Source organism: Engystomops pustulosus, chromosome 2 (assembly GCF_040894005.1).
Source record: "Engystomops pustulosus chromosome 2, aEngPut4.maternal, whole genome shotgun sequence".
In the NCBI taxonomy this organism is placed as follows: Eukaryota; Metazoa; Chordata; class Amphibia; order Anura; family Leptodactylidae; genus Engystomops; species Engystomops pustulosus.
In genome coordinates this window covers 182,428,379-182,572,557 of record NC_092412.1, presented here as the reverse complement: position 1 = coordinate 182,572,557, position 144,179 = coordinate 182,428,379, and the positions used below count along the sequence as shown (strand labels likewise).

The 144,179-nt window shown below is 40.6% G+C and overlaps 2 long non-coding RNA genes across 2 annotated transcripts; one reads left to right on the top strand and one right to left on the bottom strand.

Moving 5' to 3' along the window:
- Positions 1 to 26,909: 26,909 nt before the first annotated feature.
- LOC140116664 (uncharacterized) lies at positions 26,910 to 29,509 on the bottom strand. Its single transcript, XR_011852893.1, has 2 exons — positions 29,159 to 29,509; positions 26,910 to 27,720 (listed from the first exon to the last, which is right to left on the bottom strand). It is a non-coding gene; the product is annotated as an uncharacterized lncRNA (long non-coding RNA).
- An 11,631-nt stretch (positions 29,510 to 41,140) lies between these two features.
- On the top strand, positions 41,141 to 87,720 carry LOC140116663 (uncharacterized). Its single transcript, XR_011852892.1, has 3 exons — positions 41,141 to 41,221; positions 87,242 to 87,351; positions 87,661 to 87,720. It is a non-coding gene; the product is annotated as an uncharacterized lncRNA (long non-coding RNA).
- Positions 87,721 to 144,179: the final 56,459 nt, after the last annotated feature.

Genomic DNA, 144,179 nt, shown 5'->3' with positions numbered 1-144,179 from the left:
TCTACATTCTTTCTTAAACTAACAAGCTGGAGGGGGCACATTTCAAATGCCCATATTTCCTGAACCTTTCCACCAAGAAACATAATTCTTATGTCATATTAAACTGACTAGTCTCCCCTTTAATATGATATAAGCATTGTGTATGGACGCTATCAGAACCAAAAATATGCACTCTTAAAGAGGACCTGCCACATGTAAAAACGGCACAAGAGATATTCACCCTAAACGATGTATTTAGAAAACTGTACATAAAATTCAAAATTTTTATTACAGATTGTAAATTTAAAGAGGACCTTTCACCTGTAAAAACAGCACTAAAGTAAGCTGCTCCTAGTGCTACAACAGATGCAGCAGTGTTACACTGCTAGCTTTGTCAGAAACGCTGTCAGGAAGTCTGTGTCGTTGTGGAAGGCAAAGGTGGAGAGAAGCTCACGCCACATCAGACAGGAGAACAAGATGGCTTCTTTGAGGGCAACTGAAATTGTGCACACTGGTACTGATAAGGACCGGTTGGAATAATAACTGTGAAATTCTGTATTTTTGTTAATAACAGTGAATTAGAGAAAGTGTTATTTTGTCATATTTAAGAATCTTGTCTTTGTGGCAATACCCCTTTAAGCACTTTAAGTTTAAGTTTACACAAATGTATTTAACATGATAGAAGATTTTTCCTACAGGGACAGGTGACAAGGGCTCAAGGGACAAGTGAGATTTGTATTATATGTGTAAAGGGCTCAGAGAATGCCATCAATGATTGAATGATGTTATGTAGTGGACAGTGAGATTAGGAGCCTGAAAGTCAGAAGTTGAAAACGTAGTCAACCTTTTTTTCTAGTCAGTGTATATTTATTATTTAGTGCTTAAAATATCTTTATTGAGAGGGTGCTCATCGGTGTTAATTATTTTTATACATGCTTTCATATTCTTCACACAACTTATTGATGTACAGCACACATTCATTTTTTAACCCCTTGCCGTACCATGATGTTCCCTAACGCCATGCTGCAACAGCGGGTGTATGAATAGGACTAACAGGTTGTTAAAGGGTTAAAGGGTGTTAACCATTGAAAAGCCCCCTTCACCATTTTGGCATCTCCATGTAAGACTCCAAGGCAGATCAATAGGATCGATCAAACTCTCTAGGGTTTAAGTATCCTAGGGGGTCTAAAAACAGAGTAAAAAAAATAATAAAAAAACATTAATATAAAATACCTAAAAGCTCAAATCATCCCAGTTTTCTTAGAACTGATATAAAAATGAATAAACAAATGGGCCATGCAGCTGTGGTTGGGAAATAAGGGAGGGGATGATTGATGTTGCTAAGCTTTTCCTGCATTTTTCTGCAGCTGCCACTAGGAGGATATATTTTCAGTGACTTCAGTAGTAGTTGTAGTGAATGCTTTTACCTGAGCTCCCTCTTGAGCTTTAGCTCAATACTGAATAGAGGAGAGTTACCAACATACTATATTTGGGTCAGCTGTAATATATAACTATATTTAAAGGGTTGGTCACTCTTTTACACCAGTTGTCCATGTGCCTTTACTTAAGTCCTGAATGTTTATTAAGTGATTCAGCAGTCCTGCTACTTACTTTAGTACTATCTGCATGCTCTCTGAGGATCTTTGTTTGCATGTCTGAGCACTGATGAATAGTGTGTTTGTCAGTAATATTTAATGTGAGAGAAAGAGGCAAAGTGTTTGACGACATTAGGATGGACAGAAGGAAGAATATGTATGCAGATGGCAGCATTGTGAGAATAGTGAAAGGATGAAGATCTCAAAAAGGCAAAAGGTACAGGTTAATACATATGCAGACACATCTAATAGAACAGATTTATTGAGTGGGCAAGTGGGCAACTCCTTTAAAACTGTATTCAAGATGGAGGAGGTAGAATTAAAGTATGTATATAAGAAAAAGAGCATTCCTTAACTTAATAAAAATGTCAAGTAAATTTCTATCCATCACATAAACACATTTTAGAGATATATTTGGGGCAACTTAATTAACCATTGACAGCAGGAAAACTTGACTATGAGTATGTACCTACACTTAACAATGGTTCCCCAAAACATTTGCCCTGTGAGTTTGGTCTGAGTTACTAGTTTATTTGTTACCATTATAATAATTTTCATGAGCCTTCTTATATGCTATAATTTATTTTCATTTTGACAGTCATAATAGTTCTGTATAATTGACGCTCTGTAAATCTAGAGCTCCCACTCTCTGCAGTGCATTAAACATGATTGTGGGTGACACTAATTAGACCAATTAAAGGAGACAAGCAGATGTGAAAAACTAATCATTTCCGGAATCATGTTTGCTGCTTTATAAATCAGCTGTAAATCAAATGAAATTTTGATAGAGACTAAACAAGTGTTGTATTTATAAAGTTGTCATTGTTTGGTCATACTGCTTTACATCTTATTACTGCTGTGTATCTGCCAAACAGTAATTTGCCTCATCTGAAGAAAACAAGGCAGTTGCCATACATTATGATTATAATATGTGGCTGCATTATACCTGCCTGATTTTGTTATAAAGTGAATGGATCACAAACATGGTATGTTCATGAAATATATAATCTTTGTAACAATGTAATCTTTGGAAATATTTATAATCTTTGTATAATCTTTATATTTGTTGCTTGCATTCCTGGAATTTTATATTGTAACACTTATTATTACTAAATGGATGACTTTCACTTATTCATCCACTTACTAACTTATTAATTGTGAAACCTAATAAATGAATTTAAGAAACTTACTGCACCACTGTGAGTCATGACATAAGCCGACACCTGGGAGCGTTGTCTAAGTGGTACTTTTTTTTCACCAGAGCCCGCCGCAAAGCAGGTTGGACTTGCTGCGGCAAGAAACCACCAGGTTGCTCCACAGGCGCCAAGGCATGGTACAGATTTCGTGAGGCAGAGATGGAGTCGAGGTCAGGCAGGGGGTCAGGACAGGCAACACAGGAGCAGACTCAAAGACAAGGCAGAAGGCTGGTGGCAGAGAATCAAAGTCAGGAACAGAATTGAGGCCACAATGGATAATCAGAATAACTTCAGGAACAAACACAGGAATGTTTTCATAGAGGCATGAGGCACAAAGATCCAACAAGGAACACAAGAAGGGGCCCGGAATTTAACAGGGAAGGTGGCCAGCCCACACCAATCATCGGCAAGCTGGCCCTTTGAATCTTAGAAAGCCATCGCCTAAGCAAGCAAGGAGATCGCCGCTTGAGCCAGGGAAGGTAAGAGCTGCCACTGCTGGTGTGGAGGGGCACAAGAGGTGCATGGGTGTGCCTGTGACCCGAGACATAGGTCGCAGGGGTGCCTTTGACACTAAGCAAAGTTACACTCTACGTACAAATAATAAATACCATTTATAACACACAGTATAGTGGACTTTATTTATAAAATTAATTATTTTATACATAGTGATGTCCCCCTAATGGGTTGTTTTATATACCCCCCAGTATATGGACACAAATATTCAATGTTCAAGATGTACCTAGACCTAGATAAAAGCATACAACAGCCTATAGCTAAGCCTACCTCCCACACCAAAAAGGGTAGAGGTGAAATACAACACAAAGGAAAGGAACTGTTTGGATGTATTTGATGGATGTCCTATGCACAAGCGAGAAAAGGATTTCAATCTCTAAAAAAAGAAATTCCTATGAGCAAAACAAATAAAGTTACCTCCTCAAAGGGACACATCAGCTGGCAAAGGTTGTTGTCAAAGTTACAAAGGGAAATAGGCCTATTTGCTTCAATCATCAACAAATCTGTCACATTCTTACATTGCTCAGATTCCCCATCCAACATATGTAGGATGAAGTTCCACTTGGTGGTCGCGTTTCAAATGAGCTGATGTACGGGAATTCCATTCTGACTCTGGAGGTCTAGAAAGGCATGTATAACACGATATGTGTCTGAAGTGTATACACAGCTTTCTGGACAATATAAAGATGTCCTGCATTTGGGTGGGGGACTTCCAGAACCATTTCAGGGTCAGCCCTCCTTGATACATTGCAGACAGAATGCTACTGCTTTTGTCGGTCACAACCATTCTCAACTGGAGTTGTTTACATGAGGAGCAGGTCTTTATCTGTGTGACTGATTTTTCCCAAGCTAGCAAGGTGATGAACTATGTGACACTGCTGTGCCTGCATTGATGGTATGCCAGTTGACCACTCTAAATTATTACAATGGTGGAAGCAGAGGACAGATGGTGGAGGATGAAGACCAGAAATGCTACAGAAGTACATGGAGGCACCATTGCTGTCACCTGGCCGGGTCGCTTGTTTCAGCCACTTTCACCCAGTGGGTAGTAAAAGACATATATTTGTCTTGGACAAAACTTCAGTGCTCCAGACTTAAGACTTCAGGACTGGTCTGAACTGTGCCACATACAAAAAGGCTCAAGGACTGGACAATCTTCTGTGCACTTCATTATGAAGAATTGTCACAACTTTAGAAGAGAAATAATTACAGCTTGGGACTCTCCACCTTGGTTCGATACAAGCCATCAATTCTTGGAAAAGTGCAGGGTCAAGCACAAGGAAAAGAGAGACTTTAGCACAACAAGTTGGCCATATGTGTGTTCTACGTCTGCACTATTGAATGGATGCACAAATAGTGTTTCCTAGCAATCGCCTCAATAATCTATTGCTGTTGAGTGTGGCAATCATTTTTGCTTCAGCTTCAAATTTCTTCAGCTTTTTCTTGCTGTGGTATAGGTGCCCTGCCTGCTTGGAGGTTCAGCACTTTCTGCCTTATGCTGCATCATGATATTTTTTCGATAATTTTCCCAGGTCACAGGATGGTGTCTCAGCATCTGTTTAAGGAGTGGACTGATTCGCTGAATCAAGAAAAGAAGGGGAGAACCAGAGCGCACAACTCAAGCGTAGTATTGAAGTAACGATGGTTGTAACTACAACTTTAAGGTGCTCACCTTGCGGCTATCTTGTAGCCTAGTGTGTAGTATATTGGAGTGAAGCGCTGCCTGTGGGTCCACGAGGATTAGGCGTCCAATGTTCTATCCCGCTGCTGGAGAAATGTAGTGGTGGCAAGGCTCCACATCAATGGCCCATCATCACTCGGAATGCTCTTTATTATTATTAAAAGATGAACTATGCGTTTCGGCACTGTACCAGAGCCTTCGTCAGGTTCAGAATAATAAAAACACAATAAAAGAAATGGGCAGTGTTATGTAGAAAGTATTGGTGCCTCACAGTACGTCAAAGGAGGATACCGACTTGATAGGGCAATGTCACTGTCCATCAGTCAACATCCCAATCTCCAAAATATGCATTATACAAATACACTCACCGGCCACTTTATTAGGTACACCATGCTAGTAATGGGTTGGACCCCCTTTTGCCTTCAGAACTGCCTCAATCCTTTGTGGCATAGATTTAACAAGGTGCTGGAAGCATTCCTCAGAGATTTTGGTCCATATTGACATGATGGCATCACACAGTTGCCGCAGATTTGTCGGCTGCACATCCATGATGCGAATCTCCCGTTCCACCACATCCCAAAGATGCTCTATTGGATTGAGATCTGGTGACTGTGGAGGCCACTTGAGTACAGTGAACTCATTGTCATGTTCAAGAAACCAGTCTGAGATGATTCCAGCTTTATGACATGGCGCATTATCCTGCTGAAAGTAGCCATCAGATGTTGGGTACATTGTGGTCATAAAGGGAAGGACATGGTCAGCAACAATACTCAGGTAGGCTGTGGCGTTGCAACGATGCTCAATTGGTACCAAGGTGCCCAAAAGGGGGCCAAGAAAATATTCCCCACACCATGACACCACCACCACCAGCCTAAACCGTTGATACAAGGCAGGATGGATCCATGCTTTCATGTTGTTGACGCCAAATTCTGACCCTACCATCCAAATGTCGCAGCAGAAATCGAGACTCATCAGACCAGGCAACATTTTTCCAATCTTCTACTGTCCAATTTCGATGAGCTTGTGCAAATTGTAGCCTCAGTTTTCTGTTCTTAGCTGAAAGGAGTGGCACCCGGTGTGGTCTTCTGCTGCTGTAGCACATCTGCCTCAAAGTTCGACGTACTGTGTGTTCAGAGATGCTCTTCTGTCTACCTTGGTTGTAACGGGTGGCGATTTGAACCAGTCTGCCCATTCTCCTCTGACCTCTGGCATCAACAAGGCATTTCCGCCCACAGAACTGCCGCTCACTGGATGTTCTTTTTCGGACCATTCTCTGTAAACCCTAGAGATGGTTGTGCGTGAAAATCCCAGTAGATCAGCAGTTTCTGAAATACTCAGACCAGCCCTTCTGGCACCAACAACCATGCCACGTTCAAAGGCACTCAAATCACCTTTCTTCCCCATACTGATGCTCGGTTTGAACTGCAGGAGATTGTCTTGACCATGTCTACATGCCTAAATGCACTGAGTTGCCGCCAAGTGATTGGCTGATTAGAAATTAAGTGTTAACAAGCAGTTGGACAGGTGTACCTAATAAAGTGGCCGGTGAGTGTACAGCATGTATGCACATACAAATCCAGTATATACAACACATACACACAAATATAAAGCTTTTATACACAATATACATCATATATACACACAAACACATAAACACATAGACGTGCATTTACATGTGTAGTAATTTTACTCACCCACCTTCAGCTCAGCTCGGGGTCAGGTCGTTGTCACTCGGTCGGGGAGGATGGACAGGCCTGTGAGATGTGCTGGCCGGATCAGGCAGCATGTGAGGCACACGTGGGCTGGACCAGGCAGCATGTGAGGCATGGGCCGGACCAGGCAGCATGTGAGGCCCGCGGGACTGGCCGGACCAGGCAGCATGTGAGGCACGCAGGCTGGGTCGGACCAGGCAGCATGTGAGGTAGGCCAGCCGGCCAAGCTTCTGAAGCAGAAATCAGGGCAGGTACAGGGACCAGCGCTGAATTATACTTTGCAAATGATGTCCCCTCGGGTCGATCCCACTACTTCTCTGCCCACCTCATGAGGCTTGCAGTCAGGGGTGGGTCCAGAGGCACGTCATTAACATAGTATAATTCTGACGCTCATTAAAACAGCATTTTGGCTTCCTGCCAGAGGCAGGATGGAACTTAATAAAGTTCATTTTCCCCACCCATCGTGGGCCCCTCTCTGCCCGGGCCCCGTAGCAACCGTAGCTGTTGTTATGCCTCTGCTTCTGGGTCATTAGCATAATTTCCTACATAAGTTGAAGGAAATGAGGGTATGTTTAACAAATATAATAAGATTACCACAGATACAGTGCCTGGATCTATGAGTAAATGTCCCTGGTTTAGCATGCTTGATTTTGATGGTAGATTTCCTGTAAACATGGCTATCTCCTTTTTCTTGTTTTAGATTCACTGTCACGCTCTTATGTTATGGCATCAGTAAAGCATCAGTAAAGTTGCAGATGAAGATATTCAAAGCCTTTATCTGTGGGGCAACAGTATGATTGTTTTTATGTTGTATGCCCCTGTGCTTGCTGGTTTTTGGGATGTCTCTGTTTTTATGGGTACTTGCTGATTATTAGAGGTATAATAGTGTATAAAGGCTACATGCACACTGCCGTTGCCCGCGTGCTACGCTGCTCACCCCCACCCCTCTCCATAGGAACATATGGCGCATGGTGCCGTAACACGGGAAAAGATCTTTTCCTGGGCTACGGAGCAGTACGGTGCCACTCGTGTGCCCATACGGTGCCGTGAGCCCATAGAAGTGTACGGGGGACGAATATTGGCCGTATATACGTCCCCCATACATGTGTGTTGAATGTGAGCAGCACCATACTTATGCTAAAGGAAATAATAATGTATAAAGAAAGTTAGGATTTCTATGTTCCACTGAAATCACTAGTAATGCACTACTTATATATGTATTATTCTTATTAATGCTACAAGAAGCAGGAACATTATTGCATTTAGCAAAATTGATGAGAATCCTGTCTTTGTCTTGATTAAAATATGTACATATTTATATTAAAAAGCTATAAAAACTTGGTCTAATATTTCAAGAAAATCTGAGACAGATTGGCAGAATGTGTGTAAAAAAATACAGCACCGCAAAAATACAATATCATGGTGTTTACAGTAATCCATGGATTAGCTTTTTGAAGCAAATGCATCTAACTCCTTTATGATACTGAAGTTATATAGCTTCATTAAAAACGCTCACATTCTTGTCAGTGACCATTGGCGCTGCCCACCAGATAGAAAGGCTTTCATTATTGTTGATAGAGACTGTAAATTACATTTGTCAAGAAAATCTCCCAAAAGCCCCATGGATTTATTTCATGCTTCATTGCTTCTGATCCTAAAAGACTAGCCTGCGGACAATGTTAGGACAGAGAGACACATAATAGCACACACAGACTGTACCTTTAGCTACCCAAGAAGTGTTTGTGCTTCAAGAAAATATCAGTTTACTGAAAAGAATAAATCATTTTCATATTTTGGATTGTAGTTTTGCCACAAATCTTTATGTTTTAAAGGGGTTTTCCCACAAAGACAAAAATCTTAAATATCTCAGGATGGCAAAACACACTGTCTCATTCACTGTTATTAACAAAAATACAGCAACTCACAGATAAAATTCTAACCTGTCGCTATCACTCCGGCTATTGTGCGTTTTGCCTGCTGTTGGACACGACCATAAACTCAGACCTAACTATGGTGAAGCAGATCTTCCTGCTGTGCAGAGGAGGCTTACTCTTGATCCGAGAGGAGGGGACGTAGTAGAGCTGTGTGTTTTATTAGTTAGGTGAGATGGCAGAAGCAAAATGAAAGTGTCGCTAAACCCTGTATTTTGATCATCTAAGCACATTGACAGCACACAACATCTCATGCATGAGCAAAGCACAGGGGAATTAGGAAGTGTCTGCCCAGCTAGCGCCCCCCCCCCTTCCCACACACACACACAGCCAAATCTTACATTGTTCAGCTAATGCAGTGATAGGAGTAAAAGCAGCAATAATACATTGTAAAATTGTAAAGAAGGGGGTTAAAAGTTATTTTTATCATGTTAACATCACTAGGAGGCTAAGATCTGAGACCTTTCTTTCATGGGCAAAGCCCTTTAATGGTCAGCCTTAAATAAAGATCGTTCTCCACCACATTTCAGGTCCTATTTTATAGATGATGTCTACAACAGACATGTAAGACCAAAGCTCTGTTCATCATAAGAACCTCATTCTCAAGATCATTGTTATTCAGACCCATACAATTGTTTGTGTACTTTTAATATGCTAGACGTATTGAGTAGAAAAAACCTAATTATTATCTAAGTCTGAAAGACAATAAGTGAATAAAAACCCTGATCCATTAGCTCACTGTGTATATGGATGGGGAGTTTCTTATCACCAGGGGTGCAGGGATTCTGGGGTCTGGATTGTTACAATGTTTAATTTCAATGGGCAACACTTGTAACCACCCTAAAATCACCAATTATGGCATTTTTGAAAGTAAGTCTAGTTTCCATATTGCAAAAAGTTACAGTATGTGGAGGGCACAATAAGCATATGAAGGTCGGATGAGACCACAATTGAGCTACTATATATGCTTAAAAACTGTGTTTGATGAAAAGCCAACACTGCACACCCTGAACACCATCTCCACTGTATAGCATGGTGGTGGCAGCATCACAGCGACTGGGATTGCTTCAGCAGGGACTGGGAAGCTGCTCAGAGTTGGTGGGAAGATGGATGGAGCTAAATACCCAGCAATACTGGAGTAAAACCTGTTAGAGGCTGCAAAAGATGTGAGACTGAGTTGAAAGTTCACTTTCCAACAGGTGAATTACAGCACAAGCTACAAAAGAATGGTTTACATCATGTGGTTAAATGGCCCAGGGAAACTTCAGACCTTAATCTGTGGCTTGACTGCAACAACCATATTCACAACCATTACCAAACCAATCTGACTGAGCTAGGGCTATTTTCCAAGAATGGCCAAAATTCCAGTATTTTTGGTTGACTCCCATATGCCTATGATGACATGCTTGTTTACAATTATCTTAAAGGGGTTGTCCTAGACTCGCTGTGAATAGGGACGGGTGGGAGTGGCCAGGACACCCGGAAAGCGTCGGTAGGTAAGCAAATGTTTATTTTTTAAGCAGCCCCCTCCCGGCCACCTTTGTTTTTATAAAGTCTTGGACCACCCCTTCAAAGGAAATCTACCATTTATTTTAAGCATTGTGAACCAAACATACCTGGATGACATGGAGCTTCATGAACTGTCCCGGACTAATCAAGCTGAGCTTGATGACTGATACACAGTTGGGAGATGGTGCAGCAATTGATTATTTCTGCCTGTCAGGGACAACACAGTAAATCTAACTTTCTCTGCAGCAGTGCATAATTAGGGTAAGAGAAGAAGCACTGAGCCAGCCACATGAGCGTCAGAGCCTCATTATCATAATTTTATAATTGTTTTATCATAAAAACCACTTGGTTCAGGGATTACACAAGATATGTTTCTGCATCAGTATAGCTACAGCATTCTCAAGGTATGTTTGGTTCATAATGCATGAAAACAAATGGTAAATTTCCTTTAACAGTGCAACGTATGGGATAATAATTCTGTAATAAAGAAGCACATGGAAAGAGGCAGAATACTACCCCATTTGTAATTGACTTTGGGTTCTGAACCTACAGTATTACAATGACAGAGAGACAATTAACAGTCTTGTCCTTTGTGGAATATATGTCTAATGCACTGTGAGGACTTGAGGAAGTACATGTTGCAGTTGCCATACAAAATATATTTTATATGTGACCACCTATAATCTATTTCTGTATTAAGTAGAATTTGTGCCTTACTAGTTTTGTAACCTTCTTTTCTTTTAAAATGAGTTTGCTCTCTTATAGCCTTTCCAGCAGCAGGTAATATCAGCTAGAAAATAACATCTAAAGAATACACCAACCAAGTGCTCTTGACTAGGTATTCCATGCTGCCGATTGCACTTCTGTGTTTTCTTGTTATGTCTATGTCAAAATAAGTCCCTTTATCTTATTCATCAGGGAAGCAGTGGATATTCCAAACATATTTTCAGAATTCAGTCACATAATTATTTTCTATGCTGTCTCTTTGGTACACATAAGAATCCAATATCTATATTTTAGAGTTCACATCTTTATAGTATTGTCATGACCACCAAACTATAAAAAGCCGTTAATAATCGGCATCAGTTCGGAGAGATAATTCTCAGAGCCAGTGTCCTTTTTAACGAGATCGCTAATGAGGTCCCTGAGCAGCTGTTATGGATACTTGAGAAGAATAGGGAGAGTCAGTACAAAGTCAAGACAGTAGCTGACTTTACTTTTATATACAAGACTTCCTTGTACCAATGCCACGACAAGAACGGTATCTTTGAAGTTATTTAGAAGATTGTTATTCAACCTGAAAGGCAAGCTCTCAGGCCTGCTTAGTAATTAGTGAGGAACATAACTATTTAAAGAAACCTCCAGACTATCATGCAGCTGCATCTCGTTCCAAAAATATGTTTGTTTTGTAAATTGCTCAACAACATAGAATAATGTCAGTGGTTTCATCATTCTTAGAAATGGGTCCATAGTGCATAAATATTTGCTGCACCTTTTTGATGAGAGACCACACCTCTTTTCATAGACCACACCCCTTTTGATGAACTAGTCATAGGAATGCCAGAGGTTCTAAAGCCCTTTATAAATGTGGTGAAGACAGTTTTTTTTTATCTCACCATAACATAGATTTTCAAAGTAACTTGCAGAATGCGGGTGCATACAAAGGATTTGGTTACTCCTAGCCAGGAACTTGAGGACCAATTCTTTAAACACTACATTCTATTGGTTAGACTAGTTACACTGCTATAAAAATAATGTGATTTCACTCCAATATATGGAACCAGAGAGACTTTGCATGTTACTATACAGAATAAATGAACAATATATGACCTAATGATGAAGCATATAAATTCAGAAGCAAATTTAATCATTCACAAAGCCATTCTACAGGCTTTCCATTGCAAGTCAACACTGCAAGAAATGCCAATAGCCAGTATCAGTTTTGGACACCAGAGGAAAATGATGGCTAGCAGCAGCTCAGTAGATCAATACAGGACATAAGCTACTTACAAATGTTCAGGCTGAGAATGTTTAGTAGAAAACCATGTTGCCATATATATGGAAATCATTTTAGAGGGGTTTTCTAAGATTCTTCAATTCTTCATGGGGGCCGATGTACCCGTGGCCTCGGTGGGTATGGTTACATAGAACAAGTGCTATTACTAGAGCATGCAAAGGTCAGTGATTGGCTGCAGTCGGGAACGTTACATACTAATTGCCATTAAATGTTGCATAGTCTTTGTAGTATAGAATTTGCACTCTGTATCAGTATTTGTATTAGTAAATCTGTCCTATTATGCTCTTAGTGCTGGTGCTCCCCCTAGTTACAGATAAAATTACTAAGCATATTAGTTTTGAAAAATATATCGACATAGGCAATTTGTTGTTCAATATCGCTAAAAATATAAGTTCTGTCCATGTAATGGCAGGACACAAACAAGGACAGTGAGCCCTGGCACTGAGACCCCCAATCTGTCCCCACCTAATTATTGGGTCCCCCCTAACCGGAGGCCAATAACTGGGCGACGTTCCCTCCCTGGGTAAGGTGTGTACATGTAATAATACAGACAAACAAACACAATAAGGCAAGTTATACAACCCGAGTCAGCAGCAGTGAGGAATAACAATAACCAAATCACAATCCAATTAGAGAAGTCTAGACACAGGCAAGAGTTCAGAAACCAGAACTAGAGAATACAAGAGAGCTAGTGAACACAGCAAGATAGCAGTTTGACCAGCAAAGTATGATGGGAGTAGGCAGGTATACAAGGCCGTTCCTGGACACGCCTCCAGCAACACACTGGAGGAACTGTCAATCAGGCTAGTAACCCTTGCTGGACAGGGCTGAAATGCAAGGAGCATGGCGTGGCTCAGTAAATCCAGGCCACAGTTCACACACAAATCAATGTCACCTATTCTGCAAACTGCGGATAGTGCGATGTTTTGGCACGGACGTTACAGGCAACCAGAGGATTCTCAAAATTGTGAACCTAATGGCAATATTAGAAAAAAGGTAAGTAAATTCAAATATGACATTTATTGCAAAGTGAAAAGTAGAATTTTCACAAATTCATTCATTTGCCTTCCTAAGAAGAAATAATATCTGATATATAGAGACACACAATTTGTGATTCCTTTGTATTCTGCTAGAATTCTCTAATCTGGAGAAGTCATATTCTCTTAAGAAAAAAAACACTTGTATCAGGTAACGTATTTTGAAGACTTGGCTGCTTTAATAGCGATGTGTCGTATCTGCTATGACATGTAATGGAAAGCAATACCATCAGGCAGAGGACTGCAAATAGCTTTACTTTCCCCCAGGCACTCAAGTTAAACACTAAATCTAATGATCCTAACACAGAATCGATGACAGATCATAATATATTGCAGAAGCAGAGGTGAATTCTTCCTATCTTTGCCTTTTTTATTCCCTTTCCCATAACTCTTCTCTAGGAGGGCTCAATGAAAAGGCAATTACAGTGTGATTAGTAAAGACTCACAGTTCTAGGTATCAGGCAGCATTCAGCCTTTCCTAGATTTACACAGCTATTTCCAAAGATTTATTTCATATACAAGAAACAAAATCTAGTCTTGCATTAGGAGGAATGCTTCCGACTTTATTAAAAATAAAAGATGTGCACGGAAAAGGAATATTAGTTTGGGGACAGAGTGGCTTTGATTTTCCAATTTAGCAATTTTTTGCTGACATTTATGGAGTATAAGAAATCTTACAGCTGCGATGTTGTCTGTATGAAATCTGCTTTTGTTCTGCAGTTTATCGACTGCCCTGATAATACTTAGTCATTATATTTACTAGATCAGCCGTATTGCTGCTAAGCAATGAAGATGTGTCGTTTCTGCATTAAATGTGGAAAAAATGACAATACTTTTACTTATTATTTACTAATTGGAAAGCAGCAAAATGTAATAAATATGGTTGATTTTATAGATATAAAGGAATGCTTCTTGATATATTCATATACATTTTTCACGGTGTGCATTAATAAATCTCCAATTCTGTATAGTTATTGGCTGAGATGCATTCTACTTCTACATTAAAGTAGTTTTCCCACGAAACAAGTTAGGCCAAGTATGTCGCTTGGCAATCTCCATTAGCTCCATATAGATGAATGGGGCAGCCTGGCCATGTGTGGCCGGCTGTTTCACTCATCTTGTCGAGCGACAAGGGGTTCGACTGGGGTACATCGGACCCTTCGTTCTAGTGATCTGTGGGGGTTTCATCACTGTGACCCCAACAATCAGCGAGTTAGGCCGTATATTAATTCATTCTTCATTGTTTTTTATGTAAAAGTACAGTTTCTGCACTGTTGAACTGAGCAGGTTTCTGCCGTTGCTAGCACAGATCTGTACTCCTTCTGCTTGAATGGAGTATGGGTTGTGCAGTCAGCCACATCCCCTGCTACGAGTCATACAGCAGGCAATAAGCAGGGCATTCTCTCCCCTATACTCTGCCATGGCTGCTCCTAGCAGGGTAACAGGGCGAAGCCTATACATACCCTAACAGCACTGGCAGGTATATGTAGCAGTATATGCACCAGCTTCTTAGTATATGTAGTGCTGGGATAAGAGGGCAGCACTGTTAATACCCTGCTCTCTGTCCCACTGACAAAAATATTGAAAGAAATACTATACTACTCCTGACACATTTTATGGTTTGGTCAAGTCTACAAGATGACAGGAAAATAAACCTTGAAGATCACATACTATTTTTAAAAAGCTGGTGGATTGGGCCTTTCTGAATTGGAAAAGTTATAGGAAGTCTCTACTGTTTTTAAAGTTATTTGAATACAGTGGAATTTTTATAAAGAAGATTATTGAAGTCTCCTTCGAGCTGGATGCTGGAGAGACTTTCCTTTTTCATGTATGTTACCTCTGATCCCTGTACAGCACATCTGCACATCGGCTGAAATAGCAAGATGGCTATTCAAGAGTGGTGAGCTGAACTTTTCTATTTTTACTATATGATACATGTGGCCTAAAGTCTCTTGAGGCTAAAGAGGGTGTGAAGGAGCACACTCGCCATGACCTATTGCCGTTCAGGCTGAACAATTGCTCACACAATTGTTTACTTTATAAATCACAAAATTTTATGGGTTTTTTTAAGGTAGGCGGAGTTATCTCCAAGATGGTTGACACATGAAATCATAACTTCCATGTGTCCTCAGTTCCCAGTAACAGCTCCTCCCTCTCATGCTCTGCTCCAAGTGATCTCTGAGGTGATGATCTAACAGACTTTTCTGCTCTGTTACCACAGTAATGGTGTTTCTCTCTATTACAGATGTGTGTGACTGCCATCACTACACTTTACCTCAGCTGTACTGAGATGACTTTTCTCCACAAGACTGGGCATACTAGATGTGTCTCATACTTTACTGGCCTAACATGCACCAACGTGTGATAAATCCCCTTGTATCCAAATGACCTGCCATGTGCTAATTGCCTGCATGTAGATTATCATCCATTCCCCGTCACGTTAAAAACATCTCTCCTACAGCCTACAGTCCCATACAGGTTCTGTCTGGCATTTGGCATGGCTGCTTTCTTCCACAAACAGAGCCACACCTGACTACAGTTTGTTCTGGTATTGCGGCTGTATGAATGTAGCTGAGCTGCAATACAATACATTACCTGTTTATGGAAGGAAACAGACATGTTTTTCAAATCCAAGACAAACCCTTTAAATCCATTAATAGGAAAAGTTTTAAAAAATTAACCTGCTTAACATACAGTGTTACATATAAGGCACACACTGAATCCTTCCAACATAGTCCCATGTAAATGCATCCCTCCAGGCCCTGCAGCTTTCCAGCTGTAGTACATGCAACTACACTTTTTAGAACACAAAAGATAGCCCTTTTAGGACTGCCAAGGCAATATAGTGATCTATTTACAGAACTGTCCTAGGACAGAATAGAGCCTTATCGGTCAGGCCTAAAACTTAACTTTTATTTAATTAGTAAGAATTCTAACAAATTATTTATCACACTTGTTATTTAAAATCCGCAGGTATGAGACTGCTATCTATGCTAACTGCATTTATAATACTGAGTATTCACTCAGCCTGTAAATACGTAAGCGGGTCTCTGCAGTAACCCATTAATGAGACAGCCTCAGACGAGTCAAATTAAAAGCTAAACAGTAGTCCCCCCGACATGTTTCTCCAGGGGATCGGGGTTAATGAATTGTGGGAGGAGCTAGGGTAGGTATATATAACTTCAAGGTACCTACCGATGTCCTGATAATTGGCTGGAACCAATGAAATACTGTTGTAGTACTGTTTAACAACTCAGCACCAATTGTCTTGCGAGTTCTTAGTGATGTCATTCCTCACCCCAATCAAAACGAGTCTTTTGTACATGTGATTGGCGAATAAGGTAAGAGGGTCTAAGAGCATCATTAGGTGTGCCTAAACAATTTGAACCAATGAGTGAGTAGCACTTCTGCCTTGCAGCACTAGCACTAGAGTCCTGGCTTCGAATCCCACCCAGGTCAACATCTTCAAAGAGTTTGTATGTTCTCTCCGTGTTTGCGTGGGTTTCCTCCGGGTACTCCGGTTTCCTCCCACACACAAAAGCATTCTGTTAGGTTGTTTAGATTGTGAGCCCCATGGGGACAGGGACCAATTTGACATGCTTTGTGCAGCGCTGTGTAATCTGTAGGCGCTATATAAATAAAGAATTATTTATTATAACCAATGAGTTCATAGTCGCACAGTATGCAAGTCACTTCTTGTATACTGTGAATCGCTCCGGATGATCTCTTGAGCACTCATTGGCCAGCACAGTGGTAAATACCATGTTGCTAGGCAACCCCAATGGTAACTTAAATGCATTGGTGCCCATAACAAGTAGTCCCACCTTGAAGTTATATATACCTACCCTAGCTCCTCCCACAATTCATTAGCTTCGATCCCCTGATGACGCTGGTTATCCGGCGAAACATGTCGGGGGGGGGGGGGGGCTACTGTTTGGCTTTTAATTTGACTCGTCTGAGGCTATCTCATTAATGGGTCACTGCAGAGACCCGCTTACATATTTACAGGCTGAGTGAATACTCAGTATTATAAATGCAGTTAGGATAGATAGCAGTCTCATACCTGCGGATTTTAAATAACAAGTGTGATAAATAATTTGTTAGAATTCTTACTAATTAAATAAAAGTTAAGTTTTAGGCCTGACCAATAAGGCTCTATTCTGTTTTGGGACAGTTCTGTAAATACATGCAACTACACCACTCCAGCCCCTAACATGCAGCCCCAGGCAAATACATCCCTCTCGTCCCTCCAGCCCAATAAATGACAACAATATTGTCTATACCTTTTGCACATCCTGGGTTTCACGACACTCATCGGTAAACAAGATTTGAAAGTAAACAAAAATGTGAAAATTAGTCTTTGTATGTATCGGGCCACTAACCATAACTCTATCATCATGCAAAAGATCTATGAAGGTGGAAGGCAGTTCACATGACAATTGTTAACACATGCAATCTTAATGCATGTGTTAACACATGTGTTTTGTTAATACGCATGTTGACAGTAATTTAATCAGGTAAATAATCTCCTATCCTCAGCTGTTGTAAACACAGCCAAAATGTTAACACACCCTAATGCTTTTTTCCTCTCTCCCTAGAAGTGGTTAATTTTTAGCCCAGTCCCCAAAACGGCAACCTGCACAGTTTTCTGCAATACTGCCGACACCCCACCTGTGCCTGGGGTAAGGCTGCATTCACATGTTCAGTTTTTCATATGCAGTTTTCAATGTTCAAACCAGAAGTTGAGTAAAAAAAGAGAAGGAGGAGCAATTCTCAATGATATGTTCTAACTCATTGTGATCCCTACCTGCTTTTGGCTTTGAAAACTACATCTGAAAAATTGAAACCTCAGGTTGCTGTCACATGCTGCGCTTTGGCTCAGTTTAGAAACGTAATCAAACCACACGGGGGCATGCCGTGGCCTGACAGCACCCTCACAGGCAGGCTTAAGGCCACATGCACACACTGTAATCGGCTACCACAATTATTATTATTATTATTATTTTTTTTTTTGCGCCTATTAAATGGCCCCTTTGAATATAATTGAAAATATGTATCTGGTCACTATATTTCTTACCGCAATATTGTGTACCCCCAAAAAGTATAAATACCAATCTATGGTCTTATGGGACACATCCTACAGTTTGCCAGAGTAAAGAGGCGGCCTCCTGGCTTTCTATGGAGTGAGGAGAGATAAGGACTGCTCACTCCTCCCACGCGTCCCGTGCTACTCCCGGGTTACGGCTCGGGTGAGCACATGTCCATGTGCAAGAAGCCTAAGAGGTTGTAATTCTGTTAAAAGCAACTTATTCATATCCATCATTCACATGGACCATACCTTACATACAAAGTGCAAAGAAGCTCACACTTACCTCAAAGAAGGCAGAGAGTCAGGTATAACTTGTAACAATTTTGAGTTATGTTCAGCTTCATCTTTTTTTAAGTACTTATTCTAACACTCAATCAATTTACTTGCCAGGGAACATCTATCAAGGCACTATGTGGAACATCTTTGTGCATCCCAATATGGATGGCATGAATATTTTAATGAAGTTTGGACTCCCTGGGACATATGTAGCAATATGTTGAATTACACTAACTAACTGTCGTGACTCTGGTTCTGAATCCATGTACAAAATTTCATTTCATTTTATTGTTTTATATAAAATGTTGTTATTCCTTTGTTCTATTGATATATTTAGCAGTTCATTTATGCTCTGTTATGTCTATCGTGTCATCCTGTTCTGTTCTTATTTGACACTACCTATTTTGTTCTATTTTTCATGTCTCTGCATGGCCTCACTATCTACTACACTGATATACAGTCATTGATATATGTTAAAAACTTTTGAAAATTTTGATACAAATGCAAGTTGAAAAAAAAATAGATTTGACTACTGTGCCCAGAGGAAAATGAATGAATATAGGATGAGAGGGTGAGATGATGGTGGTTGTAGCAACATGGAGACTGGTGGCTTTAAAGCTATTCTGTGCCCAGCTCTGCTGTTTTTATATCATGGTGGTAGCTGGGTTTCTCTCCTACAACACCTCAGTGCTTGTAACCAGTGAAGAGGGGACCACTCTGATGTAGGATGCTGGTTGTAGTAGTTTTCAATGGCCCACTCTATGAGAAAGTGTCCCCGGTATATGAGAGGACCCTTAATGTAGAGTTTTGGTGTAGTGCAACAGAGACACAGAGAAGACGACGCAGTAAAGTAAACCAGAACTTGATTTACTGAAGAAACAATGGCAGAAATCCTAAATATAAAATGGAGCCGATTTAAGAGGCTGGTGAGACCTGGAGGTTGTGTTGATGATGATGCTTTTTGCTTAACCTTCTTTGAAAGCTGCATTTTTGAGTCTCACTCTCCTGCATTATTTCTACTATTGACATTCACAACTTACTATCCACAATTTCCAGTTCTGGGGTGTGGATCTCTTCATAGAACTAACATGGAAGTTACTTCTCTATGTCAGGAACAGGGCTGAACCCAATAACAACATGAGGTATGTCCTTGCAGGTCTCTCACACAATCTTTGCCACTTTAACACACTAACTATTACTGCATTGATTCAAAAGCTCGCCCTCTCTTCTCCACAGCTCCATACCTAATCTGATCAGCTAAGGGGCAGTTTTCTCCTGGATGTAGCTGCTCCACCTGTTCTGGAAACTGAAATCAGCCAATCAGAATGTGGTACCCAATCCCTTCAGCTCACAGCACAATCTGCAATAATAATAAACAGCATTATACCCTAGGGAGTCATTACACTAACCTGGTGTCAGCTAAACATATAAAAAAAACAAAGCTACGGTGATTATTTCAACACAACTGGACAAGTAAACATCAAGAAAAATACAAGACTTTATTTAATTTGTCTGTTTCAATATGGTGGTGTCAGTATTGGGCAGAATTGAGCATTGGAAGCAATATAAAAATTCTATAAAGGATCCCACCTAATTTCCATTTTTAATATTTCTGCTTTCGGGGTTTTGTCCCTTGCCCCTTCAGCGACTGCCATTGGGTGCATTCTAGGTAGTGAAGAGAATACGGTGGCTTCACTGTGGCATTCACAAAGCCCAAGTAGATATGTGGAAGACCATGGGTGCCGGCGCTCATGGATGATATGCTCTGGAAATAGTTCCTTTTTTTAAAAGCGTATTTTATTTGGCGTGCAACGCGTTTCGGCCCAGGAAACGGGCCTTTGTCAGGCATAAAACAGGCGGTTGCAAATAGCATCTATTAAATACTCTTTTGGTAACCGGAAATGGTCATGGTGTAATCAATTTTTGTTTTGCATATAAGCGGTTTTTACATATTAAAATGATAAACAATAAGCATTTTATCCAAAAAAACTTTAAGTATATAATAAAACATTAAATATATATACACGGTAAAGCACAAACGAAAGATCAATTAAAATGAGCAGTGGCCGTTTTATCGTTCGGCTTCCGGTTTGCCGTTCGGCTTCCGGTTTTGCTGTGTGTTGTGGCAAGTGTCTGGTTGCTAGGCAATGCAGCCATGACGTACCAGACATGGAACTTCCAGTCTTCTTGTGTTCCATGTCCAGTTGCCAAGCAGCCCTGACGTCATCTCTGCTCTATAAGATCGGGACTCGAGTGTGACCGTATGGTGTATCTAATGATAAGTATTTGGCATAATTTAGTCACTAGGTAGCTCATATTTTTCAGAGAAGGAACAGAAATATCTCCAAAGCGGGTTCTAATCACAAACATGACTTGAAAGGGGAGAGTTCTATCTAGGGTCGTATATGAGTTATAACATCTTTTTGAACTCTGTAAATAGTTAGTGTTATGTACAATAATCGGGCTAATGAGGTTGTGTGTGATCACTATCGGTGGTTATTTTATAACTACCGCTGGTATATTAATTTCTCATTTAAACCATTCGGTGTCAGGGTATTTAACTTATAGATCCAAAAGGCTTCTCTTCTATTAAGGGTTTTCATCCTATTATGTTGAGATGCGGAGATCTGTTCTAGAGGGGTTATAATCAGAGCATCAAAAGAACATCCTTTTTCTACGGATAGGTGCTTGGAAAGACTGTGTTTCAAAAAGCCTGTGATCACTGAGGATTTTAAAACTATTAGGACCTCACAAACTCAGGGAACGAATTTAACAAACAGAGAAGAAACTGCCCTAAAAACTTTGAGGGAGAACACTTCTATTGTTATAAGATCTGCAGACAAAGGGGGGGCATAGTTATTCAGGATCGGGTAGATTACCTCAAAGAGGCCCATAACATCCTCAGAGGTAAAGAATTCTATGACCCCCTCCAAATGACCCCCCTGAAAGTTCATCTGGAAGAGTACAATACACTCGAGCCGCTCCCAGTTATGCGAACTTGTTTATGGGGCGGTTCGAGTCCCTGTTCATACAAGCAGATTCAAAAGTATAAGATATTACAGGTGTTGTATTGATGACTTGTTTTTCCTGTGGCAAGGGGAGAAACATGAGGCTGTGGATTTTATAAAGTTCCTGAATACGAATAATTGGGGCCTGCAATTCACCATAAATTTGGAAAAAGAAAAGACTATATTTTTGGACCTGGAGGTCACACATGATAAGGATGAAATAGTAACGAAAACACAGTTCAAACCTGTTGATACGAATAGCTTCCTAGAATTTGGAAGCGCACATTATCCTAAATGGCTGAAAAATGTGCAGTTCAGCCAATACCATCGTATCCGCAAAAACTGCACTAGAATCGAAGATTACAGAGAACAATCTTCGATCCTAAAAAGACGCTTCACCCAGAAAAAATACCCAGAAGGCCTAATCAAGGAAGCTTACCAACTAAATCTAGATTGAGAGCAGGAGGAAATTCTAGAACCCCGGATAGAAAAAGAAAAAAAGAAAACTATTCCAAAGAAAAAGGAAAATGACCACACACTGAATTTCATTACAACTTATGACAAAGGGAACAAAAAAAATCAGAAAAATCTTGAATAGACATTGGGGCATTCTCCTTGGGGATCCCATCCTCAAGGACATTATCCCAAGCAAACCCAAAATAACATTTCGAAAATCAACAACAATTAAAAACATCTTGGCCCCCAGTAAATTGAGGAAGGTAGAAACGAACCGCGGCACAAAGAACACGAAGAAAGGAGTGAAAAAATGTCGACACCTGAAATGCCTCTGTTGTGCGAACATCAATGCTGAGGCAAAATCCCTGACATCAAAATCCACTGGAGAAAGATTCATGATAAAACAAGATCTGTCCTGTGGTTCAAATTTTATCATATATGTGATAGACTGTAGGTGTGGCCTTCAATATGTGGGGAGGACAGTACAATCCCTCCGCCTCCGAATAAACGGATACAGACACAGAGCGAAAACTGGCTTTTTGAAACACAGCCTTTCCAAGCACCTATCCGTAGAAGAAGGATGTTCTTTTGATGCTCTGATTGTAACCCCTCTAGAACAGATCTCTGCATCTCAACATAATAGGATAAAAACCCTTAATAGAAGAGAAGCCTTTTCGATCTGTAAGTTAAATACCCTGACACCAAATGGTTTTAAATGAGAAATTAGAAACAATATAGGGGGAAGGTTCGTAATGAAAAACAAAATAATATACCAGCGGTAGTTATAAAATAACCACCGATAGTGATCACACACAACCTCATTAGCCCGATTATTGTACATAACACTAACTATTTACAGAGTTCAAAAAGATTTTATAACTCATATACAACCCTAGATAGAACTCTCCCCTTTCAAGTCATGTTTGTGATTAGAACCCGCTTTGGAGATATTTCTGTTCCTTCTCTGAAAAATATGAGCTACCTAGTGACTAAATTATGCCAAATACTTATCATTAGATACACCATACGGTCACACTCGAGTCCCGATTTTATAGACAGAGATGGCGTCAGGGCTGCTTGGCAACTGGACAGGGAACACAAGAAGACCGGAAGTTCCATGTCGGGTACGTCATGGCTGTATTGCCTAGCAACCAGACACTTGCCACAACACACAGCAAAAACGGAAGCCGAACGGCAAACCGGAAGCCAAACGATAAAACGGCCACTGCTCATTTTAATTGATCTTTCGTTTGTGCTTTACCGTGTATATATATTTAATGTTTTATTATATACTTTGGATGAAATACTTTTTGGATGAAATGCTTATTGTTTATCATTTTAATATGTAAAAACCGCTTATATGCAAAACAAAAATTGATTACACCATGACCATTTCCGGTTACCAAAAGAGTATTTAATAGATGCTATTTGGAACCGCCTGTTTTATGCCTGACAAAGGCCCGTTTCCTGGGCCGAAACGTGTTGCACACCAAATAAAATACGCTTTTAAAAAAATGGAACTATTTCCAGAGCAGTTCATCCATGAGCGCCGGCACCCATGGTCTTCCACATATCTACTTGGGCTTCTTGAATGCATAACTATAGCGTCCTCTGAATCTTTGGAACAGACGGCCGCGAGGAAGGAGGAGTCGGCAGCCACCTAGGATACATTTGCATAAGGCGCTTTTTTCTTGAGCTGCAAGTTGAGCGCATTAACTATAGTTTTAAGCAATTGTCATTTTCTTTTGACCTACTACACTAGGAAAGCGCCTGTTTGTCTCCCTTCTTTTTCTTACTCCCTTGATATTTTTTCTTACCTCGAGCAACCAAAACCTCGGGGGGATTTTAAAGAGGGGCCCCAAACCTTTTCAATACACTGTGGCATTGTGTTGGCTCTAAAGAGCACTAGGTGAGAACTGTGGCTCAGGATCTATGAGATTCCTCTTCAGTATTTAAGCTGACTTTAGTAAATTGGTAAAAAAAGGTGTGTAAATAGACAGAATATTCACTTTCCCTTTAACCCCTTAAGGACGCAGGGTTTTTTTTCACTCATTTCGCGCTCTCCACCTTCAAAAATCCATAACTTTTTCATTTTTACGTGTACCGACCTGTGTTAGGGCGTATTTTGTGTGTAACAAATTTTACTTTCCCGTAATGTTATTTATTCACGTTCGTCTGGGCTCAGTTTTACGAATTTGACTGTGCACTCAAAATAACACCTCAGCTTTATTCTTTTGTTCGGTGCGATCGCGGTGATATCAAATTTATATAGATTTTATTGTGTTTTAATACATTTTAAAAAATTAAATGACTCTGTACAAAAAAGAAAATTTTTTTTTTACCATATTCTGAAGCTAATTACTTTTTCATACTTTGGCGCACGGAGCTGTTTGAAGTGTCATTTTTTGCGAAATGAGCCGACCTTTACATTGCTACCATTTTTAGGTCTGTGTGACATTTTGATAATTTTTTATTCCATTTTTTATGTGATTTAAAAAGGTGTAAAAGTCGCATTTCGAAACACTTGGGCGCCATTTCCCGTCTCGGAGGTCATCGCCGGCCATAACCGTTTTTATATTTTGATAGATCGGGCATTTTGGGACGCGGCAATACCTAATGTGTCTGTGGTTTTTACTGTTTATTATGTTTTATATCAGTTCTAGGGAAGGGGGGGTGATTTGAATTTTTAATATTTTTTTTTTTTTCTTTTTTTTCCACTATTTCTTAGACCATCTAGGGTACATTAACCCTAGATGGTCAGATCGCTTCTACCATATACTGCAATACTTCTGTATTGCAATATATGGCATTTTTGCAGCTCATTCATTACAATGAGCCACTGGCTCATTGTAACAAATCTGCAGATGCCAGATAGCCGTCTTTTAAATGCCGCTGGCGACTTTGCCGGCGGCATTGAAAGGGTTAGTAGCCGCGATCGGTGCAAGCACCGACCACGGTTATTAGCGGTGGGGGTTTGCTGCAATATGCAACAACCCCCACCTCTGTATGAAGAGGACTCAGCCCGTGAGCCCTCTTCATACATTCCCTATACCTCTGCGCCGTAGAGCTACGGCGCAGAGCGTTAAGGGGTTAAACAGTGAACATATAGCACGATATTTCCCTTACAATGAAGTCTAGAAAAATTCATTCAATTTCTTTTCTTAATTCTGTTTTTGTTCCGTTGGCTTATTTTGCTTTCTGCGTACAATTCTTAAGGGTGTGCTTAGCAATTGCTTCTCTCATCAATATTTTAATTATTCCCTAAATGCTATATTTTCTCTGCAGCAAGCCAACATTATATACATTTATTATATTTACCAAAATACTGCTTGCTCCTCAGTTTTATCGCTGCATAATACAGTTGTACAACTCTCTGGCAAATATCTGCCTGGAATATTAAGTTCATTGGTGTATAAGGTTGAATTCTCCATTCAGTCATTTTAAACTTTTTATAAAATGATGTTCCTTTGTGCCTAGTAGACACACATAGAGCATGAAGTATGTTAGATCTTCTTCCTAAGAGGCAGGGTATATCATTAATAAATAGCAAGCAGGATGTGCTATATTTTAGATACTCGTGTCACTGTTGGTATGTGCTTTTTCTTACGGATATTAGAGGAAATTCACCATCAAATTCTAGCATAATAAATCAGGGGCTCTTACCCATAGATCCAGACACTTGACTGTGGTGATCTTCTTATATTTGTTAACCATGGCCTCTTTCTTTATAAAATCTTTTTGAATTATGCTAATGAGATTAATGGGCTACCCTAGCCCCTCCATGATCGGGCTTCACAGACTGTTACAGTGTTTCACCCACCCCTGCTCCCACAGAACTTGTGCAGTAATCACTTCCTGATAATACTTGATCAAAATGTAATCATTCTGAGATCCTTTAGATTGATAATCTGTAGAGTTTACTTCATTGCTCATAAATGGATGCTACAATCACTAGGATTACAGCCCAGAACATCTTATCTCTGTTACTTACTTCAACCAGACGATGGAACCAGAAGACAGGAAAAATTTCTCTAGGAAGGATCAGCAAGGTACATTTGTGGGAATTTATTATTAACAGTTTTTTTTAAAGCCCCACTTCACTGGTGCATGGCATTCCGGATCTACTAAGAAGCACTGGTTTCTAGTAGATAAGGAAGGGATTTCCACCAAGTCCTGAGCATTTCAACTACTTGTGAACAAAACTCATTTATCCACATTGTGTGAGAGCAAAACTGCTCATAGCAATTCATTAGAGCTCAGCTTTCATTGTATAAACTGATGAGGTAAAATGAAAGCTGAGCTCTGATTGGTTTGCTCTCAGACAGTTTTGATAAATTTCTCCCATTGAATTATCATCATTTGTATATACTGATTGTAGATGAACCAGTTTCCTAACTCCAGAATCAAGTATGTTGAATATTTTATTTGCAAATCTTTTGTTATTACGGGATGTAAACCATCCCAATAGTTGTATGACTAATTGCTTACACCACTCTTATAACACAGAAATACTTGGCTAACCATGCATGCGTAGGTTGGGTTTAAATAAATAGCTGAACTCAGTGCAGTTGAACTAAATGCAGCAGTTAGTTTAGTTAACTGAACTGCATTCACCAGCTGAACCTTCCACACTCACTAGGTACAACAGCCCTAAGGCTACATTTACATGTTTATTTAGGATTATAGATGTAACTCATCCATGAAAAAATGTCAAATTTTTTATGGCTGAGTTTTTTCTAAATGGCATCCTTTTTTCATGGATGCTAGCAGACTATTCTCACAAAAGAGGGTGAAAGGAATGGTTGTATGAATAGGAGTTGACTGTTACATCTTCCACATTCATATAAATAGGGCCTAACACTAAATCAAAGTTCATTGATCAGCAACTGATAAGAAGGCAAAAAATAAAGTAAATTGAATAGGATAAGCATTTTTATTTAATTTAAAAACATCAAATCCATTTTACCACCCATCATTTACTTAAAGTAGTATCTTCTTGGTTCAATCTTTCAGTTGGTCTCCATTTGTATTTGATGAAAAATAGACATTTATTGAAGATTTTGTAGACATTGTTACATGCCTGTTGTGCTTCACCCCACTGAAATCTGGTTACGTATGAGACAGACTCCGGTGGAATGAAGGATAACAGAACATGTGGATTGTTCACTCACACGTCAACCTGTATATATTGTCATGAAGCAAAAATTAAATAAAGACCCAGAGCACAAATTAATGATATTTGATAGCCAACAGTGATATAGGAAAATGTATGCAGTACAAAACCTTCTGTACAACACTACAGAATAGAGAGAGAGAGGTAAATCTGTAATGATTTTAGGCCTCCCTTGTTAAAATAGAATCCCATCAATTTATATTTATGTTCAATGTGGAATAGGTGAGATATTCATACATCACAGACTACCTTCTGTGTAGCTTGTATAACACAAACCTTGTCCTGGGAGCATTCGGTGCCTTGCCCTTATATATGTCAGGGCTTGTTTTAGCTGAGTACTCTTGAATCACCACCATATAAGGAGGAGAGCACACCTGGAGAACTGAATTCCACTGCACAGTCTGGGCCCATCTGAAATGTTTCTGTCTTCTGGACATGTCTAAACCAGTCTTCACACAGTCAAAAGTTTCCATTGCATGATCACACAGTGGTCTAGGAATTAGTGAAAAATAGCTGGAGGCAATTGTCATCCTGAAGAGCTTTGATTGCTGAGATATGGAGAAAAAGATACCACATTATGTCCTTTGAAGTCATTTAAAGCACACTTTTGAAGCAAATAGCTCAGGTAACTGAAAATATAGATGAATGCTTAAGATGCATATTAAAAATTTAAATTTCAGATTAACCCAATGGATAATAGTGCCCACATTTTCTTTAAATATGAAAATCCAAACTTTAAGTAGGAATTAATATTGTTCTATAGAGTCTTCTATATGTCAAAAACTATATTGACACAGATATATATATCATATTTACAAGATATATATCTTGGCATTGACATAACAGTAGACACAATTTACCAGCAAAGAAGAAGGCCATCTCTAATAACAGCCCTAATCTTCCAATTAATTTAAATATAGAACAGGTAAAAGATAGATAGCGGAAGTTATAGGAGCTTTCTTATTGCTACTTTGAAGGACTTTTAAATATTAGTTACATATAGTAAAATGTGTTCTTTTAATAATAAAAGAAGCTTAAAATATTTTATGCTGTGTTATAAGTATCACATTATATCAAAGGATCACATTCCTTATAGATGGTCTTTTATAACTATACCTCCATGAATACAATATGTCTGCATTTACTTTATTTGCAAATACTTTATCCAAACTTTCAGTCCACAAAGTCTAAAATGGTTTGGGCTGAGTCTACATGGATCTCGTTTAAAGTATGTGAATTGAGCAAAGTATCTTGTTGCCAATACGTAATATCCTTTGGACTATGGACTTCAAGGACCCAAGCCTAGCAATCTTTTTGATGTTTTGGAGTGTATGCCACACAATTTCTCAAAATGCAAAATACAATATTACAGCTCATAGTATACCCTACTACATAGTGTGCATGTATAAGTAAGTTGCACTGTTTTTAAACACCTTCATACCAATTCTACATCTTTCCTTATATAAATAGCAAGTTACAAAGATGGACCCCTCAGAGCTGGCTTCACTGTCATGGCAAGGTTCCCTATTATATATTAATCTCGACATGCTTTAAAGATGTAGAATATTTTTATTTATAACTTATATTTAAATTTATAACTTAACGACATGCTATACATTACCACTAGCAAAATTATTTTGCAACACAGCAATGCGTTTATAAAAAAGAAGAAAAATATGTTCTCCAAACCAATTACATTGAAAAGTAAATATATGTTTTGGCCTGCTGCAAAGTGAATATTAGAAGTAATGTGGCATACACTTAGGGTACATGTGTATACATATTTCTCAATTAATAGGTATGTGTACATTGTAATACTAGTAAAATCTTTTAAAGTATTTGGAAATGTCCTATAAGGCAATGTTCCTCCTCAGTGCTGTATGTTTTCTCCCAGGAATGTCTGTGTTAATATTTGTTTTCATTCATCAGAAACCTTTCAGTATCTAAGCAATCTAAAGAAACATCAGACAACACATCCCAACTTACCTTTCCAGTAGAACAAAGGATCCAGTGGCTGAATCTCTATTCTTTTCTAAGTAGATAAAGTGCTAAGATAAGAGACAGGGACATGGAGGAATACAAAGAGCAAATAATAGTTACATAGCACAGCAGTCAAATGGAAATGAGCCTATTTAGTGCCAGAAAAAGGAATTGAAATGAAGATTTCACCACAGTACCAACAGTTCTTTCTGCCAGTATGAAATAGAGATCTGAATGTAGAAAACACAGGACTATAGCGATGAGAAATGGAAGAAAAGTCAGAGCAACTTAGGATGAATTAGCAAATACAGAAAGTACAGAGCCTGGAAGATTTGGCAGATGTGTATTGCAAGAATGATCGGCCCACTTTAAGGTCAAGGCTTTTTGTATTCACTTATTTTAATGAACAGTTGACAGACAGAGTGAGACGCCCTATCAGAGCATGTGTGTGTCAGAAAGGTGTGGCCTCCAGGTGCTGCTTACCTGAGGGCGTGTAAATGATGCACTCCTTACCGGCCACACCTAAGTAAGAGACTCAGAAGGTTTTTCACATGTCTTGAGGTATTTAGATAGCTGGAAGCATTCCTAAATTGACAAGATATATTGAAGAATTTGTAGATAAGCAGTATTTGCTTCACTTAAATTACAGCCTTGTATTTTATATCACTGAACAATGTTACTCAGTAGATTTGGTTGAATTGGTTAAAAATTTAATCAATTAAATATATACAGTGTATATATATATATATATATATATATATATATATATATATATATATATATATAATCTCAATACATAAACCCCAATGAGGCTCAGCTGGAGCTGTAGATACCAGGTATATCACTATATGATGGTCAGCATAGGGTTGTAATTGTATAGGGTTGCTTTGTAATACCAAATTTATAGGAACTGAAGTTGACTGTGGACAAAAGGAATAAAATGGTTGTTCAGGATTAGAAAACATTACTCCTTTCTTCCAACACTGTCCACAAGTCAAACCAAAAATTTCAACACAACTGTATTAAAGTAAATGGGGCAGGATTCCAAAGCCAAAGGGTTATATCAGAGCAATTATATCAGTTTTCTGCCTTCAAAATGTCTCAAAATAGTTTCATCTGCTGAATTTTGTAACTTTTTGCCAACAGACTTCACCTTTCACTTCAGACATTTCAAGCTCCTCAGACCCCTCCGAAAACTGGAGAAGGATCCTGCCAAATGATAAATATGTCCAAAGCTTGAGAATGTAGTGCAATGTAGATTCAAACTCTTCTCCAAGGGGTTTCCTGAAATTCTAAGGGTGCGGTCACACAGTGCATTTTGGCTGCATTTTCATTGCATTTTGAAACGCAATACAACAACTGAAGAGAGGTAATTTGCCTAGTTGCATTACTGTTAAAATTTATGTTTACAAAACACTGTGGAAACATGATGTTAACACATTAGTTAACAATGAGTTTACATTTGTGTTTTGTTAATGCACAGTTAATGCATGTGTTAACATCACATTTACACTGTGTTTTGTAAATGCAATGGTTAATAGTAATATAATTAGGCAAATCACCTCTCCTCAGCTGTTGTAATGCGTTTCAAAATGCAATCAAAACGCACCGTGTGACCTAAAAGCTGCCAGAGATTCTTCATCTTGGCAAACCGGTGGCTATTCATGGAAGAACACTGGGGATAATTTGTTATGACTAGCATTTAGAACACCAGTTGTATCCCCCCGCCAGTGATTATCACTAATAGGATATTAATATGGGTCCAATTTATGGTCTACAGGTAAGAACTGGCGAAGTTTGCGCCCATAGAGGTTTTTGCTCTTGCTTCCACTGGAACTCCGTTGGAGACTGGAGTAAATGTGATAGGCCAGGCACTCAAGTCTGGCCCACTCTGCTGCCTGCCTGTTCTATGCCCTGACACAGACAGAAAACTACCAGGGAGAGGAAGATTCATATAGTTTATCTGCCAGAACTGACAGAAGCCATAATGAATCTCCCCCTTTGTGTTTTTGCTACACAATTCTTGGACATGCAATACATTCCAACTCGAAGGCTACAACATCAATTCACTGTTATCTGTAAAAATAGGATTGTATCTAGGTTTAATCCAATAATAGTAATGTGAAGTCTCTGAAATTCCCTACTTTGACTTCCTTAAAGGGAACCTACCACCACGAAACTACCTATAAAGGTAGATCGGGTGGTAGGTGGATCAATAGGACATGAGGATAGCCCTTTTAAGGGCTAATCCTCACGTCCCCGCAATGATTTGAAAACTTTTATTGCCCCAATATTAAAATTTTCTTATGCGGCTACTGGGGCGTGGAGTAGCCGCATCTGAGGTTACACGAGGCGGCTACTCCACGCCCCGGTAGCCTCTTTTCTCCTCCTACCAAAAATCTTCGGCGTGCAGCTACGAGGAGCTGCGCGCCCTCGTCCGGCACATCTGCTGTCTGCGCATGCACAGCAGATGTGCCGGACGAGGGCGCGCAGCTCCTCGTAGCTGCGCGGCGAAGATTTTTGGTAGGAGGAGAAAAGAGGCTACCGGGCCTTGGAGTAGCCCCACGCCCCAGTAGCCGCATGAGAAAATTTTAATATTGGGGCAATAAAAGTTTTCAAATCATTGCGGGGACGTGAGGATTAGCCCTTAAAAGGGCTATCCTCACGTCCTATTGATCCACCTACCACCCGATCTACCTTTATAGGTAGATTTGTGGTGGTAGGTGCCCTTTAAGCCTTATGTTCATGATTCCATTCTCATGTGTCTTGTTAGAATGTCTCATCTACTGCCATCTTCCACCCCTCTCTTTAATTTGGGATTTTAAGTTCCTATTTTAGCATGTCTTCTCCACTTCCTAAATAAACTTACTCTTGATTCATCCTGCAACACCTACTAACAGGTCTCTCTTTTGTAAACTACTTTTGTGTAATTGTATCTGGTCAGCTACCTTTCTTCTGACACTTTAATGGACATCTTACATTCCACTGAAGCAGGGCTCAGTGCTCAACTCCTGCTTTACACTTGTATACATCCTCTGGGAAATCATTCATGTATTCTTAAAAACTTCTAAGCTATAGTATCATCTCTATATACAGCAGACACCTTCTCTATTGTACTCATACTGTGCTTTGCCTAAAACCATCAGATATTTACTACATAAGCTCCAAATTTCACAGTAAAAAAATTGTAATGTTTTAGGAAATTCCTGTTTTTAATTATTTAACATTTGTCCCTTCATCAGGGATGATATGATTTTACACACAAGGATCATGGAATAGATGGGGCAGTTTAGCTTACATAAGATACAATCTGCCCTGCTCCAGTTCAAGAAGACATTCTTAAAATACCAGGATACACGGGAGTCACCGCCTCCAGAACAATGGAAAGATAACAACAATCAACCTCAATAAAATTACACCACATACTGCATAAAGATGACAGTCCAAAGACAATGGCCCAGCGCCATTTTCTGTTTATCTTTGAACTAAAAGAACATCTTTTGAGCTTGCACATGTATTTATGAAGTGTTTGCGCCGCTTTTGTGTCATGGTTGCACTTTGTCTAACACTTTTGAAAACTGTGCACCTTAAAGGGAGCCATTAATGGTTAGTTGGAGTTTGCGCCACATTTATTATTGAGCAATGCCACAATTTTATCTGTGCCACAATTCTGAAACATGAAAAAAGTGCACAAAAAAAGGTGCAACTGTGTGCACATCCTGAAAACATACTATATTTTCTAAGAGCATGCGCGACTACCGTATTATTTGGTGCAAACTGCACATTAGTGAGGGAAACTGCACTAAGGCAGATTGCACCATTTTTGATACATCTGGGCCAATGTTTCAAGACACTTCCTTAAAGGGGTATTCTCGTCTGGGCACTCACATTCAGTTTCATTAATCTGCCATATGTAAACATTTCTTCAATTTGATGTTATTTAAAAAATATGTTCCTGTGTGAAGATAATTTCTTATAAATGTAGTCATATGGTCCCTAAGAAACGAGATAGCTTCCTCGGATACGACCACCTCTGCTGGAGGGATTGCACAAAGAAACAAAAGGTTATTGTATATAAAATGTCCGGTAGTTACTACATGTCGCACAGCCGCCCTGTGATAATGATTGCTGAAGCCAGGTGGTCCGGCAGGGCTCTTTAGCGCAAGTCTGGCAACCACTGCCAGAGTGTGCCGTGGTCGCATCCGGGGAAGCTATCTGGTTTCTAAGGGACAACATGACTACATTTATGAGAAATTATCTTCACACAGGAACATTTTTTTAATAACATCCATTTGAAGAAATGTTTACATATGGCAAATGAATTTAATTAAATGTAAATGCCCTGATGGGAATACACCTTTAAGTTTCCCTTGTAAGTCTAGAGTGTCAAAATCTGCCCTCAGATACAGATCCCCCAATACAAAGCAGGAATATGACATCCTAGCCACTTTCCATGTTCCACTTTTAATGTGGTATACCTGATTATGCACACAATACAGGCAGTCCACGGGTTATGTACAAGATAGGTTCTAAAGGTTTGTTCTTAAATTGAATTTGTATGTAAGTCGAAACTGTATATTTCATAATTGTAGATCCAAAAAAATTTTTTTTTGCCCCAGTGACAATTGGATTTTCATCATTTTTTGCTTTAATGGGACCAATGATTATCAATAAAGCTTCATTACAGACACATTACAGCTGATCATTGCAGTCTGTGACTATAGTAAAGCATTCAGAAAGCTTCAGTGGAGGTCACAGTGGGTAGAGAGGTCCATCTTTAACTAGGGGTCATCTGTAAGTAGGGTGTTCTTAAGTAGAAGACAGCCTGTGCTACCTTTTGAGCACTTTGTATTAAAATATATACACTCACTGGCCACTTTATTAGGTACACCATGCTAGTAACGGGTTGGACCCCCTTTGGCCTTTAGAACTGCCTCAATTCTTCGTGGCATAGATTCAACAAGGTGCTGGAAGCATTCCTCAGAGATTTTGGTCCATATTGACATGATGGCATCACACAGTTGCCGCAGATTTGTCAGCTACACATCCATGATGCGAATCTCCCGTTCCACCACATCCCAAAGATGCTCTATTGGATTGAGATCTGGTGACTGTGGAGGCCATTTGAGTACAGTGAACTCATTGTCATGTTCAAGAAACCAGTCTGGGATGATTCCAGCTTTATGACATGGCGCATTTTCCTGCTGAAAGTAGCCATTCGATGTTGGGTACATTGTGGTCATAAAGGGATGGACATGGTCAGCAACAATACTCAGGTAGGCTGTGGCATTGCAACAATGCTCAATTGGTACCAAGGGGCCCAAAGAGTGCCAAGAAAATATTCCCCACACCATGACACCACCACCACCAGCCTGAACCGTTGATACAAGGCAGGATTGATCCATGCTTTCATGTTGTTGACGCCAAATTCTGACCCTACCATCCGAATGTTGCAGCAGAAATTGAGACTCATCAGACCAGGCAACGTTTTTCCAATCTCCTACTGTCCAATTTCGATGAGCTTGTGCAAATTATAGCCTCAGTTTCCTGTTCTTAGCTGAAAGGAGTGGCACCCGTTGTGGTCTTCTGCTGCTGTAGCCCATCTGCCTCAAAGTTCGACGTACCGTGCGTTAAGAGATGCTCTTCTGCTTACCTTGGTTGTAACGGATGGCGATTTGAGTCACTGTTGCCTTTCTATCAGCTCGAACCAGTCTGCCCATTCTCCTCTGACCTCTGGCATCAACAAGGCATTTCCGCCCACAGAACTGCCGCTCACTGGACGTTTTTTCTTTTTCGGACCATTCTCTGTAAACCCTAGAGATGGTTGTGCGTGAAAATCCCAGTAGATCAGCAGTTTCTGAAATACTCAGACCAGCCCTTCTGGTACCAACAACCAGGCCACGTTCAAAGGCACTCAAATCACCTTTCTTCCCCATACTGATGCTCGGTTTGAACTGCAGGAGATTGTCTTGACCATGTCTACATGCCTAAATGCACTGAGTTGCCGCCATGTGATTGGCTGATTATAAATTAAGTGTTAACGAGCAGTTGGACAGGTGTACCTAATAAAGTGACCGGTGAGTGTATGTGCTTTACAATGGCATAGAAGTGGCGTTTCAGACATTTGGGTACTATTTTTCGTTATGGGTTCACCACCATTAATAATAATTTTTTTTTATCCTTAGATAAAAACATCTTTAGAGTGGGCTTTTTGGGACAAGGCGATACCTAATATGTTTATTTATGTATTAATTTTTTTTTGTAAGCTACAGAAAAGGGGGTAATTTTAACTTTTTAAATTTTTTTACTGAATTTCCAGACCCCTTATGGTTCAAGTCTGATCACTTATGCAATATACCGCAATATTACTGTATTGCAGTATATTTAAAAACATATATATATATATATATATATATATATATATATGTATATTTGTCTCAAGGACACCAACTCCATTGAAGACTGTGGCAGGGAACAAAAACTTGCTCCTGGTACTGCAATGTTTTATTTATATGGCTCTTTATATAGTGATTTTATTCAGTAACAGTATGCCAGTATGATTCAGTAACAGTATGATGATGTTATTCATGTGTATAATAGGTATGATGTATATGAAAAATGAAAATAAAGAATTTTTTAAAAATTTTGCCAAATTTCCGTATTTTTCACAACTAAACACAAAAGCTATCATCCAAAATTTTAAACTCATTTGAAGTACAATGTGTCATGAGAAAACAATCTCAAAATCTTCTGGATATCTTATAGCGGTCCAAAGCTATAGCCACTTATAGTGACACAGGGCAGATTTAAAAAGTTCTTATTATATGCAGAACTTTATTATTTTTTGGCTGACGAATCTGGTTAAGGGCTTATTTTTTGCAAGAAGAGCTTTTTTTTTCCGTGGTCTTATTTTAGAGTGTGTGACTTTTTTTCCCACTTTTTTTTTTAAAGGTATTAATTAAAAATGATCTTTTTTTAGAAAGTTTTTTTTGCATTTTTTTCCTCTGGCGTTTAGCGTGCAGTAACTTCTGTTTTATTCTACAGATTGTTACGGTTGCGGCAATACCAAATATGTGGTGATTTATTGTGTGTTTGTGGTTTTTTTATACTTTATTGAGAGTTTTTATGGAAAAGTGACATTTTAGGGGCTTATATTTTTATTTATTCTAATGTTTAAACTTTGGTGTTTTTAACTCTTTTTTACATATACATACTTGAACTTGAACCACCGATGCTCTGTTTACTGGTTTAAGTCCAATACACAGCTCTACAATACTAATTCTTTGTAGAGCAGTGTAAACTGTCTGAGCATGCAACGCATGTGCAGACAGTTTACAGTCAGACCCGGAAGGGGTCTGACTGCTGGGGGAATCGGGCAGCCCCGGGGCACTTGGCAGACCTCAGGGCTGCCCAGAAGAGGATTGGATCCCCCGGTAAGCGGCGCAGGGGATCCGATCCATAGGGGGAAGACCCTTAAACGCCGCGTCATGCTTGACCGCGGTGTGTAATGGGTTAACACTCACGATCGTAGCCATTCGTGTCCATTCGTGAGCCGGAGCCAGAAGCAGGATGTTATAGCACGTCCTAGTGCGGGAAGTATCTACGGACTATAACATCCAGGTACGCATAGGGGTTCCCAATAACTGCCTTATGTTGTTGTTTTTCATTTCTATTGACTTCAGCGGATGCTGCACAATTGCCCCTCTTGGTCCCTTTTGGACATCAGTGGAGGTCCACTTGATTGTGCCCATACCAATCATTTAGTTATTTCTATGTAAATTAATATTTCTGTGAAAACTCTATTTAGATGGTACACTACATTTAACATTCTTTGTTCCACAATACACCACAATACATGTCAATACAGTAAAAATATGCAGCCATGACAGCACTTTGAATTATAGCATCCTAAAGCTCCATATATCACTACTACTAAACATTTTTATTGCCATTGCTTTTATGCTGCAGAAAATAAGCCTAAAAATATAAAGGGTGTGCTGTTCTTATGTTTTGTCTTTTTTGGCTGCTATATGTTGGGAGGATTTAGCTTAATACAACTGTATATACATAATTACACTTAACAAGACATTAAAAGGGTTTTCCCACAAAAGAAAATTCTCACATTTCAAACCACTAGTGATGTTAAGACAATAAAGATCATTTTAACCCCTTACTTTACAATTTTGATCAGTTGTATTCTCTTTTTAGCTCCTATCACTCTCTATGCTGCTCAGTGCAAAATCACTTATCTCCTTGTGGCTTGTAGTTTGCAGCTTGTCTCTCCTCACAATCTCCTACCAGGAAGTGAATCAGTGTTGGTGTCTGTGAGCTCCGTTCTAGGACTGCAGGGGGCGTGGCTACAGACACAAGACACAGAAATCTCACACAAAAATCCAAGATGGCCCCTGACCCTAAGTCTGAAGTTACAGGGTCGAATCTAGGGACAACTGAAATTGTGTACAGCATTTTGATAGAGACAGGTTGGACTTATATCTGTGAAATGCTGTATATTTGTTAATCACAGTGAATTAGAGAATGCGTTATTTTGTTGTGCTGAGTACATATAAGAAACTTGTCTTAGTGGCAATACCCCTTTAATAATAAAAGAGGCTGCTTAAAGAAAATCCGGCAGGCAAATTAACCCCTAATACTAAATATATTTTCATAATCTGCCATTAGAAAGCAATAGGAGCTGAAATGGAAGCATATACTCAGTTATTCTATTTCTTTTCTGTCACTCAGCTCCTGCTAACTTCTATCCTTCTTACTTACTTTTGTGGTCTGTCTCCTAGACCAGTACAGATCTAGAGAAGTCGGAGAGTAAAGTCTGTTTAGCACAGAAAAAACGAGAAAGCTTTTTCTGACTAAATGTAGTACAATTCTGCTTTTAATAGTTAATGTTAATAGTATGTACAATGTTTTTTTACAACTACTGTATGACTGCATATCGGTGACATATTTTATTTAAGTTTTGAGTATATGGCTAAATGTTTTTTTCACCATTTTGATATTTATAACCTGTCTGTAATAAGGACACTGAATTCAGGAACAACAGACAGATATAAAACCACAACCCCCTAGCAGCCCTGCCTACTTGCCTCCATGTGTTCTGGACGATACAGTAAAACCATTAAGACAGTCTCCCTGATTGCTTGTTCATGATAATACCCTGCAATACTGATGTATTGCAGTGCATTAGCTCAGTCAGGCTATGCACATGCAAAAGCTGACACTATGCCTTTAAGATCCGGTCAAAGACGGGGTCTTAAAGGCGCTGCCTGTGTACAGCCCTGGGGTCATGATCGGAGCTAATAGAAATAGAAATAATTGCAGTAAACATTACATTTAACAGGTTAAACACCCACCGTGGGTGTTACAGCGGGGTGTCAGCTGTTAGTCACAGTTGACACCCCGTGTTTTATGATGCCGGCTCAGCCCTGATAATGAGTTGAACTGGTATCAGCTCTGTACCCGACATATCGGTTGCTAAGCACTAAAGCCCAGCACTCAACGTCCAATATATCGGACGCTTAGTGTTAAGGGGTTAACCACCACTCATAATATTGAGACATTTATCAGAGTTTATTAGAATTTATTAGGCTTCTCCAGGTGAGAGGCAGTGCTCTGAGTATTAGAGTGTTAAACGTTGCTGGTTCAATGTAAAGGTGCAGAGAGCTGTGCAAGGAAGATTCAACCAGCCATAGAGCATTGTTCAGACTGCCTACTGAAAAGATCCAGCTAGAATTCAGCATCTTCTCAGTACGAACTGCAAACCCAGACACAGACATAATATTTTCCTTAAGATAGGTCTTCAATACCAGATTGCTAGTATCTAACACTTGGCACCCACAACAAACAGTTTTGAAGTATAAGGGAGCTGACTGGCATTAACTTGTGTTGACCATTACACAGTTATGTGCTTGTGTTTCCCTTCACTCTCTACTGTTGGGCAGGAGGCTACCATAAACAGGTAATTTAAAGGTGTTCCGGTTGTAGGAACGTGCACCTTGGCCTGCACTACTTTCATTTCTCTGGTGCACATTTACTAAGGGTCCGAATAGCATTTTTCCGCCGGGTTTTCCAAATTTTACCATTTTGCACCGAATTGCCCCGGGTTTGTGGCGCACGCGAGCTGATTGTGTCGGCGCCGGCTTGCATGCGACCAAAAAACGGGGGGCATGACCATCGGAAAACCCGATGGATTCGGAAAAATCACGCTATTTAAAAAAAGTGTCACTTGAAACACACTTACATGCACCAGGAATAGGATGATGAACTCCGGCAGACCTAGGCGTGGCAGCAACACCTGGTGGACATCGGGCGCATGACCTTAGTGAATTGCCGGAAGACCCAAATCCTTGTCGGAGAATGCGTCGCTGGATCGTGACAGGACCGGGTAAGTAAATGAGCCCCTATGTATCCTGATAGCCCCAGAACAGGTTGCTTTCTTTATGGGGACCTTTGGGTAACTTTTTCCCACATTTTTCTGGTCGCTGGTGGTCAAGTGACTTATGACTAAGCCCCTTTAATATATTCTGTCAAAAAACCTCAAACATCACACAACACTGATGCAATCTTAGTTCTAGCATGACTTTCAATGCATATGACAGTATAATGTTCTCTCTGTAGCCATATTGTTTTCTGTGGGAGAATTGATGTCCCATTGATCATCACCTAATGATCAGATGAACTTCATGGTTAATTTCCAGTAAATCTATAAAATGAATACACATGTGAAACATTTGTTGCTGAAGAAGATTTGTAACTAAATCTTCTGTAACTTGCAGAGAAAATATTTTAGCAGTCAATGGTAACTTTCCAAGGCAGTGGTAACACCAAACAACAATTAGTGATAATTACAGGTTGGTTTAAATGACTCACCACTAATTGAAATCTGCTTTACAGCTACCAAATTAGGTAGTATTAGGTAATAGGTGTATGTTGGTGAGTGTTGGTTCCGCTAACAATTCATATACCACATTGCAGTTCCTAGGGGAGTGTCTCCCTGCCTTCTCAGACACAATAGCAAGACTTCTCATGTGTACTACAATATGTGGAAGTTAAAACTGTTAAAATGGACAAATGCATCATAGTGGGAACTAGAAAAGTTGTGTATCATTAAATATAGAATCTAAATTGTCATCATCGGCACAAATAAATGTCGTGAATGTCCAAAAAATTTTGTGTTACTTTTATGTATGAAAATTATCCCCTATCCTCACATGGGAGTCCAGCTCCTTAGATCATGAGAACATGGCTCAGCTTTTACCTGAAGTCCTATAGAGAATGGACACAGTAGTTGCTTTTACTATTGATTAGTGGAACAGAACCCAAATTCTTTCAATCATTGGGGAATCCAGTGGTTAAGCTTCCAGCTTGAATGGGGAATGAAAAACGCATGTGAAATGCAAAAGTAGGGCATGCAGCGATTTTGACTTTCGTGAAAAAGAAATGCATGAACATGCGTGAAATAATGTAAATAAGAACAAGCCATTTTGAAACAATAGGACAGAGTGCAAGGGGCCTAATGCGTCACTAATTAGTTAAGGAGTATTTTAGCAGACATACAAAGTTGAAGCAGAGTCATGGTATTTATTGGCTGCCATTTCTTGTGCTAGCAATTTTCAGTTTGGGTGTGGTTTAATATGTCATAAGCTTGTATAAAATAGGTGTAAAATATTTTCTATGCCATAAACCTTAACGGTTTATATCAGGTCAATTCAGAACAAGCATAATTTTTACCATTTTGCACCATTTTAACATTCATATGCCCTCCTTGTCCTTTCTGGCAGCCAAAATGATTACAGTTTTAGGGTACCTGTAATGCACATAACATTGTGAAATATAGTACTGTTTAGTATATTAAATGTTATGATGTTAACAAAAAGACTAAAAGTGTAATATTAAATGGTGACATCTCCAAGTCATGCTGCTCTGCTTTCTGCTTTTAAATACAGGAACATTCTACTTCTAACAGGAATAAGGAGCAGCTTGTTGGGACCTGTCAGCTTTTACAACATACATCCTAGGCGTTCACTCTCCTTGTTCGTACAGAGACCTTCAGGCAAAGTAAGTTATTGGGAACTACAGACTTAATGGTACTGAGTTTAATTCCCACCACTGTTTGAGGTAGCACATACTTTTACTGCCCAATGTTTTCTTATTGTACTTTATGTTATTGGCGATGGCTGGATAAATCATTTTCCACTGCAGTAAATGCTTGTTTTTAGTATCTTGAACTTTTAAGAGAAAGAAAAACATAAATTATGTTACAGTGCTTGCTATAGCTAAAGTACAACTAAATACTGGTCAGTAATATAAAATGAAGCCATATTTTCCTCATTCACAGCTTCTGTACTTAGTAGATTTAGCTAAGAGCTGGGGACAGGTTTGATTTTGACATTTATCACACATTGGGAAAAGCCGGATCTGTCACGTTTTCTGGAATCTTGCCCTGTTTATTGCACTAATGCTGGATGAAACATGCTTAAAAGAGCTCACCTTCTGAAAGATCTACTACATCTATGTCTTTTTGTTGTTTGCATGTAGGTCTGTTTGATTTTGCTCTGACAAAGTGTGGGATTGGGCAACCTGTCTATTTAAGATGTTTACACCCACTATGTTCTTCATCTTGTATAAAACCCAACTCTACAAATGTGAAGGGCTAAAACTACAATAGCTATCAGCAGTGTTACATCCAGCTGGGATAGAGGCTTACAAATATCATGAAAGGCAGCAGGAACTTGAATCACAACATTTTAAAAGGAGGCAAAATAGCATATTGAGGGCAGATACACACAACAGTAAAAATTAGCTATGTGTTTTTTGAAAGGAAAGCACAAGGTTTCACCAAGTGCAATACTTTTTGTAATGGATCAGTTATTTTTAATGGATCATGTGACCAAATTGTTAAAAAAGAGAGCTTGGAGGACAGAGTGCAGGAGAAGAGGTTTGATCGAAAAATTAGGCTATTTCTGACAGTATAGGCGCAACAATTTCCCCCTCCCTGCCAGTTTCCTGGCTCCCACAACCTACACGCCACTAAATGTATCTAACTTGTGCCAGATGGGGAACTAGAAAAAATGGCAAGTAAGCGGGAATAAATAGAAATAATTTAGCAATCGTTTAGTCATGAATATGGTTGCTATTTTTTCAGTTAAACAGGGAAATCTGTAGTGGAGATCTATGATAAAACTGACACAAAAAGTTTAAGGCCTCATGCACACGACTGTATGGTCTTTTCTGTTCTGTATAACGGCTGTATTCTGGCCTTACATACAGGACGTACTGCAACAGTATGGCAACAAATTGCACTGTATTTGTACCGTATTTGTATAAAATACGGTGGGTTGGCAAATTATGGATGGCTGACTATTGACTGGCTGACAGAATGCACTTCCCACTGTTTCTGTATATTGCAAGTATATATGGGAGCATACGGTGCACAGCTGTATGCAGCACGTATTTAGTATGTCCTTAGAGCAGATGTACACGTCAGTGAATAACAGAGGTACATTTTAACAGACCATTTGTCCATCCATGAAGAAGTAGAGCATGTCCTAGTGAGAACTGTTTTTTATGGATTACTCATAGACTATAGTTTATTAGGATCAATGAAAATCAGATGCTAGACTGAAGTAAAACAACCCCAAAAAATGGAAGGTTATGTCTGTAAGATGATTTTGGGCATGTTCTTGTGCAGGTAACTTTAATTGAAGGTTTCTCTTGAAAAGCCTGAAAACTGTGAGTGAAACCCACTGCAATAATTGAAATGCTTCGGGTTAAAAACACCAGGGAGTAAAGACTTGTGTTGATGGATTTGTTTCAATCTCAAACATCTCCCTGCGATTGTAAATCACTTTGGGAGCACAAAAAAACAGTAGGAAAAAATTACAAAGGTGGCAATAAAAAAAATATATAAAGGCTAAACGCAATAAATATTTTATATCTAAATAATAATAATCAGAATAAAATCAGATCAATATAGATTCTCTGTCATGTACTGCATATGTTACATTTCATGTAACACAGCATATGTCTTGTTTCCAGTAATTCCTGTCCTAGAATGTGTCTTAACATGTCTGGCTATAGTTCATCTCCTCTTAAGCCTCCACTGATTCTCAGTCAGGCTATGAAAGCCAAACCCTTTCCCTTCAAACAGATTCTTTCTAAGGCAAGAACACACATGCTTTGCTATCTGCCCATTATTTCAACGCAAAGCCTCAATAAAGCCCCTGGCAAAATCTTTTTCTATCGCCTTTCATCCTGGTTACCGTTTCACTGCTCCGGCATGTCTGCTGTCAACCATTTAGTGTGTCGTCCACACCCTACTCTGGATGTGCATTTTAAGGGACTCTGGAATAGAATCAGCTTGTTGCATTTCTGACCAATAAGCAGTTAATGATTGTAATGTTGCTGTAATGATTTATTATCAATGTTTGTTTTTCTTTGCAATGTTTTATAGATACTGTTGGTATTATGCACCTTAATGTACTCTCATTTGTTCTCTTAATAATTTGGGGAACCTTTGTAACTCCCCAAATAAATATAGCCTAGCTGAGGACCACACCTTTCCCACCACAAAATTGTGGCAAAATTAAGTTTGCGATGGGATTATGGGAGGGGATGTGCTATGTTAAATATGTTCAAAGAGATTTTACCTGAATCTAGAGTTTCAGGAAATTAACTTATACGGACAAAGGACAAGGAGATGGTTGTATGTCATGTATTTCTGTCATATAGTGCAGGAAAACTGGTTTTGAAACATCATTTTATATGTATCATAGGAACAATGTTGAATCTATATTTATTAACCCCTTATCACCGACACTTGTTTTCAGCTGTATGACCAGACTCTATTTTTAGAATCTGACATGTGTCACGATAATAGGTTATACCTTTCGGAGCACTTTAACATATTGAGGTGATTTTGAGATGAATTTCTCGTAACACATTGTACTTCATGTTAGTTGTAAAATTTAAGTTATAAGTTTTGCGTTTCATTCTGAAAAAAAAAGGAAAATAAAAATAAAGTCCTGACAAATTCTTCATTTTCAAAGGTTGAAATGTTTTGCTTTCCAGGCAGATAGTTAAACTCCCCAAAAAGCTTGATAACTAATATTTCTGGAGTGTCTGCTTTATGATAATATGGTTTTTAAGTGTCCTCTCATTCTATGGCGGTGATATTCCTCACTGTATTTGCTCCTGCCTAGTGATATTATTGTTGATGTTGGTCTTTCTATGGTGGTCTGTTTATTATCAGTGTAATGGACAATATTAATGTCCTTTATTGGGGCTGGAGGAAAGTTGTTAAATATAACATGAGAGATTTCATAATATGGGACTGCATGTTAGAAGGCTGGGGGGGGTAGTAAGGATGGATTTACATGGGACTGTATGTTATGAGGCTGTTAATGAGAACAAAAGGCTCATGGGAATTGTAGTATCCTGTGATGATTATCTTGGAGATAACTCTGCCTACTTCTTTACCATTCATTCGTTATGGAATAACAGAGACATCGAAGTGCAATACTCCAATATCACAATCAATGTTACAAAGAATAAATAGAGAAACAATATGCAGAAAGTGACTCCCACCATTCTTAACAATGGTGGGAGTCACAACAAGCAACAGGATAGGAATAATCCAGTCTTCCCATTAACAAGTTCAAGAATGACAAGCATAAGTATATATACATGTGATACTAAATGGCAGAATTTAGGACTATAAATTTAACATTGGGCAGGAGGGCATGGCTTGGGCGTTCCCACAATGTCTCCCATGGCTCAACGCATGCCCCCTGTCTCCTAGGGCATGTGCGCCGGATTCCTGACTCTTAAATGGTCAGTACGCCACCGATAATTTGCCTTGTTAATTTAATAAATAGCATACCCTGCCGGATCTTTGTACCTCATGCCCTAGGGAAAGCTTGCTGCTTATGTTCTGCGCATGTTTTGTCGATTCCCATTGACACCCCGATTCTGTTCCTGACTCTGCTCCTCTGCTTCCAGACCCAACATTCTGCTTTGCTATCGACTACGATCCCATGCTACCTGTCCTGACCTCCTGCCTGTCCCCGACTACGATTATGTTCTATGACTCTGTACCTTGCCTTGGCCACCACTGCAAGCAAGTCATGCCTGTGGAGCGACCTGGTGGTATCCCGCCACAGCAAGACCAACCCACTTTGCGACGGGCTGTGGTGAAAACCTGGTACCAATTAGATTCTGCTCCCTTGCGGAATATATATATATTTTATATTATATATAAATTCAGGTCCCCTACAGTGCTCGAATTCTCTTGAATGATAAAGTAGTAATTTTTTATCATGTTTACCAAACAAATTACATCAAAACTATCCAATATGTTGAACACCATAGGGGTAACAGGCATCCAAATTGCTAATGTTTACCATTTTTTTACAACCCCCCCAAAAAAAACATATAAAGTGATTAAAAGTTTATACAGTTTTCAAAATGGTATCAATTAAAATATCAGCTTATCATACCAAAGCACCATACACCAGTATCTACTAAAACGTCATATGTGTCTATTTGTGAAGACAATTTTTAAAATGCATTTAAACATATCATAACCTTATAAATCTCTGTGAACCTACTTACTAAAAGAATATACCTACACGGTGAAGCCATAAAACCCATATAAAATGGCAGAATAGTTTTTTTTAGCAATTACAACTAGTGTACAACTTTGTGGATTCAGGTCCCTGGACCTGAACTTCAGTTAGGAGTTAGCAGCTCAATCCCCCGCCAGTAACACCGTTGCTTGCAACAATCACGGAGGTCTCTCTTACCTCTTTTGGGGAGGATCATTGTTTCCTGATGCTGTCATTGGCAGAGACTATCTTGCACAAAATGGTGATGCGCACATACCCCTAGCGTACATTTAAAGGTTAACCGGTGCCAGAACTGATTGCAGGTGTTACCGGAGAGGTTCAGTTCCAGATTAAGTTTCGGTACTCAGACCCGGGCAGAATTTTCAAACTGGTGTCAACTCATCAGTGATTACAACACATTTGTAATGTTATTCTTGCAAATTTTCATTTTGCTACACAAAATATTAAATGGTGCTACATGGAAGTACAGTTTTTTCTTTCACTCACTAAAGTTTGTTTCCTACAGGCTTGTGTCTTGAGAATTTAAAAAGATCTTTAATACAAACCCTGCAGTTTCACAAAATAATTCCTTCAAAAACATTTCACTACCTTCAAATAAAAATGAAATACAGCCTTCTTGTTTGAACAGTTTCCAAGTTTTTTTGGGGGAATTTTGTTTTTCTATTTAATAATGTTGTCTTGTAATCTTTAGAGAGCATAACCGTTCTTGTTTCCCATGGCAACCAATCAGAGCTTAGCTTTAATATTATAAACATCAGAGGGAGAATGAAAGCTATGCCCTGATTGATTGGCATGGGCAACTAGAACAGTGAATTTAAAATTTAAATTATGGAACAATATGTGATGAATTGATTTTTTCAGAAATAGTGTAATCTACATTGGTCAACATTTAAAGGTTTTTTTTTTATTTGGTCTACATCATGCCAAAACAACATTGTTTAACAACTTTACCAAAGTATATCGACATAAAACCTTTATTTTTAAAAAAAAAGTGATGATCATAATTGGAGAACAGCAATGACGGTAGCACAGAGAAAGATTATAATTACATTTTAAGTAGGTTGCAAAAGTCACCAATCAGTAGTAAGTGTACAGGCCTTTGCTTTGAATGACTTCAGCATATATGCGGCCACAGAATATAACTAGTCTCTCACACTGCTCTCGTGTGATTTTGATCCACTCTTCCACTATTCTTTCTCACAGTCTGTTCCACAGTTCTGTTAACATTATGGGTTTCTTGGCCAGTCACCATCAATTTTCCAGAGGTTTTTCATTTGGTTTAAAGTCTCCGGGCTGGCTATTTTATTGTTTTAATGTTTTCTGTTTCAAAGAACCACTTTACCTGTTTTGCTGTGTGACAGGGAGCCTTGTCCTGAATGAAAATTGCTGGCTGATTTTCATTGTTCAGGATGATTCTGATAAACACTTGAATTCATCCTGAAAATATTCCAGAAACCATGGCACATACTCCAACACCTTTCACCGACTTCTTTACACACTTTGGGTTCAGTCTTTCCACAGTTTGTTGGGGAAAACATAATGTTTCCGGTCAGAGCCAAATCTTGTTTTCATCACCAAAATGAACTGTGGACTGCTTCCTGTCTACACAACATGCTCCTCAGGAAAAGTGAGGCTAGCCTTATGATTCTTTCTGGTAACAAGGTTTGGTCACTGCAGAGTGGGATTTCAGTCCAAATACTCTTAATCGTCGAGACACTGTATGACTAGACAGATCCTTAACCAGTTCATTGATGCACTGGTGAGCAATTTTAGCTGTGTTGAAATTTTATACCACAGAGATTATCTGCATTCTCTGTCCTCACTTGGTTTTGTCTTTCATAGACGATTAGCCTTCTTGAGGGACTTGATTGAGTTTGTAATGTTGTAAAGATGTAATATTCTAGAGATCATAAACTTGCAACTGCTAACTTTTCTTGTTATGGCTGAAAGTGTAACCCTTTTGGCCATTATTTTGACATCCCACTGTCACAGTAAGTCACACCATTTTTGCTAAATCAAAATTTTTTTTAAACTAGAAATTTAGACTGCCAGCTAAATAGGATTTGTCAGATAATAAGGTAAATTAGCACCAGGTGCCAGATCAATGCCAATACCTTGCAGGTATCTGAAAGCATTCTCCAATTTTGATCAATATTCTTTTACAATTATCTCATTTACATTTTTAATTTTTCTCATGTTAGAATATATTCACATAGGACTACAAAATGAACTTGATTTTTAGGAAAATGTGTATTGTTCTCTAATTTTGATCTTCAGTGTAAATCACATTAAGTTTTAAAACATAATTACCTTATGTTTTAGAAAATAAGTCCATGCAAACTCTCCATATGACCTTAAATAAAATAAAAGCTCTGCATATATACCACTTTTCTTGTTGTCTAGACCTGTGATCAAAAGTTAATGTGGTTTGTTAAAGAAACTTTGTTTGGGATGCACATTAGTTGACCCTTATCTTAAGTGCTGGACAGGTTACCACAAGCACTGTGTTTATGTCGGACAACAGAAAATGCCATGCTTCTGTAGTTGTGTTAAGTCAGGAACATTACTTGCAATCAATGAAGCACAACTAAAATACTATCTAAAAGACTTTTGTGTTAAAGACCATCTAGCCATTTAAATGCCCTTATGATGAAAGGCACTCCAGGTAACATGTATGTACATGCTGGTTTTTAAAGTATACAGGCTTAATCCCATAACTGTCTTTACAGTCTGCCAAAGATGAGTTTACTTCCCTAAGAATGGAATTTCTTTTCAATTATTAAAAAAATATATGCCTATACACTTTGTTGACATATATTCTTTCTTGGTTAAATTGTGAGGGCTGGTGTTATTTTAGTAATTCTAATGCTAAAAATGTCAAATAATTGTGACAAATTAAGGAGGAACACTGGCCATTGAGGATCCATTGTGCAGCATATTGAAGGGTATATATCACTATACTGTCTGGCTTGATGGCTGACTTTTTGTGACTGGCAGGACAGTGTGCCTAAAAAGCTGCACCTGAAAGATGCGCGCCTGAAAAGGTGCGTATTGCTGCCTTGCACCAGACAAAATGCGAAAATCAGACAGAATAGTGATATACCCCCCCCCCCCCCAATAACTATGGTTAAAGTAACCTAGGGGGCCTGAAATGATAATAATAAAAAAAAAAACATTTAAAGAAAAAAATAAAAATGTATGAAAATTTAAAGCAACTCCTGGAACACATAACAGTCAGAAGAGTCCAAAAATGTCAGCTCCATTAAAATATAAAAACAATTATTCCAAGTAATGAAAAGCAATGTACAGCTGTACATATGTTTTAGTGCTATATAAGTACCTATGATGTCACACTTCTACTCACCTGTTGGTAATTACTTCACTGCTATATAAGTCAGCTGACTAGTCACATGTTATGCTTCATAATGCCTTTATGGAAAAGGTAAAACATTGCTGTTTGATGGTGGAATAAAAGTTATTTTTACTTCATCATGGAGTGCTGCTTCATCGCTTACTACAGTTATTCCAATTACTACAATGTCCATATTGCCATCCTGCAACTCATAAAAATGTGAATAAAAAGGGATGTAAAGGTTGTACAATTCCCAAAATGAACATGGCAGCTTTCCCCACAAAAAATGACACTGTTACACAGTTCTGTAAAATATGTAAAATATGAAAAACTCGTTGGTGTCAGTATATGGGGAGAATTTATTTTGTACAAAAGATATTAGCTTATTTTCTCTTCTCCCATGACTGCTTAGTTTAACTGGAATACCAAGTCAAGGAATAGTTATAATCATCCCAACCTTCTTCCATTTAAGGATTATGGAAGCCATCGTGCTCTTAGAAAACTTGATTGCTACATAAATTATTTTGTAACCATGGCCAGATCTGTGCCTTGCTATAATTTTGTCTCTGAGCTCCATGGGCAGTTCCTTAGACCTCATGATTCTCATGTGCTCTGACATATACAGTGAGCTGTGAGGTCTCATATAGACAGCTGTGTGCCTTTCCTAATCAAGCCCAATAAATTTTAATTAAAGGAAACTATCCACCTGGAAAACATAAAAAGCCTATTAATACTCATCTCGGCTTCTCTTCACCTTGATCCCAAACTGTCCGTCGCTACTCTTGACACACCGGTAGGACCTAGAAAAGAAAGTTGTAATTAACAACATAGGCTGCTAATTAAGCACACCCCACACCTCCCTCTGGGAACATGGGAGAGGGATGTGACGTCATGTGAGAGGTATGAATTCATACCTCTCTAGTCTGACGTCACCTCCTTCTCCCAGCATTTGCAGTGTAAATTAATGAGCGAAAAAATTATTTAATACCAATTGGCTGCAATGAAAAATATAAATTGGTCTGAATGCTTTCCATACCCACTGCATAAACACATACAGGATATTACTTGAAGAAGGTTCAGTGAAGAAGAATCAAACACCAGAGGAAGTTCATAAATAAATTGGATAAATTAAGGGTAGGAACACATGTTCTGATTACTGCATAAGATCAATATTGTGTTTCCAAATATACTGACCAAAGGTCACATGATTATGAGGTTAAAAATGCAGTTCTTCTATATTCAAAATCACCTAGCCTTCTACAGTGGCAACTATAGGTAGTTGTAGTTTCACCCAATTGTGGAGGCTTTATTGTGGCTTCACACGTAGCAGACAGTTACTGCAAATCTTTGACAAATCTACAAAATGAATAGCAGGAAGATAAGATCGAAACTTTGTTATTTGTGCCCAGGGTAAACTATCATGGCTTTTCAGTGCAGAATCTTCACCAGGATAATGCAGCATTTCGGCTGCATCTACAAACGTCTTCATTGTGAGTAACACTTTGCAACTCTGGTAAGTAATACGAGAGCTTACCTCTTAGCTTACCTCTTCGTTTGGTTTGGTCACAACCAGGCTTTTGACCTTTAACAAAAAAAAATAATAATAAAGTGAAATTTAGTTATATTGTAATGTTTGTAAGTCTCAAAGGAGATGACAGTCCAAAGGAAAATACATTTCCCCTTTATCTTTTTTTCCTCAGGATATGAGACTAGTTCAGGACCATCAGGTGATTGTTTGCCATTATTTCTCATGATGACATTTTCTGTCCCTGGACTGCCTGGATTGCTCAGTTTTCAATCAATCTTAGTCTTATTTATCTGTAATAACATTTTCCAAATACAATAATGTGGGGTCTTGGCCTAGTAACAAGGTGCAATGGATAAAAAAAGACATTAAATCCCTATTGAAATAGCAGACTGTTGTAATACATAGCCCAGAATCAAGATAGATCATGTATGAACTGTAATGCGGATGAAATGCAATTTTTATTTTAAGAAAAAGAATTGTAAAAATATTCACCAAAAAACCCCTGAACCTTTGTCCTGTAGCGACTGTCATATACCATCTTCTAATGATCTCTATTGTTTTGGGGAGGCGTTTCAGAAGTCTCAACACAATGGCTGCTGAAATCCTGATACCCAAACTACTGGATTATAAACAGTGCATGGCATAAAGTTGATATTTTTATCTCTAAAATGTTGTGGTCACTTGTAACTGAAGATGATATGTTCGGCAACAGAGGCAATAGATAAATATTATTACAATTATAGTAGAAGAAGAAGACATGACACTACATGCTGCAGATATGTCTTCCCTCTGGGATTAGCAGTGTGACACCCTAGGGAAGCTAGTGATACACAACCTCTTAAGGGGGATGGAAACCTGAGGCTTTTATTTCTTGTACTTGGAGATCTCGTCCATGTGCTGACATGCAAGTTTGGAAGGAATCCTAGAACACTGACCTTTACATTTTCAAGTACTGAGAATTGAACCAGACTTGTGAGAAAGAGCTTACTCTTATTGGGAAATTCTCTCCTGTGGTCTGGAGCTACCGTAGGCAGTAAAAACCAATACCAAATTTTGTCTCTAAAAAGTGATGCCAGACACGTGATCATCAGCTATTTGTTTCAGCTTAGTGATCCTTTCAAGCAGTTATTTGTATTTTGTGTCTTCGCATTGTTCGAATCATTTCATCTGGGCTCAATTTGATGCTTTACTGCATTGGAAACTTTTAATGAGTAAAGATCAGAACAATTTGTTGTACTGATACTAAAAGATCATTGCAGATAACTTAAGCTGTACATTTAATGTGTGCTTTTATGTGTTCAGTTTCAACTTTTTCACCAGATAAATTGTCATGCCTAAAAAAATTAAATTACCCAGTAATTTATAGTGGTTCAAAGGAGATTAATGGAGTCAGCTTAAGCACAGCAAATGTGTCAGCTATGTGTGCTGAGAAGGCAATTGAAATAATAACTATGGCTGTCTAAATGCTCAGTTACAAAAATAAGCTTTGGTTTTTTTTCAATAGATGTGAAATGTAATTTTATATGCAATGTTCTTTGGTTAACAGTTTCTAATAGTACTCAAAGAGTAGTGTTGAGTGAACCTAAACCCACCAAATTTGTCATTGGGCACCCACAACCCTGAAACAAAATGACAGACTGTCCCAGTTTTAATGTGGCTGTGATTGGCTTGCTCGGAAATGTGACCCTGTTATAAAAGAGGCAGGTTCACATATCCAGGCGCCAGCAAAGACAGGAGACAGAGTTAGGGAGAGACTGCTGATCTTGATAGGGTCAGTAAGACAGGCAGTGACTGAGCAAAAATGAACGTTAGCCCTTTTCAGGGTAGGTAGGTAGTATAAAAATATATATAAAAAAATATACCCATTAGAAGATGAAAAGAGAGAAAACCAAGATGTGCTTGTTTGTTAGTTTTAGGAATTACTACACAATGGGGGTCATTTATTAAGGGCCCGATTCGCGTTTTCCCGACGTGTTACCCGAATATTTCCGTTTTGCGCCGCTTGTACTTAAATTGCCCCGGGATTTTGGCGCACGCGATCGGATTGTGGCGCATCGGCGCTGGCATGCGCGCGACGGAAATCGGGGGGCGTGGCCGAACGAAAACCCGACGTATTCGGAAAAACCGCCGCATTTAAAAACCGAAAATGTGTCGCATAAGGACCGCTTACCTTCACCTGGTCCAGCTCGGTGCATTCCGGCGCGATGAGTTTACTTTCAGCGCAGCAGCGCCACCTGGTGGACGGCGGAAGAACTACCTTATTAAATCCCGGCCGGACCCGAATCCAGAGCGGAGAAGCCGCCGCTGGAACGCGAATGGACCGGGTAAGTAAATTTGCCCCAATGTTTTATATTTAGTTTGGAAATTTGCAACCTTCTTTTGACAGTCTGTTGGTTTTTTTTTTAATATATACCCAAGTATAAGCCGAGTTTTTCAGCACATTTTTTGTTAGCCTAACTTGGCTAATACTCGACTTATACTCGGCTTATATTCGGGTCGGCTTATACTCAAGTGTACTTTATGCAGTCATTGAACAAAAATATGTTACTTAAAATCTAACATCTGGATTCCAAAGATAAATCAGGCACAACACTGAAGTCAACTGAGACAAACTTTGCTGGGCCGGAGTAAAAGTCGAACATTTCTGCTTAAATTTACCAATGCGTCCAAACAAAAAGAGAAAAAACAAAGATAAATGGCCCCCAAGTTCTAATACCCAAATGACCCTATTATAACCAATGAATAAAGTTTATCTTTTTTTCCTTCTTATATAGTATCATAGTCCATCCTTTAGGAACTAAATAAATGTTTTTTTGCCAATCTTTCTGAGTTCAATGTCTATGTTCTTCTGCACATATCTTTTTATTAGCCAGTCTGAGATATGGCTTTTTCTTTGACGCTCTGCCCTGAGGGCCAGCATCCTGGAGTCGCCTCTTCATGGTAGAGGTTGACACTGGCATTTGATGGGTCAGTTTTAATGAAGCTACCAGTTGAAGACCTGTGAGGTTTTGGTTTCTCAAACTAAAGACTCTAACCTACTTGTCTTGTTGCTTAGTGAGCGAGGCCTCCCACTTCTCTTTCTACAGGTTAGAGCCTGTTTGTGCACACCATTGTAGGATATCTTCAGTGTCTTGGCAATTTGTCGCATGGAATCGAACAAGAATAGACTGGCGAATTTCACATGAAAGTTCTTTTTTCTGACCAATGTGAGAGTTCCATAGTACAAACAAATGTGATGCTCCCGATTCTCAGCCAGCTCAGAGAAAGGTCAGTTTTATAGCTTTTCTAATCATCCAAACTGTTTACAGCTGTGCCAGCATACTTGCACAAGGGTTTTCAAGGGTTTACTAAACATCCATTAGCCTTCTTCCACAGTTAGCAAACACAATGTACTATTAAACCACCTGGATTGGTAGATGTTGGAAAGGGGCCTAAAACATATGTAGATAATGCATTAAAGACCAGACTTTTGAAGCTAGCATAGCCATTTACCACATTAACCGGTTAAGGACCGGGCCCTTTCCTGTTTTTTCATGTCCATTTTTCACTCCCCACCTTCAAAAATCTATAACTTTTTTATTTTTACACGTAAAGAGCTGTGTGATGGCTTGTTTTCTGCATAACAAATTGCACTTCATAGTGATGGTATTAAATATTCCATGCCATGTACTCGGAAGCAGGAAAAAAATTCCAAATGCAGTGAAAATGGTGAAAAAACGCATTTGCGCCATTTTCTTGTGGGCTTGGATATTACGTCTTTCACTCAGCGCCCCAAATGACATGTCTACTTTATTCTTTGGGTTGGTACGATTAAGGGGATACCAAATTTGTATAGGTTTTATAATGTTTTCATACATTTACAAAAATTAAAACCTCCTGTATAAAAATTATTTTTTTGATTTTGCCAACTTCTGGCTCTAATAACTTTTTTATACTTTGGTGTATGGAGCTGTGGGTGGTGTCATTGTTTGCAAAATTTGATAATATTTTCAATGATATCATTTTTAGGACTGTGCAACCTTTTGATCACTTTTTATAGATTTTTTTTATATTTTTCAAAATGGCAAAAAAGTGCCATTTTCAACTTTGGGCGCTATTTTCCGTTACGGGGTTAAACGCATTGAAAAACCATTATCATATTTTGATAGATCGGGCATTTTCGCACGTGGCGATACCTAATGTGTTTATGATTTTTACTGTTTATTTATATTTATGTCAGTTCTAGGGAAAGGGGGGGGGTGATTTGAAATTTTTGGTTTTTTTATTATAATAATTTTTTTTAAAACTTTTTTTTATTTTTATTTTTACTATTTTTCAGACTCCCTAGGGTACTTTAACCCTAGGTTGTCTGATCGATCCTATCATATACTGCCATACTACAGTATGGCAGTATATGGGGATTTTCCTCCTCATTCATTACAATGTGCTATCAGCACATTGTAATGAAGGAGTTAAAATGAAATAGCCTCGGGTCTTCTGAAGACCCGAGGCTACCATGGAGATGGATCGCCACTCCCCGATGACGTCACGGGGAGCGGCGATCCCAGGTAAGATGGTGGCACCCATGCGCCACTATCTTTTTGAGGCTGCCGGCAGCTTTGCCGGCAGCCATCGCTGTGATAACTAGCACCGATCGCGGGTGTTATCACAGCGATGGCTGCCGGCAAAGCTGCCGGCAGCCTCAAATAGCTTCACTGAAATAAATTGTGCTTTTCTTTCAAAAATAAGGACATTTCTAGGTGACCCCAAACTTTTGATCTGTAGTGTAGCTCATACTTTTATGTACTTAATTAGCAGCTGCCTGGTTCTAGTCACTAAAATTATAGTCCAACAGATTTTCTCTTAGCCCCATCAGTCTAATTTTATGTAGCAACCTTTTATATTGCACTGTATCAAATGCCTTGGACAAATCTAGACACAAAATCATCCACAGTCTCCCCCAGGTCCAGACTAGAACTTACTTCCTCGTAGAAGCCAGTCAGATCAGTCTGAAAGGACCGATATCTCATAAACTTGTGCTAATGTTGTGGTCAATTCTAACCGTAGAATAGGCGTGCTTTGACAGATGGAAAAGCTTCACTGAAATAAATTGTGCTTTTCTTTCAAAAATAAGGACATTTCTAGGTGACCCCAAACTTTTGATCTGTAGTGTAGCTCATACTTTTATGTGCTTAATTAGCAGCTGCCTGGTTCTAGTCACTAAAATTATAGTTTATCCACCATCCACTGATATCCCCAAGTCTTTCAGCTGCAGTTTTACCGAGTAATTGATTGTTTGGAACAGAATTGCACTTCCCTGGCCCATAGTTAACAACATTACAAAATTACATCAAACCTTATCAGCCAATTCTCCAGCTTCCACAAATCCCTCTGTAATGTTATACTATTGGTCTTGGTATTAATTACTTTACAGAGCTTAGTATCATCTGCAAATTCTAAAACTTGACCAGCTACAAGGTCATTATTAAAAATATTTAAAAAGAACTGACCCCATTACTGATCCCTTAGGTACCCCACTGGTAACTTCAACCTGAGAATGTGCCATTAACCACCAATCTGTTTTCTATCACCAAGCCAATTGCTTGCCCAACAGATTTTCTCTTAGCCCCATCAGTCTAATTTTATGTAGCAACTTTTTATATTGCACTATATCAAATGCCTTGGACAAATCTAGACACAAAATCATCCACAGTCTCCCCCAGGTCCAGACTAGAACTTACTTCCTCGTAGAAGCCAGTCAGATCAGTCTGAAAGGACCGATATCTCATAAACTTGTGCTAATGTTGTGGTCAATTCTAACCGTAGAATAGGCGTGCTTTGACAGATGGAAAAGATCAATTGAAATTTGACATCTGCACAATGGCACTGTACATTCAAAGCCTACTAGCTTTTTTCAAAAAATATACAGTAGCTATACAGGCAGTCCCCGGGTTATGTACAAGATAAGTCCTGTAGGTTTGTTCTTAAGTTGAATTTGTATGTAAGTTGGAACTGTATACTTTATAATTGTAACCCCAGCCAAATTTTTTGGTCTCTGTGACAATTGGATTTTAAAAATATTGAGTTGTCATAAGAACCAGGATTAACAATAAAACTTCATTACAGACACCTGTGATAACTGTTATAGATGTTTATTGTAGCCTGGGACTAAATAAAAGTAAATTACCAATTACCAGAGGTCCGTTTGTAACTAGGGGTCGTCTGTAAGTCAGGTGTTCTTAAGTAGGGGACCGCCTGTAGTTGTTTATTGCAGCCTAAGGCTAAAGTACAGTAAATTACCAATATTGAGAAGTCCGTTCATAACTAGGGGTTGTCTGTAAGTTGGGTGTTCTTAAGTAGGGAACCGCCTGTACAAAATTTATAGAAAATTTACTACTACATAGAATGAATTGCAGTGGTTGCATACATTATGTTACAACTATATTTATAGGAAATGTCAAGAATGATAAACCAGGGTCACTTACTCATAGATATTACATTTCTTTTTATACCTAAAAAACACATGATGAAATAGTACATTGTGGTGTTGTTAAAGTTGTAGGAAGAGGTCTCATCAGCTCTGTCCTCTTCGGATATAGTGGTTGTTTGCTGCATTATGCAGCACCGATACCAATGCCCATAAAAATAACCATAAAATTCAAGAGAGTGATACTATAGTATGCTGCAGCTTAGATGCTGAATTACCATAAAATAATAAAAAATAGTGCCCAAATGTCCAATCTCCACTTTTTTTCCTTTCTGCAACACATACAAATTTGAGTAAAAATTGATCAAAAGGTCCTACAGTCCCCAATCTCAGCTCTACATGAAAAAAAAATTATTATGTCACTAAGTGGCAAAACATTCAAATTTGGAACTACGGTAGATTTTTTAATTGAATCAAATTTAATCTTTAACCAGAATCAACAACTAAAGAAAGGAGGTAATTGGATGTGCCTTTCCACATATCATATGCACACAACAGGTACCAACAAATTATTAGTAAGCCGTAGAGATGAGCGAACATACTCGTCCGAGCTTGATGCTCGATCGAGCATTAGCGTACTGGTAACTGCTCGTTGCTCGGACGAGTATTTCGCCCGCTCGAGAAAATGGCAGCTCCCGCCGTTTTGCTTTTTGGCGGCCAGAAACAGAGCCAATCACAAGCCAGGAGACTCTGCACTCCACCCAGCATGACGTGGTACCCTTACACGTAGATAGCAGTGGTTGGCTGGCCAGATCAGGTGACCCTGGGATAGACTAGCCGCTGCCCGCGCTGCTCGGATCATTCTCTGTCTGGATGCCGCTAGGGAGAGAGCTGCTGCTGCTCAGGGAAAGCGTTAGGGTGTTCTATTAGCTTACTGTTAGGCAGGAGTGATTCTAAAAGAACCCAACAGCCCTTCTTAGGGCTACAATAACGTTATAATTTTTTTTTTTTTTTATTTGCAGCTAGTACCATATTGTGAGGAATTAGCAGGGGGACTTGCTACCGTTGTGTTTAGCTCTTAGTGACACACATATCCACCTCAAACACCAAAGTGGGAAAATTTATTAGGGGTTTGAGTAGAATTAGGCACAGTCTGCCAGTTTCTTTTTATTTTACGTTTATTTTTTTCATAACTCAGCGTCATCTCATCTGGCATAGTAGTGTGCTGTAATACTTGGCTAGAAAATAGCCATAGGAGAATACAAACGTCTTAATTACGCCTACAGTAGCGTTATATATATTTGATTTCTGGTTGATCTGCTGGTGGCTGTACTTGCTGCAGTGCATCTACTATCAAATTGGGAGTAATTTGGAGTCAGACTTGCGACCACTGTGTTTTAGTGACGCACATATCCATCGCAAAGACCGAAGTGGGAAAATTTATTAGGGCCCGGGGTTGTATTTCAATTAGGCACAGTCTGCCAGTTTCTTTTTATTTTACGTTTATTTTTTTCATAACTCAGCGTCATCTCATCTGGCATAGTAGTGTGCTGTAATACTTGGCTAGAAAATAGCCATAGGAGAATACAAACGTCTTAATTACGCCTGCAGTAGCGTTATATATATTTGATTTCTGGTTGATCTGCTGGTGGCTGTACTTGCTGCAGTGCATCTACTATCAAATTGGGAGCAATTTGGAGTCAGACTTGCGACCACTGTGTTTTAGTGACGCACATATCCATCGCAAAGACCGAAGTGGGAAAATTTATTAGGGCCCGGGGTTGTATTTCAATTAGGCACAGTCTGCCAGTTTCTTTTTATTTTACGTTTATTTTTTTCATAACTCAGCGTCATCTCATCTGGCATAGTAGTGTGCTGTAATACTTGGCTAGAAAATAGCCATAGGAGAATACAAACGTCTTAATTACGCCTACAGTAGCGTTATATATATTTGATTTCTGGTTGATCTGCTGGTGGCTGTACTTGCTGCAGTGCATCTACTATCAAATTGGGAGCAATTTGGAGTCAGACTTGCGACCACTGTGTTTTAGTGACGCACATATCCATCGCAAAGACCGAAGTGGGAAAATTTATTAGGGCCCGGGGTTGTATTTCAATTAGGCACAGTCTGCCAGTTTCTTTTTATTTTACGTTTATTTTTTTCATAACTCAGCGTCATCTCATCTGGCATAGTAGTGTGCTGTAATACTTGGCTAGAAAATAGCCATAGGAGAATACAAACGTCTTAATTACGCCTACAGTAGCGTTATATATATTTGATTTCTGGTTGATCTGCTGGTGGCTGTACTTGCTGCAGTGCATCTACTATCAAATTGGGAGCAATTTGGAGTCAGACTTGCGACCACTGTGTTTTAGTGACGCACATATCCATCGCAAAGACCGAAGTGGGAAAATTTATTAGGGCCCGGGGTTGTATTTCAACTAGGTACAGTCTGCCATTTCCTTTTTTATTTTACGTTTATTTTTTTCATAACTCAGCGTCATCTCATCTGGCATAGTAGTGTGCTGTAATACTTAACTAGAAAATAGCCATAGCAATAGGATAGCATCATTTGGTTTTAAAAACTAAAAAACACAAAAAAAAAACAAACAAAAAAAAAAAAAAGGTAAAAAAAAAAATACAAGTTATAACTCTCATTTTCAAAATGTTTAACCCGAGGGCTAGGGGTAGAGGACGAGGGCGGGGACGTGGGCGTCCAACTACTGCAGGGGTCATAGGCCGTGGTCCTGGGCGGGGTGAGACACCACCTGCTTATGAGGGAGCAGGGGAACGCCGCAGAGCTACACTCCCTAGGTTCATGTCTGAAGTTACTGGGAATCGTGGTAGAGCACTGTTGAGGCCAGAACAGTGCGAACAGGTGATGTCGTGGATTGCCGACAATGCTTCGAGCAATTTGTCCACCAGTCAGTCTTCCACGCAGTCCACCCATGTCACCGAAATCGGCACTCCTCCAGCTCCTGCACCTCAGCCTCCTCCCCCCCAGTCTGCCCCCTCCCAGCAAAATTTGCCATTTGAACCGGCATACTCTGAGGAACTGTTTTCTGGACCCTTCCCACAGTCACAAACCACTTGTCCGGTTGCTGATGAGCAATTTTCCGATGCCCAGGTTTTCCACCAGTCGCAGTCTGTGGGTGATGATGACCTTGTTGACGTAGTGGAAGAAGTGTGTAAAGAGGTGTCCGACGATGAGGAGACACGGTTGTCAGACAGTGGGGAAGTTGTTGTCAGGGCAGGAAGTCCGAGGGGGGAGCAGACTGAGGGATCGGAGGATGATGAGGTGACAGACCCAAGCTGGGTTGAGAGGCCGGGTGAACACAGTGCTTCTGAGACGGAGGAGAGTCCTCGACCAGAACAGGTTGGAAGAGGCAGTGGTGGGGCCAGACGGAGAGGCAGGGCCAGAGCTGGTGCATCAGCGCCAAATGTGTCAACTAGTGAAGCTCCCGTGGCGAGGGCTCCTGCGGCGAGGGCTAGATTTTCAGAAGTCTGGAGGTTCTTTAAGGAAACACCGGATGACCGACGGACTGTGGTGTGCCACATTTGCCAAACCAGGATCAGCAGGGGTTCCACCACTACTAGCTTAACTACCACCAGTATGCGCAGGCATATGAATGCTAAACACCCCACTCAGTGGCAACAAGCGCGTTCACCTCTGGCCGTGCACACCACTGCTCCTTCCCCTGTGTCAGCTGATAGTCAGCCCCCTGCCCAGGACCCTGCCACAAAAACCCCATCGTCACCTCCACGATCCTCCACAGCATCCACCAGCGTTCAGCTCTCCATACCCCAGACGCTGGAGCGGAAACGCAAATATAGTGCAACCCACCCGCACGCTCAAGCCCTTAATGTGCACATCTCCAGATTGCTAAGCCTGGAGATGCTGCCCTATAGGCTAGTAGAGACCGAGGCCTTTCGCAGCCTGATGGCGGCGGCCGCCCCTCGGTATTCGGTCCCCAGCCGCCACTACTTTTCCCGATGTGCCGTCCCAGCCCTGCACCAGCACGTGTCAGACAACATAATCCGTGCCCTGACCAACGCCGTTTCTGACAAGGTCCACCTGACCACGGACACGTGGACGAGTGCTGCCGGGCAGGGCCACTATTTATCTCTGACGGCACATTGGGTTAACTTGGTGGAGGCTGGGACCGAGTGTGACCCTGCGGCTGGTCATATACTGCCGACGCCGAGGATTGCGGGGCCTAGCTCGGTCCAGGTGTTTGAGGCCTACTATGCCTCCTCCTCCTCCCACCCCTCCTCCACCTCCTCCTCCGAACGACCATCCGTGGGCATGGCGCCATCAGTCGGTAGCTCTAGGCACAGCAGCAGTGCCGTCGCTAAGCGACAGCAGGCGGTGCTCAAACTGCTGAGCCTAGGCGATAAAAGGCACACCGCCCAAGAACTATTACAGGGCATCACGGCGCAGACTGATCTGTGGCTGGCACCGCTGAACCTGAAGCCAGGCATGGTTGTGTGTGACAACGGCCGTAACCTGGTGGCGGCTCTGCAACTCGGCAGACTGACACATGTGCCATGCCTGGCCCATGTGTTAAATCTGATAGTTCAGCGTTTCCTCAAGACATACCCCAATCTGTCTGATTTGCTCACGAAGGTGCGCCGCATCTGTGCGCATTTCAGGAAGTCCAGCACAGATGCTGCAACTCTCAGGGCAGCGCAGCGCCGCCTCCAACTGCCCGCTCACCGACTGTTGTGCGACGTGCCCACGAGGTGGAATTCAACACTGACCATGTTATCCAGAGTTTACCAGCAGCGCAGAGCGATTGTAGACTGCCAGATGTCAACTTCCACCAGAACTGGTAGTCAGGTCAGTCAGCTTCCTCAAGTCTACAATGAGGAGTGGACGTGGATGTCTGATATCTGTCAGGTGCTGAGTAACTTTGAGGAGTCAACACAGATGGTCAGTGGCGATGCCGCCATCATCAGCCTCACCATCCCGCTGCTTGGCCTGTTGAAAAACTCTCTGGTCAGCATGAAGTCGGAAGCTTTGCGCTCCTCACAAGAGACAGGGGAAGAAGATTCCCTTGTTGATAGCCAAAGCACCCTTAGGTCTGTTTCTCAGCGCATATCGGAGGAGGTGGAGGTGGAGGAGGATGAGGAGGAAGAGGAGGAGAATGTTGGCGAGACACAAGATGGGACCATTGTTGAGTCCTACACTGTTGAGCGTGTATGGGCAGAAGAAGAGGAGTTGGAGGAGTTGGAGGAGGAGGAAATGGACAGTCAGGCCAGTGAGGGGAGTGAATTCTTACGCGTTGGTACTCTGGCGCATATGGCAGATTTCATGCTAGGCTGCCTATCCCGTGACCCTCGCGTTCAAAGAATTTATTCCAGCACCGATTACTGGGTGTTCACTCTCCTGGACCCACGGTACAAGCAAAATCTTTCCACTCTCATCCCTGGAGAGGAAAGGAGTGTGAGAATGCATGAATACCAGCAGGCCCTGGTGCACAAGCTGAAACAGTATTTCCCTTCTGACAGCGCTAGCGGCAGAGTGCGTAGTTCTGCGGGACAAGTAGCGAGGGAGAGTAGGCGAGCAGGCAGCTTGTCCAGCACTGGCAAGGGTACGCTTTACAAGGCTTTTGCCAGCTTTATGTCACCCCAGCAAGACACTGTCACCTGTCCCCAGTCTCGGCAGAGTAGGGCTGATCTTTACAGAAAGATGGTGAGGGAGTACGTAGCTGACCATACCATCGTCCTAAATGATCACACAGCTCCCTACAACTACTGGGTTTCAAAGCTGGACATGTGGCACGAACTGGCGCTCTACGCCTTGGAGGTTCTTGCCTGCCCTGCCGCTAGCGTCTTGTCAGAGCGGGTTTTCAGTGCAGCTGGTGGCATCATCACCGATAAGCGTACACGCCTGTCGACTGACAGCGCTGACAGGCTGACGCTTATCAAGATGAATAAAGCATGGATTTCTCCTAATTTCAAATCTCCAGCAGGTGAAGGAAGCTCAACCTGAATAATTTATCCACTCCTCCTCCTCCTCATTTTCCTCCTTCTCCTCCTCTTTCTACAGTAAAGCAGAGGAAACTGGCTGTTTTTTGACAGGGCCCACTGGCTCTAGGTATAGTACTTTATGCATTTAATTTTTCTGGAGGGCCACCGACACGGTCCTCTGTTTTAAACAATTTTTGGGAGTGCCACATACAGGCACTCAATCTATTCAATTTTTCTGGAGGGCCACCTTTCCGGTCCTCTGTTTTAAACAATTTTTTGGGACTGCCACATACAGGCACTCAATCTATTCCATTTTTCTGGAGGGCCACCTACCTGCTCCTCTGGTTTAAAAAATTTTTTGGACTGCCACATACAGGCACTCAATCTATTCCATTTTTCTGGAGGGCCACCTACCTGCTCCTCTGGTTTGAAACATTTTTTGGACTGCCACATACAGGCACTATCCAAATTGAATTGTCTCCATAGCAGCCTCCACACGTTGTCTCCATTGCTACCTCCAAAAGTCGTCCATATAGCTGCCTCCATACATCGTCCCTTTATCAAACGAGGTTTGTCAGGCCGAAATTTGGGTTGTTTTCATGGATTCCACATCAAAGTTGTTAACTTTGTCGCCACCCTGCTGTGTTATCCACAAAATACACTGGCAAACTTTTACCATTTACGGATATTATTTCAGCGCTTCTTGCGCATCTGTTTACATTCCCCTCACCCGCCATATCCTAAACTTATAAGAACGCTACTACACTTGATCTTATACAAAAGGTTCTTAGAAGTGCTGTTTGGGGAGTAGCCTAGAGACAGGGGCTTGGATTGGCGAAAGCTCGCCTAGCAGCGGAGCGCCAGCTCCATGCGCATCATGCGCTTCTTGCGCATCTGTTTACATTCCCCTCACCCGCCATATCCCAAACTTATAAGAACGCTACTACACTTAACTTGGTGCAGGCTGGGACCGAGTCTGACCCTGGGGCTGGCCATATACTGCCGACGCAGAGGATTGCGGGGCCTACCTCGGTCCAGGTCTCAAAGGCCTACTATACCTCCAAATCCTCCCACCCCTCCTCCACCTCCTCCTCCTCCGAATTACCATCCGTGGGCATGGCGCCATCAGTCGGTAGCTCTAGGCACAGCAGCAGTGCCGTTGCTTAGCGACAGCAGGCGGTGCTCAAACTGCTGAGCCTAGGTGATAAAAGGCACACCGCCCAAGAGCTATTGCAGGGCATTCCACATCAAACTTGTTAACTTTGTCGCCACCCTGCTGTGTAAGCCACAAAATATACTGGAAAACTTTTTTCATTTACGGATATTATTTCAGCGCTTCTTGCGCAGATGTTTACATTCCCCTCACCCGCCATATCCCAAACTTATAAGAACGCTACTACACTTGATCTTATCCGAAAGGTTCTTAGAAGTGCTGTTTGGGGAGTAGCCTAGAGACAGGGGCTTGGATTGGCGAAAGCTCGCCTGGCAGCGGAGCGCCAGCTCCATGCCAAGAACCAACTAACATAGTTTTAACTGCAGCACCTTTAATCTACTACTAGTTCACTGCCTCCATACATCGTCCCCTTATCAAACGAGCTGTGTCAGGCAGAAATTTGGATTGTTTTCATGGCTTCCATGTTAACTTTGTCGCCACCCTGCTGTGTAATCCACAAAATATACTGGCAAACTTTTATCATGTACCAATATTATTTGAGCGCTTCTTGCTCACCTCCTTTGGTTCCTCTCTGCTACCCATTGGTTTGAAGCCTGAGTCCATTTAGGGTATGTCGCCATGCCACTCTCTAGCCTTCCGCTGCTGCCGCTGCCTCTGCATGCCGTCCCCTATAGTGTCAGGGTCAATTATTGGATGTTTTAGATGCTATCTAGCTTCATTCTGTCACTCTGTCATGGCCATGCTGTTGGCCATAATTTTGGCATAATGGTGCATTTAAGCAGCCTCAGAGGCATCCATGCATGCTGCCCCTGCTGTTTCCTGTCCATTTCCGTGGTGTTTCCATCCTTTTCTGAGGTTCCCAGGTGTTTGGCCAAGCTTCCCTGTGCAGAGCCTTGGTCCCCTTGAAAAATGCTCGAGTCTCCCATTGACTTCAATGGGGCTCGTTACTCGAAACGAGCACTCGAGCATCGGGAAAAGTTCGTCTCGAATAAAGAGTACCCGAGCATTTTAGTGCTCGCTCATCTCTAGTAAGCCGCCTTACATCATGAGGTTGGCTTAAGTTAACACAAAGATTCCTAACCAACATAAAGAAATTAAAAAATTAAGTAAAATAAAACAAAGCATAAAATAGCAGAAGACATAGGAGTAAACAGAAAAGGCAAAAGACTTAATTCATGTATAAAGCATGCACATTCATATATAAAACACATAAAATCTTCTGTATACCACCTATGTAAACAAAGTGGTACAAATATGTGGGTCAAACAGGGGATGCGGCAATGCAGCAATTCATATATAAAGCATGTACTTTCATACATAAAACATATATATCAAATCATAGGTATACCACCTTTGTAAACACAGTGCTATACATATGTGTGTCAAACAGGGGATGCGGCAATGCCAATATAGTAGCCAGATAAGGGTAAAGCATATGGTAATCACATCTCACCATAGAGTGGTGTGATGCTACATTTTCAGACACCCATTATCACACTTATTTGGGAATTCCACATTATTTGGGAATTGCACATCAGATTACGTCTGATGCGGTAGACTAAATAAATGAGAAAAGGGCACCAACCGAATTGGGATGGCCACAGGCTTGTACTATTGTGTCGGGAAAGCCTGACAATATCCATCCAACAATACCAGCCTTCTGCTCTATTGTATCTGGCTGGTTATAATTAAGTTCTGTAAGCAGTCAGATATAGACTTTACAACTGAAGAACAATACTTGCGAACTTTACCTAAGTACAATAACATCTATAGACAAGGTTTTTACACAATGTATTAGTTAGGTTGTTACTTGTTGTCACAAGGGTTACATCTGTACTATATGCATATGCTTCACTGCAAACACTTATATGGGAAGAATTAGCACTGTCAATTTTTTTTTGTGATGTAGGGCCCATGCATGGAAATGTTGAGTGTCTGTGTTGCTAACATATTGGACTAGGGCTAAAAATATAGATGGAGTCTAAAGGATTGTGAATTCTTCCGTATCAAATGTCGCTACAGAATATAGACTTTTCCAAAGAAAATTCCCAAGTTATAACCCCCAAAATAACTCTTTGTTGGCCTGTATAGAAAGAGATATTGAAACCCGAATACTTTTTTAGACAAGGCAAAAAAGAAATGAGGCAGAAATTAAGTCAACAGTGTCAAGCAATAATGTGAAGCAGAATACTTGTTAGATTTTCATTGACCATATACCACTTCAGCTATCTCTTGACTTCAGAGAAATCAAGACTAGCTTTCTTCCCAGCTGCAGGCAGTGGTGTGCCTCCAAAGAAAGCAAAACCATTCCTGTTCTAAGTTTCACACAGCCAAAAGTTATTGGTTATTCTCTACTTAGAAGGATAGAATTTAGTATTTGGGTCTTTAAGATGCAGATACCATAGGGTAGTAGAGGATACAGGAAAACCTCTGCCTGCATCCTATCTTTGTCACAGCCAGCACAATCTAAAGATAATTATATAATCAAACTTGATGCTTGGTTTGGGTTGCCATGGGACTCCTCGAAGCCTTTGCCTCATGGGAATCCATTTATGACCTTATGAACCTGATTTTCTACTTGACAGTACATGTCTTTGCTTTGGTCCCAATGCTGATATTGGCAATGTAAAAAGTCCACTTTAAGTTGAAATGTATGATATATACATTACTTTTAGACCCCATCCTAGCAATGTACTGCATCTAGGGCTTGGTATTCCAGCACATTTAGATCAATAATTCATCCTTCTGGATTACTGCCAAAGGAGTTGCAAGATCAGTTCAGTCCAGATTAAAATGTAATACGCAAAGTAAAAAGTCTGCTGCATAATATTGTTTTGAAGAATATATTAAATTAAAGCATACATTAAGTGAAGCGTTACCCTCTCTGAATTATTTATCCCTGCAAAGATGAAACTATTTCAAAACCTGAAGCTTCATCTTTCACCTTTTAACTCTAATTTGATGGTTGATGTATATGTTATAATATTTATTAGTAAAGCACAGTATTCATTTGTAGAGAAGCAAATGCCAATGCTCCCAATTTAAAGCCAATCACAACTATTTCTGTAAAGAAATAGCTATGATTGACCTTTGTGTTTTTTTCCCTTTTACCGACATAAGTTTTATAATAAGGCTTGTATAATAATACAAGGTTTATAATATACAATATGTCCACTTTTTGGGCATTATAATGTATGCAGTATCACACTCACATGCATTTTTGCTATTAGCTGAGCTTATACAGATATAAAATACTGTACAAAAGTTAATAATCTGGTCACAACATGAGGGGATCAAAAATGTGACTAATTTCATGCATATAGACGGGGTAGTAATGTGCACTAGAATATGATGCACTTCCCAACATGCTGGAGACTGCATATATATAAGCTGCAGCCATAAATTCCAATTGACCAAAAGTCCAATTGTCTTGGGATCCCTACTTTTCTCCATCTACACCATTGACCTAGAACAGCTCATTAAAGGACATCTACCATAAGTTTACTGATGGTAGATGTGTCCTTCTAAGAAGTTCCTGAGAAACTATGCTCCTAGGGTCTTCTTTTATAACTCTATACACCAGTCATGACTTGTATCGTATGGGGGAACAAATAAATTACAAGGCGCTTTTAGGCACTCCAGTGATGTAGCCTGAGCGCCCAAGGTTGATTAGCATAATTGTTCTAACTCTATATTGCCACAATTGCCGTGCATAGTGTTATAACAAAATAAGTCCTGAGTAGAGATGAGCGAGCACTAAAATGCTCGGGTACTCGTTATTCGAGACGAACTTTTCCCGATGCTTGAGTGCTCGTCTCGAATAACGAGCCCCATTGAAGTCAATGGGAGACTCGAGCATTTTTCAAGGGGACCAAGGCTCTGCACAGGGAAGCTTGGCCAAACACCTGGGAACCTCAGAAAAGGATGGAAACACCACGGAAATGGACAGGAAACAGCAGGGGCAGCATGCATGGATGCCTCTGAGGCTGCTTAAATGCACCATTATGCCAAAATTATGGGCAACAGCATGGCCATGACAGAGTGACAGAATGAAGCTAGATAGCATCTAAAACATCCAATAATTGACCCTGACACTATAGGGGACGGCATGCAGAGGCAAAGGCAGCAGCGGCAGGCTAGAGAGTGGCATGGCGACATACCCTAAATGGACTCAGGCTTCAAACCAATGGGTGGCAGAGAGGAACCAAAGGAGGTGAGCAAAAAGCGCTCAAATAATATCGGTACATGATAAAAGTTTGCCAGTATATTTTGTGGATTACACAGCAGGGTGGCGACAAAGTTAACATGGAAGCCATGAAAACAACCCAAAATTCTGCCTGACATAGCTCGTTTGATAAGGGGACCATGTATGGAGGCAGTGAACTAGAAGTAGATTAAAGGTGCTGCAGTTAAAACTATGTTAGTTGGATCTTGGCATGGAGCTGGCGCTCCGCTGCCAGGCGAGCTTTCCTCAATCCAAGCCCCTGTCTCTAGGCTACTCCCCAAACAGCACTTCTAAGAACCTTTTGTATAAGATCAAGTGTAGTAGCGTTCTTATAAGTTTGGGATATGGCGGGTGAGGGGAATGTAAACAGATGCGCAAGAAGCGCTGAAATAATATTGGTAAATGATAAAAGTTTGCCAGTATATTTTGTGGATTACACAGCAGGGTGGCAACAAAGTTAACAAGTTTGTTGTGGAAGCCATGAAAACAACCCAAAATTCTGCCTGACACAGCTCGTTTGATAAGGGGACCATGTATGCCTACAGTTCATGCCAGTCGCTGCACTGGCTGCCAGTCTCCTTTCGAATACAGTTTAAAATAATAACCCTCATCCATAAAGCTCTGTATAATGCTGCACCCCCCTACCTCTCCTCTCTTATCTCAGTCTATCGCCCAACCCGTGCTCTTAGATCCGCCAGTGATCTTAGATTAACCTCTACCCTAGTACGGACCTCCCACTCGCGTCTCCAAGACTTCTCTAGAGCTGCACCAATTCTATGGAATGCTCTGCCCCGGACTATCAGACTAATACCTAACCTCCAAAGTTTCAAACGTGCTCTTAAAACCCATTTCTTTAGGCAAGCCTATAACACTCATTAACTGCATGAAGTTTAAACTCTTCTACTAACCCGTCCTGTGTCGTCCTCCCATCTGTTATCCAGCAACCAACAGGCACCAGACTTCTCTGCAGTCCCATTCACCCTGGACCTGGTATATAAGATGACGGCTGAGTGGTTCAAGCGACAGCAATTCCATTTATTATATTTTGTTCTATTCCCTAAAAAGAATGGCTTGACCATTAAATATTCTTTTACCTCGTGTTACCCCATCATCTTCATAAACCGTAAGCTCTGGCGAGCAGGGACCTCACTCCTGTTTTTCCATACAAATGTTGTGCTCTGTTACATTACATTTGTATTTGTTTCCTATGATTTGTAAAGCGCTACGGAATATGATGGCGCTATATAAATAAAGATTATTATTATTATGGAGGCAGTGAACTAGTAGTAGATTAAAGGTGCTGCAGTTAAAACTATGTTAGTTGGATCTTGGGATGGAGCTGGCGCTCCGCTTCCAGGCGAGCTTTCGCCAATCCAAGCCCCTGTCTCTAGGCTACTCCCCAAACAGCACTTCTAAGAACCTTTTGTATAAGATCAAGTGTAGTAGCGTTCTTATAAGTTTGGGATATGGCGGGTGAGGGGAATGTAAACAGATGCGCAAGAAGCGCTGAAATAATATCGGTAAATGATAAAAGTTTGCCAGTATATTTTGTGGATTACACAGCAGGGTGGCGACAAAGTTAACAAGTTTGATGTGGAATGCCCTGTAATAGCTCTTGGGCGGTGTGCCTTTTATCGCCTAGGCTCAGCAGTTTGAGCACCGCCTGCTGTCGCTTAGCGACGGCACTGCTGCTGTGCCTAGAGCTACCGACTGATGGCGCCATGGCCACGGATGGTAATTCGGAGGAGGAGGAGGTGGAGGAGGGGTGGGAGGAGGAGGAGGTATAGTAGGCCTTTGAGACCTGGACCGAGGTAGGCCCCGCAATCCTCTGCATCGGCAGTATATGACCAGCCCCAGGGTCAGACTCGGTCCCAGCCTGCACCAAGTTAAGTGTAGTAGCGTTCTTATAAGTTTGGGATATGGCGGGTGAGGGGAATGTAAACAGATGCGCAAGAAGCGCTGAAATAATATCCGTAAATGGTAAAAGTTTGCCAGTATATTTTGTGGATAACACAGCAGGGTGGCGACAAAGTTAACAACTTTGATGTGGAATCCATGAAAACAACCCAAATTTCTGCCTGACACACCTCGTTTGATAAGGGGATGATGTATGGAGGCAGCTATATGGACGACTTTTGGAGGTAGCAATGGAGACAACGTGTGGAGGCTGCTATGGAGACAATTTAATTTGGATAGTGCCTGTATGTGGCAGTCCAAAAAAGTTTTCAAACCAGAGGAGCAGGTAGGTGGCCCTCCAGAAAAATGAAATAGATTGAGTGCCTGTATGTGGCAGTCCAAAAAAGTTTTCAAACCAGAGGAGCAGGTAGGTGGCCCTCCAGAAAAATGAAATAGATTGAGTGCCTGTATGTGGCAGTCCAAAAAAGTTTTCAAACCAGAGGAGCAGGTAGGTGGCCCTCCAGAAAAATGAAATAGATTGAGTGCCTGTATGTGGCAGTCCAAAAAAGTTTTCAAACCAGAGGAGCAGGTAGGTGGCCCTCCAGAAAAATGAAATAGATTGAGTGCCTGTATGTGGCAGTCCAAAAAAGTTTTCAAACCAGAGGAGCAGGTAGGTGGCCCTCCAGAAAAATTACATAGATTGAGTGCCTGTATGTGGCAGTCCAAAAAAGTTTTCAAACCAGAGGAGCAGGTAGGTGGCCCTCCAGAAAAATTACATAGATTGAGTGCCTGTATGTGGCAGTCCAAAAAAGTTTTCAAACCAGAGGAGCAGGTAGGTGGCCCTCCAGAAAAATTGAATAGATTGAGTGCCTGTATGTGGCACTCCCAAAAAAGTTTTCAAACCAGAGGAGCAGGTAGGTGGCCCTCCAGAAAAATTGAATAGATTGAGTGCCTGTATGTGGCACTCCCAAAAATTGTTTAAAACAGAGGACCGGGTAGGTGGCCCTCCAGAAAAATTAAATGCATAAAGTACTATAGCTAGAGCCAGTGGGCCCTGTCAAAAAATAGCCAGTTTCCTCTGCTTTAGTGTACAAAGAGGAGGAGAAGGAGGAAAATGAGGAGGAGGAGGAGTGCATAAATTATTCAGGTTGAGCTTCCTTCACCTGGTGGAGATTGGAAATTATGAGAAATCCAGGCTTTATTCATCTTAATAAGCGTCAGCCTGTCAGCGCTGTCAGTCGACAGGCGTGTACGCTTATCGGTGATGATGCCACCAGTTGCACTGAAAACCCGCTCGGACAACACGCTAGCGGCAGGGCAGGCAAGAACCTCCAAGGCGTACAGCGCCAGTTCGTGCCACATGTCCAGCTTTGAAACCCAGTAGTTGTAGGGAGCTGTGTGATCATTTAGGACGATGGTATGGTCAGCTACGTACTCCCTCACCATCTTTCTGTAAAGATCAGCCCTACAATGCCGAGACTGGGGACAGGTGACAGTGTCTTGCTGGGGTGACATAAAGCTGGCAAAAGCCTTGTAAAGCGTACCCTTTCCAGTGCTGGACAAGCTGCCTGGTCGCCTACTCTCCCTTGCTACTTGTCCCGCAGAACTACGCACTCTGCCGCTAGCGCTGTCAGAAGGGAAATACTGTTTCAGCTTGTGCACCAGGGCCTGCTGGTATTCATGCATTCTCACACTCCTTTCCACTCCAGGGATGAGAGTGGAAAGATTTTGCTTGTACCGTGGGTCCAGGAGAGTGAATACCCAGTCATCGGTGCTGGAATAAATTCTTTGAACGCGAGGGTCACGGGATAGGCAGCCTAGCATGAAATCTGCCATATGCGCCAGAGTACCAACGCGTAAGAATTCACTCCCCTCACTGGCCTGACTGTCCATTTCCTCCTCCTCCAACTCCTCCAACTCCTCTTCTTCTGCCCATACACGCTGAACAGTGAAGGACTGAACAATGGTCCCCTCTTGTGTCTCGCCAACATTCTCCTCCTCTTCCTCCTCATCCTCATCCACCTCCACCTCCTCCGATATGCGCTGAGAAACAGACCTAAGGGTGCTTTGGCTATCAACAAGGGAATCTTCTTCCCCCGTCTCTTGTGACGAGCGCAAAGCTTCCGACTTCATGCTGATCAGAGAGTTTTTCAACAGGCCAAGCAGCGGGATGGTGAGGCTGATGATGGCGGCATCGCCACTGACCATCTGTGTTGACTCCTCGAAGTTACTCAGCACCTGACAGATATCAGACATCCACGTCCACTCCTCATTGTAGACTTGAGGAAGCTGACTGACCTGACTACCAGTTCTGGTGGAAGTTGACAAATGGCAGTCTACAATCGCTCTGCGCTGCTGGTAAACTCTGGATAACATGGTTAATGTTGAATTCCACCTCGTGGGCACGTCGCACAACAGTCGGTGAGCGGGCAGTTGGAGGCGGCGCTGCGCTGCCCTGAGAGTGCCAGCATCTGTGCTGGACTTCCTGAAATGCGCACAGATGCGGCGCACCTTCGTGAGCAAATCAGACAGATTAGGGTATGTATTGAGGAAACGCTGAACTATCAGATTTAACACATGGGCCAGACATGGCACATGTGTCAGTCTGCCGAGTTGCAGAGCCGCCACCAGGTTACGGCCGTTGTCACACACAACCATGCCTGGCTTCAGGTTCAGCGGTGCCAGCCACAGATCAGTCTGCGCCATGATGCCCTGTAATAGTTCTTGGGCGGTGTTCCTTTTATCGCCTATGCTCAGCAGTTTGAGCACCGCCTGCTATCGCTTAGCGACGGCACTGCTGCTGTGCCTAGAGCTAGCGACTGATGGCGCCATGCCCACGGATGGTAGTTCGGAGGAGGAGGTGGAGGAGGGGTGGGAGGAGGAGGAGGCATAGTAGGCCTGAAAGACCTGGACCGAGGTAGGCCCCGCAATCCTCGGCGTCGGCAGTATATGACCAGTCGCAGGGTCAGACTCGGTCCCAGCCTCCACCAAGTTAACCCAATGTGCCGTCAGCGATATATAGTGGCCCTGCCCGGCAGCACTCGTCCACGTGTCCGTGGTCAGGTGGACCTTGTCAGAAACGGCATTGGTCAGGGCACGGATGATGTTGTCTGACACGTGCTGGTGCAGGGCTGGGACGGCACATCGGGAAAAGTAGTGGCGGCTGGGGACCGAATACCGAGGGGCGGCCGCCGCCGTGAGTTTGCGAAAGGCCTCGGTCTCTACTAGCCTATAGGGTAGCATCTCCAGGCTAAGCAATCTGGAGATGTGGACATTAAGGGCTTGGGCGTGCGGGTGGGTTGCACTATATTTCCGTTTCCGCTCCAGCGTCTGGGGTATGGAGAGCTGAACGCTGGTGGATGCTGTGGAGGATCGTGGAGGCGACGATGGGGTTTTTGTGCCAGGGTCCTGGGCAGGGGGCTGACTATCAGCTGACACAGGGGAAGGAGCAGTGGTGTGCACGGCCGGAGGTGAACGGGCTTGGTGCCACTGAGTGGGGTGTTTAGCATTCATATGCCTGCGCATACTGGTGGTAGTTAAGCTAGTAGTGGTGGAACCCCTGCTGATCCTGGTTTGGCAAATGTGGCACACCACAGTCCGTCGGTCATCCGGTGTTTCCTTAAAGAACCTCCAGACTTCTGAAAATCTAGCCCTCGCCGCGGGAGCCCTCGCCACGGGAGCTTCACTACGTGACACATTTGGCGCTGATGCACCTGCTCTGGCCCTGCCTCTCCGTCTGGCCCCACCACTGCCTCTTCCAACCTGTTCTGGTCGAGGACTCTCCTCCGTCTCAGAAGCACTGTGTTCATCCGGCCTCTCAACCCAGCTTGGGTCTGTCACCTCATCATCCTCCGATCCCTCAGTCTGCTCCCCCCTCGGACTTCCTGCCCTGACAACAACTTCACCACTGTCTGACAACCGTGTCTCCTCATCGTCGGACACCTCTTTACACACTTCTTCCACTACGTCAAGAAGGTCATCATCACCCACAGACTGCGACTGGTGGAAAACCTGGGCATCGGAAAATTGCTCAGCAGCAACCGGACAAGTGGTTTGTGACTGTGGGAAGGGTCCAGAAAACAGTTCCTCAGAGTATGCCGGTTCAAATGCCAAATTTTCCTGGGAGGGGGCAGACTGGGGGGGAGGAGGCTGAGGTGCAGGAGCTGGAGGAGTGCCGATTTCGGTGACATGGGTGGACTGCGTGGAAGACTGACTGGTGGACAAATTGCTCGAAGCATTGTCGGCAATCCACGACATCACCTGTTCGCACTGTTCAGGCCTCAACAGTGCTCTACCACGAGTCCCAGTAACTTCAGACATGAACCTAGGGAGTGTAGCTCTGCGGCGTTCCCCTGCTCCCTCATCAGCAGGTGGTGTCTCACCCCGCCCAGGAACACGGCCTCTGACCCCTGCAGTAGTTGGACGCCCACGTCCCCGCCCTCGTCCTCTACCCCTAGCCCTCGGGTTAAACATTTTGAAAATGAAAGTTATAACTTTAATTTTTGTTAACTTTATTTTGTGTTTTTTTGTGTTTTTTTTTTTTTTTGTGTTTTTTAGTTTTTAAAACCAAACGATGCTATCCTATTGCTATGGCTATTTTCTAGCCAAGTATGAAAGCACACTGCTATGCCAGATGAGATGACGCTGAGTTATGAAAAAATAAACGTAAAATAAAAAGGAAATGGCAGACTGTGCCTAATTTAAATCAAACCCCTAATAAATTTTCCCACTTCGGTCTTTGCGATGGATATGTGCGTCACTAAGCGCTAAACATAAAGGTCGCAAGTCTCACTACAAATTCCTCACAATTTGGTAGTAGATGCACTGCAGCAAGGACAGTCACCAGCAGATCAACCAGAAATAAAATATATATAACGCTATTGTAGGCGTAAGTAAGCCGTTTGGATTCTCCTATGGCTATTTTCTAGCCAAGTATGAAAGCACACTGCTATGCCAGATGAGATGACGCTGAGTTATGAAAAAATAAACGTAAAATAAAAAGGAAATGGCAGACTGTGCCTAATTGAAATCAAACCCCTAATAAATTTTCCCACTTCGGTCTTTGCGATGGATATGTGCATCACTAAGCGCTAAACACAAAGGTCGCAAGTCTCACTACAAATTCCTCACAATTTGGTAGTAGATGCACTGCAGCAAGGACAGCCACCAGCAGATCAACCAGAAATAAAATATATATAACGCTATTGTAGGCGTAAGTAAGCCGTTTGGATTCTCCTATGGCTATTTTCTAGCCAAGTATGAAAGCACACTGCTATGCCAGATGAGATGACGCTGAGTTATGAAAAAATAAACGTAAAATAAAAAGGAAATGGCAGACTGTGCCTAATTGAAATCAAACCCCTAATAAATTTTCCCACTTCGGTCTTTGTGATGGATATGTGCGTCACTAAGCGCTAGACACAAAGGTCGCAAGTCTCACTACAAATTCCTCACAATTTGGTAGTAGATGCACTGCAGCAAGGACAGCCACCAGCAGATCAACCAGAAATAAAATATATATAACGCTATTGTAGGCGTAAGTAAGCCGTTTGGATTCTCCTATGGCTATTTTCTAGCCAAGTATGAAAGCACACTGCTATGCCAGATGAGATGACGCTGAGTTATTAAAAAAATAAACGTAAAATAAAAAGAAACTGGCAGACTGTGCCTAATTTAAATCAAACCCCTAATAAATTTTCCCACTTCGGTCTTTGCGATGGATATGTGCATCACTAAGCGCTAAACACAAAGGTCGCAAGTCTCACTACAAATTCCTCACAATTTGGAAGTAGATGCACTGCAGCAAGGACAGCCACCAGCAGATCAACCAGAAATAAAATATATATAACGCTATTGTAGGCGTAAGTAAGCCGTTTGGATTCTCCTATGGCTATTTTCTAGCCAAGTATGAAAGCACACTGCTATGCCAGATGAGATGACGCTGAGTTATGAAAAAATAAACGTAACATAAAAAGGAAATGGCAGACTGTGCCTAATTGAAATCAAACCCCTAATAAATTTTCCCACTTCGGTCTTTGCGATGGATATGTGCGTCACTAAGCGCTAAACACAAAGGTCGCAAGTCTCACTACAAATTCCACAATTTGGTAGTAGATGCACTGCAGCAAGGACAGCCACCAGCAGATCAACCAGAAATAAAATATATATAACGCTATTGTAGGCGTAAGTAAGCCGTTTGGATTCTCCTTTGGCTATTTTCTAGCCAAGTATGAAAGCACACTGCTATGCCAGATGAGATGACGCTGAGTTATGAAAAAATAAACGTAAAATAAAAAGGAAATGGCAGACTGTGCCTAATTGAAATCAAACCCCTAATAAATTTTCCCACTTCGGTCTTTGCGATGGATATGTGCGTCACTAAGCGCTAAACACAAAGGTCGCAAGTCTCACTACAAATTCCACAATTTGGTAGTAGATGCACTGCAGCAAGGACAGCCACCAGCAGATCAACCAGAAATAAAATATATATAACGCTATTGTAGGCGTAAGTAAGCCGTTTGGATTCTCCTATGGCTATTTTCTAGCCAAGTATGAAAGCACACTGCTATGCCAGATGAGATGACGCTGAGTTATTAAAAAAATAAACGTAAAATAAAAAGAAACTGGCAGACTGTGCCTAATTTAAATCAAACCCCTAATAAATTTTCCCACTTCGGTCTTTGCGATGGATATGTGCGTCACTAAGCGCTAAACACAAAGGTCGCAAGTCTCACTACAAATTTCTCACAATTTGGTAGTAGATGCACTGCAGCAAGGACAGCCACCAGCAGATCAACCAGAAATAAAATATATATAACGCTATTGTAGGCGTAAGTAAGCCGTTTGGATTCTCCTATGGCTATTTTCTAGCCAAGTATGAAAGCACACTGCTATGCCAGATGAGATGACGCTGAGTTATGAAAAAATAAACGTAAAATAAAAAGGAAATGGCAGACTGTGCCTAATTGAAATCAAACCCCTAATAAATTTTCCCACTTCGGTCTTTGTGATGGATATGTGCGTCACTAAGCGCTAAACACAAAGGTCGCAAGTCTCACTACAAATTCCACAATTTGGTAGTAGATGCACTGCAGCAAGGACAGCCACCAGCAGATCAACCAGAAATAAAATATATATAACGCTATTGTAGGCGTAAGTAAGCCGTTTGGATTCTCCTATGGCTATTTTCTAGCCAAGTATGAAAGCACACTGCTATGCCAGATGAGATGACGCTGAGTTATTAAAAAAATAAACGTAAAATAAAAAGAAACTGGCAGACTGTGCCTAATTTAAATCAAACCCCTAATAAATTTTCCCACTTCGGTCTTTGCGATGGATATGTGCGTCACTAAGCGCTAAACACAAAGGTCGCAAGTCTCACTACAAATTTCTCACAATTTGGTAGTAGATGCACTGCAGCAAGGACAGCCACCAGCAGATCAACCAGAAATAAAATATATATAACGCTATTGTAGGCGTAAGTAAGCCGTTTGGATTCTCCTATGGCTATTTTCTAGCCAAGTATGAAAGCACACTGCTATGCCAGATGAGATGACGCTGAGTTATGAAAAAATAAACGTAAAATAAAAAGGAAATGGCAGACTGTGCCTAATTGAAATCAAACCCCTAATAAATTTTCCCACTTCGGTCTTTGCGATGGATATGTGCGTCACTAAGCGCTAAACACAAAGGTCGCAAGTCTCACTACAAATTTCTCACAGTTTGGTAGTAGATGCACTGCAGCAAGGACAGCCACCAGCAGATCAACCAGAAATAAAATATATATAACGCTATTGTAGGCGTAAGTAAGCCGTTTGGATTCTCCTTTGGCTATTTTCTAGCCAAGTATGAAAGCACACTGCTATGCCAGATGAGATGACGCTGAGTTATGAAAAAATAAACGTAAAATAAAAAGGAAATGGCAGACTGTGCCTAATTGAAATCAAACCCCTAATAAATTTTCCCACTTCGGTCTTTGCGATGGATATGTGCGTCACTAAGCGCTAAACACAAAGGTCGCAAGTCTCACTACAAATTCCACAATTTGGTAGTAGATGCACTGCAGCAAGGACAGCCACCAGCAGATCAACCAGAAATAAAATATATATAACGCTATTGTAGGCGTAAGTAAGCCGTTTGGATTCTCCTATGGCTATTTTCTAGCCAAGTATGAAAGCACACTGCTATGCCAGATGAGATGACGCTGAGTTATTAAAAAAATAAACGTAAAATAAAAAGAAACTGGCAGACTGTGCCTAATTTAAATCAGACCCCTAATAAATTTTCCCACTTCGGTCTTTGCGATGGATATGTGCGTCACTAAGCGCTAAACACAAAGGTCGCAAGTCTCACTACAAATTTCTCACAATTTGGTAGTAGATGCACTGCAGCAAGGACAGCCACCAGCAGATCAACCAGAAATAAAATATATATAACGCTATTGTAGGCGTAAGTAAGCCGTTTGGATTCTCCTATGGCTATTTTCTAGCCAAGTATGAAAGCACACTGCTATGCCAGATGAGATGACGCTGAGTTATGAAAAAATAAACGTAAAATAAAAAGGAAATGGCAGACTGTGCCTAATTGAAATCAAACCCCTAATAAATTTTCCCACTTCGGTCTTTGCGATGGATATGTGCGTCACTAAGCGCTAAACACAAAGGTCGCAAGTCTCACTACAAATTCCACAATTTGGTAGTAGATGCACTGCAGCAAGGACAGCCACCAGCAGATCAACCAGAAATAAAATATATATAACGCTATTGTAGGCGTAAGTAAGCCGTTTGGATTCTCCTTTGGCTATTTTCTAGCCAAGTATGAAAGCACACTGCTATGCCAGATGAGATGACGCTGAGTTATGAAAAAATAAACGTAAAATAAAAAGGAAATGGCAGACTGTGCCTAATTGAAATCAAACCCCTAATAAATTTTCCCACTTCGGTCTTTGCGATGGATATGTGCGTCACTAAGCGCTAAACACAAAGGTCGCAAGTCTCACTACAAATTCCACAATTTGGTAGTAGATGCACTGCAGCAAGGACAGCCACCAGCAGATCAACCAGAAATAAAATATATATAACGCTATTGTAGGCGTAAGTAAGCCGTTTGGATTCTCCTATGGCTATTTTCTAGCCAAGTATGAAAGCACACTGCTATGCCAGATGAGATGACGCTGAGTTATTAAAAAAATAAACGTAAAATAAAAAGAAACTGGCAGACTGTGCCTAATTTAAATCAAACCCCTAATAAATTTTCCCACTTCGGTCTTTGCGATGGATATGTGCGTCACTAAGCGCTAAACACAAAGGTCGCAAGTCTCACTACAAATTTCTCACAATTTGGTAGTAGATGCACTGCAGCAAGGACAGCCACCAGCAGATCAACCATAAATAAAATATATATAACGCTATTGTAGGCGTAAGTAAGCCGTTTGGATTCTCCTTTGGCTATTTTCTAGCCAAGTATGAAAGCACACTGCTATGCCAGATGAGATGACGCTGAGTTATGAAAAAATAAACGTAAAATAAAAAGGAAATGGCAGACTGTGCCTAATTGAAATCAAACCCCTAATAAATTTTCCCACTTCGGTCTTTGCGATGGATATGTGCGTCACTAAGCGCTAAACACAAAGGTCGCAAGTCTCACTACAAATTCCACAATTTGGTAGTAGATGCACTGCAGCAAGGACAGCCACCAGCAGATCAACCAGAAATAAAATATATATAACGCTATTGTAGGCGTAAGTAAGCCGTTTGGATTCTCCTATGGCTATTTTCTAGCCAAGTATGAAAGCACACTGCTATGCCAGATGAGATGACGCTGAGTTATTAAAAAAATAAACGTAAAATAAGAAGAAACTGGCAGACTGTGCCTAATTTAAATCAAACCCCTAATAAATTTTCCCACTTCGGTCTTTGCGATGGATATGTGCATCACTAAGCGCTAAACACAAAGGTCGCAAGTCTCACTACAAATTTCTCACAATTTGGTAGTAGATGCACTGCAGCAAGGACAGCCACCAGCAGATCAACCAGAAATAAAATATATATAACGCTATTGTAGGCGTAAGTAAGCCGTTTGGATTCTCCTTTGGCTATTTTCTAGCCAAGTATGAAAGCACACTGCTATGCCAGATGAGATGACGCTGAGTTATGAAAAAATAAACGTAAAATAAAAAGGAAATGGCAGACTGTGCCTAATTGAAATCAAACCCCTAATAAATTTTCCCACTTCGGTCTTTGCGATGGATATGTGCGTCACTAAGCGCTAAACACAAAGGTCGCAAGTCTCACTACAAATTCCACAATTTGGTAGTAGATGCACTGCAGCAAGGACAGCCACCAGCAGATCAACCAGAAATAAAATATATATAACGCTATTGTAGGCGTAAGTAAGCCGTTTGGATTCTCCTATGGCTATTTTCTAGCCAAGTATGAAAGCACACTGCTATGCCAGATGAGATGACGCTGAGTTATTAAAAAAATAAACGTAAAATAAAAAGAAACTGGCAGACTGTGCCTAATTGAAATCAAACCCCTAATAAATTTTCCCACTTCGGTCTTTGCGATGGATATGTGCGTCACTAAGCGCTAAACACAAAGGTCGCAAGTCTCACTACAAATTCCACAATTTGGTAGTAGATGCACTGCAGCAAGGACAGCCACCAGCAGATCAACCAGAAATAAAATATATATAACGCTATTGTAGGCGTAAGTAAGCCGTTTGGATTCTCCTATGGCTATTTTCTAGCCAAGTATGAAAGCACACTGCTATGCCAGATGAGATGACGCTGAGTTATTAAAAAAATAAACGTAAAATAAAAAGAAACTGGCAGACTGTGCCTAATTTAAATCAAACCCCTAATAAATTTTCCCACTTCGGTCTTTGCGATGGATATGTGCGTCACTAAGCGCTAAACACAAAGGTCGCAAGTCTCACTACAAATTTCTCACAATTTGGTAGTAGATGCACTGCAGCAAGGACAGCCACCAGCAGATCAACCAGAAATAAAATATATATAACGCTATTGTAGGCGTAAGTAAGCCGTTTGGATTCTCCTTTGGCTATTTTCTAGCCAAGTATGAAAGCACACTGCTATGCCAGATGAGATGACGCTGAGTTATGAAAAAATAAACGTAAAATAAAAAGGAAATGGCAGACTGTGCCTAATTGAAATCAAACCCCTAATAAATTTTCCCACTTCGGTCTTTGCGATGGATATGTGCGTCACTAAGCGCTAAACACAAAGGTCGCAAGTCTCACTACAAATTCCACAATTTGGTAGTAGATGCACTGCAGCAAGGACAGCCACCAGCAGATCAACCAGAAATAAAATATATATAACGCTATTGTAGGCGTAAGTAAGCCGTTTGGATTCTCCTTTGGCTATTTTCTAGCCAAGTATGAAAGCACACTGCTATGCCAGATGAGATGACGCTGAGTTATGAAAAAATAAACGTAAAATAAAAAGGAAATGGCAGACTGTGCCTAATTGAAATCAAACCCCTAATAAATTTTCCCACTTCGGTCTTTGCGATGGATATGTGCGTCACTAAGCGCTAAACACAAAGGTCGCAAGTCTCACTACAAATTCCACAATTTGGTAGTAGATGCACTGCAGCAAGGACAGCCACCAGCAGATCAACCAGAAATAAAATATATATAACGCTATTGTAGGCGTAAGTAAGCCGTTTGGATTCTCCTATGGCTATTTTCTAGCCAAGTATGAAAGCACACTGCTATGCCAGATGAGATGACGCTGAGTTATTAAAAAAATAAACGTAAAATAAAAAGAAACTGGCAGACTGTGCCTAATTTAAATCAAACCCCTAATAAATTTTCCCACTTCGGTCTTTGCGATGGATATGTGCGTCACTAAGCGCTAAACACAAAGGTCGCAAGTCTCACTACAAATTCCACAATTTGGTAGTAGATGCACTGCAGCAAGGACAGCCACCAGCAGATCAACCAGAAATAAAATATATATAACGCTATTGTAGGCGTAAGTAAGCCGTTTGGATTCTCCTATGGCTATTTTCTAGCCAAGTATGAAAGCACACTGCTATGCCAGATGAGATGACGCTGAGTTATTAAAAAAATAAACGTAAAATAAAAAGAAACTGGCAGACTGTGCCTAATTTAAATCAAACCCCTAATAAATTTTCCCACTTCGGTCTTTGCGATGGATATGTGCGTCACTAAGCGCTAAACACAAAGGTCGCATGTCTCACTACAAATTTCTCACAATTTGGTAGTAGATGCACTGCAGCAAGGACAGCCACCAGCAGATCAACCAGAAATAAAATATATATAACGCTATTGTAGGCGTAAGTAAGCCGTTTGGATTCTCCTTTGGCTATTTTCTAGCCAAGTATGAAAGCACACTGCTATGCCAGATGAGATGACGCTGAGTTATGAAAAAATAAACGTAAAATAAAAAGGAAATGGCAGACTGTGCCTAATTGAAATCAAACCCCTAATAAATTTTCCCACTTCGGTCTTTGCGATGGATATGTGCGTCACTAAGCGCTAAACACAAAGGTCGCAAGTCTCACTACAAATTCCACAATTTGGTAGTAGATGCACTGCAGCAAGGACAGCCACCAGCAGATCAACCAGAAATAAAATATATATAACGCTATTGTAGGCGTAAGTAAGCCGTTTGGATTCTCCTATGGCTATTTTCTAGCCAAGTATGAAAGCACACTGCTATGCCAGATGAGATGACGCTGAGTTATTAAAAAAATAAACGTAAAATAAGAAGAAACTGGCAGACTGTGCCTAATTTAAATCAAACCCCTAATAAATTTTCCCACTTCGGTCTTTGCGATGGATATGTGCGTCACTAAGCGCTTAACACAAAGGTCGCAAGTCTCACTACAAATTCCACAATTTGGTAGTAGATGCACTGCAGCAAGGACAGCCACCAGCAGATCAACCAGAAATAAAATATATATAAAGCTATTGTAGGCGTAAGAAAGCCGTTTGGATTCTCCTATGGCTATTTTCTAGCCAAGTATGAAAGCACACTGCTATGCCAGATGAGCTGAGTTATTAAAAAAATAAACGTAAAATAAAAAGTAAATGGCAGACTGTGCCTAATTGAAATCAAACCCCTAATAAATTGTCCCACTTTGGTGTTTGAGGTGGATATGTGTGTCACTAAGAGCTAAACACAACGGTAGCAAGTCCCCCTGCAAATTCCTCACAATATGGTACTAGCTGCAAATAAAAAAAAAAAAAAGTATAACGTTATTGTAGCCCTAAGAAGGGCTGTTGGGTTCTTGTTGAATCACTCCTGCCTAACACTATTCTAATAGAACACCCTTACGCTTTCCCTGACCAGCAGCAGCTCTCTCGCTAGCGGCATCCAGACACAGAATGATCCGAGCAACGCAGGCAGGGGCTAGTCTATTCCAGGGTCACCTGATCTGGCCAGCCAACCACTGCTATCGACGTGTAAGGGTACCACGTCATGCTGGGTGGAGTGCAGAGTCTCCTGGCTTGTGATTGGCTCTGTTTCTGGCCGCCAAAAAGCAAAACGGCGGGAGCTGCCATTTTCTCGAGCGGGCAAAGTATTCGTCCGAGCAACGAGCAGTTTCGAGTACGCTAATGCTCGAACGAGCATCAAGCTCGGACGAGTATGTTCGCTCATCTCTAGTCCTGAGGAGCATAGTTCCTCAAGAATTTCTTAGTAGGACACAGCTGCAATCAGTAAACTCAGAGTAGATGTCCTTTAAGTCCCATGGTTTTTAATACCACTCATATTCTGATGACACACAGATCTATATCTTTGGCACAGATATCACCTCTCTTCTATCAAGAATTCCAGAGTGTCTATCAGCCATATACTTCACTTCCTGTTTCCTCAAACTTAACATGGACAAAACAGCACTCATCGGGCCACATTTATTATTAGTTAAGCAAACTGCACTACATACAGTTTGCCTTAATAGAGCGCTGCCCAATCATCGAGAATGAAGCACGGTCTTCATGAATCTGGCAAACCCTACTGGAGCCCAAAGCTCATGAACTAAGTGCACCAGTTTTCGTCTGGTGCACTCAGTTTAACGGGCGTCCGTCCCAATTATGTTGGACTTCTGACGTGGTGCACAGTGTGAATGTGCACTATAACGCCCATTTATGTGCACAGTATTGTGTCATGGAGTGCATAGTGAAGCCGCAACACAATACTGGCGTAAACACTTCAAAAATAAATGTGCAATCAGTTTGCACATGTATTTATGTGCAGTCCACGCCAGAATCCTAGCATAAAGTGCTTAGTAAACGTAAACCATAATCTTTCCTTCACAAAACACATCCCTCCCCTCAGATTTTCAATTCATAGCTCTAAACTCTACTGATCTCTAAAGACCACTGCCTTGGAGTCATCTCTTATTCACATCCAGACACTTACAACAACCTTCCTCCTCCATCTCAAAATCTCCACCTTGAGTATGCCCTCATCATCTCCTGTTTGAACTACATCAATATTATTTTGTCTGGTTTCTCAGCTAACTCTCTAATGGGCCATAAATCTATTCTCAACTCTGCCTCCAGCCTAATCCATCTCTCTCCTTGTTTCTTCTCAGCTTCTCTTCTCTGCCAGTCTGTGTACTGGTTACCCATTTTCTGTCTCTTCCATGTACTAATTAGCCAATACCGTGCCACACGTGAATGCCATTTCTCACTGGACCTTCTACTTCACCATTACCATCCTTTCTTCTCACAACTGTTTTTTCCCCACATGTTGTACTTAATTTTAGTAGTAAATTTTGGCTGATAAGTTTTGTGTTTATTTGAAAAAGAAGAAAAATTATGATGAATTTTTTTAAAAACCTTCCATTTTCGAAATTTGAAATCATGCATTTTCAAGCAGCTAGATTTACCACCTAAATAAGTTGCTCAATAACATTTTCCATATGTCTACTTTACATTTTCATAATGTTGAAAATGTCTGGATAACCCATCTTGTTATGCAATTTCTCCCGATCCCCCATAAGTGGCCATTACTTTTTTCATGGGCGCACAGCGAGGCGCAGAAAGGAAGGAGCGCCCCGCAGCTGCCAGGATTTAAGTTTCCTCATTGGTCCCTTTTGTAGGCTATAAAATTTTAGCTTTTTTGTTATAGGGGTCATGTGACTGCATTTTGATGGATGAGATGGTTTTTTTCAGTGTAGGTGTCCCCTATTGTTGAAAATTTATGGACTTTATTTTTGAGGGCAGGAGTAGAAAAGCATCAGTTCTATACTAATAAACAATCATGTTACCTTTATTCTATGGGTCAATACGATTATGGGCATAAAACATTTAAATATTTTTTTTGTGTTCTACTACTTTTGCCAAATAAAACCTTAATGTGGGAAAAATCATCTGTTCATCATCGTTTTCCAAGTGGCATAACATTCTTACTGAGATTAAATAGGTAAAAATCATAATTTTTGGCTAGTTTTTAACAGTTTTTATTTAAGGCGTTCATTGTGTGGGTTCAATAATTATTTACTTTTATTCCACGGGTTGTTACGGATGCGGTGAAAACTATATATGCGGGGTTTGTGCTATGATTTAGATTTTCTTGTGCATTATGGGGCACATTTACTTACCTGGTCCTTGGAATTCACCGAAAGTGCATTGTCTGACCAGAATGCACTCTGCCCCGATTCACTAAGATTGTACGGCCGATATCCTGCATGTGTCATTTCCCTGCTCAGGTCAGCCAGAGTTCACCTTCTTCCTCCCAATGCATGTATGTGTTTGATCTTGCGACACAATTTGAAAATTAAATCCCACGCTCAGTCCGATTCATTCGGGTCGTATGACGGCACGCCCCCCCCCCCATTTTTTCTGTCGCATGAAAGCCAGCACAGCCGCGCCACAATCCAATGGAGTGCGTCACAATCCCCAGTCAAATACCTGTCAAATCCCAAAAACTGCGGAGAAACAAAAAAAAGTGCGGCCGCGGACCGTTAGTAAATAAGCCCCTCTAAGTCTCTTTATATGTTATGGGGCTTATAAGCATTTTTATTGATTTATTAATATATTTTTTATGGAATAACATTTTTTAAAACTTTTTTACTAGTTCCACCATGGGACATGAACAAGCAATCACCTGAGTGCTTGTTCATGATAATACCCTGCAATACTGACCTCAGGGCTACCCTAGAAACGATTGAGGCATTTAACGGGTTAAACAATCGTTTAACCAGAATGCTGGTGTTACACTGAGGTGTCAGCTATTAGTTACGGCCGGCACCCTGTGTATCCCGATACTGTTCCAGCTCAGATCTTCAGCTGGGTCGGCATAAGCTCAGAGTCTGATATATCGGACGCAGAGCGCTGAGGGGTTAATGGTGCTATGTAAATAATAATAATTGAGAGAGAAAGCAATAGTAGTAGTTTAAGTTTTCCTTGCATGTAGTCAACAACTTTTTGATGTTTTGCTTTCATGCACTTTTTGTAATCTCTTTTTCATTTTTGTATTTGATATATGATTGTACTTTGGTATTTTTTTGGTTTCTTCTTTTGCATTTCTTGTGCTACTTGAATGATGATTCTGTCTTCTCTGAGACTTAGAATCAATGTTTTACCTTTCTGTTTTATTTTTCACTGACCTTTCTGCTTATCCAGGTCTGATTTGATTTATTTTTTCTACCATTTGTTTACCAAGCGTACATAGTGCAGAATATGCTTAACAATTTTTTTACCTGTCACTTTAAAGCGGTGTCTAGTCTTACTGATACAGTATTCTATCTGGGATGTTTTGAAAATGCTTCTTATTCTTATAATTAACATTGTATTTCTATAAAATGTTCATACAATTAGAAGTATCTTTCTGTATCTATTTTCAATAAATCATTTGTTGTTTTTTAAATAATTTTTATTAAATGTTTTCTCTTAGTACAAACAATAATAAATGGACCATCAATTTGACAAAGAAAACTAACAATGAACATGGGAACAAAAAAGGAACAGAATCAATGGTCACTTGATGGAGGTTGTGCATAGTGGGTAAGATAGCCAATTGGTCAAGAATTTTAATTTAAGAATCCTAGAGCAGCTGTACACTTATGCTTCTGTTATATAAGGTACTTTAGCAGAAGAGTTGTAATCTTTAACCTAGCCATTTTCAGTGTGAACTATAGAACACAAATTGGACAGTTTAATAGGAACTAATCCTTTGTTTGGAAAAATGGATTTTTTTTATGTTGATCTACAGTATTTTGGATGTATTAATTTGCAATAAAATATCTTAATACATATATATATATATATATATATATATGACTCTCTGTCCACTTTCTGTCCATTATATTCCAGGGCCCCTTGCTATATGACCAAGAGACCTCAGCTAATATATGACTTAGCTGCAGAGGAAAAAGAGTACTTCAGAGATGCAGAGCTTAAGTGATTGACGTCCCTTTGTGGCGCACCCTATATACAACTGCAAACCATATATAGGCAGTCCACGGTTACGTACAAGACAACATTTTTTTTGTGTCAATAAGACTTTTAAACTTTTTTGCTTGAATGGGAAGAATGATTATCAATAAAACTTCATTACAGACACCTTACAGGTGATTATTACTTCATGGGACTGAAGTAAAGCATCCAGAGAGCTTCACCAGAGGTCACAGTGGGCACAGAGGTCCATCTGTAACTAGCGGTTGTCTGTAAATCGGGTGTCCTTAAGTAGGAGACTACCTGTACCATAAACCAAGGACCATTTTGCCTCATATGTCCCAGTTATAAGTGTCACACAAAACACTAGATGCAGTAGTCACCATGCGCAGTAACTCCATAACTTTGAATAGTACTTTTACTGCTCCTTAATAACGCTTTACATAATAATATTCTTTCTTTATATAGCACCGTTATATTCCATAGCGCTATACAAATCATAGGGGACATATACAAAGAACAAATATACAGAAAAAAAACATAGTCATATGGAACAAAGGGAGAGAGGGCCCTGCTTGCAAGAACTTATAGTCTATGAGGTTGAAGGGGGTCACACAAGCATGTATAATGGTCCAGCCATTCTTTATAAGGGAGCAAAATAAAATTAATTTAATAAATAAAAATGTTGCTTATTGAACCAGTCATCACCCATCTTCTTTTATACAGAGCCCAAGCTACATGGGACTGCTATATGGTGTGTACTGGATAATGAGAAGATGCGCATGATGGGTTAGTAAAAAGATAGTTGAAGTTTCATGCAGTTATGGAATGTCATGAGGCTGTCTAAAGAGATGGGTTTTAAGAAGATGTTTGAAGCTTTGGAGGTTGGTTATTAGTCTGATAGTCTGGGGTAGGACATTCCAGAGAACAGTTGCAGCTCAGAAGTCCTGTAATAGAGAGTGTGAGATTCGAATTAAGGAAGAGAATAATCTAAAACTGCAGGAATATTGAAGAATATGGATGGGACAATAGACTGAAATGAGAGAGGAGAGGTAGAAAGGTGCATCATTGTGGAGAGCTTTGTGGATGAGTGTGATTTTTTAAAAAAACTTCAAAAACTGGAGGCATCCATGTAGTGTTTGGTCTGAAAAACCAGATTGTCTGTTGTCTTAAAAATAAGTTGTAAAGAAGAGACTTTGGTGAGTTGAAGACCACTTATTTGGGAGCGTCAGCAGTCTCGAAAAGATTGGGTCAGGGCAACAATTAGCATTTTAGAGGATTCAGTCATAAGAAATTGGTGGATTCTAAATTGTGACTGAATATATGGTGCAAAAGAGAGGTAGGGGTCCAGCACATCTCCTGCCTGCTACCTCAGGGTTATGGTAATACTGCAGATGGAAATGGAGAGGTTTGGGTTTGGTAAGTTAGTAGATTGTGGAAAGACAAGAAGTTCAGTCTTATAAAGATTACATTTCAAGAAGAGAGAGGACGTGATGTTAGACACAGAAGAAAGTCAATTACTATTGTTCTGCAGTGAGGCAGGGTGATGTTTAGTACAGAAGTATATAGTTAAGTATGATCATCATAAAGATGATACTAAAAACCAAATCTACTGATGGGGGGCAATAAAAGAGAAGAGGGCCTAGATCTGAGCCCCAAGGAACCCATTACAATAAGAGGAAGAAGAGACAAGAGGGGCTCAGTAAAGAAGGCACTGGGAGTGCGGTCATACATATAGGAAGAAAGCCACCAGAGTCCTTTAGGCCAATGGAGTGATGCATCCTGAGGATGAACTGGTGGTCCACAGTATCAAATGCTGCTGATTGATCCAGGGGAATGTAGAGTAAATTGTCACCTTTGGATTTAGCAGCGAGGAGATCATCGGAGACTATAGAAAGAGCAGTTTAAGTGGAATATATGTTGCGAAAGGAGTTATCAAGAATAGACCAGGCATTCCAGAAGTTGAAAGGGAGATTAGAGATTGGTAGGTAGTTAACAGCACTGGACGGTTCCAGGGAAGTTTTCTTTAGTAATGGGACAACAATAGCATGCTTGAGAGAAGAGGGAAAGACACTAGAAGTGAGAGGTTTAAAATTTAAGTGAGGTAAGCAGTTTCTGCTGTGGAGAGTAACCATATAAGATGTGAGGTAAGGGGGTCAATGATGCAGGTAGTGGGTGAGCAGAGGAAATGCGTCGGGACACTTCTTCCTCTGTAACTGGCTCATAACAAGAGAGTGAAGAGGGTGAGGAGGGAAGATAATTAATGGAGGTAGTGGATTGGGAAACTTCCTGTTGAATACAGTCTATTTTTATCTTTAAAGTAGGCCATAACTTTAGCTCCAAGTGACAGTAGTGTTAGTAAGGAGTGAAGAGTATTGAAAAGCCTTTTATGATTATTAAAGAGGATATTAGATTGGTGAAATAGACCTGTTGAAGGGCAGAGTTATTGGTTTATAGCAATAATGGTTTGTAGCCAGGTTAAGAGGTAAAAAGAAATGGAGTACAGTGATGAAAGTTTCTGTGAGATGGTGAGTACTATTGGCACCTAGGTTCCAGTATGTGTGATAAATGGGCATATTATGTAAAGAAGAAAAACTACTGACAGGAAAAAAGAGAATATTATGGTCTGTAAGTGGAAAGGTAGCATTAGTGAAGTCAGGAACTGAAGACATTTGGTCAAAAACCAAATGAGGGACATTTCCCTCCCGGTGAGTAGGTGAATCAAAGAGTTGTGGGAGTCCTAGAGAGTTAATTAGTGATAAAAGCTTCAGTTCCCTAGAGTCATCAACTGCCCAGTTGCTAATACAATCATGTCAGTGGTTTTTGCCCCACAAGGTGCCGTGGCACAGGCTACCAAACATGCATTCTATTCCCCTCATGATGGCAATCTTAACCTTCCTCATGGCTTGCCAAAGCCGCCACCAATCAACATGCTAAACTAATTAAATTATCTAGGCAAAAACATGTTATGTTGTTTCCTAGAACCATGACAGCACAACCTCAGAGAGAGATTCACCCACACAGGAACCGGAAGCATGACTATTAAAATACCCCTCTTCTCCTGCTTCAGTGGTTTTCAGTGACTAATAAAAGCTGTTTAGTTAGTATTTACATGAATGATGTTTTTACTACTAGCCCAAATGTTCCCAGGCAGATTCTCTGGATAACTCAAACGCCAATTGGATAGTAATCCTAATCCACCTAATAATAATCAAGGATGAAACTTTGCTCTCCTTGTTTTTCCTTAAAGGGGGTTTCCCATCAAAGAAAGTTCTCAAATTTTAATCCTCTAGTGATATTTGCACAATAAAGAACATTTTAACCCCTTACTTTACAATTTTACTCAGTTTAATTGCTGTTTTAGCTCCTTTCACTCAGTGATTGTCAGTGTAAAAATCCAGAGTTTGGTCGGGGACTCTCTAAACAGAAACTTCATGATTCCTCTGTTCTATGAGAGACTGTGTTCTGACAATGTGCTTATAATATCAGGGTATATGGTTTATTTACACTTTTATTCTGAATATTCTTCTAGTATCTGACATAAAAAAGATGAGACAGAGATGATGGATATAAAACACAATGACACACAATAACTCTGCTACATGTCTGCTATATCTCAGTTACAACACAGTCGGCTCTGCTTCTTGCCAGCAGGAAGTATCTGTGTGTGAGCTTGTCTTGTAATGCAGGAGGGTGGCGGGGTTGACAGGAGGGAGAGAGACACTGCAGGCAGAAGCTATTCATGAGAAGAATCTGCCATGCCTGACCCTATTCAGAAGAATTCTGCAGGATAGAGAAGCCAGTTTCCCAATCGTCCCCATCTCCAGAAGTAATGGCTGCCAAAAATCATTCTTTTAAAAGAGAGTGGGGTTCAACTGGAGGCCCGGACAAAACATTCAATGTTAACTTTATATTAAATGGTAGGACATAGTCTACTTGCAGCTCCAATAAATCTAGGCACCCAGGGATGTCCCGATCTGTCTGGGTCAAAAAATGCTCCCAGAGTAGAGACCTGTACTTTTAGGGTGGCTGGCTTCAACCCGTTTTCAAGTCTCTTTTGGAGGAAAGCTAGGAAAGCCTATACAAAACAAGATGAATTGTGTAGGTCATTGGTTTTCTACTCTTTTGAAGAGTAATTATGTAGTAAACTCTTTTGATTAGGAATCAACCCTTCACAGCCATGAAGTAAAGTGCAGGTTCTTCACCTCTAGCTGAAAAAGAGGACCATTGTTAGTGTCAGGCACCAGGTATATTGAACCCACTGGATCACCTCAGACATCAATGTAAGTCGACACCAGGGAGTGGAGTCTAAGTGGCACCTGGTTTTCACCAGAGCCCGCCGCAAAGCGGGTTGGACTTGCTGCGGTGTGGTACCACCAGGTTGCTCCACAGGTGTGACTTTGTCCGCAGTGGTGGCCAAGGCTTAGTTCAAAGTTGTGAGGCAGAAACATGGTCAGGACAGGCAGAACGTGGAGACAGGCAGTACAGGATCTCGGGGACAAAGCGGTAGTTAAGGACAGGCGGCACAGGAGTGAAGTCAGAAATGGAATCAAGGTCACAGCGGGAAATCAGGATAATTGCAAAGGGCATGGAACAAAGCTTTCTCTCAGGCATAGAAGCACAAAGAACCTGCAGTGGTCACAGGAAGAGGCTCTGCATTTTTAGGTTGTCAGGTGGCCAGCGTCAATTAGTGTGCGCTGGGCCTTTAAATTTCAGGCGGCCGGCGCCTGCGCGCTCTAGGAAGCAGGGACGTGCATGCTGAAGTGAGGAGACCATTGCTGGAGCATGGCTAGGTAAGTGAGGCTGCTGCAGGCGTGGGGGGTCACAGGGAGGCACACGGGTGTGCCTGTGACACGGACAAGTCTTTTGACTCTGGAAGGATCTACAATGGATCAATTTCCTGAGGCTGGAAAACCAAGCTTGGTGGGGCCAAAAGGGAAAAAATAGAATTATTCTTGCTTAGTCTTGCCTTATTTTCCTAATAGTTCTGGAAATTAGCAATATCAGGGGAAAAGCACACTTTAGCTTATGATTAGTGTTAAGCTGACCTAGCTCAACTTCCGCTGTAAATTTGGGCTGCCATGGACCATTGGCATTAACTGTTTAAATGTCACTGGCAAAGTCGCTATCAGCATTTGAATTGATGCAGTGGCACAATGACATCATCTGGAAGCATTGACCTTCCCCAAAACGGTGGCGTACAGCCCCACCAGCATGTTACTCCTGACGTGTATGCCGCTGCAGCAATTTAGGTGCTGCAGGTGAATTTGCCAGCAACATTTATCATTCACTATTGGTGGCAGCACTGTAGGTGATATACAGAACAGAGCAGCAGGTGATACTGGTGGAGTTTTGGGTCTGTATTGTGTACCAGAACCTGAACACATTTTTAATATTCGAGCCATCCCAAATTTTAATGGGTCTGCTCATCAAAAGTGATGACCCCAATATTGAAAAAAAGCATCTAATGCTAAGGGACATTCGTATTGATTTATGGAATAAAACGGCTTAATTTAACGATTTTCCCTTCTGACAAAAATATCTATTTCTGCTAATTTTCTGAAATACCAACTGAAGTTGTGAGCAAAAGACTCTGGGAACCTGACGTCATTGTGGTTTTGGGATGACTGGACTAGTCTGTAGGCTGGCTTAATAGTCTATGTTAAAGGTGCATCAAAAAAAATTTGGTGCACTTCGTTGGAGCACTGCAGGGTGCACCAGATTCATGAAGAACGTGTACCATAATTCATGAATACGGCACAACATGCACATTTCACAGGAAAACTGCAGTGGCTTCAGTGTCAAATGGGTATTTTCTCTTCACTGCTCTTGGAATAAATGACTTCTTATCTGGGTTCTCCCACTATCTATACCAATATCCATGGTAGCCCTGATTAACTTTTTTGATCAAATGTTCTGTGTCTTCAGCAGAAAACAATGGGGTCCAGATGATCAGCCACTAAGCATAGCAGTGCAAAATATGTGTATTGTTACTGAGGTCGGGGTCCTAGGTTGTTTTGGGGGATCACGCTTTTTAATAGCCAGGGTGAAAAAGAGAAACAGCCTACTAATTCTAGGGGCTAAAAACAGCCCCTTCATCATGGGCTTCCAGGTTTAAATAACCCCCACATACTCTTGATAGGGGTGTACAGAGCTTGTGAGACCCCCCCTCCCTTTTTCATATATGTAAACACAAACATATATATTCATATAGCCTAGGGCAGTGATGGCGAACCTATGGCACAGGTGCCAGAGGTGGCACTTTGGGACCTCTCTATGGGAACCCAGGCTGTCACCCCAAGACAAAGTTCATCAGACAGGACTTCCTGCAGTTCTAGACAACTTGAGATGCTGCTCTCAGCTCTATTTTTAAGGTGACACATCCTTCACTGATTGGACTTCAAGAAGAGTGAGAAGGTGTGAACAGGGCCAAATTATCTTTTGAGGTCCCCTTGCTGGCCCCATGACTCTTCCTGTACCAAGAGACCCTGGCAAGAAGCTAAAATGAAGTCTGAATTTGCTCTCCTGCTTTCAACTGTATTGGTGTCCTCAGGAGGTCGGTACGATTGAATGTTGCAGGGAGCATTCATTTAGTGTATAACTTATTGTCATATTGGCACTTGATGGTAAATTAGCTTTTGGTTGTTGCTTGGGCACCCGGTCTCTAAAAGGTTCGCCATCACTGGACTCCCCCTTATAAGCTTTATTGAAATTTAGATGTGGTTGAGTCTGCGCTAACTAGAGCGACAAAACTGGAAGTGATGTAATGGAAGTACCCACATTCCTTCAGCTTGCTAGCATGGGAGAGAGCTTCCACACGTACATGCAGCAACATTGACCACATGCCACTAACCTGCTTCAGGAAAATGTCCTGGTTCCATCATCAAAGCATACCACATGATCTCCCGGGCCTCTCCCCAGGGCAGGAGAGTGCAAGAAGCGGTTTCTCCATCTTCCCATGGCCACCAATTGGAAGCATAGTAACATGGTGTCCACACCCCCCTTCTTAAGGAGGTAAGTGAAATACTGCCAAAGGCCTGTTACCTAAAATAAAATATTCATGTACCCTTTACCAATTACTTTTCAGGTTTCATAGGGTGTTTGGACCATATAGGCATTGATCATTCACACAATACATTACAATACCACTGTGTTGCAGTATAAGTGTATATGTTGCACAGTACTGAAAGCACTGAATAACATCCATGGGAGCCTTGTAGGAGCTCCAGGCTGTCATGGCAACTAATCAATGCCCCGACCCCCTTCCCAATTGATGCTATTGGAGACTCCAGCCTGTCCTGACAACCTATCTGTGGCATTAGTCTGTGCCCCAATGAGAAAACAAGACTAGATCCATGTACCTAAAGACACGGTCACCATTGTGGTAAAGTAAAAGGAAACCTGGGTGGGGTAGCTTAAATGATTCAATTATGCATTCATTCATTCCCCACATTTTGACATACACTCGACAATTTTATGTATTCAAATGAAGGAGAGAGTTTTCAGCTCATCGGCCTGTGGTAGCCATATAGTAGTGCCAGCACACAGAAAAGCTGAGCCAAATCTGTCATAAGAAGCATGAAGGGGTGAATCCAGCAACCAGTCAGTTGAAAAAAGGAATTTCGATTGTAACCTCTGTAGTACAGGAATTTTCTTGAGAATTTAATCAGGAAAATTCAATTGCAGGTGACTATGTCTATCCTTTCACCTTTTAGATAGTTGCATCATAAAATAATTAGCTATTCAAGGCAAAATTATAATTTTGTCTTGTGTCATAAAGTGATAGGCTACATGTGTCTACAGTATGTACACCACTTAGTGATTAAGCTGCCTTTTTCTAATAGGTAAGCTTGAATATCCCAAAATTGTAGCCCTTGACTAAACATGAGCATAGTTAAAGGAAACCTACCACTTGAAGTGGCAGGTTTCCGATGGCAATACCGGGCACCAGCTCAGATTTGTAAAATTACAGAACTGAAAAAAATGAATTCAGTTCGTTTTTGCAAACAAATATTGTTTTTCAATTTATTGCTACATTCTTCTGTGTAACATGGAAGAGTTCAAGCAGAGACTACCGTATATACCTGACTATAAGCCGAGTTTTTCAGCAGAATTTTTGATTTTCGGATGATAAAACTACTTACCCCAGTGTGTTTTTATATGGCAGACACTTTCTTTGGTTCGGCTGCATAGAATTAAATAGCATTCCTCTTGTGCCAGTAGGACTAACCCCTACATGATTGATTTAGATATATAAAAACAATTTTACTGATCTCTCTCTATACAGAGGCGCTATTGTTCCTTTATTGGACTTCTTCAATCTTGATATTGTACATCAATAAATCTGCTGATGCACATAAAGGCGTAAGAACCTGGTATGCTTCTGATCCGCTTGATGGAGTTAATGGCTGTAGTCCCTCTGTTACTCAGTGATTCTGATATAAAACTTCTTTCTGCTAATATCTACAGACACAACACTGACCATTACTTTGAGATATGTGCTGTAGGCCTTTGCCACAACAAAAGAGAAAACAGAGATATTGTTCCCCACGTTGTTCATTTCAATAACAGCGCTGCCTGGTGCAATTTTGTCTTTAATCCCTGCCTTATAAAACCGTCTCTGAATGATATTGTGCTGCATCTGGTCTGCAATCCAATCTACTGTGATCCCATTCAATTCACACTTCCAATAAACCTTTGTGGATAAAACACTAAAGGATACGCACCGGTGCTTCATCTCTTGCAGGCAGTAGAGAGCCTTCGGGTTTGTTGATTTTTTTTCAATAAAAAGGAAATATAAAATTTGTGGAGGATATTACCTGAAAGAAGGTAAACTTTATTAAACTGTGTAAGATTCAATAATTACAAGATAGAGGTAAATAAACGGATTTTAAAGATGACACAATATATGGATGCAGATATCATCCTTGGTTACTTATCGTTCTGGAGATGGAACGTCGATAGGTCAATTGCCTGCATACAAGTGCCCATGTTTGGTGTTTGGTGAGGTGGTAAAAGCTGCTAATGACCCAAGCATAACAATTGATTTGGTTTTGTTGGTGCTTGTCAGCTTATTTTTTTTACCTATTTGTCTCTAGTTGTGTGTTAATGTACATTTTATAACTTAGGTGGAAGTGGAGAACAGACAAAAGCATATAGTAAGTGTAGAAACAGAGCTTTAGCTTGCTGTCTGTTACCATGGAAATGTATATTCCACATCAGTGCTTTGGAAAAAAATGGTAGCAATAAATGTTGACATCAAAACCTACTGTATAGTTGCATGATTTTTTTTATTGATTAGAATATTGGAGCTTATTTACTAAGGGTCCGTGTATGGCATTCTGTTGGACTTCCCGACATTTTCGGGGTTTGCGCTGCTTTTACAGGGACTTAGCAGGGGATTGCGTCGCAGGCGATCGATATTTGGTGATTATGTGACAGAAATCCGGGGCCAGTCAATCGGACGAATGATTCGGACTGAGTGCAGGATTTAATATTAAAATTGTGTCGCAACCAATGCACTTACATGCACCGGAAAGAAGATGGAGAACTCTGCCGGACCCGATTGGGGAAGCGACACATGCAGGATATCGTGCGCACAATGTTAATGAAGTGCAGCACAGTGCATGTGGCCCCATTATGTTTTTACAAAGACTTAACCCCTTAAGGACGCAGGGTTTTTCGGCTCATTTCTCGCTCTCCAACTTCAAAAATCCATAACTTTTTCATTTTTACGTGTACAGACCTGTATGAGGGCTTATTTTGTGGGTAACAAATTTTACTTTCCCATAATGTTATTTATTTTAACATGCCATGTACTGTGAAGCTGAAAAAAAATTCCAAATGTGGAAAAATTGAAAAAAAAAACGCACGTGCTTGTGGGCTCAGTTTTTACGACTTTCACTCTTCACTCCAAATAACACTCCTACTTTATTCTTTGGTTCGGTGCGATCACGGTGATACCAAATTTATATAGGTTTTATTGTGTTTTAATAGATTTTCAAAAATTAAACGAATGTGTACAAAAAGGAAAAACATTTTTTTTGCCATCTTCTGACGCTAATAACTTTTCCATACTTTGGCGCACGGAGATGTGTGAGGGGTCATTTTTTGCGAAATGAGGCGAAGTTTTCATTGCTACCATTTTGAGGTCTGTGCGACATTTTGATCATTTTTTATTTCATTTTTTATGTTATGTAAAAAGGTGTAAAAGTCGCATTTCGGACATTTGGCCGCCATTTCCCGCCTCGGAGGTCACCGCCGCCTGTAACTGTTTTTATATTTTGATAGATCGGGCATTTTGGGACACGGCGATACCTAATATGTTTGTGATTTTTACTGTTTATTATGTTTTATATCCGTTCTAGGGAAAGGGGGGTGATTTGAATTTTTAATATTTTATTAATTTTTTTTTATTTTTTAAACTTTTTTTTTTCACTATTTTTTAGACCATCTAGGGTACATTAATCATCTCGCTCCTACCATATACTGCAATACTTCTGTATTGCAATATATGGCATTTTTGCAGCACATTCATTACAATGAGCCACTGGCTCATTGTAACGAATCTGCAGATGCCAGATAGTCTCGGGTCAAACGAAGACCATGGCAACTGATCGCCGCCACCCAATGACGTTCGGGGCGCGGCGATCGTAATAAAGATGGCGGCGACCGTGGTTATTAGCGGTGGGGGTTTGCTGCAATATTCAACAACCCCCACCTCTGTATGAAGAGGACTCAGCCCGTGAGCCCTCTTCATACATCCCTTATACCTCTGCGCCGTAGAGCTACGGCGCAGAGCGTTAAGGGGTTAAAAGGGTTTTCCCACAAAAGAAAATTCTCACATCTCAATCCCCTAGTGATGTTAACACAATAAAGATCATTTTAACCCCTTACTTTACAACTTTACTCTGTGTTATTGCAGTTTTATCTCCTATCACTATCCGAGTGTGCGCGTGGCCTCTCTAAGTAGACACATTAAGGCAGATTTATCAAGCTGTCTGAAAGTCAGAATATTTCTAGTTGCCCATGGCAACCAATCACAGCTCAGTTTTCATTTTACCAGTGCTCATGCATATTTTAAAAGGGAGCTGTGATAGGTTGCCATGGACAACTAGAAATATTCTGACTTCCAGACAGCTTGGTAAATCTGCCCCATTATGACACATCTAGTTTTGTGGGGTGACTATGTGGTAACATTATCAGGGTACAGGGTGTATATGTACTTTAATCTGGCTTCTGACATTGTTCTAACACACTGACACATTCCCGTTTTCCCGACGTGTTACCCGAATATTTCCGATTTGTGCCGATTGTACATGAATTGCCCCGGGATTTTGACGCACGCCATCAGATTGTGGCGTATCGGCTCCGGCATGCACGCGACGGAAATCGGGGGCGTGGCCGAACGAAAACCCGACCAATTCGGAAAAACCGCCACATTAAAAAAAAATGGGGCGCGAAAATTTCACTCACCTTCATCCAGGATAGGCTGGTGTACTTCGAGGCATTCCAGCGGACTTCAGCGCAGCAGCGGCGGAGGAACGGCCATCATAAATCCAGGCCGGACCCGAATCCAGCGCAGAGAACGCGCCGATCGCGAATGGGCCGGGTAAGTAAATCTGCCCCATTGAGAGATCAGAGATACATGAGATCCATTAGATGCCTATTACAGAGTCAGCTCTGTTACATCTCCGTTCTCAGTCTCACAGATATGTGCCTGCCTCCCCTTTCACCCAGATCACTTATATCCTTGTGGCTTGTAGTTTGCAGCTGGTGTCAGTGTCTGTGAGCTCAGTGCTAGGACACACAAATCTCATCTGCACAATCTCACACAAAAATCCAAAATGGCGCCGACCCTAAGTCTGAAGTTACAGGGTCGTATCTAGGGGCAACTGAAATTGTGTACAGCAGGTCTAATAGAGACAGGTTGGACTTATATCTGTGAAATGGCGCATTTTTGTTAATAACAGTGAATTAGAGAATGAGTTATTTTGATGTGCTGAGTACATTTAAGAAACTTGTCTTTGTGGGAATACCCCTTTAAGGAACCTTTAAGATCAGTATGCAAAACTGTATCAGGTGAAAATGCTCCCTGAAAATGATCAACCCGAGTTATCGCTTCCTTACATCCTTTGCAGATAAAGTACTGCTCAGATAAATATTCTACACATTAATAAGTGCTATTCATTCATGATGTCATTGGTTGTTTAGTAGCCAGAAACAAAGTTAATCAGAGCGTTTGGACAAAGAGTAAATAGGCAGTATAATTTTTCACATAAAAATGCATATATGATTTAGATAATTAATGTTTAACCCCTTAAGGACGCAGCCATTTTGTAGCTTAAGGCTCAGCCCGATTTTTTGGATTCGGACTTGCGTCGCTTTATATGGTTATAACTTTTGAACACTGTTACTTATCAAAACGATTCTGAGATTGTTTTTTCCCCACATGTTGTACTTCATTTTAGTGGAAAATTTTGGCAGATAAGTTTTGCGTTTATTTACAAAAAAAAGAAAATATGATAAATTTTTTGAAAAATTTGCCATTTTCGAAATTCTAAATCATTGCGTTTTCAGGCAGATAGATTTACCACCTAAATAAGTTGCAGAATAACATTTCCCATTTGTCTACTTTACATTTTCATAATTTCTGAAATGTCTGGATAATTTATTTTGACGTCACGCGGCTTACAAATAGAATATCGCTTTTCCGGATTTTCAGAATTGACTATTTTGGGGATAAATACAGTTTTGAATGAAATTTTACATATTTAGCATCAAAACCCCCTATATAACCAACCCATTTTCAAATCTGCACCCCTCAAGCTATCAGAAACAGCTTTTACGAAGATTGTTAACCCCTTGAGATCTTCATAGTAATTGAATCAAAATGGGGGTGAAATTTAGAATGGTCATATTGTTCCCTTATATGTTCATTTAGCACTAAGATTTACACATTTCCAAAATATAAAAAGAGAAAACCCACCATACAATTTGTTCTGCAATTTCTCCTGAGTACAAAGTCCCCCCACATGTGGCTGTGACTTGTTTTATGGGCGCACAGCGAGGTGCAGAAGGGAAGGAGGGCGCTGCAGCTGCCAGGATTTTAGTTTTCTCGTTGCCCCCTTTTGAAGGCTATAAAATTTTTGCTTTTTCGTTATTTGGGTCATGTGACGGCATTTTTTTTGCGGGATGAGATGCTTTTTCCATTGTTACCATATTGGGGTTGGTATCACCTATTGTTGAAAATTTAGGAACTTTTTTTGAGGGCAGGAGTAGAAAAGCATCAATTCTGTACTGGATTTTTTACTTCTTTTTTTTTTTGGTGTTCACGGTATAGACTAATAATCATGTTATCTTTATTCTATGGGTTGATACGATTACGGGGATACCAGACATGAATATATTTTCTTACGTTTTACTAAATTTGTCAAACAAAACCCTAATGTGGGGAAAAATCTATCATTTATGTATTGCCGTCTTCCAAGTGGCATAACATTGTTAATTTTTTGGCTACGGAGCTGGTTGATGGCTTGTTTTTTGCGGGACATGTTGTACTTTGCACCAGTATCATGTCTGAGTACATACGGTTTTTTGATCGCATTTTATAGCATTTTTTGTGGGATTGAAAAGGTAAAAATCATAATTTTTGGAGGGTTTATACCAGTTTTTTTTTTACGGCGTTTATCGTGGGGGTTCAATAATGATTTACTTTTATTTTAAGGGTTGTTACGGACGCGGTGATACTATATATGTGGGGTTTGTGTTATGATTTAGACTTTTTTTGAGTTATATGTCTATTTATATGTTTTGGGAGTTTGGGGCATTTTTAGTGATTTATGACTATTTTTTTATTGAATAACTTTTTTTTTTTTCTTTTTCACTTTTATACCATGGGACATGAAGAAGCAATCTTCTGATTGCTTCTTCATGATAATATTCTGCAATACTGATGTATTGCAGAGTATTATCAGTGTCAGCCTATGCACTTGCATAGGCTGGCACTGTGCCAGTAAGATGACGTCACAGACGCCATCTTACTGGCAATTCTTGCAAGTAACTCTGGGGTCCAGATCGGACCCCAGAGTTACTATAGCAACGATCGGCGCCCCCCGAAAACGGTTCGGGGGGGGCGATCGTGGAGGAAAGACCCCCCAGATGCAGGTTAGATGCCGCGGTCGCACTGACCGCGGCATTTAACGGGTTAAGCACCCGCGATCGGAGACAACTCCAATCGCGGGTGTTACACTGGGGTGCCGGCTATTAGTTACAGCCGGCACCCCGTGTTTCCCGATGCCGGTTCGGCTCTGATCCAGAGCCGAGCCGGCATAAGCGCCGTGGCGGATATATCCGCCACTGAGCGCTAAGTCACTGCGCTCCTTGGCGGATATATCCGCCACGGAGCGTGAAGGGGTTAAAGCCTCCGGATAGCTAGTATCACACAGTGTTCATAAACTGGCCTAATAAAACATTGATATGAAGTGCATATAGTAGTGTCTAGAGATGAGCGAGCACTAAAATGCTCGGGTGCTCGTTATTCGAGACAAACTTTTCCCGATGCTCGAGTGCTCGTCTCGAATAACGAGCCCCATTCAAGTCAATGGGAGACTCGAGCATTTTTCAAGGGGACCAAGGGTCTACACTGGGAAGCTTGGCCAAACACCTGGAAACCTCAGAAAATGATGGAAACACCACGGAAATGGACAGGAAACAGCAGGGGCAGCATGCATGGATGCCTCTGAGGCTGCTTAATCGCACCATTATGCCAAAATTATGGGCAACAGCATGGCTATGACAGAGTGACTGAATGAGGCTAGATAGCATCTAAAACATCCAATAATTGACCCTGACACTATAGAAGACGGCATGCAGAGGCAGCGGCAGCAGCGGCAGGCTAGAGAGTGGCATGGCGACATACCCCAAATGGACGCAGGCTAAAAACCAATTTAAAAAATTCCTTTAAGAAATGAGCCTGACACAGCTCGTTTGATAAGGGGACGACATGTGGAGGCAGACATCCATGTGGAGGCAGGCATCCATATTGCGCTGCTATGATTGCAACTTCAGGTATCCAGCATGGCGGCGACAGATGCGCCGAGTTCCATGGTTATGGTAGGGGAGGGAAATGTAAACAGATGTGTAAGAAGCGCTAAAATAATATCGGTCAATGATAAAAGTTGGCCAGTATATTTTGTGGATAACACAGCAGGGTGGCGACAAAGTTAACAAGTTTGATGTGGAAGCCATGAAAACAACCCAAATTTCTGCCTGACACAGCTCGTTTGCTAAGGGGATCATGTATGGAGGCAGCTATATGGACGACTTTTGGAGGCAGCTATGGAGATGATGTGTGGAGGTAGCAATGGAGACAACGTGTGGAGGCAGCTATAAAGACGACGTGTGGAGGCTGCTATGGAGACAATTAAATTCTGATAGTGCCTGTATGTGGCAGTCCAAAAAAGTTTTCAAACCAGAGGACCAGGTAGGTGGCCCTCCAGAAAAATTAAATACATAGAGTACCTGTATGTTGCAATCCCAAAAATTGTTTAAAACAGAGGACCGGGTAGGTGGCCCTCCAGAAAAAATAAATAGATAGAGTACTATAGCTAGAGCCAGTTGGCCCTGGCAAAAAATAGCCAGTTTCCTCTCCTTTAGTGTACAAAGAGGAGGAGAAGGAGGAAAATGAGGAGGAGGACCTCCTCTGATACGCGCTGAGAAACAGACCTGAGAGTGCTTTGGCTATCAACAAGGGAATCTTCTTCCCCCGTCTCTTGTGACGAGCGCAAAGCTTCCGATTTCATGCTGACCAGAGAGATTTCAACAGGCCAAGCAGCGGGATTATGAGGCTGATTATGGCGGCATCGCCACTGACCATCTGTGTTGACTCATCAAAGTTACTCAGTACCTGACAGATATCAGACATCCACGTCCACTCCTCATTGTAGACTTGAGGAAGCTGACTGACCTGACTACCAGTTCTGGTGGAAGTTGACATCTGGCAGTCTACAATCGCCCTGCGCTGCTGGTAAAGTGGATAACATGGTTAATGTTGAATTCCACCTCGTGGGCACGTCGCACAACAGTCGGTGAGCGGGCAGTTGGAGGCGGTGCTGCGCTGCCCTGAGAGTGGAAGCATCTGTGCTGGACTTCCTGAAATGCGCACAGATGTGGCGCACCTTCGTGAGCAAATCAGACAGATTGGGGTATGTCTTGAGGAACCGCTGAACTATGAGATTTAACACATGGGCCAGGCATGGCACATGTGTCAGTCTGCCGAGTTGCAGAGCCACCACCAGGTTATGGCCGTTGTCACACGCAACCATGCCTGGCTTCAGGTTCAGCGGTGCCTTTTATCGCCTAGGTTCAGCAGTTTGAGCACGTCCTACTGTCACTTAGCGACTGCACTGCTGCTGTGCCTAGAGCTACTGACTGATGGCGCCATGCCCACGGATGGTAATTGGGAGGAGGAGGTGGAGGAGGGGTGGGAGGAGGCATAATAGGCCTGAGAGACCTGGACCGACGTAGGCCCCCCAATCCTCGGCGTTGGCAGTATATGACCAGCCCCAGGGTCAGACTCGGTCCCAGCCTCCACCAAGTTAACCCAATGTGCCGTCAGCGATATATAGTGGCCCTGCCCGGAAGCACTCGTCCATGTGTCTGTGGTCAGGTGTACCTTGTCAGAAATGGTGTTGGTCAGGGCACGGATGATGACACGTGCTGGTGCAGGGCTGGGACGGCACATCGGGAAAAGTAGTGGCGGTTGGGGACCGAACACCGAGGGGCAGCCTCCGCCATGAGGTTGCGAAAGGCCTCGGTCTCTACCAGCCTATAGGGCAGCATCTCCAGGCTTAGTAATTTGGAGATGTGGACATTGAGGGCTTGGGCGTGTGGGTGGGTTGCACTGTCTTTCCTCTTGCGCTCCAGCGTCTGGAGTATAGAGAGCTGGACGCTGCGCATGGAGACATTGGTGGATGCTGTGGAGGATCATGGAGGCGAAGGTGTGGTTTTCGCACGGGAGGTGTTTGGGCTGGGGTCCTGGGCAGGAAGCTGACTAGCAGAGGCAGCAGATGACACAGGGGAAGGAGCAGTGGTGTGCCCGGCCGGAGGTGAACGGCCTTGGTTCCATTGAGTGGGGTACATAGCATTCATATGCCTGCGTATACTGGTGGTGGTTAAGCTGGTAGTGGTGAAATCCCTGCTGATCCTGGTGTGGCACAGGTTGCACACCATAGTCCGTCGATCATCTGGTGTATTTTTAAAGAACCTCCAGACTTCGAAAATCTAGCCCTCGCCACGGGAGCTTCACTATGTGAAACATTTGGCGCTGATGCACCAGCTCTGGCCCTGCCTCTCCGTCTGGCTCCACCACTGCCTCTTCCAACCTGTTCTCATACAGGACTCCTCCGTCTCAGAAGCACTGTGTTCACCCGGTCTATCAACCCAGCTTGGGTCTGTCACTTCATCATCCTCCGATCCCACAGTCTGCTCCCCCGTTGGACTTTCTGCCCTGACAACAACTTCACCACTGTCTGACAACCGTGTCTCCTCATCGTCCGACACCTCTTTGCACACTTCTTCCACTACATCAACAATGTCATCATCACCCACAGACTGCGACCGGTGGAAAACCTTGGCATCGGGAAAGAGCTGAGCAGCAACCAGACAAGTGGTTTGTGACTCTGGGAAGCTTCCAGAAAACAGTTCCTCAGAGTATGCCGGTTCAAATGCCAAATTTTCCTGGGAGGAGGCAGACTGGGTGGAAGGAGGCTGAGGTGGAGGAGCTGGAGGAGTGCTGATCTAATTAAAGTGTAAACTGTACATTTTTTTTTTTTGTGTATTTTGTGTGTTTTTTTTTGTTTTTTTGTGTTTTTTTTTTTGACAAAACGATCTGAAGAAATCACACAGCAACCAGAGAAGATGGTGATGATTGCTATGGCTAGTTTCTAACCTACACTAACAGCACACAACAGGATTTTGTGCTGTGCCTGTGATGACTTTCAGTTTTGAAAAAAAAAAGCGGCAGACTGTGCCTAATTCAATCAAACCCCTAATTAATTGTCCCTAATTGTTAAATAGGTGTTTGAGATGGATATGTGTGTCACTAAGAGCTAAATAGAATGTTCGCAAGTCTCCCTGCAAATTCATCACAATATGGTACTTGCTGCACTACTAGTGCCAGCAAGCCCAGCCACAAGCAAAGAAATAAAAATATTCTAGCCCTAACAAGGGCTGTTGGGTTCTTGTAGACTCACTCCTGCCTAACAGTAATGCTATCCCTGCAGCAGCAGCAGCTCTCTCCCTAACGACATCCAGACAGAGAATGATGCGAGCAGCGCGGGCAGGGGCTAGTCTATACCAGGGTCACCTGATCAGGCCAGCCAACCACTGCTATCGACGTGTAAAGGTACCACGTCATGCTGGGTGGAGTGCAGAGTCTCATGGCTTGTGATTGGCTCTGTTTCTGGCCGCCAAAAATCAAAACGGCCATTTTCTCAAGCTGGCGAAATATTTGTCCGAGCAACGAGCAGTTTTGAGTACGCTAATGCTCGAACGAGCATCAAGCTCGGACGAGTGTGTTTACTCATCTCTAGTAGTGTCCAGATAAATAATACTGGAAACTCGTAAAGAAGCACAATGTCCCAAACAAATACACATTGGTTTGTCAGCATCACACTTCTTCCTTGTAACCATGAGGGCTCTATCTTAGCAGCCATTTAGTGACTACTAATACTTTGCTCGCATCCCCATTGTTTACCTCCGTTTTATGAGCAGATCACTTAAAAAATAGAAACCACTGACATTATGAACACCAATGGTTTAGTTGGACAATGGTTGACCAATGGCTTCCATTGGAGTGTCAATTGCAACATGTTTTAGTCTGTGAATCTACTCCAGGCGAAACCTCTGACACAGATGCAGAGTTACCAGTACCTTCTTTTGACAAACTGGGAGACATGTTGGTCAAGACATATTGTTATCCTCAATCAATTATAAAGTATTATATATATTTTCTTTATCAGTAAAGTTTAAATCCATATGTCATGTAACTCATTTACCTGTTCACATACATGACGGACCTCTCTGCCCAGTGTGACCTCTGCTGAAGCTTCCTAGAAGTTTTACTTTAGTCCCCGGCTGCAATGATCAGCTGTAAGTTGTCTGTAATTAATTTATAATCCTTGTTCCTATGACAGGAAAAAAAATTGAAAAATCCAATTGTCGCTGGGACCAACATTTTTTTTTTAACAATTATGAAATATATGATTCGACTTACATATAAATTCAACTTAATAACAAACCTTAAGAACCTATGTACGCACACCGGGTACTGTCTGGAATATATATAAGGAATCAAACCGAGAACAACATTATATTACACCATCACTATTGGATAAAAAAGTAGTGTTAGTACTTTTTTAATAAAAAGATTCTGACATAAAAGATTGGGCCTTTATTTGTAAAAAAGAAATTAATGTGATGTCCTTCAACATTAGTAGAAGACAGTGAGTGCCAATCTTGCGTAGTCAAGCTAATTCTCTTACTATAATAACTGAGCAGATGGAAAAAAATAAAGGTTTTACCATTTCTGATGAAGCGTGTATGAGACACCCTTTGTGAAGTGCCTGACATTTTAGAGACAGACCCAAGGTTCTAAATTTGCATGTACAATATGTCAATTTGGCACACGTTGAAAGGTGCTAATATGACGTCCCGCCTTGCTGCTTTTCGATCATCTAGGCAGCATTATGGAGGCTTCATAATCTATACGCTAAAATTCAGTTCCATTTGGCAAGGACATATTTAGGAGCTGTCCTTATACAGTCAAATAATATTAGCAGTTTATGTAGTTTTATGAGGCCAAGTCATGCTTTTTACACAACAGACAGGGTGTTAAAGCTCCGGCTGTCCCACAGTGTTTCACAATTGTCTACCGGGCTGTCAGCCAAAATTGGCATTCTGCACTAGAAGATATATTCCATATTTAATGAAAGCTAGCTTCCCTAGTACTAATTCATAACATAGCAAATATTGGGAAAGAGCAATCAATATCCGTTAATAAGATATATAGTATATGAAATATATTCCATTGTTCTCTGGAACCAAGGTATGTAGCTGAGGAGCAATGTAACCTCTGTATCCCCAACCTCCCAAAAATCACTATACTGGTGTTGTTTCTGCAGGGAATCTCTGAGAAATCATAGCAAGTACCTTGGAGCTTGCCATGTGGCTGCACACTATCTCCTGGGGATGTAATGATGTTGGAATTTTCCCTATGCTGCACAGGCTTGCTTTTAGCTCAGGAATTCACACAGGATTCAACATGCTTTAGTTGTCTGTGATCAAGCCACAGCCTAGGGCTCCAATAATTTTTTACCTAGACTAATATAGTCCTCTGGTTAACCCTTCTCATACTACAGTGTCTTTTATTTCAGGCTGGGTTTTTGGTTATAAGTCACAATGTACAGGTTTCTCTGATGTGCTGTAGGGTAAAAGAAAACAGAATACAATTTGGGGTCAGAGAAGCACATAATACTTTATTTACACTTGTAATCATGTTCTATGCCCTAAGGAGTTCTAATACTTTCAGTGAATTCATTTGCTGCTTGCACTGTCTGGTTTGTAGAAACCTAATAGTGACTGCGTAACTACAGCAATAATTAAAAGTAAAACAGTGAAAGAACTGTAAGAAAACATTAAATTGGTTACAGTCCTCTTGTGGAATGCAATATACTTAGAAGCTGTATACTTCTGTTTTTGCCAAATAAGATGTGGAACATAATATGGAAGAAAGCATAGAAAGGACAAATGGTATGTCCACGTTTTGGATATCCTCTGTTGGTATAAAAAAATGCATTCCAAAAAAATGGTAAAGCCTCTGGACTGAAGATCCCCTGGTGGCTGTGGTTTCAGCATCCATAGTTGGTGGCACTGAAAGATTAAGAAAAGCAGGCAGTCTGTAAGATCCTGCGTTTGGTAAAGCCTGATAGATTTACTCATCAGAATAACAGGTATGCTTGTTAGGCTAGTTTTTTTTATACAATTTAACAACCTTATACCTTGAAAGGGTATTCCCACAAAGACAAGTTTCTTATATGTACTCAGGATAACAAAATAACACATTCTCTAATTCACTATTATTAACAAAAATGCAGCATTTCACAGATATAAGTCCAACCTGTCTCTATCTGTCCTTCTGTACACAATTTCAGTTGCCCCTAGATCTGACCCTGTAACTTCAGACTTAGGGTCATGCGCCATCTTGTATTTCTGTGTGAGATTGTGCAGACGAGATTTCTTTTTCTTGTGCTTGTAGCCACGCCCCCTGCAGTCCTAGCACCAAGCTCACAAACACAGACACTGATTCACTTCCTGGCAGGAGATGGTGAAGAAAGACAAGCTGCAAACTACAAGGATATAAGTGATCCGGGGGAAGGGGGAGGCAGGCACATATCTGTGAGACTGAGAACAGAGATGTATCAGAGCTAACTCTGTAATAGGCATCTTATGTATCTCATGCATCTATAATCTGTCTCATCTGTCTCTCTATGTGTCAGGGTGTTAGTACAAAGTCAGAAGTTGGATGAAAGTGTATATGCAACTGTACTCTGATAATGTAACCACATAGTCACCCCACAAAACTAGATGGGTCATAAGGTGTCTGCTAGAGAGGCCCCGCCCACACCCTGGGATTTTGCACTGAGCAGCATAGAGAGAAAGGAGCTGTGAGAGTATGGATTGGGCTCTTGGGCTGAGCCCTCTCCATACAAGCTAGGTGTTGCAAATTACAGCAAACACCCACCAGTAGCTAGCAACAATCGTGTTAATGTTTTTATTGCCACTGGTGTCAGGCAAAAGCCGATGGCGTGTTGGCCCTGCAGTATTGGATTCAATCATCGCTTCCCCATGACGGCATTAGGGAGCAATGATTGCTCGCCATGACAGCTACTCCTACTACACCAGAAACAGTGGAGTGGCACTAGTGGCATAACAAAATCCCAGTGGAGCAACACTCGCTGCCATCTCCTTCCCACACGTTATACTTCAGAAAACACATTCACCATGTATACACTCCACAGACATAAGCACACTTACGCCATATATACATAACACACTTATATAATATCAGCACTATATATATTCTCCACAAGCTATATTTATACTACATACAAATACATACACCATATATAATAAACATTCAACTATAGGTGCACATAAATATATATCTCCACACCAAGACCCACATATCTGTACAATACTAATAATATTGAAGTAATGAATACACCAAATACATAAATATATACCAGCTGGGAATATACTGCAAATTACAATATAACACCAAATAATTGCTGTACTCCGGTAATTGCCGTACTTACGGTATAACTCAGTTGTAGCTTCGGCCTTCTACACCTGATCTGTCCTCTTGTCATCTTGGTGGCTCCTCACGGATGACAAATACTTCTCCATCAGTTACAGAACTTGGATAACTTCTCTGTCAGACTTTTTTCTACAGAATTAACCACAAGACGTCTTCAGAACTGCACAGCTCAAACTGCGCCCCTAAAAACACCAGTCATTTACATTTTGTCACATAGATAAAAAACATTTCCTAATTTATATACAGCATCCACTTATAGTAATACAGCAATGACATCCTCCCATTTATGTACTGTATGTTTATTCCCATAAATTAATATTTAGCAAAACAGTACCACTTTAATGTTTAAGAAACCCTGCACCCCATCATTAAAGTAGCCCCCTCACCAATCTATATGTAGTCATGTAGTCAGTAGCATCCCCAGAAATTAATATGTAGCAGCCCCTCTCATTAGTTATTACACTGTTCGGCAGCCCCCAGTTATGTATGTATAGCAGCCTTCAATTGCCCAGCAGTCTTCTATACTGTCCAGGAGCCCCCCTCCATATATATTACTATCTTGGAGCCACCTATAATATCCTGTCCAAGAACCCCTCTCCCTATAATATGCTGTCCAGGAGTCCCTCTCCCTTTAAAATACTGTGCAGGAGCCGAACCCTCTTATAAAATACTATGCTGTATTATAAAATACTACCCCCCTTATAATATACTGGCCAGTAGCCAATGTGTGACACCGCGGCGCAATGATGTCATCATGTCACCGGCGCTAAATAGCGTAAACACAGGTAGTGACCGGAGATGTGCCTACCTGGTTGCTGAATCAATTCTATATGTGTCTCAATAACACACCTAGAATCGATTGTATATTTCTTGTTGTGAAACTGCATCTGCCTCCCTTCAGACATGGACCCTGAGTCCACGATCGTTACGCCCCTGGGTGGCTCCTTTTAAAAGGTAGAGTTGATGGATGTGGTAAAAGGTCCTTTTAAAATTTCATGGTTTTGCCCAAACAATTAAAAGTCAGTAAGGGTGGAAATAAAAAAAGGTCAGTCATACTGATGCATAACAATGAAAGAGAGTTAAATCATGCAGAGGGGCAGAAATGAGAAGGAAGTCTTGATGGACAACAGGATTTAGAAACTAAATAAACTTAAAATAAAATAAACTAAATATATTTTCATAAACTGCCATTAGAGAGCATTGCCTCTATCCCTTCATTGTCCCTCTACATGCCTGTAAACCTAAGCAATGAGGTCCTAAAGCTGTATGCAAATGACCTGTGAAATGTCCAATGAAGCATTAGCATATTCAAGCTGTCCACTCTATTCATGAGTGGGAGGCACAGCCACACCCCCAGTGCATGACTGACAGCCTGTATAATGGTGTGAGGCTGTATAATGATGTGCTTCCTGGTGCTGGTGGCCACGCCCCCTGCAGCCTGTGTGTGCATATGTGTATAGGAGAGATACAGCAGCTCCAGGCAGCCATGTTACAGCAGAACATGTCAGATTCATGTGTAGCTGATGTCTGTGTCTCTCACCTGTGTATTAGGAGGATGCAGCATGTCAGCAGATGCAGCACAGATACCAGCAATACTTTACTATACATTACACACAGACATGAGCAGGGGGAGGAGAGGGGAGGGGTAACAGGGGTGACCTCACTGCCTCTGACCATGTGATCAGCCTCATTTACATGATAAAAAATAGATGATTTTACAATGATTAATGTATGAAATAACTAGATAAAGACTGGGATGGGATCCTTGTGAGCTGCTCCAACAGGTAGAGGTGACAGGACAAGTGACACAGACCTGATGACAGGTGTCCTTTAAAGAATGAGATGAGAGCCATATGTCAGACAAAGAGTTAGAGCGGTGCCATGTTGGGGAGCATGAATGATTTGGCTATCCTGAGCTAGAAAATTGATGGGTCACCATGATGGCAAAATACTTTTATATGTGTGTGCTTGGATCAATTATGTATCACAACAGCTTTATCAGTAATAGTTTATCCCGAATTCTTAGTAATATGCTTATTTGGAGCTCATTATTGCATGTGTGTTTGCTGTCTCCACTGGCCACTTTCTCCTGCTTCTTAGTTTTTTCTTTCAGCAGACCCATTTAAAAAACACGTGAGTGTTCTTCTCACAGAAGTTTCACTTTTTTTATTTAATATATTGAAGTTTTGTTCTTATACATGTAATATAACATAAATTAATAAAACTATGACTAAACGGGCACCTTTGGCTTTGGATTCACTTTGATCTGTTTTATTTTAGTGTGTCTATGTTATGCCACCCACAAGTGTTCATCTCCCAGGCTGAGAAGTACATGCGTCATGTACAAAATGTACATACTCAATTTGAATGCAATGATCCTGAAATGTATGATTCATTATGTACATAGTGTATTAGAAAAAAATCTGATTCTATGCGCACAATGTCTCCAACATATGTGTATGTAGGAGGTGCCCACCATCAAGTGCAAAAATGTTTAAAAAATGCAAAGACAAAAATTCCTGGCTGTCATAGATTTGTATTCACTCAGTGTGAGTGCTTATAAAAAAAAAAACATAGCATTTTCATGAAAAACAATCTAATAAAATACTTTTCTGATAATTGCAGAAAAGATCAGAAATGGACTTACTCAGAAATATCCATTTTCAATCATTACCTGCACATTAACTACATTTACATACTAATATCATTGTTGCTCTATGGTGATACACAGATTGTTCATATTCATACAGTTTTCATGCGTCAACATTGCTCAGTGCACAATACTGCCAACAAATATTGCTTGAGGTGTTGCAAAATAGATAAGCAAGTGTTTTCTTGTTTGTTATAATGAGATCAACTTTTGCTTTGGTTACAAGGGTTTATTCTTGGATTATATTTTTACATAGATAACTGCATCAAAACCCGAACCTGAATGGATTGGTGATTCTGGTATAAGTATGGTTAATCGGATACAGGCCTGCACCCCAATGTCCACCTCCTTCGCCAGTCCTAAATAACAGTTGGGGGCAGCTTGTAGGCCTATATTGCCACAACAGATTACCTTTAATTTTACCCCTTTGTATTTTGTTCTGGTTTCTATGTAATTTGCCATGTGTCGTTCTAATATCTGGGGTTGTATTTACCTTTACCTTAAACCCTTGATGCTCCGCATCACAGGCTGAGCCCTCTTCATACACAAGTGGGGTTTGTTACATATTGAAGCAAATCCCCACCTCTAATAACTGACGGTGGCACGCGGGCGCCGCCATCTTGGATCCGGTCATCGCTCCCCAGAATGTCATCTGGGAGGGGGGGAAGGGGGCGCAATTGGTTGCCATGACAGTCTCGTGTCTTCATCAGACCCGAGGCTGTCTGGTTTCTGAAGATTTGTTACAATGAGCCAGTCTCATTGTAATGCATACTGCGCAAAAATGCCATATACTGCAATACAGTAGTATTGCAGTATATGGTAGGAAGGATCAGACAATCTAGGGTTAATTTACCCTAGAGGGTCTAAAAATAGTAAAAAAAAAAGTTTCAAAAATAATAAAAATTAAAAAACCTAAAAGTCCAAATCACCCCTCTTTCCCTAGAACTGATATAAAATGTAATAAACTGTAAAAATCACAGACTCAATAGGTATCTCCGTGTCCCAAAATGCCCAATCTATCAAAATATAAAAACGGTTATCACCGGTGGTGAACCCCATAGTGGAAAATAGAGCCCAAATGTCCTCGCATCTTTTATGCCATTTTACAACACATAAAAAATGGAATAAAAAGTGACCAAAATGTCGCACAGTCCTCAAAATGGTAGCAATGAAATCTTTGGCTCATTTTGCAAAAAATGACACATAACATGAAGTATGAAAAGTTATTAGTGTCAGAAGATGGCAAAAAATCTTTTTTCTTTTTCGTACACAATCTTTTCACTTTTGAAAATATGTAAAAACACAATATAAAAAACCTGTATAAAAAACCTGTATAAATTTGGTATCACCGTGAATGTACCGAACCACAGAATAAAGTAGAGGTGTTATTTGGAGTTCACAGTAAAAGTCGTAAAGAATTGAGCCCACAAATTTTTCATTTTTACATTTTTCCACATTTGGAATTTTCTTACAGCTTCCTAGTACACAGCATGGAATAATAAATTATGTGACGGAGAAGTAAAATTTGTTACGCACAAAATAAGCTCTCATACAGCTCTGTACACAGAAAAATGAAAAAGTTATGGATTTTTGAAGGTGGAGAGCAAGAAATAAACGAAAAAACCCTGGATCCTTAAGGCAGTGGCGTAACTACCGCCGTGAGGTTCATGGGCCCATGCTCCCCGGCCCAGACTTTGGTGAATCTTCATTTCAAAGATCCACCAGAGTGCGGGATCGCATCTCCGCGCCGCCGCATAAATTGTACTGCAGGGAGCAGCAGAAGAGGCACAGGTGCGACGGGGCGGTTCGGACGCTGGAGTTCACGCAGACGCCGCTCCCCTTCCCTAGGGAAGGGGCCCACGCGATACCCACTGTGTCCGCCAGTACTCGCACAGGCCCAGGCTGTTCCCTGCCGTAGCGTCTACACACAGCCACACAGCGCGCAGCACAGGCCGACCAGAGAACTGTGACATCCCGGGGACTGAGGAGCAGTGTGTGTGTGTATTTATGTGTATGCTGTATGAGTGTATATGCTGTAAATGAGTGTGTATATGATGTATAGTGTGTATATACTATAACTATGTGTGTATGGTGTGTATATACTATATCTATGTGTGTATGGTGTGTATATACTGTATATGCGTATGTATATGATGTAAGGTGTTTATATAAAATATGTATGTGTGTATGGTGTGTATATACTGTATGTATGTCTGTATATGCTGTATATGTTTGTGTACATGATGTATGGTGTGTATATACTATATCTATGTATGTTCTGTATGTATGTCTGTATATATGTGTGCATATGATGTATGGTGTGTATATACACTATATGTATGTGTATATGGTGTGTATATACTCTATGTATGTCTGTATATGCTGTATATGTTTGTGTATATGATGTATGGTGGGTACATACTATATTTATGTGTGTATGGTGTGTACATACTATATTTATGTGTGTATGGTGTGTGTATATACTGTATATGCATGTGTGTATATACTGTATATGTGTGTGTATATGATGTCTGGTGTGTATATGCTGTATATGTTTGTGTATATGATGCATGATATGTATATACTATATGTATGTGTGTATCGTGTATATATACTGTATGTATGTCTGTTTATACTGTATGTGTGTGTATATGATGCATAGTGTGCATATACATATGCGTGCATATGCTATATGTATGTGTATGCAGTAAGTGTGTATATGGTGTGTCTATTACTGTAAGTATATATATACACACAGACACACACACAGTAATAAATATGTAAATATATAAGGTTTTTATGTCTAAATATATTATGTATATATACTATATGGGGAAGATTTATAATAACTTCTATGCCAGTTTTCTGGTGTAGAAGCAGTGAAATAATCACAAATTATTGCGCAATGCAAGAATCTGCTATTAAAATTGTGAATATGCCCCATGTTGTGGAGGGGGCACAGAGGGGCATGGTGGCCAGTGGAGGTGGTAGGGCACAGGGCTTAGTTTTGCCTACCTGCTTCGCCACCTGCCAGATGAATCAAGAGACCTAAGTCTCTTGATGTATCCGACGAGACAAGGGGGAGGGGGGCATGACAGGAGCCCAGATGTATGATAAATCTGCCTCTGTATTTACAATGTATATGTGGTATACATAATGTGTTTATATAATGTGTATTTACTGTACGTGTAAATGTATTGATGTGTATATACTTTATGTGTGTGGATATAATGTAGGTATGCGTGTATATATATATTTGTATGTGTATTAATGTGTGTATAAGTATATAAATTTACATATTTTTAGTGTGATATATAAATGGGCGTGATTTTACAACTATTTTTTTTTCTAAGTAGAGGGGGGGCCCCAATCAGAAATCTGCAATGGGGCCCAGCCTCTTCTAGTTGCGCCACTGCCTTAAAGGGTTACATTTTAAAAACTAAGGACTAGATTTTTAAATTATGCAAGACCATAAAAATGAAAAAGTGTGCACTACCTTTTTCTATATATTCTTAACACACTATGCTCCTTAGTAAAAGTCAACTTATATACTCATCCTCCAGCGCCCCTGGCAGGTCAGCTCCCTGGCTTCCCAGTGGCTGGGATCCCAGTGGCTTCCTGCTCATGCACAAGAAGATATAAAGCCTGTGGAATAAAGCCTCATCTAGGCCCAATCCCATCGGCTACACACAGTGCAGTGGATGGGAGTCCCTGCTTTATATAGAAATGAGACATTTAATTAGTGAAGGGAATCTGCAAGGGGGGTTTTCATTAATGGGGAAGCTGCATAGGTCATTTCATTAGTAGGGGAAGCTGCATAGGGCATTTCATTAGTAGGGGAAGCTGCATAGGGCATTTCATTACTAGGGAAGCTGCATAGGGCATTTCATTAGTAGGGGAAGCTGCATAGGACATTTCATTAGTAGGGGAAGCTGCATATGACATTTTATTAGTAGGGGAAGCTACATAGGGCATTTCATTAGTAAGGGAAGCTACATAGGGCATTTCATTAGTAGGGGAAGCTACATAGGGCATTTCATTAGTAGGTGAAGCTGCATAGGGCATTTCATTAGTAGGTGAAGCTGCATAGGGCATTTCATTAGTAGGGAAAGCTGCATAGGGCATTTCATTAGTAGGGAAAGCTGCATAGGGCATTTCAGTACTGGCCAAGCTGTGACCAATGCATTTTCCACCCTAGGCTTATACCCGATTCAGTAAGTTTTCCCAGTTGTTTTTTGGTAAAATTAAGTGCCTCTGGTTATACTCGGGTCAGTTTATACTGCAGTATATATGGTACACAAGAAACTGTTTTTAAATCATAAACCATTATGCTAAAGAGCTTTACTTTCAAATGGTATCTCACTCCTTATTGGTTAACCAAATTTTACCACGACTCCCAGTTCCAGAAAAAAAAGAAGTTTGGCAGGAATTTTACTCTTCTTCTGGGAATGTGTTCCCCACTAACATTATGTCAATATATCCAGCTGTTAAACCTTTTCAAAGTAAAATTTTCTCCTTTTAGGCTTAGGGTCTGAGAGCACCCCTACGGCTTTTGGGACAGTAGTATCTATAAAGCAAATTTTCAAAAAAGCAAACATCCGATACATACAATATGATTATCAATAAATTAAAAACAATTACAATAACAAATAAGAATATACTTTATACATATACAAGAATATACAAGAATGGCAATGTTGGAGTTCCACTAGAATTGACAATGCACTGCCTTTTTAATTCAAGAAAACATTCAAATGCTAATTGACTTAGTGAGTAAAAATTTACCAAATCAACTTTTTCATCCCTTTTCTAGTTTAGCTCACTGTGCCCTTTGTACTTTTCCACCATTTTATTTGTTGGTAACTACGTAACTTATTCCCTTAATTTACAGATACGTTTGGCCACATTTTTTAAAGCATTTGCACCAGTTTTCTGTCTGACTAAGCCCTGAAAAGAATATGTAAACTGCTTGTACATGTATTTATAAAGTGACTGCGCCAGTTTTGTGTTGTACTGTGTCTTGTAAGACAAGAAAAATGTGCTCCTAAAGGGGTTTTTTAACCCTTAGTCTGTGTTTGCGCCACATTTATTATAGACACCAGATTAAAGTTTGTTCCGCAGCTTGCGGCTTGTCTTTCATCAGTGGGTGATTTTTGTGCCATGGCTGGTTGGTTTGGTCATAGTGTGGTGATGCACAGTGGCTTTGCCCAATAGAAGTTAATGGGGCACATGTATCATAGTTTCCGCTAGGCAAATTATCGTTTTTGTTGCAACTTTTCTCATTTTAGCAACATTTTTTTGAGACTTTTGTTGGTGCTCTTCAAGTGCACCTCAGTCTGCACCTTTTGCAGTGTGCCTCATGTATCTTAACTTTCCAGTTGTTCCGTGCAAACTTTCAATTTTTTGCAACTTTTTGCGACTTTTCACATGCTTTAAATGTTTAACATTTTGCACAGTAACCTCTTTTGTCAAAATTCTTACTTTTTTTTTTTAATTGGTTACTTCTAAGGGTGAGGTCACACATAGCGGTTTAATTGCTTTTTTTAATGCATTTTGAAACTAATGACAACAGCTGAGGAGAGGGGATTTGCCTTATTTCATTACTGTTAACATTTGTGTTTACAAAATGCTATATAAATGCAGCATTAATGCATGTGTTAACATTGCGTTTACTATGCGTTTTGTAAAATAAAATGGTAAAAGTTATGTATTAAGATAAATCACCTCTCCGCAGCTGTTGTAATAGGTTTCAAAATGCATTAAAAATAAAACATGTTAAATCCCAAATTAACAGTAGTGTCCACTCCTGTATATAACCCCCTCATGTGGCTTGTGTCCGCTTCTGTATATAACCCCCTCACGTGGCTTGTGTCCATATGAATTTGAGACATTTTCAACAAAAAGTCTCAAAAAGAAGCCAAAATTTGCGCCTGCCAGGATAAGAAAAACTGAACATGTACCACAAGTTAAAAGACAGGATCATACATAAGATGCAAAAACTAGCTGCCAAAAGTCTCTAAAATTTACCTCAGAGAGACAAAACTATGATACATGTGCCCCAATGGGGCTCATTTACTAAGGGTCCGAACGCCGCACTTCCGTCGGGTTTCGCGATTATTTTCATTTTGCACCTAATTGCACAGGGTTTTTGGCGCTTGCGATCAGATTGTGGCACATCGGCACCGGCTTGCATGCAACAGAATTCGGGGGGGCATGGCCATTAGACAACCTGACTGATTCGGACAAACCGCGGAATTTAAAAAACGAATTGTGTCACAAGATCAGCACCTACATGTACCAGGAAGAAGCAGGTGAACTCCGGCGGACCTCAGTGCAGAAGCAACTGATGCAGGAACTCGGGCACACGATCTTAGTGAATCGCGGCAGACCCGAATCCTTGTCGGACAATGCACCGCGGGATCGCGACAGCAAATGTGCCCCAATGTGTGCTGTGAGTTGGTGGAAGTTTGTGTGGCCAGCTCACGCCACACATATATACGGCCATGTGCACGAGGCCCAACAATCTCTGCAGAAAACAACTGGTTGACTCCCTTAACCCCTTCCCGACGCGCGCCGACGGGTCCCGGTGCATGGGGAGGGCTCGCGGGCCGAGCCCTCTCCATAGCCGGTAAGTCTTTGCTGCATATTGCAGCAAAGGCTTACCGGTAACACCCGCGATCGGTGCTAGCACCGATCGCGGGTGTTTTCTCCGTGATCGCCGCCGGCAATGCTGCCGGCGGCTTCAAAGAGATGGCGCCGCATGGGCGCCGCCATCTTGTTGTGGATCGCTGCTCCCCGATGACGTCACGGGGAGCGGCGATCCGTCGCCATGGTAACCTCGGGTGTTCCGAACACCCGAGGCTACTTCCTTTTAACCCATGCATTACAATGTGCTAATTGCACATTGTAATGCATGGGGAGTAAAATCCACATATACTGCCATACTGTAGTATGGCAGTATATGATAGGATCGATCAGACTACCTAGGGTTAGAGTACCCTAGGGAGTCTGAAAAATAGTAAAAGTAAAAATAAAAAAAAGTTTAAAAAAAAAAAATTATAATAAAAAAACCTAAAAATTCAAATCACCCCCCTTTCCCTAGAACTGATATAAAAATAAATAAACAGTAAAAATCATAAACACATTAGGTATCGCCGCGTCCGAAAATGCCCGATCTATCAAAATATGATAATGTTTTTTCACTATGTTTAACCCCGTAACGGAAAATAGCGTCCAAAGTCGAAAATGGCATTTTTTTGCCATTTTGAAAAATATAAAAAAATTAATAAAAAGTGATCAAAAGGTTGCACAGCCCCAAAAATTATAGTAATGAAAACGGCATCAAAATTCGCAAAAAATGACACTATCCACAGCTCCGTACACCAAAGTATGAAAAAGTTATTGGCCCCAGAAGATGGCAAAATAAAAAAAAATATTTTGTACAGGAGGTTTTAATTTTTTTAAATGTATGAAAACATTATAAAACCTATACAAATTTGGTATCCACGTGATCGTACCGACCCAAAGAATAAAGTAGACATGTCATTTGGGACGCAGAGTGAAAGCTGTAAAATCCAAGCCCACAAGAAAACGTCACAAATGTGGTTTTTCACCATTTTCACTGCATTTGGAATTTTTTTCCCGCTTCCCAGTACACGCCATAGAATATTAAATACCGTCACTACGAAGTGCAATTTGTTACGCAGAAAATAAGCCAAAACACAGCTCTTTATGTGGAAAAATAAAAAAGTTATAGATTTTTGAAGTTGGTGAGTGAAAAATGGAAGTGAAAAAACTAAAAAAGGCCAAGTCGTTAAGGGGTTAAAATATGTCTTCCACACAGTAAAGAAGTAAACCACTAAAATATGATTTGGAAATCCTGCAGCAGATCTGTCCTGTGTGTCTCTGGCCTAAGAGGACAAATTTGACCATAAGCAGCAATATGAGATTAGAGAGAGCGCAGAAGCTTGCGCCTCCTCACTAAATTTCTCTTTCTGTTGCATTTATATAGAATAAAGTGTTATGCTGTACTTAAATAAACTTTTTTTTATTTAATGTCATCATGCTGAACATATGGCAGGAGAATATTTTCATATATTAAAATTCAATTAAATCATAAAAGTGTATAGATGAAATATAAATAAGTGAATATGTACAGATGGTATTTATCTTACAGTGTTAAAAAAACGTAGATGTAAAATTTATACACATAACTTATTTATACATGCAACTCATGTTATTCCTCAATTGAAGGACCAACAAGGTTTTCACCATGTTTTTCTCCAATTAACAACATAAAGTATGCAGTACATGTAGTCAAGGAAAGGTTGATTACTTAATGACAACATCAAATCTCAACAGTTTGGGAAAAAAAATGCTTGTACAAACAGCTAAAGCCACACAAGCCTACAAAGATAATGGCAGAACCCGATGTATTGATAAAGGTTCCCTTGGCTGATACATGATATGCCCCCTTCACTAGACTGCACCCCAATTCCACTCCATAAACACCTAGACTTTTTACAACTATGACATTTTTTCACACAGGTAGCATCCAATCCTGACTTCTTATTCAGATTAGTTGCTTTTTCAAACAGTTTTTCACCCACTTCCTTCCATAGACTCTTTTACAGTTAACCACATTCTATCACACTGTTAAAGAGGACCTGTCACCCATAAAATGGGCACTAGGAGCTGCTTACTAAAGTAAGCAGCTCCTAGTGCTTAAACTAAAGCTGCAGTGTAAGAAGGATAGCGTTACTGGAAACCTCCGGTAACGCTATCTAACACTGTGGCACGGAGTACAATGTAAATGTCGGACCGCTTGCCAAGCAGTCCGATGTATTCATGAGGGGTCGGGATTGGGTGTGGTTAGGGGCGGTGACTGCTGCATGTCCGAGGAAGAGGAAGCACCTCAGACCGCCCCCCTCATGAATAAGTCGTACAGCTTTGCGAGCAGTCCGAGGTTTATATTTTACCCCTCCGCATTGGTGTTAGATAGCATTACCGGAGGTTTCCGATAACGCTATCATTCTAAGACTGCGGCGTTTGTTCAAGCACTAGGAGCTGCTTACTTCAGTAAGCAGCTCCTAGTGCCCAATTTATGGGTGACAAGTCTTATTTAAGGCTCCGTTATTTCACATAGACTGTCAAAGGTTACGCTTTTCTCATATACTGTTCTCCATTGCTTATCTCTCTAATGGCTCTTCCTTATTTAATGTAGGCCTTGACACAGAATTCCAGCTTCGCCATCCTCGTAGCTTTCTCATCCCTGCACTAATTTTATGATTTCCCCTTTCACACACTATTGGTCAGATTGTACTTGGCTTACAATCCTTGATGCTGGTGGTAGATTTCCTTTAATAAATGCCCCCTCTCAGCAGTACTTTTCTCCAGTTTGATACACATGGTAATGTCCTTGAAACTTTTTTTTGCATATTTTAGCCTTTGTATGGATTTTATTTAGGAACATACAGTATAACAAAAAAGTTGTGGCAAATATGTTCCGCCTAAAAGAAAGTGTGTATGATACTGTCATAATTGAACCATGGTAGAAAGTATAAGAATAAAATATTATTTATAACTTATGGTGGATTGCTTTTCATTTTATCCTATGCCATAAACAACATGCACCCAAACATTGTGCCAAGGAAAATTACTACCCTTTCTACAAAATATCATATGGATACAGCCACATAAAAATCCCATTTTGAATTTAGTGGCACAAAACTCTTTATTCATAATGCATGTGTTTGTGGCCAAAAAAATAGAATATAAAATAAGTGAACATTAGGTAAACCTTGATCTTAGGTAAAATGACCTTTAAACTAAACATAATATGTAATTTATACCAACAAATAATAAAGTAGTTCAGGTTTTGAAGGTCAGGTAGGGCAAATCCTATGGGTAACATATGTATATACTCCTATGTACATATTTATATATTTTACAAGGGTGACATAAAACCACTGTTCATGAAAACTTGTTTTTATTTAGGAACTTGACACTGAGCGGCCACTAGATGGCAAAACTGAACCTTAAACTGCGTAAAATTCAGCATATCACAAAAACACTGAAATGAGTATGCTAATAACAGCACCTCCTATAAGCCTGCATAACATTTTATGTTTGATGAGAAACATAACAAATACAACTTTTTATAAATGTGCATTATGCAGAATTGTATTACGCCGGCTGCATCAATCTCGGGTCTCAATGCTATATCTGTAAACCACCCCCTGCTTACCATAAGCCATTTATGACAATCTTATACTTTGTTTAGGTGTCAGAATGGCATTCAGCTATATCAACAGTCTAGATGTAAGTTTTTCTTTTGTACCAAGGGTGGACACTGACTCAGCATCACTGTGTGTGGTCACTTTAGTCACTCAAGTTATATACAAAACACATGTTGGACACACAATGGAAATCTTGTACATATACTTACTGCACATTCACTGTAAATACATTGATAAGACACATTGGACACATGCAGCACAGCCAACAGAACAAGCACATAAATGCCACACACAGGTTACTTATTGCTCACACCGTTTATGTTGCTCATGAACTAAAAAATATCACCAAACTATAGTGTTGTCAATGCTGATCATATTGTAAGCATAATTAATCTGTTTCTTTTTCTATGCCACTCTTTAATAGTTGATATCATGAATGTCCATAGACTCCGCAGGACAATGGTGGTGAACCTATAGCACGGATGGCACTCAGAGCTATCTATGTGGGCACACAGGTCGTCATCCCAGCTAAGAGTTTGCCAGATAGGTTGAGTGACTGAATGTATGCTTCTTCAGTCCAAGGCAGCCCCGTATGTGCTGTGCTTAGTGCTAATTTAAAGCAGCACTTTCTGGTACTGGAAGAGGAGCAAGGAGGTGTGTACAGGACAGGATTATCATTGTAGCTGTTGCCCCACAATTATTCCCATTAAAGGAGACCCTGGAGGGAAGTTACAATGATAACCAGAAATTTCCTTTCTTCTTTGAACTATATAGATGTCCTCAAGAAGCCAATGCGATTGAAACCTTGGCAATGCAAGGAAAAACAAATTTGCTGAATAAATAGCTTTGTCAGCACTTTGTGTTAGGTAAGTGGGTTTTTGGCTGCAGTTAGGGCACTCGGCCTCTAAATGATTCCACATCACTGCCATAGGAGATCATATGCACCAGATGATGATGTAGGTCTGTATATCTACATCTATGTATTAGGCAAAAGTTAAAGTACATATGCCGCTAGGATGAAGGATTGTAAACCAAGCACCCTTACATACAGGTATGTGTCCCCTCTGGCAGGAGCTGTTCTTCTCTTAGCTTCTTATTCCCTGTTTTTTACAAAAAAGGCTTTTAACATTATGCTAATAAGCATGAGGGGCTTTGGGTTCCAAAGGTGTTAAAAGAGCCTGGAGCCCCTCCGGCTTATTTGCATAATTTTAAGGCATTTTTTTAAAACAAGGGCAAAAGAAGAGCAGATCCCACCAGAGGGAGCACTCACCTACCTACATGTCGGTGTGCTTTCTTTACAATCCTGGTGGTAGATGTCCTTTACAGTCCACTCACTTTTTCAGTGTAAATATTAAAACACAAAATTTGCCACCGTTACATCAGAAATTTGGCATACAAAATTTCTAAGCTTTGCACTCCAGTAGCAAATCCAATTTATATAGTTATAGATAATACATTCACTTTTTCTAAACCTTTACCATTTGTTTACATACTCCAAAGTTTCTAAAAGTTTAGAAATCTTTTTAACTTTAAAAGTAGTACTAGTAATTGAAATAAATCAAAACCAAAAATGTCAGCATATATTGGTGTAACAAGGTTCTGGAGGTACCTTCACAATAAACTAGACCCTCATACTCTGCTTCTTTAATGTCAGCTTCTAGCAGTAGCTGCTTTGTGTGTTTAATATTCTATCTGCATCTCCTGTTCCTCTGCCTGGGAACATGAAAGGTTATTTCCAGTGTAAAACAAACAAACATATAAACAAAAAGCCTCCTGAGTCCGGAAAAACAATAGTCTGCAACTGAAAGCTGAATGTAGTATAGTAGTATAGTATGACAGCAAAGCACTCAATCCAGTACCTATTATTGCAGAATTAGTGTTATTTTTAACCAGCATAAACTGACAGTCCTGAATCTTATAAATATAAATTTGGGATGTGAGTGTTCTTGGCTCTAAGTTTATATAAGGAACTGAGACTAGTTCTGCTCTGTATACACCGCAGTGACCGTTTTGAAATAATACACTCCTCAGCATGAAAATTTAATCAGCAAAAAGAAAAAGTAATGAAATCATGGAAATCACATGATGTTAATGATATACAAATTATAAAAAAATGTGGAAACAAATTATTTCCAAAATATTGGAGCACATTTACTTGCCCGCCCCATTGACACTGCCGATTCGGAATGTCCAACGAGGATTCTGAGCTGCCGCGATTCACTAAGATCGTGTGTCCAATTTCCTGCATGTGTCTCTCCCCCTGCTGAGGTCCGCCAGAGTTCACCTTCTTTTTCCTGGTGTATGTAAGTGCTGATCTTGTGACACAATTTGTTTTTTAAATTGTGCGGTTTGTCCGAATCAGTCGGGTTGTCTGACGCCCCCTGATTTGTGTCGCATGCAGGCGCGACAATTCTGGGACAATTCTTGGCAAATCGGAAAAAATTGCGAAACCCGACGGAAATGTGTCCGACGGACCCTTAGTAAATGTGCCCCATTGATGTATTCAATCTAAAATAAGGGGTACAAATTGTAGAAATGCTCACACTTTCTCTGGGTATGGTAGGATGTTTAAAGGACATCTATCATTAGATTGTTTGATGGAAGATGATTTATACCTATCTCCCACCTCTTCCCCTTTGCAGTAATGTGATTTCAGTATAGACAGGAATGGCTGCAAAATGTAAAAGAAATAAAGTTTTTTAAAATATTCAAAAGAGTCTGAGGTGCTCTGCAAAGCACCTCCGAGCTCATCTGTCTTTTAATTTATTCATTGCTTTCTTACATCCTGCCCACACCTGAGCTAGGCTTTCTACAAATCTCTTATCAACATAGCACTTCTTATCAACTGGCTGTGCAAACAACATTGTATACACAAGATTTGCAAAGAGTCAGGTGACGTCACCAGTTCTTTGCTCAGGGTGTGGACAGAAATAAGTAAAAATAAAATTAAGAGAAGGATGAGCTTGTCTGCAAAGCACCTCAGGCTCAAATGTAATATTTTAAAAACCTTTATTTCTTCTAAATTCATCCATTTTTACTCATACTAAAATCACATTAGTGCAAAGGGGGAAGGGGCGAGGAGGTGAGTTTAAATCATCTACCATCAGGGAATCTGACACTTCTACCATGGGCAACATGCATCCTAGCATTGACATATTGAAAAACAGCTTCTGGGACACTTGGGAGAAATGGTTGTACCACTGTTTCCACAACTAAATGAATCTATCATCAAGTTGTTAGTATACTTGCCAAAACCATAAAAATGTGTGGTGACCAGTATGATAAAATGTGAGGTTGATAGTGTAATAACAGGTGGCTCCACAAATTACACTACTAGGTCTATCAAAGAACAACAAGCTACCAAAAAAGAGCACAGAGAGTGCTACCAATCACGATGAATAAACGTTAGTATACTTTACAAGATATGCAAGAAGGCAGGGTTTTTTCATTCATTTTCGCTCTCCTCCTTCAAAAATCCATAACTTTTTATTTTTTCCGTGTACAGAGCTGTGTGAGGACTTATTTTCTGCATAACAAATTTTACCTATTTATTATTTTATGCTGTGTACTGAGAAGCTGGAGGAAAATTCCAAATGTGGTGAAATTGACAAAAAATTTGCGTTATTTTCTTGGGCGCTCAGTTTTTACGATTTTTACTGTATGCTCCAAAAGATATGTCTACTTTATATGTATTCTTTGGTTCGGTATGATCACGGTGAAACCAAATTTACCATATATACTTGCGTATAAGCCACATTTTTCAGCTCAAAAAATGTGCTGAAAAACCTCACCTTGGCTTATACACAACTCAATAAAAAAATTAAACGTACATACTCAGCTTCCAGCGCACCCCCCATGCTCGGGGTGGCACCCCGATGTAGGCGAGGCGCCTTTTCTGTCTTCTCTGTGATTCTCCGCTCCCCTGCTCTGACGGTCGGCGCATACTATGACATCAGCAGCCGCATTATAGTGTGTGCGGCCGGCAGAGCGCATAGGGACCGGGGCATCACAGAGAAAACAGAAGAAGAGCTGTTCCAAGTATCGGGGAGTGGAACATCAGGACCACTGAGAAAGTGAGAAAACTGGGAGCTCAATGTATACTAAAGGGGCTGGCTGTATACTAAAAGGGCTGTCTGGCTACTAAAGGGGGCTGGCTGGCTAATAAAGGGGGCTGGCTGGCTAATAAGGGTGGCTGTCTGGCTGGCTACTAAAGGTGGCTGTCTGGCTGCTGAAGGTGGCTGTCTGGCTAGCTACTAAAGGGGGCTTTTTGGTTGGCTACAAAAGGGGGCTAGCAGGCTACTAAAGGGTGCTGGCTGGCTGTATACTACAGAGGGATGGCTGTATACTAAAGGGGGCTTGCTGGCTATATACTAAAGGGGGCTAGATGTATGCTACTGGGGGCTGGCTGTATACTACAGGGGGTTGGCTGGCTTTATACTAAAGGGGGCTGGCTGTATACTACTAGGAGCTTGTTGGCTATATACTCGGAGGCTGTGACCAATGCATTTCCCACCCTCGGCTTATACTCAATTCAATAGGTTATCCCAGTTTTTAGTGATAAAATGAGGGGTCTCGCCTTATACTTGGTTTGGCTTATATTCTAGTATATACAGTATATATGTTTTATTGTGTTTTAATACATTTTCAAAGATTAAATGCATGTGTACAAAAAAAATGTAAATTTGTTTCACCATATTCTGATGCTAATAACTCTTTCATACTTTTGTGTATAGAGGTGTCATTATGAGCTGACATTTTCATTGCTGCCATTTTGAGTACTGCACAACCTTTTTATCACTTTTTATTACAATTTTCATGTGATGTAAAATGTGTAAATACTACTGTATCATTGCCATTGGCTCATTGTAATGAATCTTCAGAAGCCATGCAGGGTTTCATGGGAACCGATCGCCACCACCCAGTGATGTCCCAGGGAGCATCGATTACAAAAAAAAATGGTGGTGCTCACCTGCAGCAAACCAAACTTCTGTATAAAGAGGGCTTACCCCATGAGCCCTCTTCATACAGCCTCCAGATCAATGTACCATACATCTACAGGGCAAAGCATGAAGGAGTTAAAACAGTGTACACATTAAAACACGATGGATACACAGATAAACAACAGTGCATGAGTACAAGAAGGTACATACAATTCAGTAAAATGACACTACAAGTAACCAATGGTGCAAGTGAGCCAATTGCTCTGCAATAGTTAAATAGTAGCACTGAAAAGTAGATACTTGGACTACCCTGTTTTTCCGAAAATAAGACAGTGTCTTATATTAATTTTTGCTCCTAAAGAGGCACTAGGTCTTATTTTCAGGGGATTCTTATTTTTCCATGAACAAGAATTTACATTTATCATTGAACAAAAAATCTACTTCTCTAACATCCTTATGACTCTCCAAAATCTGAATTTCATGCTGAATTTCTTGTGACTCCATTTCTATTAGAATCATTGGCCCCAATCTCTCATGTTTAGTACAAGCACTTTCCATAAATGACCCTTCTTATCCTGGTAGTTGTTGGTATCACATTTGCAGCACAATAGCCTGTGATTTAATTGCATGAATTCTTCCCCATGTCACACCTGCGGCATCTATAAGATTTCCTAATACTAATGTAGGGCATGGGGGGAGCTGCCACAATGACTCCCACTAGGTCTTATTTTCAGGGGAGGCCTTATATTTCTAAGCCTGAACAAATTTGTACTAGGTCTTACTTTCGGGGGATGTCTTATTTTAGGGGAAACAGGTAAAAAAATAACCAAGCTATCTAAAAAGTAGGAAGTTTGGCGGTTTGCAACTCATAAATAATCATAAATGAGGACAAGTACCTAGAATATTAATAATGCTCAGAGAGTGTTTCCCAGCACCCTTCCCAACACATGTTTTGGTCAACAGACCTTTGTCAAGGGGTGAGACAGAGCTCAGTATTCTTTTAGTGTATTCGGAATAAAGACTTAATCTACTTGCCATATGGCCAAACAACACCATATTCATGGAGTAGGACCATGTTGATGTTCCCTTATAAAGGTCAGTTTCTGTAATTTTCGTGGTCTCCTGACCAACCTTAGACTACAGAGGGACTCATCACTGAAGAGGACATACCTCCTTTACCATCAGTATCTACACTATGATACCCCATGAAACACTGACATGAGGTCCCTGGAATACCTCAAGTTGGTACTTGTGGCTCAATGTCTTGCAAGAGACTTCTAAAGGTGTGAACATTCTTTTTATTAGATGCTCTATTTATACAGATGCTTTTCTCTGTGCTCCTCTTGAACACTCATTCCTGTTTCTAATTTCTCTCCAAACCACTGGGACATACATTTTTAACAGTGCCAATGTCTCCAATAGTGCAAGTAGCGATTTGCGGGATAAACCAAGGTCTCTGCATTCTGGTTTTCTGTCCCCTTCAGTTTTCAACAAGTGGCTATAACTTGCACCTCAACAAACAAAAAGGCATAGGTCAATGATAGCACAGGATCTGAATTTTAAGGTTTTATGTGCTTAAAAATATTTTCTGTAAAGACCCCTTTAGCTTAAAAATATTGTCTGTAACGACTCCTTTAGCTAATGTAGCTAAATTTCATTGAACAATGGATTATGTTTTTGGAATGGAATTTGTCTATAATATAAAACTTGTCTATAATATAAAACTTGTCTATAATATAAAACTCAGCATTCTAGAAAGTAAATTAAGGTCAGTTGTATTGCAGGCTTTGGATATGGACCAATGACGTAGACAGAGACAGTCAGACCCCTAGGACTACACAGAGAATTCTGTCAGGGGGCCAGGTAAGTTATAACACACAATTATTTTGCAATGCAAGAAGAAGGCAGAAAGGCATATTTGTAATGCAGTTGCAATGGGCTTCTGTGACCTGTCTTTAGTGAAAATGAGGTCCCTGGTGACAGGTTCCCTTTAAGATGTTTGCCCCATCGTCTATTGAATAATCCTATAAAACATAATTTATAAGATATAGAAAAACATTATTTTGAACAACTGAACACCTTTGAAAATATACTTTTGTAGATGTTGTGACACATAAATATAACTATAGCACATCAAAAGCAAATATAGAATACAATTATACTATACCTCAAGGTTAACATATCGCTAAAAACATCCAATGAAAGTCATTGAAAGACATAAGAAGTTGAAAGAATCTCTTTCACCACGTTTCAATGACAGTTTTTCATTGAATTTAGTTCCGTGAGTAAGCTTTGTACAGACATACAGGTAAACTTTATTCTGTTAAAGGAAACCTACCACTTGAAGTGGCAGGTTTCCGATGGCAATACCGAGCACCAGCTCAGGGTGAGCTGGTGCCGGAGCTTATTTTAGTTAGTGTTTTAAACCGCGGTATACTTTATAGCCGGCGCAGGCAGGTACGCGCTCGGCGCTTACCGTGCACGCGGCTACATAGGAAGTGAATGAGAGCCGCGTGCACGGTAAGCGCCGAGCGCGTACCTGCCTGCACCGGCTATAAAGTTTAAAAAGTGTTTTAAACCGCGATACCGTGGTTTAAAACACTAACTAAAATAAGCTCCGGCACCAGCTCACCCTGAGCTGGTGCTCGGTATTGCCATCGGAAACCTGCAACTTCATTGGTAGGTTTCCTTTAACCATTAAATTGTTGAAACAGGAATTCAAATTCCTCAGTAACTACTTCAATATAATATACAGTATTAGGCTATATTCACACTGCCGTTGCCCGTCCGTACCGTACTGTAGCGGGCAACGGCAGTGTACGGGGAGAGGAGGAGGAGGTGTGCCGCACCGTACCGCTCCCGTAGGGTGCCGTGCGCCCATAGAAGTGTATGGGGGACGTATATCGGCCGTATATACGTCGGCCGTATATACGTCCCCCATACGTTAGTGTGAATGTAGCCTAACACTGTATTCACATTTTGTTTTAACTGTAACCTTACAATTATCAACAGTAAAATATAAAGCAACAATATATAATAGTATAGAGAAAATCTACCATGAAAATCCATCATGAAAAACCAGGAGCACTTACTCATAGATACAGGCACAGTGACTGTGGTAATCTTCTTATATTTGTTATCAACTTTTACAATTATTCTAATGGGCTTAAAAGGATTTCTGGGGTAATACAAGAATCCATTTACGCTGCAAATTCACAGGCTATTACAGTGTGAAAGGAGCATTCCCCCTCCCACTGTCTATGAAACTTCCTCTGCTGCATTGAGATTACATGAGGCAAAAAGAGGGGGGGGCAAAGGGGTAGGGTGAGACCTTGTAACAGCCTATAAAGCTGCAGCATGCAGGGGCTCTGGTAAAAACCTCCAGAGCCCTTCAGACTGATTTTTTCAGAGACAATTTTTCAGATTTTATTCTTTTGAAGGTTCTCCTTTTATGAGTAAACAACCCCATTTTATTTTTCAGAGAGAAAACCTTTGAGAAGGCCACACTTTTACAGGCACTTTTTGGGAAAGATGTCAAACCCTGAGCTCCAAATTCTGGCTTTAAAAAGGCAAATAAAAGTTATTTGGAATTAAGTAGCTAATCTGCACCAAAATCTTGTAAAATTTTGACATAATTTAGACTACTTTTAAAAATGATTAGAGTCCCCTTCTCTAGTTATCTGTACACTGGATTAATCAAATATGGAATATAGTTCTATTGAGGGGGCAGAGTAAAAAGTGGAGAAAATGTTTACAACAGCAGTGCTGAAGTTTTCAAACATTAAAGGAAATACCCTGAAAATCAAACAAAATAAACCAGGGACACATACTCATACATCCAGTGATTGAGTCTGAAGGGCTCTACCAGAGACCCTCCATGGTGTATCATGCTTGATTTCGAGGATAGATTTCCATGCTGTCTGGGGATTGGTCCAGAAAAGAAGTGGATGAGTGTGTGTGTGTTTACAGCAGTGCTGAGAGTGTTCATGTGTGTATAAAAGTGATGCGTGTGCTCCTGTGTGTATAGTAGTGCTGAATGTGTGTGTATAGCTGTGATGAGTGTGCACCTGTATGTATAGTGGTACGAATGTGAGTATAGAGTCTACATGTGTATTGTGAGTAGGGACAGATGTACAAGGATTTAATGAGTGAAGGTCCTTCTCAACCACCTATATAATAATCCGCTATATTATATTACAACTTTATAACAGTGCTGAGTGTGTTTTTATGTATGTATACAGCGGTGCTAAATGTGTTTATGTGAAGTTGAGTGAGTGAATGAATGTAGCAGACCAGCAGGGAATGTTTTATTGTTGTAAAATATATTTTTTCTTTTTTTTGGATGACTAAATATGGAGTGTGTCTTATAGTAAAATATGGATTATTAAAAAAGTACAGCAGTATCATCTGCACTTTTATGTAATTTTGTTGAAAGTTTGAGTCTCCTTTAACCCTTAAAGTGTAATTAATCGTCTTCAGCCTTAGAGATTGTATTTGTTTTTAATCCTGCATTTTTTTTAAATGGGAGATTACTTCTTTCATCATTTACATGCTCTACATGAGCTACAATGTGTTTGGTGAGCCTATTTTTTATCAAATAACTTTTTATTGGAATCTCAACTGAGTAATTTGCTTTTTCCAACTGTTAAAAATACAAATAAAGACCCTGCAGAACAACAACTGCAGAACAACAACCCCCCTCCTGGTGAGTGTAAGGGGTCCAGGTCCAGATAATCCAAAAGACAAGTATACCCAAAGAATAATATTGTAGAGTTGAGGTTTAACAACAGAGCTGACCATAGAGCTGAGTAGAGTCCAGTGAAGCTTGGTGTGCCTTTAGTTGTATGTTGTGCAGCAGCTTAACTACATCAACATGAACAAAGAGAATTGACTTAGAACATGAAATCAGTATATAAGCATATTATACCAAGTGGACATTGAACACCAATCACTGTCCTTTTCATCTTGTTACAGATGGGCAACTCTGAGAAGTAGCTCATAGACATTCTGCAAAACATAATTTACTGCAATTTTGATGTGTCCGTTCTTACCTCAAGTCCTGGTTGTTGGATATGTCCAGATACAGTATGTGTATTACAAGATGATTACTCTTTCATAATTCATAAAATGGTTTTGTGATACTTTTTCACAAGATTTCTATATGTGTGTATATATAAAATATGTGTGTATGTGTGTGTTATTGCAGCTTAGTCCCTATCCCATGGAAAAATAGAAGCCGAGGCGGCACTCAGAGCTCTTTCTGTGGGCACCCGGGCCATTGCCCCAGCACACCAGGCAGGACTCAAAGAATTTTCCTGCAGTTCCAAGCAACTTAAAAGATGCTGCTTTCAGCCAGACTGTAGAAAGAGGGAGAATGAGTAGACAGGGACAAATTATGTTTGGAGGACATCCTGCTGGCCCCACAATTCTCTGTGCACAGAGGGTCACTGGAAAGAAGCTAAAATGATGACAATTTTCTATCTTTCTACTATGTTGCTGTCCTCAGGAGGCCAATATGAACAGGGAACAATAAGTTACTGCTTTAATTTTTGGTTGGCACACTGCGATAAATAAGGGGGGTTTTGGGTTGAGTTTGGGCACTCGGCTGCTAAAAGGTTCAATTTCACTGGTCTAAAGCATCGGGTTGAAACACATGTGGTGGGTAACTGTAGTGCCTCATTTTAAAAGGAATCTTACTTTTAATCAATGCACCCTTAAAATTGAATTTTTAGAGAGCTTCATGTGTCATATAAAATATAAACATATTTAGGAGTAGACAAAGACACAGTCTTCAAAGCAGGGTTGCAAAAGATTTTGCTGTTATTAAGTTCATCAAATGGTTAACAAGAATTATTACATTTCTAACTGCATGAAACCATTAGTTACTAATTATTAGTAAAATTCTTTCATTTCAAAATAAACAAGTGAGGCTGAAAATTGTTTCAGGTAATAGCTGTCCTGACATGTTTAAAGTACAACAACATAAGATTCAATAAAGCCATCAGGAAATACATTCAATAGGATCCTGTGCAGAACTTAATTGAGGCAACTAATACATAAACAGTTCCAGGGTTAACACAATTTTCTGATGATTATGCTTTGCAGACCACTACAAGATAAATGTGCACAGTTATTAAACCTGTTTTCATAAACCCTATTCACTGTGATAAAGTCTTTGTATCATGAGTATTATAATGCAATAATCTACGGTAACCTCATTATTTCTGTGATGATCTATTGTGTATCCTTTAGTAAAGATACACTAAAATTGTGTGTCTTCAATTCTGATTGAGCCCAGTAATAATTATTTTTATCTAATAAATTGAGTTTTCTTTAATTGTAGTGTAAATAATATGAATTATGTCAGGGCTGGGAGTCTGTGGACCCTCTGGACCACCGCGGGAGATGGTACTAGCTGACCGGACCGGAGTCTAAGTGGCACCTGGTCTTCACCAGAACACCCCGGAAAGTTGGATGGGCTTGCTGCGGCGGGATACCACCAGGTCGTTCCACAGGTGCGACTAGACCGCGGTGGCTGCAAAGGTAACAATACAGGAGACAGTCTGTACCCGGGTTGACGGCAGGAGAAAAGCACAGGAAGGCACACTGGGACTCACATCAGGAATCTCAGGAGCTGGCACGCAGGTCAGGAAGACAGGAACGGACTGGCACACAGGAACGCAGGAATCACAGGAACGGACTGGCACACAGGAACGCAGGAATCACAGGAACGGACTGGCACACAGGAACGCAGGATTCACAGGATACACAGGATACACAGGGGAGCTTTCTCTTCAGGGGAAGGTGTGAAGATCCGGCAAGGGTCACAGGAAGGGACAGAAATTTATATCATATTATCTGCGCGCTGGCCCTTTAAATCTTTCAAGCTGGCGCGCACGCACCATAGGTGATGGGGACGCGCGCACCAAGCCACTGGAGAAGTGGAGATCGTCGCTGGAGCCGGGGAAGGCAAGAGGCACTGGGCCGTGGGGTCACACGGGAACACCCGTGACATTATATATCTTTAATTGCCCTGTATATTCAGTAAGAAGGTGGCATTTTCAGGCACTAAACTGAATTGACATAGAATCCTGTGTCGGCTCAGGTCAAAGTGGAAATCACAGGTGAAGAGATCCAGCACTCATTCATGGAGAGTTAAAAAGTCCATTTTCTTTATTAAGCATTATTAAAAGGATTTAGAGAAAAATACAAAAATAGGGAAAAGTGAATGTAAGCTTACATGTCAATAAAAATACACAGATGGACCTACGCGTTTCGGACGTTGTATATTTCGTCCTTAGTCATGGTCTGGCGTGTACTGTGTATAAGGGATTTTTATAATGGATGTTGAGCGTGGGTAAGCTAGTGAGGCACTTGCGTGTGGTTTGTAAATGGATTGGTTGTTGGTCATGTGATGGACAAGGGCACAAAATTAATGAAAAGCATATAGACACTATTGGCGTAATAGTACCCTAGTACAGATACATTGTGTCCGACCTATTGTTTAGTCCCGCGGGTGCTCGTGTGTCCAATTTTAATATCCAGAATATCTCCCTGTTGCGGAGCTTACGAATCTTGTCTCCTCCTCGCTTGGGGGTGGAGACCCTTTCTATAGCTGTCACTCTCAAAGTGGTAGTATTACCTTGATGAAAATTTAGAAAATGTTTAGATAGGCAAGACATGCCTCTATTGAAACTAAGATCTTTTTTCGTGGCATCTCGTACATGCTCTGATATTCGGATTTTTAATGGTCGTATAGTAGAGCCCACATATTGAATTTTACATGCGGTACAGGTAGCCAAGTATATAACATAACGGGTATTACAGTTATTCATTGATAGAATGTTATATATGTGGTCTGAACCAACAGAAGAAAATGTTTTGGTAGGTGAGATATATGGACACGCATTACATCTGGTTCCTCCACAGGGGTAGGAGTCTTTTACATTTAACCATGTTTCAGACTGCGTGTCTTTCTGGCTAAGATACACAGAAGGTGAGAGAATATCGCCTATAGAAGTGGCTTTCCGAGCTACAAACCGGCAACCATTTTTTAAGATGTCATACAGTTTGTGATCTCCTGTCAAGATCGGCAGGTAAGTTCTTATGATATTTACTATTTTATAATATTCATTGCTGTATGGGGTGGAAAACACTACCTGTTGTGATTCATTATTAGAAATTTTTCTTGTTTCTGTTAAAAGAAGTGATCTTTCTTTATTTGTGGCTTTTTTCTCTGCAATATTGATAGTATGGCTATTGTAACCTCTGTGTAGGAGGCGTTGTCTCATGACTATACATTCTGATTTATACATATGGTCGTCACTACAGCTCCTACGGGCTCTAGTGAATTCTCCCACTGGTATATTTTGAGTAACATGTTTAGGGTGACTGCTTTCTGCATGTAGCAGAGAGTTGCCAGTCGTAGGTTTCCTGTATAAACATGATGTAATAGTATTTTTGTCTGGGTGGCCCGTTAGGAGGAGATCAAGAAAAGGTATGGCGTTATTTTCTTGAGTATACGTAAATTGTAAATTGTAAGTATTAAAGTTGATGTATTTGATAAAATTAGACACCTCATCTGGGGGGCCCTTCCATATAATGAGCACGTCGTCTATGTATCTACCATACCAGGAGATAAACTCCTGGTATGGGTTGTTAACATTATAGATAAATTGGTCTTCCCACATAGATACATAGACATTGGCCAGTGATGGGGAAAAGGAGGATCCCATAGGGCATCCCAGGGTCTGCAGAAAGAAACAACCATCGAATGAGAAGTAGTTATTCTTAAGGAGAAAAAGGGTGGTATTAAGAATATAATTTTTTAAATCTGAAGTGTATGTAGTATATTTATTCATAGAATACCTAAGTGCTTCTAGTGACTTATCATGGGGGATACACGTGTATAGGGCAGAAATATCACATGCTAGCCATATGTGTTGTTCAGACCAATTTTGCTTAGACATAGCATTTAGGACTGATTTAGAGTCCTGTAAGTAAGCCGGGGTCTGTTTCACAATAGGCTGTAAAAATCTATCTACCCATGTGCTGAGTCTTTCTGTAATAGATCCCACTCCCGATATGATAGGGCGTAATGGTGGTGGAAACTTATTTTTATGAATTTTAGGTGTCATGGAAAATCGGTATCATGGGTGCATCAGGAATCAGATATTCTGCCTCTTTGGTAGTAATGATGCCTAATTGTGTGCCCCAGTTGATATGTTCAGTTAGTAGTGACTTGGTTTGTGCAGTGGGATCGGTGGATACGGGTTTATATACTGAAGCATCTGCTAGCATTATTTTGATTAGCTGTTCGTATAACCCAGAATCAAGTATAACCACTGCACCACCCTTATCCGCATTTTTTATGCAGATATTGGAATTCTTCTGCAGATCTGAGATGGCCCGTCTCTGTGGTAAGGAGAGATTATTCTTACATGTTGCTTGTTGGTCATAGAGTTTCTTGAGGTCTCTTTCCACCAGAAATTGAAAATTGTCCATGTCTGTAGTCCTAGATGATATAGGGTAAAAATGAGGATTTTTGGGAATAAAAGGGGGTAGTTGATCCAAATGAATTTTATTTTGTGTCTGATCTTGTGTGGTTTCATGTTGTAAATCCTTAAGATGGGAAAGGAGACATTGGTCTTGGAAGTTGAGGTCCCTGAATTCGTTGTTTAAGCTGGTGTATATACGATGATTGTACGAGACTCGACTGTCCTCTATTCCATGGAAATGGCGCTTTACCGTCAAAGTTCTTATAAATTTGTTAACGTCTAGTAAAGTAATGTAGAAATTGAACTTTTTTGAAGGTACGTAGTTTAATCCTTTTTCCAGGACTGACACTTGTATTGGACTTATAATGGAGGCTGATAAATTTACTACTGTTAATTCTTGGGATTTCTGTTGTTCTGATATTTCCTCGTGTTCGGATACTGTGCGGTATTTGTTCCTATGTTTTTTCCCCGCTCTTCGTGTGTTTTTTCTAGCGGTGGTTTGTGGTATGCTTGTCTGCCATAGTTTTTTTGTTGCTGTTGGGTCCGATTTTGTGGATTTTGGTTATATTGGTTTTGGGCACCGTTCACATTAGGAAGATTGGACGCCATGTTTGCTAATTCGTTATCCGATAAGTCCGTGTTACAGTCTGTGGATTCTTGGTCAGAAGACGCAAAGGAGACCTTGGGTTTTTGATTTCGTTTCTTTAGAATAGATTTTCTAGGGAAATATTTCTTATGTCTTTGCCAAGTGTAGATTTCTCCCTTGTGGTAATCAATTAGATCACGGTTAAATTTACTTTGTTTAATATCCATTATTTCTTTTTCCATTTTATTGATACTTTCTTTGATTTTTTCGTCTGTTGATTTGAATTCATTTGTATCAACGTATGGCTTAATTGAATCCTGTATATTTTTTATTTTCTCATCCAATTCTAACAGACGAATTTGTTCTTGATCCGCTATCAAACGCATCAGTTTAGTGGAACAGTCCGTTAATATTTCGTTCCATGATGACATAAAAGAGTCATTGTATACATTCGTGGGAAATTTTCTAATTCTTAGACCACGTGGGATCATGTTTTTCTCCAAGTAATTGAGTAATGTAGTGTGATCCCACCATACTTTGAGTTGTTCTATTGTATTAGTTTCCAAATCTTGAAGGAGACTAATGAGGTTTAAATCGGAAACTCCTGAAGTTGATGTATTGGTGGAAAAAATAGCTGCGGCTTGAGCCTATCAGTATTGTTGATGTTAACAAACACAGCATTCGCATCAGTCATTTTGCATTTATGGTAATTATTTCTCTAAAAATGATGCAGCAGCCGTTTGCCGCTATGGATGGGTGAGCTGTACTTATTTCCTCTTTTTCGTTTTCTACATGTTATGTCGGCCTGAGTACCTGCTCCCCTACAACACAAGACTGTTATATTTTCGCTTTTTACTGCTGCACGGATATAATAACATATATATATACTGCTTATCTATTTTTCTTTTTTGGATACGTTACTATTACTATTTTTAGAGAAATAATTACCATAAATGCAAAATGACTGATGCGAATGCTGTGTTTGTTAACATCAACAATACTGATAGGCTCAACAAAGCCGCAGCTATTTTTTCCACCAATACATCAACTTCAGGAGTTTCCGATTTAAACCTCATTAGTCTCCTTCAAGATTTGGAAACTAATACAATAGAACAACTCAAAGTATGGTGGGATCACACTACATTACTCAATTACTTGGAGAAAAACATGATCCCACGTGGTCTAAGAATTAGAAAATTTCCCACGAATGTATACAATGACTCTTTTATGTCATCATGGAACGAAATATTAACGGACTGTTCCACTAAACTGATGCGTTTGATAGCGGATCAAGAACAAATTCGTCTGTTAGAATTGGATGAGAAAATAAAAAATATACAGGATTCAATTAAGCCATACGTTGATACAAATGAATTCAAATCAACAGACGAAAAAATCAAAGAAAGTATCAATAAAATGGAAAAAGAAATAATGGATATTAAACAAAGTAAATTTAACCGTGATCTAATTGATTACCACAAGGGAGAAATCTACACTTGGCAAAGACATAAGAAATATTTCCCTAGAAAATCTATTCTAAAGAAACGAAATCAAAAACCCAAGGTCTCCTTTGCGTCTTCTGACCAAGAATCCACAGACTGTAACACGGACTTATCGGATAACGAATTAGCAAACATGGCGTCCAATCTTCCTAATGTGAACGGTGCCCAAAACCAATATAACCAAAATCCACAAAATCGGACCCAACAGCAACAAAAAAACTATGGCAGACAAGCATACCACAAACCACCGCTAGAAAAAACACACGAAGAGCGGGGAAAAAACATAGGAACAAATACCGCACAGTATCCGAACACGAGGAAATATCAGAACAACAGAAATCCCAAGAATTAACAGTAGTAAATTTATCAGCCTCCATTATAAGTCCAATACAAGTGTCAGTCCTGGAAAAAGGATTAAACTACGTACCTTCAAAAAAGTTCAATTTCTACAATACTTTACTAGACGTTAACAAATTTATAAGAACTTTGACGGTAAAGCGCCATTTCCATGGAATAGAGGACAGTCGAGTCTCGTACAATCATCGTATATACACCAGCCTAAACAACGAATTCAGGGACCTCAACTTCCAAGACCAATGTCTCCTTTCCCATCTTAAGGATTTACAACATGAAACCACACAAGATCAGACACAAAATAAAATTCATTTGGATCAACTACCCCCTTTTATTCCCAAAAATCCTCATTTTTACCCTATATCATCTAGGACTACAGACATGGACAATTTTCAATTTCTGGTGGAAAGAGACCTCAAGAAACTCTATGACCAACAAGCAACATGTAAGAATAATCTCTCCTTACCACAGAGACGGGCCATCTCAGATCTGCAGAAGAATTCCAATATCTGCATAAAAAATGCGGATAAGGGTGGTGCAGTGGTTATACTTGATTCTGGGTTATACGAACAGCTAATCAAAATAATGCTAGCAGATGCTTCAGTATATAAACCCGTATCCACCGATCCCACTGCACAAACCAAGTCACTACTAACTGAACATATCAACTGGGGCACACAATTAGGCATCATTACTACCAAAGAGGCAGAATATCTGATTCCTGATGCACCCATGATACCGATTTTCCATGCAACACCTAAAATTCATAAAAATAAGTTTCCACCACCATTACGCCCTATCATATCGGGAGTGGGATCTATTACAGAAAGACTCAGCACATGGGTAGATAGATTTTTACAGCCTATTGTGAAACAGACCCCGGCTTACTTACAAGACTCTAAATCAGTCCTAAATGCTATGTCTAAGCAAAATTGGTCTGAACAACACATATGGCTAGCATGTGATATTTCTGCCCTATACACGTGTATCCCCCATGATAAGTCACTAGAAGCACTTAGGTATTCTATGAATAAATATACTACATACACTTCAGATTTAAAAAATTATATTCTTAATACCACCCTTTTTCTCCTTAAGAATAACTACTTCTCATTCGATGGTTGTTTCTTTCTGCAGACCCTGGGATGCCCTATGGGATCCTCCTTTTCCCCATCACTGGCCAATGTCTATGTATCTATGTGGGAAGACCAATTTATCTATAATGTTAACAACCCATACCAGGAGTTTATCTCCTGGTATGGTAGATACATAGACGACGTGCTCATTATATGGAAGGGCCCCCCAGATGAGGTGTCTAATTTTATCAAATACATCAACTTTAATACTTACAATTTACAATTTACGTATACTCAAGAAAATAACGCCATACCTTTTCTTGATCTCCTCCTAACGGGCCACCCAGACAAAAATACTATTACATCATGTTTATACAGGAAACCTACGACTGGCAACTCTCTGCTACATGCAGAAAGCAGTCACCCTAAACATGTTACTCAAAATTTACCAGTGGGAGAATTCACTAGAGCCCGTAGGAGCTGTAGTGACGACCATATGTATAAATCAGAATGTATAGTCATGAGACAACGCCTCCTACACAGAGGTTACAATAGCCATACTATCAATATTGCAGAGAAAAAAGCCACAAATAAAGAAAGATCACTTCTTTTAACAGAAACAAGAAAAATTTCTAATAATGAATCACAACAGGTAGTGTTTTCCACCCCATACAGCAATGAATATTATAAAATAGTAAATATCATAAGAACTTACCTGCCGATCTTGACAGGAGATCACAAACTGTATGACATCTTAAAAAATGGTTGCCGGTTTGTAGCTCGGAAAGCCACTTCTATAGGCGATATTCTCTCACCTTCTGTGTATCTTAGCCAGAAAGACACGCAGTCTGAAACATGGTTAAATGTAAAAGGCTCCTACCCCTGTGGAGGAACCAGATGTAATGCGTGTCCATATATCTCACCTACCAAAACATTTTCTTCTGTTGGTTCAGACCACATATATAACATTCTATCAATGAATAACTGTAATACCCGTTATGTTATATACTTGGCTACCTGTACCGCATGTAAAATTCAATATGTGGGCTCTACTATACGACCATTAAAAATCCGAATATCAGAGCATGTACGAGATGCCACGAAAAAAGATCTTAGTTTCAATAGAGGCATGTCTTGCCTATCTAAACATTTTCTAAATTTTCATCAAGGTAATACTACCACTTTGCGAGTGACAGCTATAGAAAGGGTCTCCACCCCCAAGCGAGGAGGAGACAAGATTCGTAAGCTCCGCAACAGGGAGATATTCTGGATATTAAAATTGGACACACGAGCACCCGCGGGACTAAACAATAGGTCGGACACAATGTATCTGTACTAGGGTACTATTACGCCAATAGTGTCTATATGCTTTTCATTAATTTTGTGCCCTTGTCCATCACATGACCAACAACCAATCCATTTACAAACCACACGCAAGCGCCTCACTAGCTTACCCACGCTCAACATCCATTATAAAAATCCCTTATACACAGTACACGCCAGACCATGACTAAGGACGAAATATACAACGTCCGAAACGCGTAGGTCCATCTGTGTATTTTTATTGACATGTAAGCTTACATTCACTTTTCCCTATTTTTGTATTTTTCTCTAAATCCTTTTAATAATGCTTAATAAAGAAAATGGACTTTTTAACTCTCCATGAATGAGTGCTGGATCTCTTCACCTGTGATTTCCACTTTGACCTGAGCCGACACAGGATTCTATGTCCCTTCGGATCCCGGGCACCGTTCACACCTGATGCAGCAGCCGTTTGCCGCTATGGATGGGTGAGCTGTACTTATTTCCTCTTTTTCGTTTTCTACTAAACTGAATTGTCAGGTAGCTTAGAGAGGGGGAGGGGTTAAAGAAAAATTCGAGAAAATTAGGAGCTTTTTCTGACAAATCTGTGTTTTGACAAAAGGGGGTTATATATTCATTTCCATTACAATTGGAGCAACATTGGTCCATACAGTTTCAATTCAGACAAAAAACAAATCTTTAGAAAAATTCAATAAAGCTTCTGTGAATGAAATGTTGGGTGGTTCGCTCATCTGTCATCAGGCCCTTTGGCATGAGATATGTCAGAAGTAGTGGAGGGCTACTTTAGCTTTTAAAAAATGAATCACCTACCTTTAGGAAGGTGATCAATATGATATTGTTTGGCCTTGGGAGTTTTATGAGACCACTTGATGAGTGCAAATCAACACCAGACAAATGCTTAGATGCTCAACGATGTGTGTATACTGCAATATACCAAAGATTGTTATCTTTTCCAAGGCTTACAGTCAAATTTTCTGGTTTCCAGTGCAAGATAGATTTGCCATATTAAGTTCAGCATTCCTGGCAAACAAATAGAAACCAACTGCATCATTTTGCCCATCAAGAGAGTGATGGTATAAAAACTGATTTTTTTTGCCAAAAAATTACAGTGGCAGTTACTTTTTCATACTATTGTTAATCCTACACACTTATTGATTTAAATTGTTGAATTGTTAATAAAATATGTTTTATCATACACATAATATATGCCAACAAAATATACGGTACCCAGAAAAAAAGATGGATAATAAACAGGGTGATTAAAATGCTGGCAACAAATGCTGCCTCCCATATCCTGATCCCATGCTATGTTTGGCCCAATAACTTTACAAACAAAAAGCAGCTACATTCTGATCTGAATATGCGCAGAACATTCCCACACAGCGTCAGCAGATCACTGACACCACACCGGCTGACGATGTCTCAAACTACAATATCAGTCAGTGACAGTGATATTAGTGGCACCTAGTACCTTACAGGATATAATCAGCTCCATCAGGAATATAACTGCATTATGACTTGCTACTAATACCAACACTAAATGTTCTTAGTGCCATGCAGCATATCTTCACACTGTGCCCCTAATAATACCCCATCATTTATAGTGAAATGTCACCTGGATAACAATGTCCCACACATGTGTTTTGAGCTTTAAAGGAGTTTACTCATGAAATAAAATTCTCAAATTTCAATCCCCTAGTGATGCTAACACAATAAAGATGATTTTTAACCCTTTGCTTTACAATTTTACTTAGTTTATTGCTGTTTTAGCTCCTATCACTCAGTGATGGTTAGTGCAAGATTCCACAGTGTGGGTGGGGACTCTCTAATCAAGGTTTATCAGATTATCAGGGTACATGGTTAATCTACACTTTCATTCAGCTTCTGAACATTG